Source organism: Oxyura jamaicensis, chromosome 3, assembly GCF_011077185.1.
Source record: "Oxyura jamaicensis isolate SHBP4307 breed ruddy duck chromosome 3, BPBGC_Ojam_1.0, whole genome shotgun sequence".
Classification (NCBI taxonomy): domain Eukaryota; kingdom Metazoa; phylum Chordata; class Aves; order Anseriformes; family Anatidae; genus Oxyura; species Oxyura jamaicensis.
Genome location: NC_048895.1, coordinates 20,481,570 through 20,586,096, shown reverse-complemented (window position 1 = coordinate 20,586,096; position 104,527 = coordinate 20,481,570). Strand labels below are relative to the sequence as shown.

At 43.0% G+C, this 104,527-nt stretch overlaps 4 protein-coding genes and 1 long non-coding RNA gene across 7 annotated transcripts; 2 read left to right on the top strand and 3 right to left on the bottom strand.

Annotated features, from left to right (window-relative positions):
• The first annotated feature begins 6,286 nt into the window (after window positions 1-6,286).
• On the top strand, window positions 6,287-12,718 carry LOC118163945 (histone H3.3A). The gene is made up of 4 exons (XM_035321109.1): window positions 6,287-6,421; window positions 7,655-7,809; window positions 9,221-9,374; window positions 12,077-12,718. Exons 2-4 carry the CDS (start codon window positions 7,682-7,684, stop codon window positions 12,203-12,205), a joined length of 411 nt encoding a protein of 136 aa, XP_035177000.1. The 5' UTR covers window positions 6,287-6,421; window positions 7,655-7,681; the 3' UTR covers window positions 12,206-12,718.
• Window positions 12,719-29,774: 17,056 nt separating this feature from the next.
• ACBD3 (acyl-CoA binding domain containing 3) lies at window positions 29,775-46,001 on the bottom strand. Its single transcript, XM_035321107.1, has 8 exons — window positions 45,664-46,001; window positions 39,410-39,551; window positions 38,240-38,380; window positions 37,289-37,447; window positions 35,981-36,155; window positions 33,902-34,094; window positions 32,890-33,174; window positions 29,775-31,876 (listed from the first exon to the last, which is right to left on the bottom strand). Exons 1-8 carry the CDS (start codon window positions 45,932-45,934, stop codon window positions 31,665-31,667), a joined length of 1,578 nt encoding a protein of 525 aa, XP_035176998.1. The 5' UTR covers window positions 45,935-46,001; the 3' UTR covers window positions 29,775-31,664.
• A 6,351-nt stretch (window positions 46,002-52,352) lies between these two features.
• Window positions 52,353-56,384, bottom strand: LOC118164655. Its single transcript, XR_004749590.1, has 4 exons — window positions 56,238-56,384; window positions 53,298-53,359; window positions 52,634-53,068; window positions 52,353-52,477 (listed from the first exon to the last, which is right to left on the bottom strand). It is a non-coding gene; the product is annotated as an uncharacterized LOC118164655 (long non-coding RNA).
• Window positions 56,385-63,372: 6,988 nt separating this feature from the next.
• On the top strand, window positions 63,373-64,736 carry MIXL1 (Mix paired-like homeobox). The gene is made up of 2 exons (XM_035320592.1): window positions 63,373-63,706; window positions 63,785-64,736. Exons 1-2 carry the CDS (start codon window positions 63,410-63,412, stop codon window positions 64,217-64,219), a joined length of 732 nt encoding a protein of 243 aa, XP_035176483.1. The 5' UTR covers window positions 63,373-63,409; the 3' UTR covers window positions 64,220-64,736.
• A 704-nt stretch (window positions 64,737-65,440) lies between these two features.
• LIN9 (lin-9 DREAM MuvB core complex component) lies at window positions 65,441-94,357 on the bottom strand. Of its 3 annotated transcripts, XM_035322459.1 has the most exons (14): window positions 94,232-94,357; window positions 93,067-93,161; window positions 89,196-89,300; window positions 87,201-87,334; window positions 84,404-84,529; window positions 79,689-79,846; window positions 78,378-78,511; window positions 77,272-77,391; window positions 77,001-77,102; window positions 72,175-72,255; window positions 68,727-68,852; window positions 68,195-68,377; window positions 68,007-68,104; window positions 65,441-66,839 (listed from the first exon to the last, which is right to left on the bottom strand). In XM_035322459.1, the coding sequence occupies exons 1-14, from the start codon at window positions 94,299-94,301 to the stop codon at window positions 66,734-66,736; spliced, it is 1,638 nt and encodes a 545-aa protein (XP_035178350.1). In that variant the 5' UTR covers window positions 94,302-94,357; the 3' UTR covers window positions 65,441-66,733. The 3 variants fall into 3 exon arrangements, with proteins under 3 accessions (XP_035178350.1, XP_035178351.1, XP_035178352.1); XM_035322460.1 differs by lacking the exon at window positions 89,196-89,300; XM_035322461.1 differs by lacking the exons at window positions 93,067-93,161; window positions 94,232-94,357 and having other exon boundaries at window positions 89,186-89,301.
• Window positions 94,358-104,527: the final 10,170 nt, after the last annotated feature.

Sequence of the window (104,527 nt, the reverse complement as noted above, 5' to 3'; positions counted from 1 at the left end):
GCAGAAAAATATATATATATCTCCTATACAAGAACAGTGCTGCAAAATGACGCAAGTGAGCCTATTAGGGGGTAGAAAAAATGGTCCTCCTTTTTTTTTTTTTTTTTTTTCCCCGCTCCCTAATGCAAGCCTGCAGGGGTTTATTTGCCAGTGTGTATGAGTCTTGGAGCAAATCAGCTTGCTGAAACTGTACGACAACAGGAGCTCAGAATAAATCATTAGAGTACTAGGCATCTTATTTGGGAACCAACTGGAGTTTGTGCTTGTTGTTTCTCCTTAACAGCTTTAATGAATCTATCAACACAAACTAGGAAATAAAATATCTTACAGTAGTCTCCATCAGAATGAAGCCCACCAGAAATCCAGTTCCTTCCACAGTACATTACAATGCTTCTAAAAGACAGAAAAGGTTGTTATGATAATTTAGTCGTGTGAAGAACCACGAGAGCTAAAATGAGTTTAATAATTTTGTGGTACTGTAACTTTAGAAAGAAATGTTCCCTGGAACAATTGCTCTTCCGTATACTGCAGAAAATCTTGCAAAAGCCCACTTGAAATGTGTCTATCAACGTGCACTAACTCAGCCAGGTACAGTAAATTTCAAAATCTTCTATTTCCATTACAGAGGGTAAGCTCTCTTTTCTTTTTATGTGTCCACCAGCCCTTTCATTCAAGGCCTTAGGCATAGTTTTGTAATAATCGTTCACAACATATTTCTGAAATGCATTATGAAATTTGATCAGGTGTTACCTGAAAATCACAGATACTCTGCCCTATCACATAATTTCCAGCCTTTGAGTACAACAACCTCCCAATTATCTGTTGAACGCTATTCCCTATCTGGTGCAGGGACTCTGTTTCTGTTTCAGTTAACCCTTCAGTGCACTCTGAACGGATAGTATCTGGTTAAGCGTAAGAAAAATAGCATAATGGCATGCTGAGAAAAGCAAGAAGAAAGGTATAAGCTCAGCAAAACCATTAAGAAGGGGAAGCTCTCTTGACAAGTGGAGGTCCCTGACTGTGTAAACGTGTGCTACCTTTATTGTCGTCCTTTTTCATACCATATATTGTAACAAAAGAGAGTATTATTATCCGATATTAAGCTTGCGAGTTAAACATTGTGAAAACATTACATAAAATAGAATATAGCTGTTTAAAAAGCTACCTCGGTCTCTGCATTGGGTTTTTATATTGTTAATGTAATAGGAATACTGTTTTTTTTTTTTTGTGTGTGTGTGTGTAACATTCAAAGTCCTGTTTCCACCTTAAGATAATGAACTGTCATGTACAAGCCCTTGCAAAGCTGATAAGTGAAAATGGAGGCAGTGGTTACAGCTACAACGAACCTTTGGGTTCCTGGAGCTCTGCCTGATGCGTAGAGAAGAACAATTAAATATATTTTTAACTTCCAGTCTTTAAAAGGTAATGGACTTGAATTTTTACAGATATTAAAGTATTAAGCATGTTTTAAAAGCTGTAAGAAATAAATAAGAAACCAAGATAGGAACTGGAATGTAACTTTGGGACATCATTATAGGTGCTTTTACAGGTTTTCTGCTACCACACTTTCCTCCAGAAGAAACTCAGTAGACCACAGAAAAGAAAGAATTAGTACTTTTAATGTAATGTTATTTACTCTTTCATATTCCGTAGTACCTCATTACTGACGAGAGATGAGTTCCAGCAGTGCATGCATGTTATAATAGGCAATATAAATGAGATTATAGTGAGACAGTCCTCGATGATACCCAGGCAATTAACAGGCAGGAGTCCATATAGAAAAGCAGGCATGTACTTAGAGAAATTAAGCGCTGGATAAGTCTTTGCTGGAGAGGAACCACAAAGGTGGAGGTTGAATCAAACTCATCAAGCCTCCTAAAAATTTGTGATAATCCAAAAAGAGAAGCAAAATCAATGAGTCCTGAACTTTGTCTGTGCTATCATAGGCTTATTTTCACTCCTTAGAACTGTGTCCTTGAAATTCCTTTCGGAAGAAACTTTTCATGCTCAGTCTCAGTGAAGTGATGTAAATTAGAGGGGAAAAAAAGGCTGGAATAATAATAAATAATAATAAAAACAGATTTACAGTTCTTGGGTTATGAGGCACTAGAAAAATACATTTTTTTCTCCAAAATAGATTGTTCTGAAACTCCTGTGCATATGTGATGCTTTAAGTGTGAAAAGAAGTGCCTTTGACAGGACTGATTTTTTTCCATTTTAAAGTATTTTAAGAATAAAATAGCACATTATATAGATTATTTAAAAGTATTTTAAAGGGCCTTTTTTTAAAAAAAAAAATTCTTTTAAGCTAAAGTTTCTTTTAAATTGTAAAGTTTCTTTTAAAATAAAGAACCTAGGAATTCCAAGATTCCTGTACCTGTGGCATAGTGGGATTTTCCTCAGGGATCAACCTTCGGGAAGGTACATTAGCGTGTGTCTAAACTTAAGAGTACCTATCTACCACTGAAGTCAATGGAGCTTAAGCAGGAGTTTAGAAGTATACATGTTTAAGACCATTCTTAATAGCAGGGCCATAATGTCAATATATGTGAAGTATTTTAGAGAACAGGAAAAGGCAAAATACGTGATTGAAAGACCCAATGAAAAGAGATGAAAAAAGTGATGTGTCCTACTGTTATACAACTTTTTGTCTGTACTTCTGGTAGGTGCACACTTCTACAGATCCAGCTACTCGTTTGGGCCTGTGTATTTTTCTCCTCTTTATTGACAGAGTATGAATAATACAAATGGTTGTGTGTCGTATGATATAATAGCCAATCCAGCATGCCAAAGAGCTGCGTATTACAATGGACACTATTATAATGTTATGTATACTTTCTGTGGTTTACAGTCGCGTGACATAGATAATTTCAAAACAATTAATAAATGAAAATTATTTACACTGAGTTATTGCAAATCATTCTGAGGTTTTACATGACTTGTACTTTCCATTGTAAGGGCTTGCTGCCCTTAGTAAATTCCGAGAAGAAACACTAGAAATTGTGTAGATGGTTATTTAGGACAACATTTAAATACACACCAAAATGTACCGTTAACACAAAGCTAGGGTTACAAATGTTTTCATCCTGCGAAAATACATCTTAAGAGGAAGATAGTTTAAAAACTTCCTACCATATTGTACTTAGATTCTACTTTAATTTCCAGGAGAAGTTTTAATTGTGTAGCTGCTGCTGCAGCCAGTGCTAGAAAGCGGGCTAGCCAGGAATACTGGACGAAGGAATACTGGACAAGAGATTGGAATTGCCTAGGAAAGCCTATCAAGGCTGGAAGCTGCAGAAGGAAAGATATCAGGTAAGGGACTGGGACTGGCTGAAAAACTAGGGGGAGGTGGGAATGGTCTGGTGTGAAAAGCGAGGGCATGAAAGATAGAGATAGGGACAAGGAGAAAGAAGAGAAAAATCAAACTGCCTGAACAAATACATGGAATCAAGGAGGTTGTTTAAGGAATGTGAAATCATGAAATGTCCAGCAGTCTGGGAGCTGAGACAGGGAGAGAGTATGCAGAATGTGAGTGCAGATGTGGTTAGAGGTTTGAAGGAGATGGATCTTGAAGGAGAATGGGAAGGGAGAACTGGATCCTGGAGGAGAGGTGTGGACGTCTGAAGCAGGCAAGTGTTGTATGTAAATAGAGCTAGTATTTTATACTCCTTCCCTCACTGGAGTGTCTGAGTAACTTTTCACATAAAAAGTAATAGCAACCCTAACTTCCCCTAGGTAACAGGAGGAGACCTTTCTTTATTCGTTGAGTGGGGACTAGACTAAGTGGTTTGGATTTTTACTTTGTGCTTTTTGTAGGGATGGGAAAGAAAAATCTTTGATTAAAGACTGTTTGGAATGAGTTTGGTGACATAAAAAACTGTGAATGTCTCTTATAGTGGAAAATCTTTTTCAGATATTTCTGAAAGATGCCTGCAGTGTTGCTTAAGAACAATTATACTTGGGACTTGCATGTTCTCCTTTGTCCAAGTGCCTTAAATAAAGCACACTTCATCTTCTCTGCTTTGTTTTGTTCTGGGTTTGTAGTCTGTGCTGTTGCAAAGGACAGCAGCTGCTGCCGTCTGTGATGGTACTGGGGACGATGATTTGTCAACTCTTATGATAACCAGGCCCAATGCCTTATTCTGGTATTTGGAGCTGACTAGGAGCTGCCTGAAGGACTCAAGCTTGAGGCTTTTCCTCCAAAGCATTTATTTATTTATTTATTTATTTATTGTCAGTAACAGTTCTGAAGCAGTATTTTCAGCTTGATACAATGAGTTGCAGCTAATCCCACCTGGTATGAAAGATGCATTCCTTTCTCTGTCCAGACTGTCCTCGGCAAGATAAATCTCCCAACAAGGTGAAAGTGGAAGATAGTATTTTGGAAAACGTATGCTACTTGGATATAAAGCCAAAACGTGTACGGGCTGTGAAAACCTGCCCCTCTGTGCCAGATAAGGGCTGCATGCTTCCTGTGAAAGGTGTTAAAAACATCAGACAGCTTCTCATTTCAATGTTCCTCTTTTCTGCCCAGCGTCACTTCAGTTTTCTTTGGCTCCAGCTGCTCTCCACCCTTATCTCACTTCCTCTACCAATCGGGACACGCTAGCAGCGGTTACTCGGGCTGTGGATGAAGTCCCGTCGCTGTCCTTGGCACGTTACCGTCAGCTAACCCAGCGGGATCTTGCTAGGTTCGATTTCTTTGGGGGGCCTTAAAGAGGCTGAAGGGTGGAGGATCCCTGCGGCCTGCGAGATCAAGGCCTCGAGAAAGGAGGACCGACCGCTGCGTGTAATTCACACAGGACACCTCAGCGCGCTGCGCTGTTCCTAAGCACTTCGGTTCCGCAGCCGGCCGCGGCGCTCCGCCAGCCCCCGGCCCCTGCTGCCGTGAGGCGGAGCTGCCGTCAGCCGCCGCCGCGCCCCGCCCCGCCCCGCGCGTCACGGGATTCCTGCGCGCTCCCGCCAATCGCGGCGCCGGGCGCTGCGCCAGCGGCAGGGCGCGGGGGGGCTGCGCGCTGCGCCCGGCCGGGGGGGCTCCCGGCCGCGGGAAGAGCGCCTGCAGGGCAACGCGGGGTCGCACGGCTGCTTCCTTCTCCCGTGGAGGCGTGCTCGGGGCTGTAGTTCTGATAGTTCTAATCTCCGGGTTATTGATCTCCGGGCGGTTTCTTGCAGCTGCTCGTTATCCTGCCTGTGTGTCGGGTGGGGTTGATGCCCGCCTTGGCGCCTGGCTCTTAAAGTTTGCGGCACGTTCCCCTGTGCAGCTCCGAGCGGTCTCTCTGGCTGCCCATTAAGATTCTGTTCTCTCACAAGGTAGTGCCGACAGGTAAATTAATCCACTAATTCTGCTTCTTGACTAAAACCCCTGGTAGCTTCCCCCACCTGTGGTGAACTCAGCAGGGTTAGGGGGTATGGTATGCGTGCAGCAGCCTGTGTCGTGCGGCTCGCCGTGTTTGAGGGCCGAAGCAGCGTGTGCTGTAGCAGGGTGCTCTGCTGGTGACAAGGCTCGGCTCCTCAGCAGGGCCGGTGAGCCCCAAGCAAATCACTCTGCTTGTGTGGCTTGACTGTTTCTGCTGCTGGAGGTCGGTTGGGTGTCTGCACGGACCTGCATTGTGCCACCGTTTGTAAAAAAGACTTTGCAAGCCAAATGCGACTTCCTCTGCCCGTGACAGACAAGACGGGGGTGCAGGTTTGCACGAGTACAGACTGTGAGGCCGTGGTTGGAATGCAGTTAAAATCGCAAGTGGCTGTTCCGTCAAAACGAAGTAGAGGTTACTTTCCCGTGGGGCGTTTTGTTACGGATGCCAGCAGAAAACGAAGTGAGCTTTTCTCGTTACACAGCACGGCAGCTGCCGTAACCCAGCGGGGTCTGTCAGAAGCGCCCGATAAATCCAGTCGCGTTTCCTGCTGAGGCTGAAACAGTCGGAGAGACCCGACGCAGGAACAAGCTGCCGCTGCCTTCCCCAGCCCAGGTTCGCCTCGGTCCCCCTGGGCTCCGGGCGGCTGGGGGGCGGTTGGGCGGCCGTTACCCCGGGCCGGCCGTTACCCGCCGCGGCCTCGCGCGCCCCCGCCCCGCGCGCGGTGTGCGGGTCCCGGCGCGCGGCTCGGCTCGCGGCGTGCCTTTTGTGTTTGTACACACGGCGCCCGCGGAGGGAGGGAGGGAGGGAGGCAGCGAGGGGGCGGCGCCGGGGGCGGGGCGGCGCCTTCCCTCCATTGTGCGCCATTGGCGGGCGGGCGGGCCGGGGGCGTGGCCCCGCGGGCCCCGCCCCTCGCGAGGCGGCCATCTTCCAATTGTGCTCCCGGCCACCGCCGCCGCCAGCAGCAGCCGCCGCAGCTCCGGCTCCTCCCGGCGCCCGCCCCCTTCCCGCCCTCCTCCCTCCCTCCCTCCCTCCCGCACGGCAGCCGCGCTCGCCCAGCGGACGGGGTAAGTCTCGCGCCGCGCCCGCCGCCCCCCCGCGCCCCTCGTCCCCGTCCCCCCCACGCCGCCCCCCGTCCCCCCTCACAAACTTTTGGGGGCTCGGCGGGCGGCGGCAGCCCCCGTCCCCCGCCGCCTTCCCCGCTCGGCCGGAGCTGCTCGCTCCGCCGGCAACCCCCGGCCCCGCTTCTCGGGCCCTTTGCCCCCCGCTGGCCCCCTCGGCCCCGCTCCGGACCCCCCCCCGGCGGCCTCCCCGGCCCCTCGGCTGCCCCCCGGGGCCGGCATCCCCCCGGTCGGGGCCGCACGGAGGAGGCTCTGGGCAGCCCCGGGTAACTCCGCCGCCTGCCTGCCTTCCCCTGCTCCCCACAGTTGTTGCTCAGCTTCACCATCTTGTCTCTTTTCTCTGGTCACCGACCATATTTTTTTTTTCCTATTGCATAAAAAAAAACAATAAAAAGGGAAAGAAACGGGCCGTAGGAACGGCCCAAACCCAACGCAATTTTTCGGTTTTCGAGCGTAAACTTTTCCGCTGCCCCCCCCTCACGGGCACCCGCACGCTTTGCAGCTCCTCGCAATTTTTTCGCCTTATTTTTTTCGCGTTTTATTTTTTTGCCTTCTCCTCGGGAGAGGACTGGGGCTGCGCTTCGCGATTGTTTCCATCTTGTTCTGGGGCCGGGAGCCGAGTTTGCCTCTGAGAGGCGCTTGGGAGCGAGGCGGCTTCGGGGGAAGCGCTTCCTCGGAGCGGAGGCGAGGCGGCTCCGAAGGCAGCCCCCCGAAAAGTTTGCCGCTCTCCTGCGCTTCCACCCGGCCCCTTCCTTCCCTTCCCGTACGGCAACCGCCGGTCCGCGGCTGTTCGCCCGGTGCCCGCCGAGCGCTGCCGGCCGGCGGGGGGTGGGAGGGGGGGCACCCTTTGGGTCGATCCGCCCGGGGCTTCCCCTGAGCTCTGCCCCCTCCTCCGCCGCCCCGGGGGGGGGGATTTGGCCGGGCAGAGGCCGCCCACCGCCTGCCAGCCCCCCCGGCTTTCCCCGGGCGGCGTTTGCGATACTTCCCCGGCGGCTGCCGGCCGGCGGGGGAACCGCGACCGCCTCTCGGCGCCCGACTCCCCGGGGCTGGTGGGGCCGCAGCCCCGGCGCCCGGCCGGTGGGGCGCAGCGGGCGGTGGGGGGCCGGGGGGGCGGTTTAACGCCCTCCCCCCTCCACGGGGACAGCGGGCGTTACGCGGGGCGGGGGCTTGTCGCCGCAGGTGTAAGGCAGCGACGTCGGCAGGAGCATGGCCCGCACCAAGCAGACCGCCCGCAAGTCCACCGGCGGCAAGGCGCCCCGCAAGCAGCTGGCCACCAAGGCGGCGCGCAAGAGCGCGCCCTCTACCGGCGGGGTGAAGAAGCCGCACCGCTACCGGTACGCAGCGCCCCGCACCGGCGGCACCGCGTCCGCACCGCTCCCGCATCCGCCCCCCCACTCCCCCCCCTCCCGCAACGGGCCGTGCTGCGGGGGGGCGGCGGGCGGCGCGGGGGGGCCGCCGCCGTGCTGCCTCCTTCCCTGCCCTGCCTGCCGACCCGCCGCGGCTCGCCGGCCTCCCAACGGCACCGCACCCCCACAAACCCCCCTTTAATTACAATTTAATAATAACCGTGCGTTTTCGGCGCCTTCCGCCTTTAACCGTGTAACCAGTCACGCACCGCACACGCGCGCACGCCGCTGCCGCCGTGGCTGTGGTGGGTGCGTGGCGTTTATTTCTGAGGCGTGCGGACCGCAGTCCCGCGGCAGGATGGTGCCGCCGCCAAGTTTATCGTCGCGGAGCGGTTCTTCTTCTGTGCCCCCCCGTTGCCGCTCCGCCCGCCGTGGCGGTGCAGCAGGCACGGCCGGCCACGGGGGGGCGCGAAACGCCCGCGGGTGCGCGGCGGCTCGTCCCCGAAATAGCCTCTCACGGCAAGAAAGGGAATAGTTTGTTGAGGAGGAGAGGCGGATCTTTTCAGCGGCGCTCCGATAGTGAAGCCCTTCGTCAGTTCGGAGCAGTGAGAGTTGTGCTGCGGCTTGGGGATGGTCCCGGGATAGGTGTGCGTGTCAGCTGGGGAAAGCACCGAGCTAGTTGGAGGAGGAGTCGGTTGAGAATAGCGAGCGTAACCGAAAGTTTATTGTGGGGCGTGCAAGGCTGAATTGACAGGCTAGGAGGCAGGTTATAAGGCTAGAGTTACAAAGGACAAAACTTATGCAGAAGTAATTGCATTGCTAACTTTTTGCTTAAACTCCATGCATAAGTATATTATTTTCCATCAGAATTCATAGTTCTAACACCAGGAAATAGATGGGATACTTTTACTGATAATGCTATACAGCGTATAAATTCTGTTACTTCTGAGAAAGTTGTCAGTGGTTTATGTCAGCAGGGAGGAAGAACCAGATGACCCTTAGAATTGTATTGCTTGTCAGGCTAATTGCTAGGAGGGTGCCTCCAGTATTGCTGAACAAGGTAACTCATGGCAGTCTGCACTGAGACCACTAACACATCCCAGTGTAAGGTAGCTGACATATGTTACACAGCCTTTTCATTGCAGTCAGGACCCTTGACAGCCTCGTCTTGTTCTGCAGAGATCCCTACTGGGGCTACTGGAAGTTCATACAGATCAGTGGTGAGAAATAGGGGCCCTTTGAAAGGGAAACTGGTTTCCTGTTGTAGATGCTGGAGTGCTTCTACACAGTACGTGGATGTACTTAGTTTAGGTTAGATTGTGAACCCGTATGGAAAGGTGATGTAGAACTGTGTTTTGAATACTAACTCTTTTTTATTATTATTATTTAATTTTGAAAGGCCAGGTACTGTGGCTCTCCGTGAAATCAGACGCTATCAGAAGTCTACTGAACTTTTGATCCGCAAGCTTCCCTTCCAGCGTCTGGTGCGTGAAATTGCTCAGGACTTCAAAACAGATCTGCGCTTCCAGAGCGCTGCTATCGGTGCTTTGCAGGTAAGTGCTGCCAGGAGAAGCACCTCGCCTGGGTGGCAATTTGTATTGGTTCTCGAGGAAACTGCTGAAGTATGCATGTATCTGCTCTCCAAAAGAAGCCGTTATTGTAAGGACACAACTATTGCTATTGTAAATGCTGTAAGAAAGTGGCTCTCTCACCCTAAAAGCCAGAGATTTAAGGTAGAGGAGGGCTCTGCCCCCTGCCCCATTGGCCAGAATGTTTCTATGGTTAGCCCTAGCTGCTCTGGATTGGTGGGCAGAGCTGCTCTCGGAGGGGCTTTGACATGGGGGATGCACCCCCACAAGCATCCATTGCTCACAGTTGATGTGGCGATGCCCTGCAGTTACCATAGCTAAAATAATGCAGTGGCAGGTCAGCAACTCCTTATTGCAGCTATAAATGTATTTTTTTAACCAGCTACCCCACCTCTTCTCCAGGTGACAGAAGAGTTAATAAGACACTTAAGATAAATCTGTTTCTTCTATCCTCAAGCCTTGTTAGAGTTTTTACCTTTGGAAGAGAGGAAAGTGTCGTTGTGTAGAATTTTCTAGTCTCTCCAAATGGAGGTCTTCATTTGAAAAATAAAGAAAAACAGTTTGATGAGCCACACCTAAACGTGGTTGAGGAAATAAGTGGTTTTGGGTAAAGTAGTTGGTAATAAACACGTTTTCTTATATGTTAGTTAAATGACTTAAAATACATTGACAGTGAAGTATTGATTGCTCCTTCTGACCAAAAATCTTGGCAGTATAACTTAAAATCTAGCGTAACCTACTTAGAACTTGATATCCTTGCTGAAGTAGTTGTATGCTTTTGCTTCCTCTGTTCTGAAAACTGATGGGCTCCAGCTGTGTAGTTGTACTTCCTAAATACGGTGCCCAAAAGGTTAGTCTTGTGGCAGAGATTTTGCATCTAAGTCCCCTCCAAGGCTAGGGAGGGAATTCATGGAACATCATGGAATTAAATGCTGCATTTCTTTCTCATGAGAGAAACTTATTCCTGATCTGAAAGATTGTTCAGAAACCTATCTAATTATAGAATATCTGATATCCAAACAAAACTGTCTTTTTCTGATTAATGGCTTCCACTTTGGCCAAAATGTGTGCCATGATGTCCTGTAAACTTGAACACATGCAGTGCTTCAAAAGGTGACTGCATTTGTGTGCTTGCTGCTTTTGCTTTTAGTTGGTGTTCTGACTTCATTGCTGTGAGTGAAGATGTTAGTTCTTAAATTGTGAGGTTTATCTGTGTTTTGGTTTTTGATTTTAAATCAGGAATTGCGTGTTAAAATTTAGTCAGTATTAAATTCAAATTCAGAACGCTAGCTTGAATATTCCAGATTTTGTGTTAAGCAGTTGTTAGAGAAGTTGTTTGTATAATTGTGCTTGCCTATTTTCAGAAAAAAAAAGGCAAACTTTTAACTCTTCTAGTACCATGTTGTTCATGCTAGTATTGCTTTCTTAGTAAAGTGTCTTAACTTTTCATGTAGTGAGTTAGCAAAGCTGTGTTAGGATAACTTATGACATATGAAATGAATTAATACTACAGTCAGCATATGCTGTAGTAAGTATTTTTTTCTTCAAATTAAAAGTTCCACGTTACCTAATAATAAGTTGATTTGGTGGCTCTTTTGTACATATTCTAGAAGGGTGAACCTCAGCCTTCCTTCTGGATGTGAGCCCCATTGTTTCTGTCTTTTTATCCGAAGTGCATGCTGTGTCCTGTTCTGCATCTGATAGCAGCATGCTTCTTAGGAGACTGCTAGGTGTTAGAATTCTGAATCAACCCCAGAATGGTTAAACTGTTATGTGCTAGGCTTAATACCAGCCAAATTAATGTGAGCTAGAAGAATAATTAGGTCCAACTGGGCATCTGTCTAAACCCAGATCCAGTCTGCAGTGGTTTCGTAATGGGGACAGCACAGTGATCAGGGTTGTAGTTTTCCTAGGACAGGGCTTGTCCTTTGCCCTTCCAATGTGCTGGCCGTGTGATTCTCACAGATGTGAGAGCCTTCAGTGTAGCTGGGGGCTGTGACATCTGTGCCCCAGATAGACTGGTGATGCTTAGGGAGGAACAGGGCATAGGATCATGAAGAGTGTCTGGTAATTCTCAGACTGCTGTTCTGCTTTTGGTGACTCGAGAAGTTTGTGAGGTGTTGTACCCTTGGATCTAATAATTCCCAGTACATTTCTTTTGTTAGTTTGTGATTTTTGAATTAAGCCTCTTCAGTAGCTATATCATCCTACAATAAGGAGCTGTGTGCCTTAACTGCGTGGTGTGAAGGAATAGCTGCTCTTTTCCTTAGCAACAGCCAATTTTACTTGATGTTCAGTAGCTTTTACTTTGGAAGAACACAAAAGTAACTTAAATGGTGTAACACTGCCTCTAAAAAGAGAAGTTCTTAAACAAACTCACCGTTTGATAAGATGATCCCTTATCTGTGAGAGTGCTGTCACAATATTTATTCAGTTGTGTTCCAGAGGATGTCCTCACTAAATGGTGGTAGCTTTGACATAGAATATTATTTGGTGGTTTGTAAGAAAATGGAGTCTTTTATGTTTTAACAATCTAAAACTTTTGGTGTGTACTAATAAAGATAGAAGCCTAAACTTAATGCCATCTTAATGTTGTACTTGGAATTCTTTTTTTTTCCTTTTACTCAGAGAGTGAAAGTGTTCTTAACTCTTTTGTTCTATACTAGGAGGCAAGTGAAGCCTACTTGGTTGGCCTGTTTGAAGATACCAACCTGTGTGCTATCCATGCCAAACGTGTCACAATCATGCCAAAAGATATCCAGCTAGCACGCCGCATACGTGGAGAGCGTGCGTAAACTTCACCATGATGGGTTTGTCGTTCTTGAAGCAAAATATTCTTCCTGTTATTGGTAGTAATGAACGTTAGATATTTTTTTCCATGGGGTTAAAAGGTACCTAAGTATATGGTTGCAAATGGAAAAATAGGGGACAGAATTGGTATTGGCAAGTTTTTTTCCATTTTCATTTGTGTGTGGATTTTTAATATAAATGAGGGGACATAAAACATCAATGCAGGCAAAAAAAAAAAAAGTCTCAGTGAACAAGTTTCAACAATTCAGCTTTATAAAAATTATAAATAAACCTGTCAAATTTTTCTGGACAATGCCAGCATTTGGATTTTTTTTAAACAAGTAAATTTCTTATCAATGGCAACTAAATGGTGTTTGTAGCATTTTTATCATACAGTAGATTCCATCCATTCACTATACTTTTCTAACTGAGTTGTCCTACATGCAAGTACATGTTTTTAATGTTGTCTGTCTTCTGTGCTGTTCCTGTAAGTTTGCTATTAAAATACATTAAATGATGCCTGGTTTTAGTCTTGATTTTTAAATATTACATTTGGGTTATATTTGATTAAAAAGTAATCAGCCTATATCTGGATAAGTCTTCTTACCCCTTCCCTTCTTCTCTTCCATATGTGGCCTAAATACTTACGGTAGATTTAGGAAACACACACAGTTGATATTACCTTGGCTGAAGTACTGTATATGTAAGGGTTTTTTTTAAGAGGTTAAAATCTGTCTACTCCACATGAAAGCAAGTTTGGTATGTGTATATTGCTGCGTAGAGTCTGGAGCTCAACTGAGCTTTCTAACTCAACTACTTTTTCTTGGCACTGTAGCTTTGTTGCTGTTTAGATTCTTCTCTTATTTGAATTAATACTGAATTTTGAACCTTTTCTCTTGTGCCTCACTAGACAGTGCAGTCAGTATAAGTGGTGTTTTTTTCTTTGCTTTTTTTTAAAAAAAAATTAAACCTTTCTGCACTCCATTATCTGGTTTCTTGATTTGTAGGTATTCACTTTCTTGGTTGACTACCTCCTTTCTTTTTCAGTAACACCCTATAGGATGTTGGAGAGCTTAGTCCACATGACTAGTTGTGGTTTGTACACTCCAATCAAAAAGACACTTTTGTATTTTTTTTTGTTAAAGTGCTTTATAGAAGCAGTACTTAGGCATGAACGTACACTTAAAACCTACTGTTTTTTATATACCTACCTTCCATCACTGATGAAAGTTCCTGCGAATAAATTGACTGCTGAGGTTATGTCTATCAAAACGTGGTTTAATTTTTTCACCTGAAATTGGGTTAAAGATTCTGATGGGGCAATCTGAAAATGAGTTATGCGGTGTATTTCTTGATAGCTCGTGCAGATGATTAAATGAGTTACAGAGAAGAAAATACATAGGCAGTGAATGGATGTGAAGATTCCTACAACTCTTATTTGCTGCTAACTTCTTTGAAGAAGCTCTGGGTGAGCTCTAAACACACAAGTGAAGTTGTCTGAAGATTTCTAAAGAGGATTCATAGAGATGTATTATCTGCTTTGGCATCTAGAACAGAGTCAAAGATTACAGAATAAGTCACATTATTCATAATTTGCTGTCTACCAGGGTTGTGCCATGTAAAGTTTGTTTTAATGGAGTAGTTTGTCACAGAGAAAACTAGTGCTAGACAAAATCTGATGGCACATACTTGAAGCCAAGCAGTTCATAGCTATGAAGTAAAAATTAAGGAGAAATTGTTTAGGAGCATCCTGAACGGCAAATATAAAAGGTGTACAATGAGATTTAACTGATTTGAGACATCGCTTCTGTTAGGTTGATAACAGCCCTGTTAAACTTGATATAAAAGTATTTAAATATACCAAGTCTGCAGATATTAAATACTATTTTGTCCTATACCTCAGAATTGTTTCATGCATCAGTCAACAATGCTGCAACCACTCACACAAAAAGGTAATAAAGCTGTTTTTTTTTTAATAATGTGGAATTGTGAAGTATTGACGAAAGAACTTAAGTTTTTTTTTTCTTGTATATATATATTAGAAAACCAAATCTAGAAATTTTGGTATGCAAATGTAATACTGAGTTTCTCCCTTTAAAAGAGAGAGTCGGGATGAGGAATACAATGACAGTGCAGGTAAACTTCAAGGCAGAAGAATTCATAAGGGAAGACCAAGAGGATCAAGAATCAGGCAGCTGACTGCATTTAAGTGCAGTGCTACACCTACAGCTTAGGGGTAAGCTTTGCTTCTTTGAGAGTGTTCTGACAGTTATGGTCCTAGAGGTACCATGTGTATTGATACCAAGTGTGTTGTCATCAAGTGATGCTGGTGCTCCCTTCCTGTAGTCTCTTCAGGATAACAGGATCCTGCTCCCTGGAGTGAAAAGGAGGTGCTGACAAAACAGCTCTGATGCAGTTACGTGCAATAGTGTGTTTTAAAAGTAACTGGAGAAGTGTGTTTTGATTGCATCAATCTTCTTCTTTCACACGTTGCCACACATCCACTATGCCGTTTGATGGGAGTGAGCAGTAGCTGTTGGTGGCCCTGTTAGTTGTCTGCATATGGAGGTTTGGGTATCAGCTGAAAGGAAGTTCAGCCTGTACTGCAAATTATGCAGGCATTCATCAAATAGGTACTGCAGCTTATCTTTTCACTCTCACTTGCCTGGGCTGCTTCCATTGAAGCTGGCAGGTAGGGAAATGAGTTGAATGGGGCGGTAGCTGACACGCAGGATGTTGTCTGCTACAACATTTTGTTGCTCTTGGGTGCCCTAATTGTTCTTTTGATAAAACAAGGGGTCGTCCCCAAGGTAATGTCTGAGTTACCTTGTGAAGCATTTATACACATATTATACGTGTATGCGATAAGCTGGTTTTTAGGTCCTTGTTTTAGATATTGTTATCCTAACAGCTGTATTTACTTGCATTTTTTCAAGAGTAAAACCAAAAAAATTTTGTGAAGTTGAACACTGTTTAACAACACAAAGCAGTCATGCCCACTAGAAACTAAAGTGAATGTACTGGGAAATAACTTTTTTTTTTTTTTTTTTTAATCCGAGGAGGCTTTAATATTTTCTGACCTGGATAATATGTCAAAAACAAACCAACAAACAAACAAAAAAAACACAACACCTAGGAAAAAAAAAATGAAAACCTCTGCATCTATCAATAGTAGAATTAAAAGCATCCATTTGGGTTGTATAGGCTGACCTGCTTAATGCATGCTATTGAATTTCATCATATGGTACCTAATGCAGTTCCTATTGCCTTTTTGAATTTGAAACATACGATGGCTCTAGCAGTCTGAAGACTTGCTATGAAAGTGTTCTCTGAAAACATCTCTAGTGATTATCTGGTTTCTGATTTGGTAGAGCCACTGTCTGCTGGTTAAATAAGGCAATGAATTGCCCTCTAAAAGAAAAATCCCCAAACTAAGATTCATCCCACCTTTTTTTTCATTCATACCACCCGTTAACCTTGCTCCTGGTCCACACGGGGATTTTAATTTATTTTTAAAAAAACAAAGATATTCAGATCCTCGTAGGAGGCTGGATACCGTCTTTTCTTCATTTGAGGATTGTCTTTGTATTTTTGGCAGTGATTAGATACTTCTGAATGAATGGGAAAGGGCAGCATGAGTTGTAGCTCTAAGTCTGAGGGGCTTTTTGGTGGCTTTCTGCCTGTCATCCCTCTGAATATTACCTGTTACTTGATCCCAACTAAATACATATGTAAAAAACTATTTAAAAAGGAGAGTATTGCATAATTGTGAGGAAATGGGTGCAAAATACTGAGGTTTAGGAATGCTCTCCTTTGCAGGATGCCTAGGGCATAACTTTCTGCCTTTTCCTTAATGGCGATGCTTATTGCCCCTCTGCAGCAGTAACACTGAATATCAAGATGCTAAAGTAAACTCTCAGGGAAGATGAGGCTGGAGCTGAAGGCAGGTACAGCGTGTGATGTCATTCTTGAGTGGGAAACAAGCCTAGATTACTGCCCATTTCTCTTGGTAACACATTTGTAGGCTTGCACTTAGCTTGGGGTTTGAGATGTGCATGTGTATTCTCTTCTGCATTGTCCCCTGCCAGCAGCATCCCCCTCATCTCCTGACGGAGGCAGGCAAGTATGTTCTGTAGCACAGCAGGGGTGCTTTATGTTACTGGAAGCTCCTGTGAAGTCAGAAAGACTTAAGGAAGAAAAAAAAAACAGGCTGAGAGAGAGAGAAGAAACAAAGCCATTCCTACAGATCTGGAAAATGCTGATGTCTTCTGCAAGCATTTGGACCATGCATTCCTTTCTTCTTACTTGGACGTGAATGTAGCTTCACCTCCTCGTTGATGGTGAGTATAATACACGTCCTGTCTGTCTTGATCTCCTGGACTGCTCTGAGTGGACAAAGATAACACTGCAGCTGTCATTCCAGGACTGCAGATGATATTTGCAGTCCTGCTCTGAACATGTAATTGCCCAGCAGCTGAGGCTTGGTCAAGCAGCTTGTGGGTGGGAAGGCTCCTAGGCCAGCACGTGGACATGGGTGCTGCTGCTTGAGGAGCCCCGGTTGGGTGCATTCCCAGGACTGCCTTCTGCTACGGAGCTGTGCTTCACTACATCTAAAGGCTCAAGTGGCTTCAGGCTTCCTGCCAGCTAATTTGGGTCTGGGAGAACTGCTAGGCACAGGTACGCACAGACCTGAGACTTCAGGTTTTGGCTTAGCCACGAAACAGGTGGAGAATTGTCAGAGGCAGTAGCGCAAGCTTTTCGTGTGGGCTTGCCAATGCGCCTTGCCCAGTGGGCCCACCTCCAAAGGTGTGCAAATGACGGCTTTCAGCTACACCCTGCTGCGGCCGTGGGCACAGCTCCAAGGAGATGCCTGGAGAGGAGGCATCTGGAGAGATGCTGCTGTGGGTGCACCCCCTGGCTTCCAGGAGGTAACTGGCAAGGTCGAGTCCCCTTTGGTCAGCGGGGCTGTGCCAGGTCCCCAGAACTGTAGGTAGCGGTGCCAGCTCTGGGAGCGGTCCCTGAACTGCTGCCCAGAAGCTTTGCCCAGCTGCTGGCTGGGGCTGTGCTAGATGGGGGGGCTCAGCTGCTTCCTGAGATGTGTAGCAGAAACCAGGATAAAGTTATAAGTGGTGTGTGGAGAAAAACAAAACAAAAAAAAACTGCAACATTGGTTGTCTGCTTCCTGCAGCCCCCATTTTCACACCCACATGTGCAACAATACAGAAGCAAAAAAAAATGAACAGTAGGATTTTTTTTTTTTCCTTGATTGAGGAAGGTGGATTGATTTTTCCTTTAGAGATATGGGGGTAGTTTTTTTTTGGTTTTGCCCCCCTGTCTCCGTCCCCTTGCTCCATCCCCGTGACAAAGGACTCTCCTTCCTGCTGCCGTTCTCTGCCAGCTGAAACGCTTTACATTGATAGGTACTTGCACTTGTTTTGAAGTTACAGACCTGACTCTGATATAACAGCCAGCTAGAGGAGTTAAGAGATGTTTGCTCTGTGGTGTCAGCTTGAAGCCTACCAGACATCAAATCCCTCTAGAGGAGGACGCATCTGTTCAGGAATCTGATCTCATTGCTGCTGTATAGATTCCCCAACTAAATGGACCATTTGCTTTCATGAAAGTAATTGCTTTGAATGCTGTGGGAGAAGAAGCCAAAGCCACAGACAGTATCGAACCTGCTAGTGTTTATTCAATAAATTAATAAAATAAACACTGATAGGGAAGCGCTGAAGTTCACAGCAGTGAAGTAATTTATTTTTAAGCCTTTGTGGCTACTGCTAGCATTGAACACCACACAGTCACCGCTACCCATAATACAAAAAACCTGGCTGCCATGCCGATAGCAGTTATACTGCACCCACGAGCATAGTGGAACCCAGGCACAACAGCTCTGTAGAGCCGTATCTGTTCCCATCCACGCTGCTGGGGAGCTGCTCTGCTTCCACCGCAGCTACGTGAGCAGCAGGAGATGCTGGGAAATGCGATGCTGATGCCGAAGGAGGGCTGGTAAGGTAGATGGCCTTAGGTTTTCTTGGTAATGTTGCCTTGTTTGTATTTTTTTTTAAAGGAGCAAAAAGTAAGTGGGTTCTGACAAAACTTCAAGTTTTTTGCCTTTGCCTAGGCCACAGCCACCAGTGCCTGTGCAGGCCCTCTTTAGAATGTGTGGTTCCTCCTAGTGCCAGCAAAGATTTTGTGGAGTGGTTATGTGCTTTACTGCGTAGCGAATGAAGATGGATCCAACTCGGGACCAGAACTACCTGCACTTCCCTTTGTTTGAGGAAAATACATGCCCATCCCTTTCCCCAAGATGGAGCTTGCTCAACTTCCTCCCTCTGAGTCCACGTTCCTCCCCATGCAAGTGAGAAGAAGGCAGTGATGTTAGCTGAAACTGTTAGCCCTACGCCAAGGGTATTTTCCAGTCTCAAAAATAAATAAATAAGGTAAAATTTGGTAGGATAAGTGTTCTAGTTCTGGACTTCCAGAAAGGTACAACACAGAGATAAAATCAAAGCTCCGCTGGTGTGCAAGGAAGGAGTTGAGGCAGGCCTGCAGAAGAGGTCCCTTTTGGGCAGCTAGCTGAGAGCAGAGTATTCCTGCCGATGGAAAATCTGCTTTCAGCAACGATGCTGAGCTCCCTGCTGCTCTAAATGTTAGTGTGGATGTTAATGACAATATTACTACATTTCTGAACAGCTTCAAGCAGCAGGAAGCACATCCACCTTATTTAAAAGCAGCTGAATAAATGTAAGTTATTTACTGGAATGTCACAATGCTCTTTTGGCTATCAGACCCATCGCTGGCATCCCCAGTGTTGGTTCCTGCAGCTCTGCTGGGTGACGAACTACACGGTGCTGATGTCAGCAGCCAAAATGGGTTTTTAAGTGAGAAACTCACATCTTTGGCTGCGGATTTTGCAGACTTCACGACAGCCATCAGCCGGCGATAGTTGAAGGCTATTACATTAAACATGTATGCCTTAACTACAGTTAATTGATTCTCATGGGAAATTAGCATGCAGTGAACCATTTTCAATCTATTTGTCATTACTTTTTGCTACGTGAGATCAGCTGTCTGGTGCCATGATAGGTGGATCCTACCTCGAGGTCTGCTGATCTCAGCTGCTCTGTAGGTGCTGTGTGGGACCTGCCTCCCCCAGTTTCCTGTAGCTGCTTTCATTTTGCTGCCTGACTGCTGAGGGCAGAGCCATGTGCGTGCCCCCAGGCCGTGTATCAAAGCCAGACTTCCCTTGGCCATGGCTCAGGACTTGCTCTGCCATAAACCATGAGAGGAACATGCCCCTGCTTGGCTGGTGTGTTGAGCAGATGTTTAGGATCCAGTCTGAAAAAGCTGAAAAGCGAAAGAAGCAAGATGCAGTGATTTCCTCTCCTTCCTAACAGATGGTAATGCCCTTGCAAACCTTCTGCGTTTGCAACGCCAGCCTGCAAATTCAGCATTTGCAGCTGTTCTGGAGACAGTGGATGCATTGCACAAACGGTGCCTCCCAGGTTACGTGAGCGTGTGTGAGGCTGACTCCAGCTGCAGGGGTGGAGCGGGCTGAAAGCATTCTTTGGAGCCACCCCAAAAATACTGCAAGGGTCTGCTGGAAATCTGGGGGTTACTTGGCTCTGTCACACCCAAGCCAGCCACTTTAACCTCTCTGTTCTTTGCATTTATTTCTCACAGAAGCAGCTCGGTTTTCATAATAAGCTCATTACCTGCTGTTGCTGCTGTTCTCCAAGGTTAGACAACATGGCTGTGGCAGAAATACAGCCCAAAGAGCAATCGTGCCTCTGGGTCCAGTTCCATGTCCTTCCTTTGCCCCCCTGCACATGGGCATCAGCAGTGGGAAAACATGCTGACACTGGGGTGACGGGGGTGGTAGGGGGTGGTTGGACTGGGTTATATTGGAGTCTTTTCCAACCTTGGTGATTCTGTGTGATATAACTAATGGGGGAGACTTTAAATTCAACTGGACCTGGCTGTGCACTGCCAAGATGAGGTGACCTGCTCTTTTCCATCTGAGAGAGGAGCAGAGCTGGAAGCTGAGCCAATATTCCCCGTTTTCAACCCTGTTGCTCAGAGGTCATCCTTCCTCTGCGCCAGGTTAACCACCACCCCCCCAAGCCCACTTGTGAAAGCATTTGTTCAGTTAATCCCTCCTGTTCCTATTTAAGCTGCTTTGAGTGCATGGATGATGTCTACAGAAGTACAAGAAGGGAAGACATCGGTCAAAGCCACACCTGGTGGCAAGCAGGAGAGCTGAGCTGCAGCAGGTTGTGGTGCTGGCTTCACCCTGGCGCTGCTCAGCTGTGAGTGTCCCGGGACAGAAAATGGGAGGCTGATAGTGCACTTTTCAGGCGGCTACAGAATAAATCCATCACTTACCGGACCCAATTAACCTGTGTGCTTCATAAGGAGAAACTGCCTTTCATCCAAAGCACAACAGTCACTGCACTGGGATGCTCGTGGCAAGCATCGTCTCGGGGCTGTGTCAGGCAAGAAGTTCACATTTTGCACAGGAACAAACTGTACTGGGCCGATTTTCTTCTCTCGGCAGCTGAGAAATTCAAAGAACACTGCTTGGGGCAGCAGCCGAACCGTGCTGTGCGATGCCTTTTTGATGCCTCAGTCAGTGGGGCTGTGCAGTTGTGCAGCACCGCTGGGTGCACGGGGCCGGACCCAGAGCCCAGCCGTGGGGGCAGCACTGCTCTCAGCTTCAGTTCATTCCTGGATCTCCGCGTTGCAGGGAAAGGACAAATGTTTCACAAGGAGAAAAACAGGGAAAATGCCTCTTTGATCGATTACTTTGCTAAAGTAGTTGAAAATTGCTCCTGCCCCTTACGCATTTATTCTGGTTGCAGAGGTACGGAGCGATTCAGCAAGGTCAGGTAGGCTGTGCTGTGTGCACAGGGGCGTTTTTTGCCATTTTTTTGTTTCTTTAGCAAAAAGACAAAAAGCACTGGGGGTAAAGGGCTCATCTAGGAGGAGATTTGCCCAGGGCACAGTGTCAGTGAAGAGAGGAAATGGGCTGCTTACACATGGGGGGGGGGGGGGGGAAAATTTTAGCCTGTGCAGCTAAATTTTCTGAAGTGCTGCATACCTGGAGCTGTGTGAGGTTTTCCTGGAGCTTGTCAGTCTGGCAGCATGGCCAGGGGAAGTGGCCATCTCAGCACCCACCAGCCGGGCAGCCGGGGCTGGAAGAGAGGAGAAGATTTTGGGTAGGGAAGGAGGAAGCAAGGGGTTTTGCCAAGCAGGCAAAACTCACTAAGGCACCACAAGACCTGGAGCCCTTCCTGCCCCTGAGTCTTGGCAAAGGAAAATGAGGCTGGAGGCTGTGGTTTCTGGTTGGTACGCCTGAAACAAATCAACAGAAATAATATCTGGCTGGCCTGAGCACTGCCGGGAGCGTGCCAAGTCTTTCATGTGGGAGAGCGGCTGTGGCGCTCGGTGTGCTCTGGGTCAGGGATGGCAGCTCCTGACGGGATGGGATGGGCAGCGACAGGCAGGGCTGGGTCAGAAACTGCCGACATTGGCCTGGGCTAAAACAAAACAAAACAAAAATAAAACAAAAATAAATACTCCGCTACATTGCTTGGTGAGACAGACCTGGGGAAAGCTCCTCAGTTCAGTTAGGTGCTGTTGCAGGAGGGCTGGAGCAGCTGCTGGATGTCTCAGCTGTGTCTCCTGGGGGCAGCCCTGCCTCCCCTCTGCCCACCCCACATCGTTCCATGGTAGCTGCCTGTCGTCCACACAGGGACAGATTTTGGCGAGGAGATGGCTTTCCTTTTCACCCATCTGTGTTTGCTCGCTCGGCTGTCTGCCTGACATCCCGTTGGGCGTTGCATTAGCACCCATCATCTCTCCCGCCAGTAATTTTGGGTTGCAGTCTGGGTGTTCCTGATGTGTTTTCCTGTCCGTTGGGCTGTGAAATGCCCTGCCATGTTGTGTTTTGTGTAACCTGAATGTAAGCATACAGAAGCTGACAAGGGAAGATGAGAAATGTGGCAGAGATGCGGGGGGCGGGGACAGAATTTGTATCAGAAAGATGCACAGTAGTGCCTATTTTAGGGGTTTTGTTTCTGCTCCTCATCATCCCATACAAATACATCTCTTTAAATGGACATCAGCTAAGAGGAAGCACATACGTTCTCCCATGAAAGGCTTCCCATGCTGTAAGCCAATTTCCCAGCACTATAAATTGTTCCTATAAAAGACTCTAACTCTCCCTGCCTCTCTTTAATAACCAGGTGTCACAGCTATAACAACACTGTCATAGTTCACGCCAGGTCTCCAGTCCCCCTTCTGCTTGCCTCCTGGGGACAGAGCATCCCCACACAGAGGTGGGTGCCCTGCTGGGGACAGGAGGGTGGGCTGGGGACAGGCAGGGGAAGGTGCTGGTGAGGGTGCTGGGAGAGAAGCTGGGCAGAGGGGCAAAGGCAGTGGCAATGGGGGTTGAAATAAGCTACTAGTTGTCCTGAAATATAGAGGTATTATTTGGTCACTGAAACCCCCAGGGCAAGGCAGAGGGTGGCTTTTGGTTGTGGTTCACCTTTTCTCTCTTGGATGTATGGCTAGGTGCCTCAGGAGTGGTGTGGTGGCTATACGTCAGGGAGGATCCGTAGGTCTGAGGTCAGTTGCATTTTTACACTCAGAAATGGGACTTAAACATGCTCAGCCTCTTTGCTGCTCGTTGCATGAAAGAAATGGGGAAAATTTTTAAATCACCATGCATCTCATACATACTGTACCACACATTTAGCAAGCAAACAGCCTGCGTCCTGCCTGGGGCCAACGGCCCTCATATTGCTCAGTTGAGTCTGATTTTTTTTACTGGAGAGCAGATTTCCCTTTCCCTAAGTCCTGTCTCAGCATCTGTGAATTTGAGACCCTTCAGCTGCAACACGGTGATGATTCCCCACTGAGACCAGCCTTGTTACGTTATGCTGCTACAGTAACGCGTGCCCAAGCATTTGCACGGTGACAGCTCTAATGAGATAGTTTTCTAACTGCGCATATAACCTTGTCACTATCCTGACAAATTAATGCTGCCAAAAAAAAACTCATTTTTTTTTAACTAGCTAAAGCATTAACCATTATTGCCTTACGGCTTGTTAATATTTTGGTGTACTGCAATGGGACTGAATTAACTCCAGGAAGGTGGACATGTTGTTGCTCCTTGCCCTGGCAGTATATTTGGCTCTTATGGGAGCGATATAAATAATTCCAATAAATTCCAATAAATTCATCAGCTCCTCTTGTTACATCTAGGGTGATGGGGGGGAACGGCAGAGAAATCCCATGTACAAGCATGCTTAACAAAACAATGTAGGGTTGTCTAAGTGAGTGCTTGCCCCTACATGTGCTCGTGGCCTACTGTCAAATGTATGAAGAAAAACATAATGAAAGGGTTAATCCCATGTCAGGGGCTGACAAAAGTCGGTGTGTTGGCAAGTGGCTGCACTGACAAAGTCTGATGGAAGTGCAGAACAGGGCTAATAGTGTGTCTTCTCACACCCTTTTATTGGCATACCACCTTTCATGTGTGGGAAGGCCACATCCCTAAAGGCAGCATGCTGGCCCACAGCTGACTGCTGCTCATCCCAGAAGCTCGGATCCAGAAACAGGTTGAAAATATGGTTGAAAATATTCAGCCACCCTAATGGGGCCTTCAGCTGGACAGCCTTGAGCAGGAGTCGCCATCACCTGGAGCTCATGAAGGCCACCAGCTCCTCCCAGACCATCTCCAGGTGTCACCCGTGGAAAACCTTCTCGCAGGTGCTCCTGCCACCTCCTGCTTCTCCACGTGTCAAGCTGTAACGGAGGCTCAGGCTGCTGTGGGTTTTCACTGTGGCTTTAGGTGAGTTACCACATCTCTTTCCCCTGGCTTTGATGTGACGCTGGGGATAGGCCTCATTTCACAGCAGAGAGGTGGGCCTCAGTGGGGGACCAGACGGGGGGTGCAGCCCTACTGTGAGGCTCCTGAGGGTGACACCTCACTGTCTGCCTCCCAGCTACCGCCTGGGCCATGGTACCCGCAGGTGGGTCGCCCTCCCTCACGAGCTGCCTTCTGTGGTGCTAAGCTCTGAGGATGAGGAAGGCTGTGGCGAGGATGCTGGCTGTCCTCTGGGAAGTGCCCGGAGCCCCAGCTCTGTCCAGCCCCAGCCCGGCAGTGCCTGGAAAATGTCCCCTGGCTTCCCCTGCGGAAAGCAGCTTGGAGACACGTGAAAAGCCTTTGTCTCAGCTTCCTATTGTTTTTCCTGCTTGCCTGTGGCCGGGCTCACCGGTGGCTCTGGGATTCCTGCTGGGCCAGCACATCCCTTGCTCTGGAGCGTGTCCTCCGCTGCCCTCTCCCCTCTCCAGCAGCGGGGAGCACGGTGGGTTTAGGGCGGGACAAGGGCCTTGCGCCTCCCTCCCCATGGCTTATCTGCAGGGATTTATCTGCAGAAATAATGGGAGGTGGCAGCTGGGGAGTGCTGACAAAATGCTGCCTGTTTCTGACAACATTGTGGCTTTTCCTGCTGTTTCCTTTGTTTGGAATTAAACAGTCAGCGAGGAAAAAAAAATACTTACAATAACTTTCTGGACTTGCTGGTGCTTCAGCAATCCCCCCATGCCCAAGCACGTTGCGGGGAGTCTGGAGCCACAAACAAAATGCCACAGCTGATGTTGCTGCTTTTTGAGACTGTCCCACTCATCCTGAATTACCTAACAAGCACTACTCATCAGTAAGAAAAAAATAAACAAAGAGGAAGGGTTATTTATATATTGTGCCACAAAAAGAAGCAGCTGTGGGAGCAGGAAGGCAGCAGTGACTCCTGTGCACTCGAGCCTTTAGGGGAGGGAAGTGCTGGGACAAAACCACTTGTTTTGTGTTTGTGGTAAGGAGGGAACATCTCGAGAGGTGAGTTTGGCAGCCTCATGGCATGGAGAAGGTTGGTTTATGGCTTATAACCCAGGACTTAGTCACAGAAAAAATACTGGGCTGAGGTGCAACCAGGATCCTCAGTCTCTGGCTCCTCTTTTTAGTTTTTTGTTGTTGTTATTTGCTTGTTTTAGGGTCAGTGGCAATGTGATAACACCCCCACTGCAGCTTTCTGAGGGCTGTGCCGGCACCATCCCTCCTGCCATGCAGGTGGGAGCCCAAGGCAGGGGCGGCCAGCCAGGCAGGCGGCTGGCTCTGAAACTAATTAATTCCCACCCCTGATTGTTCAGCCACAGCCCCACCTAATGGCACAACTACCGTTGCTCCTCGTGAGGCACTGGGACATCAAGCTGTTGGGATGGCTGGCTGGCCAGAAGGCCTCGCTGCCATCCGGAGGGACCGCCACGGGCTGGAGGGGAGGGCTGACACGAATCTCACCAAGTTCTACAAGAAGTGCAGAGCCCTGCACCTGGGGAGGAACGGCACCAGGCACCAGGGCGTGCTGGGGGCTGCTCAGCTCTTCAGCAGCTCTGCAGAGAAGGACCTGAGAGTCCTGGTGGACGCCGAGCCGAACATGAGGCAGCATTGGGCCCTTGCCATAAAGCAGGCCAATGTTATTATTGGCTGCATTAGGTAAAGTCTTGCCAGTAGGTCAAGAGATCCTTCTGCTTTACTCAGCACTGGTGAGGTCACACCTGGAGTACTGTGGCCAATTCTGGGTCCCCCAGCACACAAAGGACCTGGACGTGCTGGAAAGAGTCGGACTAAGAGGGCCACCAAGGTGATGAAGGTACCGGAGCACCTGTCCTGTGGGGAGAGGCTAGGAAGGCTGGGACTCTTCAGCCTGGAGAAGAGGAGGCTTGGGAGGGAATCTTATCAATGGGTGTAAATACCTGATACATGGGTGCAAAGGAGATGGAGCCAGGCTCCTTGTAGTGCTGCCCAGTGCTCAGGACAAGAGGCAGTGGGCCGAGCACACAAGAGGGTCCGTCCACGTATCAGGAAGCACTTCTTTATTGTGCTGGTGACAGAGCCATGGCAAGGATTGCCCAGAGTTCATGGAGTCTCTCTCCTTGGAGATCTTCAAAAAACACCTGGATGCTATCCTGGGCAACCTGCTCTAGTTGTCTTTGCTTGAGTGGGGTGGGAAGGGGAGAGGTAGTTGGTCCAGATGACCTCCAGAGGTACCTTCCCAACCTCAGCCATTCTGTGGTTCTGTGAAATATGCTGATTTTATTATTATTATTATTATTTTCTTTCTGGTTGTAGCCAGGGAAGTCACAATAGTGGTCTGAATCAGGGACAACCCCACCCTGTGCGTGCCTTGCCTTGTCACCTCCCTTTCTTTGCCAGCAGCAGCGACATGCACGGGTCCATCATGGTGGGAACAAGGCTTGTCCCGTGGTGCCTCAGGAGTCTCAGGGATTCACAGGGCTGGGGCCCAATGTTATGCATGGACTAAGTGCCCACCCCAAGCTGGGCAGTAAGACAGGAGAATAACACGGCCACAGTTTGCTCGTGCTGCTGCAGAAGGCACCTCTCTCTTTCTCCAGCCCTGAGCAGATGCAGAGGAGCAGTTGCTCTTGGCAGCATGGTTTCAGACCCTCCTAACACCAAAATCTGGCTCTGGATCACAAGATCAGCCACGTGTGGTGATGAGGCTTGGGTTTCAGCCACCACTGATGCTTGAAGATTAGGGAGCTTCAGCCAACAAGATGCAAAGCAGCAGCAGGACCTCCTCTTCCAAAACAACTCAACTTCTCATGGCCTTTTGTACCTCTTGTCACTGCCTCATCTTTAACCTTAGGCAGAGATTAAGTTCAACTAAAATCATCATTAGATGCATTTACTGTTAGGAAATCGGTGCATGGCAACAGCATGCATCTAAACACTTGAAGTCCAACACCAAGGACTCTGATTCAACACTGAATCAGGCTGAAACAAGGTATTGGTCTGATTGTCAGGTCAGCACACAGGAGCAGGTTAACAAGAGCAAGGCTCTCACGCTCCTTCCCCTGACTTGGTACAATGAAGATGATGCAAAATGGGAAGGTGAAAAGACGTAGCATTTTTTTTATATTTTTTATTTTTCCTTATTCCTTGTGATTCCCTTGTAGAAGGGAATAGCTTTACATGCACAGCATCACTAACCCATGTGTTTTAATATATTTAAGTCAAGCTGACAGTGTTTCAGTGAACCAGACACCTTTGAAAGGCTTAGAGTTTGCAATCAGCAGGTCTGAGATGACTGGTAGTTGGAAAAAAGCTTGGGATAAAATTTCATGCTTTGCTCAGTCTTCCAGTGTGTGGTACCAGATGATGCAGCTGCAGCGGGAGGTTACACTTCCCCCCCATTTTTTATTTAAAACAACGGACCCAGAAGCACATAGCTCACGTTTGTAACCTGCCCTACTAACCCAGCTTTTGGTACTAACACTGCTGGCACACCTTAGCCCAGCGCAAGCAGTACAGAACTACAATTCACATGACTGCATCTGTGTACATGCATTTAAGCTGGGCTCTTGATGCAAGTGGTGCCTTTGAGCAGTGCCATGTGTACGGCAGGTGCTGGCCCCTTCCCAGTAGCGTGAGTGCAGCAAACGTGGCCGATGAGCTTAAGAAAGGGCAGAAACTACAGGACATGAACCCAGAAGCCAGGAACATGAGTGAAACAGGCTGGGAAGGGTTTGACAGCTCATGGGGGCTTTTTTCAGCTTTCCCTTAGTCTTTTCCTTGCAAACGCAGTAATGGATGTAAAGAGGAGATCTGGTGCTAGAAAGAAGACAGTATTGAGCTGTCAGAAAGCAGTCTTCATGATGCTGTTTTAGATTCATAGGACTAACAAATCCACTGAGCTGTTACTCAGTTTGGAGAAGTACACACAGCACACACATGAAGGATGGCTGCTTTACATCTTTACACTCAACGGGTCCCTGCAACCTACTCTTTTAATTTCTAGAGCAACTGCCCACGTAGGAGGTGGTTAAATAGCTGAACTATCCTTTAAGACCTCCTTTGACAACAGATGAGTGACTTCATAACCCCTGCCCTTAACCCTGCGGTTACCTCAAAGGCTGCATGCAGCTGCTGTAAATCTGGCATCGAACTTGCAACTTACAAAGCAAAGTAGAAGGCAGTGTTAAAAGCCAAGGCAAGGAATAGGTGGGGGTGACAAAGAGAATAGCCAAGGAAAGCAAGGATATCACACAGCAGCCAAGCAGCTTAATTAGCAGGTTACTTCACTTGTACTACTTAACCTTCTGAGAGAGCAGAAGCAAGGAAGATGTTGCCATGTCTCCCATCAACTGCTTCAAGAGGCAGCACAAAGAACATCCACCTAAACAGTGGCTTTGAGAACAGCATCATTTCTAATGACTGTTTGTACAGGCCCCATTTGTCCCTCAGATTATGAAATATTTCTCAAAAGAGCAGTGCATGTGGATTCTAGCTTTGTCAGTCTACATTGCATCACCTAACTATATTGCAAATGACTCGGGTGACTTCAAAAGAAAAAAAGTTTGTGATAATGCTCTCGTGGAAGAAAGCTACCTTACATGAGCTGGGAGGAGTACAGTGCTTCACTTTTAATTAGAGAAAGGAGGATTTATACATGGATGTGACAAGTAGAAGAAGTCAGTTTGGGGTAGAGTTGCTGTTGTAATTCTTTGGTTTTCAATGCACTTTCAAGATTCATATGAAACTAATTCATAACAGAACCAGACTAATATATGCCAATTTTACCTTGTTTTTCAGCATCCCCTATCTAACAGGACAACATTTATTTGTTCTCACTGAAGAGACCTCTGCTCCCCAGGTGAAATCCTGAACCACAAGCTAGAGAGGTTGTTGTCTATAGGCATTTATGAGGCCATTGGACCTGAAACACCGAACTTGTGAGAAACCGTCTTCAGGCCTCAGCTCCAAGGTAAAACACTTCTTACTAGCAGATAGCAGCGCAGCACAGGGTGATTTGGGCCAACCTTAGCATAACTAGGCTTTATGGACTGAGAAGGAGGAGAAGCAAGATGATGCACAGTGATACCGTCTCCTGCTCTTTGGGCCAAGAGCCCATAGCTCAACCTCAGGCACCCATTACTGCAACACCCAGATCTTGTACAAACCAGCACTAACTAGCAGGTCCCATTGAAAATACACAAACAAAATTATGTGAATGATGCATCTGCTGCCAGCAGTACTTGGCTGAGTAACTTAGAGCCAATTCGCTGCTGCTGTATCCTCAGGCTCTTCAGGACCACATAGCCAGCTCACGTTGCTCCTTGAAGCTGGGCTTGGCTCATTAAACCTCAGAGGCAAAGGCAGGCACTTTTCTCCCAGGCAGAAAACAACTCACAGCTTTTGGCTGCCTTCATCCAACCTTTTCTGACACAGAAGATTGCTTTCAAAACCAAGTGATTATGCTGTTCAAGTTGGGCTCTTCTTGTATGGATGATGCCATCTACCAAACAAGCTCGAAACGTTTCTTGTACAGAGCTTCTGGCCCAACTGATTAGGCTGCTAAGACCAGTGTTAGCATGGAACTGACTTTAAAAAAAAAAAAAAAAATGAAAGGGAAGATGACAAGCTTATGGCTGTTCAGCTAAAATACATAGCAATGCCAAGGTTCCCAAATTAATAAGAAGCCAACAGTATTATCAGATAAATGTATTTTAATTAGGATTAAATACTATCTCAGGGTATCTTGAAATTGCACTTGTACTGCACTAATCAACAGCCAGAGGCAATAAAAAAGTCTGAAAAAACGTAAAAGTTTAACATCGAGACATGACAGTAAGTGCTGCCATTTAAAGCAACAAACACCACTTCCAAGAACAGATATTCTTAGAGGAAAATGTCATAACAGTTTTGTATGGACAAAAATCTAAACTGAAGACTAGAAGAAATATATTAGTGCCTGCCTTTTTAAAAGTTTTTTTTTTTTTTTTTTTTTTTTTTTTACATTAAATACAGTTTTTCTTTAAAAGCAAGGTACTAAATTCATGGTTTATATACTGTATGTACACAAGAGCAGAACATTGTACAGTGTTTTTGGATAAAGCAGCACTAACTAGCTATAAGCTGGTATGGTGTTGCAGAACCAAATGCAAGATGACAATTAAGCACTCTAGGAGAAGTATCTCCATGGTTGGTGTGAGTAAAGTAAAGTATCATGTATGTACAAACTGATCGTTCAAACAAATCCCCCAAACTCAACATCATTTGCTGTGAAACTGTACACGCTACAGCTAATCAATGGAAATCTTACTGCAAAAACTGATCTGACAGACCCCAAGTAACCAATTCCTTTCAGTAACAAAGTGCATTACCCATGCAGAGAGCACTTCCACAAGTCATCATTGTAACATATGACCCCCTGGGTGCAAGGCTCCAAGGCGAGTGGATGTTTACTGCATCCTAAAGTCAAGTAGCCACCCGCATCGTTCAGCTACACAACATCTGAAATGCCCCAACCGAACCATACAAACCCTATGAAACTGAGATTAAAGATACGTTATTAAATATTTATGTGCATTCTCACTTTCTGCAGTTACAGATTAAAGCAGAAAGTTTGCACCCAAGTACCACCAGTTCAGATTAAAAGGGACTGGCAGTGATTTCCATAATTAGTGCATGTTAATTCTTACACTTCAGTAAAGCAATTTTACTGTTCTTCAGATGCACAACATGCTTCTTTCTGGCTTTAGAAAAAAAAACAAAACACACAGACAAACCAGGAAGTTGTGCAGATTTTTTTTTTAAACCTACCCTGTTAAAAACCCAAACTTAGAAATTGTTTGTGCCCTGGATCAAGGTCAATTGCCTCCAGAAATGACTTTTGTTCTAGGATTAGCAGCAGGGCAGAGATTAAGGTTCTACTTGTTACATATATTCTCAATTGCGTTTCAGTTTATGTCTTCAGAAGAGGTTACTTGCTGTACTTTCATGATGCTGTTCATCCTTGCCTGAACTACTACTCTAGTTTAAGAACTGAATGTTTCTTCTTTGATGAGGACAGAATTGAGACAACTTGTTTCTAAACTGCATCAACTTAAATTTTCAAGTTTTAATGGTGTAAAAATCTGACATTCGATTACAGTTAAGAGAAACTTGCTACACAGCAAACTGCATCCAAATCTACCAGCTATTGGTGGGACCTTTAAATTAACTGTTAACAAGGTATTCAAAGCATACAGACCTGGAAACATCAGATCACTCGGCCAGTGAACCAGCAACTTCCTCCCCCCTTTTTACATGAGGCTTGAACAAATGCAGCTGATGTGACCTTAAGCACTGGATCCAATGATTTCCATTGGTTAACTCCAATACCCAAAATGGCTGGGGAGATCCTGTGTTAAGCCCAATGCAATATGCATTAGTGTCACGGAGCAGGAAGATCCCAGTGTCTGCTTGGGCAAGTTCACACAAACCATACAGATACAGAGAGGATAAAACACAGACTCAAAAGGATCCATTATGCTTGAAGAAAATTCCAAATAAAATGACATCTTCTGCACAGCCCAGCCTCAAATATAGCCACACCTTTATCTAGTATAATAAACTCTGTAGTAAACTGTTTTTGACCGCCATAGAGAGTAGGAGTTGTCAAATTTAAGGAGATAAACTCCTCTTCCTGGGTACTGGTGGCTGCCAGCATACACTTCTTCATGACAGTCTCGTCTGTACACAGGCACTATTTCATCTAGCTGAGGCTTGTTGGCATTCTTTTTGGCTTTTTCTTCACTGCCCGTATTTTCTGTAAGAAGAAAAAAAAAAAGCAATGGTTAGCAAGGGTAACTACTTTAGAAATGGGAGTCAGATCTTAGTTTTGCAGCAGACAAGTCACTACTTTGTTAGTTTAGAAACCTGATGGGCTGAAGTTCATACCAGGGCTGTGGCTAAAGCATTCAAAGGGAAGAGGGACAGTAAACACAGGTTTGTGTATTATGCTCCTTCATTGAAAAAGCATCAATTAGTACCTCCTTAAGAAAACAATCAGTTTACCATTGCAATACTGCACTGGATGAAAGGCATTTGCCTCTGGTTCAATACAGACATCGCTTGCTTTAATTGCAAATTTTACAGATATAAAAACCCTCTACATCTATCTCCAACATAGCTGTGTCAGCTTGTAAAAATGTCAAGCTCTAGTTTTCATTAAGATATTACCCCCACATCGACTGACTGCTACTGACAGATTATTTAGTAGCAATATCCAAAAAGCCTCTGCAGTTCCTTCTAAGCAGTTGCATGATGGTATTTGCATGATGGTTTCAAAACATTGTCTTTTTTTCTAATGGTATGCCAGGCTCCCCTGTGGGTAAATGCTGAGACCTGGGTCTTGGACAATATAAGGAACTGCTCTTCTAAGCTATTTTGAAGCCTCAAGGAAGTTTCCTCCCTTGAAAGAGTTCATGAACCAAAGGGCAGGACTTTTCTTAAGGTTTCAATATGCAGATCTGCCATACCGTATTATAGCATGGGTTTCAATCTAGCTTACTCAATAGCGTGCCCTCTTGTCCAATTCAACTATGTTACAGGAAAAGGGTTTCCTCACCCTCAAGTATTTTAACCTATCAGTGACCAAATTCAGCATCTGATGTTAATGTCAGAATTTTACTTTCTACTTTGAATTGCAGACAAGATGCCAGTTAGATGGAAGCCACGCGCTACAGAGGCTGGGGATCTAGGAAATGGCACAAGACAGTGGGGTTTTCCTGCATCACAAGTTCTGCAAGACTGGAATTTTATAAAGATAAGCGTGCTTACCTTCCTCTTCATCCTCATCATCACTGGATTCACTGACATGCACACTGACCGCAGTATTAGGGGAGTCTGTCCATTCAAAATACACCCCAAAACCAATATCATAATTGTCTGTAGCAAACTCCCAAAAGAGGTAAGACCCCTCTTCATGAGTTGGTACTCTAACTGTAACCACTTCTCCTCGGCCCACTGTGATCACAGAGTCTGCATCCTGACGGATTTTTTCTTTGAAGTCTCTTATCTGGGGTCGGGTCCACATTGATGGAGCAGCTATCACTGGAACAGAATCTAGACAGGGGAAAGATATCCCAGTTAAGCTTTTGTTTCAGTAACATATGTAGCACGCTGAAGTCTGCTCTAGGTACACTCGAGGACCATCAGAGTTGCTTCTATTCAGACAGGGACTGCACTCGTATAGGTTTCTTACTCAGATCCAAGCAGGTCTTGAAGACTACTGACTGCGGATGAATGTAAAGAGGGCAACACCCAGAAATACCAGTGATGGAAGATCTGCTGGGAGGGTACACTACTGCTCTACTTCCACAGCTTCCTAGAAGCAGCTGGAGGAAGGTGGGAGATGCAAAGGGACAGTAGCCTGAACTGCACACAGGAGGAGGCTAAACCACAGAAAGGGGAGCAGTGACAGAGAATAAGATGACTTTCTTTGAATCCCCAAGACTAAGTAAACACTCAGTTTTGATGTTCGAACACACTTCTGCACAACAGCTTTCTGCTAGAACTCATGCAACAAAACAGACTAAGTCAAGAGTGAAAGAAGATTCTGTATCCTGTCCACTTTGCTGGAAATGCTTTTGATGCTTCCTCTGTCCTCCCCAGAAACATCCTCTGCCTGTGCAGTGTTCTCCCTTCAGTAAAACTAGACTCAGAAATCACACCTAGCTCTTGCATGGCTCAGTGAAGCCAAACAAAGAGCCACAGCAATCATACCTAAGACATCTAAACTCTAATGAAGGCCTTGGGATTTATCTTTATGAAGTGATGTAGCTAGTCCTACCTTTTGGTCCATTCTCCAATGCTTCTTCCAAAGCCTCTGGATCCAGCTCTTTTTCAGGGCTGTCTGCATGCGTACTGGCTTGCCCATTAATAGATGGGACATCCCCTTGGGCAGGTGTATTCACCTTTGATGCAGTAGTCAGAGGTGTCCCTGCTGCTGCCACGACTGCCTCCTGCTGTTTTTGTAAGGCTGCCTAAAATGAAAGGAATTCAGTGAAGTAAAACAAACAAACAAAACCAAACAAAATGTCTCCCTTTTTCAGTAGGGTGTATAAATACAGTCACAAAGTTTCCTTGCTTCCCCAAGAGGAAGCTCGACATGAAACACCAGAAGCAGCACACATTAGCCAGTGAGAATTACACATACTTAGTATCAGGGGAAGTCCATGTCACTTAGTGATAGTCAAATATTAGTTAGATTCCAGATCTGAGTAATCATACAGGTTCTGTCCAGATTCATTACCAAAGTTCCATTTTAACGAAGTGCTGAGGAACTTTTTACTCAAAGTACTGCATACAGCCTTTGTGAAATTAATCGTTTCAGAAGATCAACTAGAAGCAATCATGACAGTCCTTTTACACTATGTTAAGTTCCAAGGTGACTGAGATAACAGGCATCCAAAAGGAAAGTACTTGTCAGAAGTGTTACATAGGCTACCTGAGTCTTCAGGAACATTTAAGCAGGATTAGATAATCTTAGCTCTGTTATTACTTCTTTTTCATTTTTTCCTCTAGCAGAGTTGAACAAATATTGATTTGAAAGATGAACTTCATTGCCTGCAGATACATTATTTTGTAAGCCGCTACAAAGGAAAGACTGTTTTGCCCTGGATCTCAGTGGGCATTAGTCCTCTCTGTAGAAAACAGCCAGCCATAACTGCAAGAAAGAATGCTGACAAGGAAAGTTTTCTTCAAGGAAAGTTGGCAGCATCTCCTCAGACACCTCAGTCTCAAGGGAGCGGTATCAATTACAGAAGGCATCAAGGACGAGACTGGTGGGACTGTAGCCTTCACTTTCCACTATGACACCAAAGCATTGGTACCAAGGTGGCATTAAGCCTGAAGAGCAACTATGAAAGCGCAGAAAGCCTCTGACTTTCCTGTACCATTTCAGTTCTGTTCCTTCCTTGAACAGCTCTTAGCTGAGAGCATTGGACTCTTCAAAATACAAATGTCTTCGCAGGAAATTAGTCGCTGAATTTTACCTTCAGCTCAAGAATAACAGACCTCAAGCTGACAGATATAGGTTATTTAAGATTCAGGTCCTGCCCATCGAAGTCAGACATGCTGGAGTCTAAATTCTGCTTTACATCTGTTTAAGACACTTACCCTGAACTTTTAAAATAAGCTTCAGAGAACACAGCACATTTTCCAGAGATGCAACATTCCTCTAAACAGAAGAGTAGCCTTTGAAGCCCACGCACAAAATCTTTGTGTGGAATCAAGGTCCTGCTCCCACCCACTGCTACCAGAAACATGAAGGTCTCCTTCCACCCAGACCACAAGCAGCCTATTGCAGGCAACCAAACAACTTATTAGACACTTACGTCAGACAAGATAAAAGAGGGGAGAGAAGTCAGTGCTGCTGTAAGCTGATATTGCTGTAAGCTGAGAGAAAGGAACAGTCTCAAACCCAGTAGAGATGTGACTATGCTACATGCACGTTCGACTAGAAACATTGCCAACCAAAGCCTGCTGTTCTGCAGATCCTCAGATGTGATACATATATCGAAAGGCACTTGAACAGGGTTGTTCATACTCACTGCACTGGTACATACCCCCATGTAATTGGGCATAAAATAGATGCTGCAGCAAAGCACTTAACATTTTGTTTCCAGGAATTGTAGCGAAGTGGTTAATAAACGCTGCTTAGAATTTTCGTAACTAATGGCTGCTTCAGAAAACTACTTGAAAAGACAAAGAGGCTTTAGTGTTTGGAACTGAAGCAGCATTAGTCACTAGAACACTCTCCTCCTTCTAGCAATTAGCTTTTCAAGGAGAGAAAAGTAGGCAAGTTAACATCTCCCAAAGAGATCATAACACAAAATCCAAGTTTCTCATCTCAGCTGGTCTGTCATACCTGTTGCTGTGCAAGCTGGACTTGATACAACTGTTGCATGTATTGTTGATAATGCTGTTCCTGAAGCTGTCGAATTAGGATCTGCTGCTGTTCATAGTTGCCCGGATACTGCTGGGCTGCGTACTGCTGGAACTGCATGGCAGTCTGGGAGTTCAGTGCTGCCATGATCTGTTGCCTACATTAGTGGGAAGAGAACGTGAAGATTACAAACAGCTGAGGTAATTGGGAAATTCCTGTACAGAAGTAATTCAAGTGACAGTTAATTTCTGAAAAAAAAAAAAAAAAAAAAAAAAAACAAATCTACATAATACAGCAGAGCCCAGAGGTATATGCAAACGTGAGTTGTCTAAAAATATGCTGAGACTGCAAGACCAAGCAACAATTTCTACCTAATATTTTGACAACATCACGCGTTAAAAAAAAAATCAAGAGCTCTTAGAGAATTCTCTATCTATAGTCCAATAAAGAGGTAGTGCTAGAAGAACACATTGCTAGATTTCTCAAACAACCAAGGGGGAGGGGGGGGGAAATCCCGTAATTCATTCCTCCAGCACCATGCAGAAACCATCCTAGCAGCCCTTCTACAAACAGTAATAAGAACAGGCCCACTGTGGTACTGCATGTCAATATTTTTTGTTAAATCTAAAAACACTTCATATTACCACCTTAATTTCCCAAGACACTGTGCAACCATGTGAAGAGCATGACTGACCGTGGCCTAATTCACAAAGAAAAAAGCTGCCAAAACAGGGCATCTGCATCTCCAACAGACTGAACTGCTCAAACTTCAGGAGATACACATGGGTCCATCAAGCACAGGCTCAGATTTCCTCCCCTCTCCAAAAGAGGACAGAAACTGTATAGCAAGAACTACCACCTAAATCCAGGGTTCATTTTTTCCTCATGTGTTACATTAATCAATAACCAGCTATTGATACTTCAGAGGAAGATAAAAATATCATGCAAATGTAATAGTTCTTGCCTTCCTGTCCTTCTTTCTTCTGCTCCTCTAACACATTTCTTGAGGTGCATGCAGTCCTTGAACAAACAAATCTCCAGAGATTCTCTTCAAACAAGATCTCTCTGGCAATTTTAGCTGAGAAGACCGCATACAATAACGTGGTAGGATAGTTATTCTCTGCAAACTGTATCCCTCTTAACTAAGAACTCCAAGTGTCACTGCTACACTACAGTGCTCTGTAACTTCAGGTATTTCATGTTAGCGTAACTATTTAAGTGGTTAGATAGAATTGTCTCAAGTGCACGACAGTTATTTTCTTTCAAGTGTCATTTATTGCAGCTACTCACTTTTGTTGTTCCATCCGAAGCCGTTCCTCCTCTATTCTCCTCCTCTCCTCTTCTTCTCTTCTCAGTCTTTCTTCCTCCTCTCGCCTACGTTTTTCTTCTTCTTTCTGCAAACGCTCACGCTCCTCTTCCTCACGGCGCCTTCGTTCTTCTTCTTCTCTTCTGCAACATCCACTCAATAAGATATTTCAATATTTCTCCAACCCTACGATGAGCTATTTTCAGCATGCTGTAACCCACCTTTTGCCAACCCCTAAAAAGCTTTTCATTTGGCATCATATCCCACTTCAACTTGACTGGAGAAGTGTCTTATTGCACACCAGATGAAAACCTTACTGTTTGGTCTTACTCCACTACGCAGTATGACAAGCACAAGTTGTGTATTTTAATTCGATATCCACTCAAACCTATTACTATACTACCTGTAGCAAAGAACTGTAGAAAAAGCATCTGGAAGCCTTGAACACTTCTTCCAAGTTGTAATATATGTTCAATAATCACACAGATACTACTATTTAATAATGACACGGTTTATAAAGAATACTACAGGACATCCTTTATCAAGTTGCTAACCCATACTAAAAGAGTTTCGAGCATCTAAAAATTCCATTTTCTGTATGTTTAATATACTGATGTATCAGGGCAGATATTTTGTGAGGTGCATATTTCTTTAAAAAAATATGGTGATACTTTTTAAAAACCTTATGTTCTAGTTATATTCACCTGAGAAAAAAATCATTCATTGCTGGCAATGTACAAAGACTTCGAGAGCAATTGGTTACCAACAGCCACCAAAACTTCAAGCATTTCTCTTCCCAAAGTGATTTCATCAACCTAAGCTAGATGCAGCAGTGTCCGTAAGCCAAGAATTATATATATGTATGTGATATATATACACACACACACACACACACACTTAACCCACTTCCCAACACCACAGGATTAAAACATTACCTTTTCTTTTCTTGTTCTTCTTTTTCTATCTTGTGTGAAGTCACATACGTTGAGAACAAGTGGCAGCACCTATTTAGGAGCTTAACAAATTCTGTCATAGCTTCTTGTTTTGACATGTTTCCAAGGGCAGCCCATTCCTTCCTGGGGGGGTAAGAGAAGGGGAGAGAGAAGCTGAACAGAAGACTCAACCCTTTGCAAGTCAGCAGTGAACTCAGAAAACCCAGAAAAGGAAAAGCAGTTAGGAGACCAGGAACCAAACTTAACCACGTGGCATTTAAAGGAATCAACAACTTTTTCCTCAAGACAGATCTTAAACCTGTAGATTTCAGTGCTCTCTTTCACCTGAACAACCATTTCAAACAGACAGAGCTGAGTGCTTATATGAAATCTAATAGATACCATCAGCCAACCCTACTTAGAATTCTAAACAGTGTCCAAAAACTTCCAAGACATAATTAAACTGGCAAATGAATCTTTTATTTTTACCCTTCTTCCACTCTAGTTTGTGGAAAAAATGCGTACACTTTCCCAGATGAGCAAACACAGTAACAACCATTGATTAAAGTGCTCAACCTAATTGAATGCAACAGCTTGCTTCTTTCTAAAGAATGGCTACATCTATCTGAGCAAAAACAGTGCACTGGGTCCAGCTCTGAGAGGCAAAGTACAACACAGGACTGCCCTTCTCCACCAGAAATAGCATCAAACAACAAGCAAATCATAGGCAGAGACTGCCCTGACCTCATCAAAATTTACTCAAACTGAATGCAACAGGTATCTAATTCCAGAAGTCATCCTTAGAATTAACAGGAAAGTTATGCCAAATGCTGTTACCACTGGCAAATGACTTGGCCTGGTGTGAAATTAGGAGGAGGAAACTTGGGCCTGTGTGTTAATGCAGAGCTGGCAGTCTTTAGTTGAGAAACTGGACCATCAGCACAAGAGCTTCTCCCACTGTGGTTTTAAAAAAAACTCAGTGATTGCCTGATAACTCCTTTACTAAACAGTGACTCATTTCTAAGACTTATTTGAAAAGGCTGCTCTCACATTCCACTACCATCCACCCATATTGAGGCAACCCCCATACTTTCCTTATTGTTGAAATTAGGTGGCATTTACTTCAGACAGGAAAAGCAGAGTCATGATCAAGGAAGGGAACAGGCCTTTTACCTTCTATCGTTCCCCAGCACATCAAAGAATCCAACTTCAGGGCAAGTGTCAGGGTTGTAAGGTCCCAGCAGAACCTGCTTGTGCAGCGCCACCAGTTTGAGTTTTTCTTCGTATGTTGGATGAAAGGCTTTGCCATCTTTTTCTGTAGAGGAAGAGAAAGTTTCACTGTTGTGATTAATTTGTTAAGCATAGGACAGCAAAGAGTGTTTCGTATAAACAATCACAACCTCTTCTCTAAGAAAAGGAAATGAAGACAAGTCATTAAAGCTTTGACAACTGAAGTCAATTCTATTAAAGTAAAACAATTTGTCCAGAAGAAACACATCTAACTTCAGCTGCTGAAACTTAACTCTCAAGTGTTTTGATCATACTATCTAGAGTGAATCGTAGCTTTTAAGTTATCACAAATATTTATGTTAATTAATGAACATCTTACCATATGGACCTATATTACCAAAATACTTAAAAAGCTTAACTTGATTTCAAATGTGTCTGCCAAGTGTATTGTAATGTGGATAGGAAGGATTTTCTACAGAAAGATGTGAGGTTAACTTTATAAATAGCTCTTCTTCCACATTCTTCACATTGGTGAATGCAGAACAAGCAAGGTTAAAGGCAAGAAAGGCTGCAGAGAGAAAAATTGTAACTAAGGGAAAGTTTTCCTCGAGGCAATTTGATTGCTGCACTTTGCCCAGGCAGCTGGAATAACCCACCATGAGAAACCTTAGAGGTGACTTGATCAGCATTGGTGCACATAGAGAGCTCTGGCAATAAGATACAGGCAGCACAGAACAAAACAGTATCACAGTTTCAGGGGTTGCACACTGACACCTTCTAAAGCACACCCAGTTAGATTCCATCTAACCACTTACTGGTGTGAAAAAGTTGCACTGATTTAAAACAGTACTTGAATTAGTCAGCTAGGACTTGCTTAGCCCATTGAACAAACTGTCAAACCAGTCTAAGAGACAGACACCACTACATGCAATTACTTGGTAAAAAAAAGACCCCTTTCCTGAGCAGGAAAATCACCTCTTTTGGGGAGGACTGAAGTGAGGAAGCTGTTATCGGAGGTAAACAACAGCAGTAGTCACGTGGAACATGTAATTGCTCTGCGCTCAATCAGGAATCGCAGCACGGCTGCCACTGATTGCCAGCTCTCCTTTACCATAAAGGTCACTTTGGGTCAAGTTGCCCAGAACCGAACGGTTCAATTCATACTCAGACATCCAAGTTGACACACTAAGAAACTGCTCAGCTGCTGATCGTAAATAGAATCACTAACAGGAAAAGAAAAATCTCAGAAGAGAAGAGGAGGGAAAACCCCTCCCCGGGGCTCGCTGAAGATACTGCTCTCAGTATTTCCGAAAACTGAGAATTAGAGACAACCCTGGAGGAAAAGCGTTTGCATATCACAGCACGATTTTTTTTGACAAATTTTAGTACGTTACTGGATTTATTCAGTTAAAACATCACACAGAACAACTGTGCGCATACCATTAGCTTTTAAGCCTGAATCAAATTAGGAAGGCAGACATTTAGTCGCTTCTTATCCATTCCTAGAGGCTCACTTCGCTCTTCCAGAATCTCAAGTACTCGCTTTTTTTCCCAGCATCACAGAATCTTTCAGCAAGTATCTATTCCAGTTGCAAAACCCAGAAAGCTCTGTGCCCAAAGAAAACACCCCCCCCCCAACCCCATCTGGTAAAGAGTCACCCAGACTCTACCCGGTGGTGTCCAGTGAAAGAACAAGACAGCAAACAAACTGAAATACGTGAAAGTCAAATGAAGTACAGGAGGTGCCTTTTTTCCCCTCTTTGCTGTTAGAGTGGTCAGCCACAGGCACAAGTTGCTCGTAGAGGATGCAGAGCCTCTGTTCTTGGAGATGTTCAAAATCCAGATGGACACAGTCCTGAGAAGGCTGCTCTTGACAAGTCCTGGAGGTCCCTTCCCGCCCAACAAGCCTGTGATCCTTAAAAAATGCCTACTACCACGTCCTACAACTCCACCTCTGAGGATACAGCACTTTTTGCAACGAAGCCAGCAGAGGTATGCTCTCTACCTGGTCTCAGGTCTTACCGCCCAGACACCCAAGGAGCCCGTTGGCTTTTCCTCAGTTCCAAGCGCTTTGCACTTCCATTAACCTCCATAAATAGCAGACACTTTGAAATTACTCTTAATATCCCAGGGCTACATGCTTACAACCAAGTCAGTTCACAAAGGGTACCGAAGTGAAGCTTTTGCTAGGCTTCTGCGAGAGGCATGCTTCTCAAGGGGTCGCTGCAGCAGCACTCACCGTGCACAACCTGCACCTATACAGGTCTGCCAAGAAACGCTGCTGTTCACTCTACCGGACTGATACCTAAGCCAGCTGACGTATTTGTATTCACTTCTGAACAGGGTTAAAGCAGAAAAAGAGATGATTTCCTTGAGCAGCTGAGTGCGGCACACCTGCGTCTTCACAGAACCGAGAAGTCAGACCTGAAGGCCTAACAAGGGAAGGCAAAAATCTGTGCTTACAAAGAACGGGGACCCAAGGGAAGAACAAACAAGCTAAATAAGAGATGAAAACGCACCAAAAAAATAGAGGCAGGCATTCAGCAACTTGTGGATAATACAGATCAGAAGCAAACTCTCAAAGTATTCGGAGCCAGCCAAGAGAGCAAAGTCATACACCAGCCATTTTTCAGTTGAACTCTTCAGCAGAAACCATGCTGTGCAGTTACCCCAAAGATTTAGAAGTGCTGCAAGTTGACCTGAACCAGAGGAGCTGAAGCCATCTGCAGAGTCAAACGTGCCAAAAAAGAGTCTTAGTGAGTGCAGCAGAAGTGCCAAATTCATTCAAGTACCCGTGACTGTATCATTCAAGTAGGTATTACCCATGGATCTGGTACAGCTGACAGGAAACTTCGGAATATCAAACAGCTCTAAGGCACACAATAAGAAATCCAGACCATGTGCACAGGAATAGCTGGGGAGACCGGAGGGGACAGACACACTCAGCTGAATATTCCTGAAGAACAGTAGGTGGGAAGCCAAGGACATTCCTTACAGTACAGGTAGTTGAACACCACTGTCTGTATCTGCATACACCAAAGGTGAAGCCATCCCACTAACTACTAATGAAGAGCAAATAATGCAGTTTTACGTTGCTATAAGGCACCGTACTACTGGCCTGAACTGGTATAAAACCACAAATTCAGGCTCCAGGGAGGTTAACAAATGTGCCTCAGAAAACACTGCATCATGCAGTGTACTTTCTAACTTCAGATTTTTTCTTCCTGTAAGGAACACTGCGCAATCTGCTGCAACTTCCACTCCAGCTCGCATACTGCACTCACCCTAAATGCTTAATTCCCGCAGAATGGCACCCAGTCCCAGGCACACAAGAAAACAGCCTGAAGTGTGATTCGTCACCTCGTAGCTTTTAAAAGCCAGTGTCACGTATGTTAATGCTGTTCATTTGCAGCATTTTAATGAGCAAGACTAAAGCCAAGAAACATGAGAACTGCTTACTGTGGTCTGCAGGCAGTGATTCCACCTCTTACACTCAGTTCTTTTTTTCCTGAAGATGTTCTGCATCAACAGGAGAGTTATCCATCAATCCTTCCTATTAAATCTGATCAAAGCTTAACTTTATAAGAAACGTAGATATATTACAGGGTTTTTCCTCTTTTTTTTAGGCAAGAACCTACTTAACTAATGAACTACAACCATGCCATCAAATTAGCACACCAGAAATGAGGTCAAAATTCATTTTCAATGCTATGCTGCTGTGCTGAAGATGCACTCCGGTTAGGATAAGGGGAAATAACTTGGAGTAGTCAAACAAAGTCAGAGTACTTATGGCACCAGGAGAGCTTTTACATTGCAAAGTGATTTGGTTTGTACAGCCTGTGCAGATATACAGCACTGCAAGTCACTTCAGACAATGTACAACACACTTCAGGGACTGTCATATACTGAAGGCTGAGTAAAATGGTATTTCAATCACATGATACAGAAAATTGTAAAGCCAGGTTGATACTGGGAGAGATTTGCCGGCAGAGCTATGCCAGCCTACAGCAGGACACAGCTAACACCTTGAACAAGTTACCTGCACTGACAGTTCCCAGTTCCACAAGCAAAAGCAGCTGCCAGAGACACTCCTCTGTCTTTCTTTATCAGAGACAGACTAAAGTAGCTTTTGAGGCTCTTTAATATTTGCAGTTGGGTTTTTCACCCTGTTTACACGCACTCCCACCCTGTCTTGGCTCTGAGCAATTCTGCAATATGCCACCACAGACAAGCGTTAGTAGCCATTGCAATACCTAACTGATCAAAATCGACTTTCTAGGAAGAGAGTGCATCACGAGTTACAACCAGAGAACTCACTCTACATGCTGAAGCAGAAAAGAAGCTACCGAACTGGTGATCACCGCTTACCTTTGACATCCAGCAACTTCTTTGGTTGCTCAAGCTCCCCCCATCCCAACAGCCACAGTTAACCCAGACACCAACCTCCCCACAGGCTGCCTTTAGTCACTAGCTTGCCTCACAGGAGCTGTATGTATAAGATAGCTTCCATATCACAAATTGAAGCACTGGTACCAACCAGCTTTAAGATGGATCAAGTTTGTCAAAGATTTCCCCACCACCACCTCCGTATCGATACGGCGTAGAAGAATGATCAGAAAACTGGCATTCAGAATTCATCCCTGTCGACACACGTCAGCCTTCAGATCCCGAGTGTGTTCCTTCCTGAAGTAAAGGAGAAATCTGTATTTGTTCCTCAGCATCTACAAGGCTGCCCACTCCCACCGTTGTTTTGACAGCAGATAAAATAATTTGGAAACAAGGCCAATTACTTTCAGAGTCATACAGATATAGAACGAGCTAGCAGAATCACTAATCTGAGTATTATAAGCTCCTGTAGCTCATCATCACATCTATAAATAAAAACCCTTGTGTTACACCAGTTTCAGCAAAAAAAATAAATCACATGAAGATAGAGGCAATAATTTTGCATGACTTATTCTAGCCATAAGGCCAGAGGAGCATGGTCTTCATTTGGAAAGTCTGACAGCTTCACCCAAGGTGGAAAGTTCTCTTATGAACGAAATTGTGCATTGCAAGAAATTGTGGAAGGCTAAAGGGTAGCAATAAATAGCAGCTGAGCTTTTAACAAATGGCAGGCAACAAAGAAACTGAGACAAAATGAATGCAACGCAATGATCTATAGCCTGGAAACACGAGTTCTAGCCATTCAAAAGGAGTTAAATGCAAAGAACGAGTATTAGAAGATGAGATGTACTAGACACACACTAGGTAAGCCCAAGCGCAGCACGGAATTTCTATACTGTCAATACCGCTTTCAGCAGAATATTAAGCCAAAGACAAAATGAAATCCCAGTTTACTGAGATGTGGCATTTGTTACTACAGAAACATTTTTTTTGCATTGTTTTTTAAAAAACAAACACTCATTAAGAAACTAAAACCCTCCCAGGCAGCTTGCTGTACAGAGCGGCAAGAGACAGGAGTTACAGCGCTCCCAGCCCGGTACGTGGTGGCAGCAGCTTCTGACACAAGAAACCAAGACCTTCATGATTCACGGATTCTTACAAAATAAAAAAATCTATGCTAGAATTTAACTTAAGAAATGCTTTGTGAAAGTAAATAAGAACAGGGCCAGGACTCAGAACGCTGCCTACAGCTTTACATGCTAACAACTGCTGGGGTGTAAGTCAACCCAAGTGACTAAGAAGATGCCTGTCCTCCCAGCTTTCCACCTGCTGGCACACTCACCCTCTGAAAAGGCGGCTCTGCCGCGGGTCACCTCATAGCAGACGCCCACCAGACCAACCTTTACACATACAGACCAAAATCATCCTTAACACAAGCACTCCGCTACCCCGTGCCCTTAATGAAGCGGCTGCAGCCCCGAGGCCAGCAGTGACACAGAGCTGAGGTGCTCCAAGGCTGCAGCACACCCTAACAGCACAGCGAGCGCCTCTCTTCCTCAGCCACCACACGACTGCCTTCCTCTCGAACAAACGCAGCACGGCGAGCTGCCTCCAGCTCCCTGCAGGGACAAACCCGAGCGCTGGGCTCCTTTTTGGGCCGTGTTTAACCCGGCCGGCACAAACCCCCCTCCCCCAGTACCTCACCCCCGGCGCCGCCCGCCCCGCGCCCCCCGGGAGCCCGCGGCTCCGCCCGGCTCCGAACCGCCCGGGGCCGGCCCCCGCCTGGCCTCGCCTCCCTTCCCGGTGCCTACCCTTGAAGAAGCGCAGCGCCAGCCCGTACAGCTCCTCCAGCGCGAAGCCCCAGCGCCGCTCCGGGCTCAGCGCCGTCTCCTCCGCCGCCGCCTCCCCGCCGGCCTCCGCCTGGCCCGTGCAGCCGGGCCCCGCTCGGCTCCTCCCCGCGGCCGGCTCGCCCTGCCCCGGCCTCGCTTCGCAGGGCGGCGGCGGCGGCGCCTCGGCGTTGGGGCTGAGCGTCAGCCCGTCCACGGACACCTCCAGGCGGCCCGAGCCCAGCGCCGCCGCCATCCTCCGGCTCCGCTGCGGCGGCCACGTCCCGACTTCCCGTCCCCTCCGACCCGGATCTTCCGGGCCCGCCCTTCGCCAACGGCCGCCCCCCCGCGGCACCTGAGGGGAAGGAGGGCGGCGGGCGGGGATGGTGCCCGTCAGCCGCCTGAGCCCTGGGCGTGAGGCGCTGTTAGGTAGCTAACTAACTAACCCCGTGCTGCACCGGGGGACAGCCCCGTGCACCTCTGTGCGAGCAGTCCGTCACAGGGCTTCACGAAAGCCTTGGTCGCGTTTCTCACCAAAATGTGGGACGCGCTCGCTATCCATGAAGCCACCACAGGGAGAACCAAACACGAGAGAAAAGCAAACGGCCCCACATTCAGGAGCCCTCCGTCCACAGGTCTTTGCTGGGCTGCCACCATTTTCCTGGGTTGCGCGGCACGAAGCTGCTCGTGCTGCCTGGGGGTTTTCTCTTCTGTTCAGGGCAGCTTTATATCCACCTGCTGACCGCTCAGGAACGCTGAAGAGATTTTATAAAGTCATCCTAATAAAGTGTTCATCCTAATAGAGTGCCCTTGGATGAAAGTGAGAAGAAATGGAAAGCTGTATTCACTTAATTTCCAGTTGGTGTTTCTCGACAGAGCGAATGCCGAACAGGACGCTTGATTAGAAACGTGTGTAGAGAGAGGCAGAATTTAACTCAGATGATGATTGATCTAAGCTTCAATAGATATTTTACAACCAATCAGAAATCCTTTGTAGCATGTTCAATAGCTTTTGTTTTCCTTTTGGTTGAGGATCACAAACATAACACCGTACTGTTTGCTTTATCCTAAGACTACGGAACAAGGTTGTATCATCCTCTTCTGATGATTTTTGCTTTCCAGGGCATGCAGTTCCCTGTGCTGACTCTGCTGCTATCTCGTGTAGCGGGCTATCAGCAGCACAGATAATTTTATCTCCTCATGCCTGCACCCTGCTTTACAAAGTCTGGCATTTCAGTATCAGTTTTGCTTTAAGATTCGTTAGTTCATCTATAAAATTACTTGTATTAAAATATCTGTTTTCAAAGTTCTGGTCTGACATATTTCCTGCTTGGTTTGCAGAGTTTGTACTTCATAAATATTTTATTTTGCATTCATTTTACAGTTTAATCCATAGTGAGATTAAACTTAACATTTCTGCTTTAAGAAGCTTTGAGTTCTTTATCCTAAATGCATCCTTCAAGTGAAAGAAAGAGATGTCCTTAATGACATCTCTACAGGGTTTGCTGTTTCACCCAAATGGAAGGAAATCTTTATTTCATTTTATATACTAGCAAAACCAGAGGTGTTTCTGCTTCATGGTAGGAGCTGCTTGAAACTGGACAGCCCCTTAGTTTGCCTTCACGTTTGGAGGCCAAGCGAAATCCAAGCTAAATCCACAAGCATCTTGCTTGACAAGCTGATTTGGAGAATAATCACAGAAAACTGATTTGTCTCCTTACAGGATCTCTCCTGTAGCAAATATTTGGTACATTTAGCAAACGTGTGACTACTCCTCTCTTCTGCCAGCAGCAGAGATTTGCCATCAGCGGCTCCCTGCCTGCCCTACCCTTGCACAGCTATCCGGTGAGCATGGAATAGACCTGCTACATTGCTCTCCTCTGTTTCACACAGTTTCCGAGTTGCTACAAAGACAAATACGCAGTGTCAGCATAAATGCTGTGATGTGCAGTTAGCAGGCAGGCTGAGTGCCTGATCAGGTATAGGAAGGGGAAGAGCTGTGATATACTGGAAAAAAAATGCAGGTTGAGATTTTCCATCAGGAAATCCTGTCTGGAATAATGTAATAACAAATGAAGAGATATTTTCCCAGAGTTCCCAGTAATTTATATATTTGAGAAAACCGTTAGCTTAATTCATGGTTAAGATGAAGATGCTCTGCTCAGCCAGTAAATAATTCATTTATTGTAAGAGCTGGTTATGCATGGGAAATGAAATACAGGAGAAATTCAAGTCCCAGAGAGGTAGTCTAGTCCAACAATAGCAGCCTCTGCTAGGAAACATAGTCCTAGAAACTTTTTGTAGAATAAATCAATTATTTAATTGAAGCTGGTAAATGTTTAACAGTGAAAAATATCATTTCCAACTGTACAGTAAACCATTAAAATATTCATGGGGCACAAGTCTGACTTAAACTAACTCTTCCTGGTACTCACAAGTACCAAGACCATCACCAGTCCTTCTTCCCAAGGTGCCCATGGGTGAAACGTGTGTGTTCCTGGCCGCTGGGGCTGTGCTTTAAAGGAGTGCCACTGGCACAGTGGCTTCTAGCTGGGCAAGACACCTTGCTTTGTAAAATGGTGCCTTCTGTGTTTAACAGCAAGGGCTGCTAAATATTTGGTTATCTTAAATGAACATCTCTGAGCAGTTAGATCTGGCACTGTGTTATAGGCTCAGAAATGTAAATCATTCACTATGAATGATTTACTGTTATCAGCTTTGTAGGAATGGCTGCGTTAAATAAAACAGGTATCAACGTCGTTCCCGGCCCTACTGTTATCATACCAGCGCAGAGCTCCTCTAGTTCAGGAATGTGCTCCCAGTCTTTTCGCTGGGAGACAGGAAAGTGGGCTGCCTGGAAGGGAGGGTTATGTGTTATGTGAGGGTTATCTTTGGGAAGATGATCAGATCAATAGATTAAATTCCCCAAGGTCTGGCAGCTGGGAATTGGAACTAGGTGATCTTTAGAGGTCATTTCTAACCCAAACCATTCTATGATTCTATGATATCATGAATTAATTTGTAATTGTGAGTAGCAGTAGGATTTACATTTTTTCCAGAAAATGCCAGTTCTGTTTCTTTTTTTACTGTCTTCATTTTGCATTCATGAGAGTTTTGCTGGATGCAACAGACTAGGACCAGAAGGAAGAAAACATTCAAGTTCTTTTACTGTAAATAACAGGCCTTCTCTTTGTCTGCCTTTCCTTAAAGAAGTCAGCTGTTTGATTAATAGCTGATCTTACATGGAAAAAACACCTATGGAGGCACTGCTACAGCATAAAGGTCTCCTAACACTGCTAGTAACATGAAGGGAAGCAAAAATGATTTGTGCCTATGTCTCTCAATTGCTCTGGCTGATAAAAATCTAGACTAAAGAGTGGATGTAAATATGTTTCTTTTCTCCTTACAGTTCTGTTGATCCCAGTCTTTTTATAAAAAATCATTTTTCTTTTCTTTTTCTTTTCTTTTTCTTTTTTTCTTTTCTTTTTTTTTTTTTTTTTTTAAGCCTGTTTGAAAACATCTTTGTCAGAGGACCTACAGTTTATCTGCCAGTACTGCCCATTCTGGTGACCGCTCAACCTCATCCACCACTGAGCTGTTTTTCATAGTGGCTTATTGGTTTTCCTGAAGTAAAGGAGCCCAGCGTGATCCTATTGCATGTGCAAAAAGCAGTGCATCGTCTCAGGAGTTCTGTATGTGTTCTAAACACGTGTAACTCTTCTTATGCTAACTAACTTATGCTTCTGCTTTTAAGTTAAGCAAGAGAACACTTTGAATCCATTTCTGCAAGACCTCCTCCACTGCCACCTCCAGAACTAATAGTTTCAGTTTTACTAAGAAATAATGAAATCTCCAGAAACAGAGAAAAAAAAAAAAAAAACACGATTTTTTTTTTGAGTAGAAACCCATATGTAATTTGGGTCGATGCCTGAAAATAAGTACAATACTCTTTTATTTTTCCTTTAAGAGGTCTCCTCTAAAGCATGGTCTAATCTTGCCTTGCACACAAGAACAAACAGTGCTGTGTGTTTCACATCCTGTTAGACAACTCTGAAATTCTGCAGCACAGTTGCAGTCTTGAAAGCATGTTCTGGTCCCTTCTGGGACCTCTTTGCAGCAGGGTGGATAATACTTGTCTCTGCTATGAAGGTGCCAGTTCACTGTGCTGCTGCCTTGCATTTACGTAGTAATTTATGGTGGCATGCACGCCGACTTCTTTAAATTATTACATGAGCTGCAAAATAGCAGTTAATCGGATGTAGGGCCTGGCAATACCTTTTTAGCAAACTGCTGAAAACTGGTTTATTGACAGAGTGCTGGAGAGACTCACGAGGAAAAATGCACGTGCTAAAGTCCGTCTTCACGCAATATTGCCATTTTGACAGCACACGAACATCCTTTAGGAGGATGCAGTTATAACAGATATTGGTGATCATAAAAGAACAGTTCAGTCTGATAAAATAAACTGTAGCAGTTTAATATATCTTATGCTGATACAATTCTATCTGCAGCAGTAGAGTAACCGATCACGCCTTTTGCAGGCACTCGCTGAGAGAAGTACAGCGCTGTTATCAAGAAGTCTTTGCTAAATGAGATATAGCCAGGAATTTGAGCACTTCCTGAATTTAACCAACTCCTCTAATAAACTCATTTTACAGTAGAGAGGACATGGAAATTGGTGCAATTAGCAACTGCATTTTTGGCTGCCTGCCCAGAAAAAACTGTGAATCAACAGCCAGAACAATGATTTCCACCCATGTAAGTTCAGAGCACCTCTCGGTGCTCTTCTAAAACACCTCCAGGAGGCTACTGACCTCTGAGTCAGCGTCTAAACCCAGCTAGCACGTGTCCCCAGTGGGGGACCCCTGCAGAGCCAGTAAAACCCTGCCTGCCCTGAGTTCTCCTGATATTCTGGGTATATCCTCCTCTGCACTTTGCTATTGTACCAGGTTCTTCTCTCCCGTGTCCCTTCCTTTTGGATTTATTTTAAAATGAATTATATCTGCCTTTGGGCCTCCAACCCACCCAATAGCACAGGAAATAATAGGCAGCAAAGTGCTTTTGTTGCAAAACTGTGTGCTGACCCTCCTGCCGGTGTCTGGGGAGGAGTGGGGCCATGTGTGCAACATGCAGTGCTGTTCATGTCACTCTCTTCCATTCAGCAGTCAGGAGGATAACATACCTTTCAAAAGCATGCATTAAACCTGTCCTTCTTCATCTAATGGTCAGGTGCACACTTTTCAATGAAGAATCTGCTCAGCTGTGGCTCTCTTTTTAATTTCTTTTTTTTTTTTTTTTTTTTTTTCCTGCTTTGGGTTAAATTGAGAATGAGTTTTCTTGAAATGGCTGCTGTCATAAGGAGCCACCCTAGACTCCTCCAAGCCACACAGCACACCACACAGTCCTTTCAGCATCCTTGTACCAGCTTTTATGCTCATCCCACCTCTCTTCTTCAACTAATTAAGCAGGCAGAAAACTATTTGCTTTCTAGGTGCTGGGTTAGTTTCTTGCTGGCTTAGAGAGCAGGCCTAGTTTTCTGAGGGGTCAGACAAGCACTGGAGGTGGTAGGAGCATTCTACTGGGAGCAGGGAAAGGAAGACGGGAGCAGGTTGTCCTTTCATGGGCAGCTTGCAGTTAGAGCTGCGAGCTAATGCTAAATAGTGGTGGTTTCACTGCTGCTCCTACCTGTGCCCTCCGTCCCTCTTGTGTTGAATCTAGCAATGGAGCAACTCCTGTGTGAGTTGATTCAGCTGGCTGATCTAGACAAAAACTATTCATTTTTATGGCACAGTTAGTTTTCTGCTGTTGGCAGTCAGATGAACAGAATTGCCCTGTGGCCACACAGGAACTAGATGCAGTATAAGGAAAGTAATGTAACCGGGAAACAGGGACAGCAAATAGATCACAGATTAGCTCAACTATAATACTGGATTGCACCTTAACAAGTAGCTATACCAAGTCAGCTACCTTGCTGTTAGACTAGATAGTTTGCTTTCCTACCTGTGCTCTTCTGCTCTAACAAACACATTCTCAGTGCATTTTTATCTCCTGTATTCTGTGCTGGTAGAGTTGCACTACCGCAGGCAATTTCAGCCTCTTCTGATTTGTGGACTGCTAGTGGAGACGCAGACCTAAATCTATCGACTTCCACCCCGTTATGGCTTTTATGGACCTGGGAAGTTGTTCACAGAGGCAACAGCCATAGATTGAAATCTACTGCGCAGCAGAACTGCTGAGGATCACCCAAGTCCCATCAGACTGGCGAGAGTGTTTGGCATCATTTCCTCATTTATTTTATTTTTATTTCTCACCCAGGATAATAAAATCAGAGTAGATTATGGAAAGCAAAGTTACTGAACAAAGATGGAAATGAGCTAAAACCTCCTCACTCCAGTTTCTTAACTGATAGCACTGGACAGATTACTGAGATGGGACTTCCCATTTTCTTTATGTGTGAGTAGGATATCCTCAAAGGAGATAAGCAATAGCATAATTTCTTACAAGAGTAATGCAGGATCCTTTTTTTACAAGGCAGTATCACAAATCTAAGTTTATTTACAGGCTGCACTAGTACCTCTACCTTTTCTTGGCATTCAGAAGTGAGAGATGGTGGCTCCTCTTCCCATCACTGCAGAAGGCAGTGATGGATCTTAGTGAGATACAACCTCCCTTCTTTCCTCCCTCCTCACCTCCCTGTTTTGTTGTTGTTTGTTGCTGTTGTTGTTTTTAAACAGCTTTATTCCAAGATCTGGTTCACAGCCCAGTCCCCTAAAAAACTGAGTCAATACAATTGTCAAGGCTGCAAAGAGAGGAGTGTGAATAAGTTAAATGGTAAGCTGGAATTCCTTAAACTACCAAACCCTCATTTTTCGTCAAGCCTAAAGTCAAGACTGGCATATCGAGTACATCTGTCACCTGAAACAGCACTTTTGGCTTAAAATATTTATTTACATACCTTCTGGCCTGTATCTTGCTGATGCTTGAGAGGAATCACTGCTGAACAGGTCATATATTTCTCCTCTTAAATATAGAGATACGTTGAATCCTCTTCCTTTTGTATGCTTTTCTGCAAGATAATGGAATCTTTGTATGTGGAGGGGATGGACAGTAACAAATAATTCAGTGTAGTCATGGAGTCATCAGCTGGGGACCTCATGTATCTCGTAACAGGGTCTGGGATGGCTGGCATGTGAGGGAGTTTTATGAGGGAAGAACAGGGCAAGAAGTAGAAAAGATGTTTACAAAGGAAAAGCTTAAACAAGTTTACAAGGGAAAAGCTTATTCAAGGTGATCATATCTCATCAGCTAGATTTCTGAACAGGAGAGAAGTACCTGAAGTGTTTTATTCAGCGTCTGGGCTGCAGCAATCCCAAACATAGGTCCTGAAGGCCTAGAGAAGAAAATTTCTCTAACCAGAAGTAAAAGAAACAAGATGTAAGCTTTAGCAACACACTAAGTGCAAAAGTATCCAAATACTGTTTGTTTGCTGTTGCTTTTTTTTTTTTTAATTTCTTGTTTTCTTAAATTTGTAAAGTACATTAGAAGGAGTATGTCTGCTTTTAGAGAAAATGCCTTACCCCCCCCCCCCCCACCTCCAGTGGCACACTGCAAGACCTTACATTTTAATGCCTTGCAGAAGTTAGTTTGATGATTCCTTCTGACACCCTGAAGCTCCAAGGCCCTACAAAGAGGTAGTGAAAGGATTAAATAAACTGGTCACTGTGGAAAATCATAGCCACGGAATCAGAATAGCAGGCACCTAAGGTTTCTGTGGCTATTGTATGAGAAAGACAGATTCGTCCTGTCGCCAGTGTAGGATTGCATACTATTTTCTTTTCTTCTTTGAACAAGTGGGCGCACGGCCAATGATTTACCAGTCTCAATTCTAGAAGTGTGGAAGCCACTTAGTTGTCACAAGGATTCACACAAAGGAAGGCAAAAGCTTTGCGAACAGTCTCAGGCATCCCTATTTAGAATGGAGACTGTTAACGCTTCATTATCTAATGAAATGAACTCTTAGTTATCACGGGATATATTAAAGTCTTAATCTGTGGAGCAGTAGAGGACAAAATAAAAGCTCTGGCTGGGGAGTTACTGAATGTTCAAGAATTTCCAGTACCCAGTTTTCTAAGAGCCATTCAAAAAATGCAAGCTTAAATTCCACAGCACCTCAGCTTGGGGGGGGCCCCCCCGACTATCATGATGTATACACGACACAAACATGTGCCAATTCTTACCTGACAGCATATTGCTACATGCTGTAGCATGTAAATTCAACTCTGTTGACGTCACCCTTCTTCAGCGTGATTTTATTCAAACAACCATACAGTGTGTGCTTGCATGTGTATTTGTACCATACAGTGTGTGCTTGCATGTGTATTTGTACGTACAAGAAACTAGTTCCCCCAGCTCTTACTCTGCTAATTTTGCACTTGGCAGCTGTTTCTTACAAGAATTCGTATGCCACACTGTGAACTAGGGTGTTGAGCCCTATGAGGTTCACCTGAAAAAGAAACAGAGCCCCAGTGATCCTTTTTGGTGAGTTGTTTCCAGAGAAAAGCCATCAAGGGCTGGTGGTGCCCCATTGTGCTACCTGTCCCTTGCACCGGTGCAGTGATGAAGCAGAGGCAAATCCCAAACCACTAGAGTCCTCCTGCTTCGAGCAGCCTCTGCTAGCCCCCCCGTAATCCACAGGGCCATCGTGTGGCACAACTGCTGGACAACAGCTAGGGAGGGCCTGTTTTTCTCTAGGCTGCATGAGAGTGGGACTTAAGCTACCAGATGCTGCTCACACCTGCAGAACAGAGAAAAGCTGTGAAAGTGGGGGAACCCCCCCGGGTTTTACAACAGAGCCAGGAAGGAGCATTGGTGCTGAGGCTGCTCCTCAGCTCTGTCCCAGACTCCCCGTGTTACTGCAGGCAGCTTGCTTTCACTTCTGCGTGCCTCTGAAGTATTCCTGTGTGGGAACTGGGTGCCAAGACGGCCCAGTGAGCTAAGTCAGAGCTCAGAGACACAGAAGGGCCTGTCCTACAGTATGCGTGTTTCCAGCCCGGTGGCTCTGTCTGATGCAAAATCACTCCTCACATCGCCTAACTGTCCTGTCACCTTCGGTAACAGTCGTGTTTGGGGCTGATCATTTCCTCCCAGACTGGTGAGCTCACCGCCACTTCAGACCCGTGTCAAAGGACTTTACATGTCACTTACAAACAGGCAGTTCCTCACCCCCACTACAAAGACCCTATCTGCACTACAAAACAAACAAAATCAACCCAGGTACAACAGCGTGGCTCCTCTGCAGTGGTTTGTCTCGTTGAGGATGCAGAAGGGACCTGTAAGCTGCTCTGCACTGTGGGGCAGGTTGGGGCTTTCCGTCTGCCTGAGCGGTGGCACCTCGCTGTCTGTGCCATGGCAAACCCAGCCTGACGTGGCTGACCAAACCACGGGGGCGATGCTCTGCTTCTTGTATTGCTAGAGCATACCTCTATGCCTTTATACCTAACTGTATGTGAGTATCACCCAGCAAAACTGCCCTAAGAAAAGCTTTGCTGGTGTATTGTCACTGTGTAGGAACTGCTAATGGCACGTAGCCAAGTGCTAAGTTAAAGTCAGGCTATATCGCAGATCAGGATAAAATTACCTTTTTGTTAACAAACTGTGTAAAATTACCCAGTTCAGCTAACCTTGAATCCCTCCTAGTTTCTGGGGAGTTTATGTCCCACATTCCTTGAACTATATAACAAGACGATTGCTATAATATTTTATTTTGGTTGTGTGCACATGAAATAGGGCAGACTGTTAATACAGAAGAGAGGGTGTAGAGCAGCAGCTGTTACACTTCCAAAGAGCATTACTGATCTTTTTATAGTTGGCTGCAGTTGACATCATGGCTAAATAGAGTCTCACTCTAACATATATTCCACCCAGCCTCCGCAGCCTTAAAGCCATGCATTGCTGGGAGGAGAGAGGGCCATCGGAAGCGATGAAACACCAGAAAAGCAGTAAAACCATTGGGTATGTTTTCATCCTTTTCCCTGTACCCATTACAAGAAGTGCTCTAGAAAGACCAAACGCCTCTGGAGAACCGTGACCGTGAAACCTCTAAAATCACAGTTGCTGCTTTTACACTGGGTGCCACTGTGGTGCTGCTAGAAGCTGGGTAACAGCAGCTGTGCAATGAAAAACATTGGTGAGGAGCATCTCACACCAAAGCCCCTTCAGGGGCCTGATCAGCAGTTTCCAGAGCTTTCAGGAGAGTGCTTTCCACCAGCAAGACACTTGCTACTAAGAAATAACGAAGCTGGGTTTGGGAGAAGCTCATTCAGAACTCAGGGGTGTCGGGGATGATAACAGCTGGAGGTGAAATTTGTAGCAGCACAGACCTCCCAGGCAAAACCTCTGCACTTGGGATACTCCAGTGCATGAAAAGCCACTTCCTTCCTCCACCTGCTGGAGATACGGGATGAGATACAGGATTTGTTTCTTCCATATGCCTAACATTTCTGTCAGCTACAAATACTGCCAGCTGTGGAGCTGAAGTCACGCATACTAAGTAATTTTACCTGAAGCACGCTAATTGCTGCCTAGCTGGTGTCACCTGGGTGTACTTTGTGCAGGGCAACCGAGACCGGTGCTCTACAGCGTCCCCCGCAAAGCTACCCGTGCTGCCTCCAAGCATTCCTCCACCGTGCTTCACAGGAGGCACTCTCCTTCTGTTGTGAAGAACAAGTGAATAGGTGTGTGATGCGGTCCGTGGTTTCTGTACCTGCTGAGGATGCTGGCAGGAGTTTGAAAACTGATTATGGGAAGCACGGGCAGAGAGAAGTCAGGCAGACCTGCAGTGACCCCATCTCCTACAGCTCTTTGTGCATACCTGTTTTACATGGTCCTAAATAAAATTCATGTCTGAAAACAGCTTTTCCACATTGGCTAGCCAAAAGAATCTGGTGAAGCTGCATTGTTGCGCACCTTGTGAACAGCACTAAGGTAAGACCTGGAGGGCAGGAAGGGGGCACAGGGATCCCTGTTCTGGAAGAGGGATCTCTCCTGGGAACAGCACTGTGTGCCTCTGCTAGCCTTGAGCAACAGTTCAACCAAGAGAGATTATTCCAAGGAAACTCCTTATCTTCTGCCTTTTTTTTTAACGATGGATGTGACATTGTGCCCAGTTTTGCAGTTTCCAGCCGCTGTCATAACGACTTTGTGCCCGCACTTGAGGCAATGATGGCTGAGTGTGGCGACAGAAGATGACAGTCATGGTGGCACTGCAAACAGAAACACACACCACAGTGCTGCCGCACCCTTGTAGTGGGTTTACGTGGCTAGGCTTTGGTGACAGGGGGTTTCCGGGGTGGCTTTTGTGAGAAGAATCCAGAAGCTGCCCCATGGTAGATAAGGGCCAGTTTCAGCTGACTCCAAAGGGACCTGCTGCTGCCCCCACAGAGTCTGTTTTGCCTGTGACAGTAATTGCTGAATTATCTCCCTGTCCTTATCTCAACCCTTGAGCATTTTTCATCTTATTTTCTTCCCCTTTTCCTTTGAGGAAGGGGAGTGAGAGCGGTTGTGGTGGAGCTTGGCTGCCCACCTGAGTGAAACCACCACAACCCTTCTTTTGAACAGTCTTGCAGCAAACTCACCACTCCCTTCTACCCTCTCTTACCTCTAAGACCTTAGGACAGCCTGCCAGGTAATGAAGATATGGTTGTAGAAGAGGGAAAATGTGGTTTCCTAAGGATACACGGCCTGGCTAAGATGGCAGTAGGGAGCTGCTGTGATCACCACTGCCTGGAGTCACCCTCCGTCTGGGACTGCAGTTGTCTTTTAGAAGAACACACGTTTGCTCTTTGGCTTGTGTCCCGTGGCATGGAGAAAATTCCAGGGAATGGGGAAGAAAACCTGTCAAGGAGAAAAGTCTGAAAAAAAAAAGTGATACCGATAAGACAAGCTTGGTCAAATGCGAAAGAGAGGGGAAAGAATCTACGGGACTAAAAGATAATGGAGAAAGAGATAAAACTACCAATGAAAAAGAAAAAGGAAGACCTTCTGACAACAAAGGAGAGGATTAGACTGAAGAGGTGACAAGGGTGTGCACTTGATAAATGGGGCCAAAGTCAAATAGAAAAATAGAAGTCAAATAGAAAACCCTGCCAGAAAGCAAAGCAAAGGAGCCAAGTTTGAATAATGGGGAAGAAAAAGAGCTGAGATGTAAAATGGGTGAGAGGGAATACGAAGCATTGGGAAGGTCTGGGGTCATAGCTGCACAAGGCAGGCACTGGGGGCACCAGCAAGGGTGGAGGGCAGGGACAGTGCCTGGGAGGAGGCAGCTGGGACATGCCCATGTTTGCAGAGAGGATCGGGGCAGCACGCAGGATGGTGTGGGTCTGCTTACCTGGGGCAGGGAGAGAGGACAGGCGGGGAGGAAGATGGGGTGCTTTTCTATGCAAGCATGCAAAGCTTGAGTGTAATCCAGACACCAGAAAATCATGCTGTGGGCTTACAGACATCAGGATAGCCCACAGAAATAATGCCAGCTGAGTTTGTTATGTGGCATTTTCTCTCTCTGTCTCTTCTTCAGTGCAACTTTAAATAGCAAAGGAATATGAGTCAATTCATGCATGGAAGAGCATTACTTCATCAAATGGCACAGTAACCACGGTACTCCCCAGCTCTGATCACCAGAAACTGCTGACTTAATGATCAGCTGCAAATCCTCAGCTCAGGTGGAACTTCCCTCTTCCACCTAAATGTTAAAGCTGAAAATCTTCCAGACAGTACAGGGGGCTGAGTATCTTTGAAATAAAACACCCCAGGAAAATAAAATAAAATAAAAATCCATTGCAAAGTAAAATGACTTGGTTGCAAGTGCCAAAATACTCAAGACCAACAGGCCCTTGTCTCTAAGACTAATCCGAAAAGAAGACAGGTAACATTTAGAAGCCTGAGCAACACCCTCAGCATGTACCAAGCACACGCCTGAGCCACAGAAGGGATGTGCAGGGCAGCCAGCTGAAGAAACCTGCAGTGCACTCGGACACAGAACACTTGTGGGGTTTCACAGCACCAGGGCAGCTGGGGAGGAGAAAGAAAGCGGCTCTGTGTTCACATTGCTTGCAGGCATCTGACCTTACCAGAGAAATTCTGTCTCTTTCCATTGCCTTCTGGCTTTGAACCGTCTGAGCACAATTTGCTTCACATTTGGATTCTTTTCTCAACAACTGTAAGACATTAGCTTTACAAAAAATAACATGAAAAAATGAGATTCTTATAAAATCTACTGATTTCAGCAGTTCAGGCACTAAGATACCAAATACTGCAATAAACAGAGATCTTCTGGTTGTCATTTGTTTGTTTAAGTTGGGGTAGAAGGAAGACCGTGTCACATGCAAGGGGTGACAGCTTAGGAGTCAGCTTAGCAATGGTAGAAAACAACGGCTTAACACTGCCTGCTAAGACCAAGCAGTCCAAAAAATGTAGACATGGGACTATTGGAACTTTTCTGCTTATTATTCTGTGCTATTAAAGAAGCCTTGGCCCCTCAGCTACATTATCACCTGCCTTCCCTTGCCAGCACTGCTGTGTGTACATATTCTGGCTGCTATAGCAGGCTGGCTATAGGTAAGTGGGTACTGTACGAAAAGGAAGCAAATAGGGCTCTATCTTTTTCCTTAGCTCTCCCCTTCTCACCTTCCTTTCTTCTTTTAATTTATCTGCAGAGATAAGAGTTTCTTCCCATGCCCATGCTGTGAATTAATTACACATTACTGAAGAGTTCAGATAACCCAATAATTGTATATATACAAGCACCTGCATCAACAAGTGTTATAAAATTCTTCTTTAAGGAAAAATATCTGTAAGGATAGGATATGACTCTTCTAGAGACCTCATTCAGAGCATACAAATAAGCAAAGCAACAGGATGAACACAGTTAAATGCTTTAAGCTCTTCCACAGCATCATGCTCCACAAAAACAGAGAGGGCACAGAGAAAATAAGGCAACAAGGATTTGCTTAAGCCTAAGGTTTACTGCCACAGGAATTTTTGAGACTGCCCACTCACTTCAGAAGCAAAATGACTGCCAGATACATGCAACCTGCCACTCTCAGGGTCTCTCCAAGCTCAAAGGCAAGCTCAGGTTTCACAGTGTCTTAATTCAACCCTAAATATCTGGGCCCCTTCCAACCAGCCTTACCTGTCTCCGGGTAGCATCCCCCCATTACCTTTTCCTTTCCCCCTTCCTGACACCACCCCTGCCATTTGCTCTTATCTCCTTCCCACTCCCAAATACTTGATCTTCCCCTCTGAAGGTAGGGAGCCGGCTGCCAGCCATCAGACGTACTCTACTTTTGCCCCTTTGCTATGTCTGGATCCCCTCTGAACCTGGACATCTCACCCCAAATCTGTTCCTGTTGGGACTTAGCAAATGCAGCCCCTTGATCTTTTCATATGCATCTGCGATGTTCTTGCGCCTCCCCCACTGCTGCTTTCTTCGAGGCTTTTTCTGTGTCTGAAGCTCTTATCGACTCTTCAGGACGGAATACACGAACGGCACGGTGAGGTCTTGAAGTCCCGTCTCACACCTCCCAGGAAATGGCTTACTTTATCAACTCACATCCCCCTCCTAAACACAAGGCTTGAGTCAGGAGATGCTGAAGAGTTCCTTGCTGCTAAAAACAAAGAAAGGCAGCAGTTTAATTTTCAATGACTAACATATTGTATACGTAAAGATGTTATCAAATCCTAACCAAACAAGCCAGTCACCTTTCAGAAAGGACACAAACGCTGCTCAGATCACATTTACTTTAACACCACGGAAGACCTGTGCATGCAAGACTGGACCTTTACTTTGTGATCTGGAATAACCAGTGATAACTACTGGCCTGCATGACCACTGTCCTGTACAGGGGTCTGGTGTCACCAGGATCTGACACTGCTCTGGGACACCCCTATGAGCAGAGGATGACGTGTGGGGTCCTGTGAGGAGCAAAGATGACACAGCAAGGACCTCCTCAGCACCCCACCGGGGCCCTGGCAAGGAGCTGAGCACCCATGATGGACAGGCAGCTCGCATTTCTCAAGAATAAGCTTCAACACATCTGCAAGCAGTCCCAAAGTGAGGACAACATGCAGCTCACCTCCTCAAACTCTTCCTTCTTGCAGCTGTGAGGACCAGAAGCACAAACACTGCTAAATAACAACTTTAGATTATGAACATGCGATCACAGTGAGATCTTAGAATACTACTTAAAAGTGTGGATGTGCCTAAAAACGTAAATCCCAGTGTACGTACATTGGGAAGGACTGGAAAACCTCTAAAAACATCCAGAGGTTGTAAAGAGCACTGTCAGAGGAGTTACACAGTAACTAGAAGCAACTGGGGGATGGGGGGGGAACGAAGTGTTCATTCTAAAGGTTTCCTTTTAGGCACAAAAAAAAACCCAAACACTTGAAAAGCCAAGGCTGGCATGCATTATTTTTGCTATCAGAGCTCTGATAGAGAAGCTGGAAATTATAAGGCAACTATAAAAATATCTATGCTCTACTATATATATATATATATACACATTTGTAAGAACTAACATTGGTTAAGCAGCCATTCCTTCTTCAATATAGCTTAAACTTGAGCTTGTACAGCAAAAAAAAAATGTTGTTTTGTTTTTCCTTGAACTTCCTCTAAGGAAAATAAATCAGGTTTGTGTGACCACTGCTACTTTTTCTGCTAGGCTCCATGACATGAGCTTTTGAAATTGCTGCCCATCTTCAATTAAAAAATGATATGTACGTTAGGATCTCCAAGACACCAAGTCTTTGCAAGTGTAGTGAAAACACTCAAGTAGATAAGAGACCCCTAAATTTGCACTGCTAAAAGGTTCAACGTTGTTTTTAGACACAAGAGAATTCATACTGAAGACAGACATACACACACACAGTGACATGCACAGTAGAGATCAGCTTCCAAAGTGGGCAGTAATCTGTTATCTACACAAGGTAGTGAAAACCATGTCAATTTTCCCCTTAGCTATCTCAATTTTAGCCATGTTAATTTTTAAAAAGAGCAAGACACTTCTGGACTTGTGCCATCGCTCTGCATCTCAAGGAAAGATGCAAGATTCTTCTTTGTGCCTAGCCAGGACAAAAATAAAGCAAGTGTGTAGCATTGTGTAGCATTGGAGGGGGAAAAACATCTGAATGCCTTCCTAAATACTTCTAAGCCTTACCTAGCACAACTCAGGGCAGGTACTGGCACTTACGAGGCACTGGAAATGTCAGACTAAAGGGACACAGCTGGATGCAAAACTCGTTGGGGAAAGGAAACTCTGCCAAATCTAGACAGAGTGCTTTTTCTCACGGCAGGAGGCACACCATGATACCTGACAGGCATCATTTCTAGCACATTGATGGAATGAAACTCTGTGGGAGCTGTGGTGAGCACTAGGAGGGAGAAAGCTGCCAAGAGAAAACAAAAGAGGGGTCTTCTGTGCCATCCTGCTTTCCTGTGAGGCAGCCCAAGACTTGTCCTTTATTCTCCACCCAGCAGCATGCTCCTTTAGAATTAGAGCACCGACCCCTTCCTTGCTTCTCTTCAAGCTTACAAACCTTGCAAACCAGGCCAATGCAGGAGGTCAGCTACCAGAACCCTACAGAGGAAGTTTGTGTGCAATGCTCAGAGCAATGGCTTTGGTCTTGCCTCCGAACCACTGTGCTCCCCTGTTCAGCACACGCCTGGCCTGTGTTCAGCACAGCTCATCAACAGGATGCATCAAAGCGCCAGCCAAAACAGGAAAGGAAATTCAGGCGTGGAGCATGGAAGTGATCAGCACCACAGGTGTGCAAGCAGTCAATGCAGACAGCACCTTCACACGGCTGTGTCAGCCCCTTGCCATTAAAGTGTGTGAATGTGTACTAGAAAATACAATGTGTGTGTGGTAATTCAGTGACTGAGCATGAACTACTAACCCTGGAGAGTCTGTATTTTTGTAACCCTGTATGAAGGACCCCAACCCGTTTTGCCTATTGATTCAGACACAGTGACACCGGTGTACCCGTCCTATTGTACAGAGCTACCAAGAACAGTACGTACGGGTTGTCTCTCTCCCAGTGTGACAAAGCTTCCTTTTCTCCTTTTTATGGCCTATACATTTTGTATCCATGAAAGCTTTCAGGCCTGGGAAATGTCCCTGGTCCTTTCCCACCGTGGGAAGTGTGTTGGCTGTTGTTACACGACAGTTATTGGAACACCTCTGGTAGGTAAAGTGCAGGGGAACCGCTTCTGGCCTGCAGGGCATCGCGGCAGTGACAGCAGTCAGAGATCAAAGAGCGAGCCCATTTCCAGACTTATGGGTTGGGAATAGCTCTATTAGCTCTGGGTACATGCTCTTTCCTGAGTATGTATTCAATATACATCGATAAAGTCGCAGTCTTAATGGGAAGTCTGACACTGACAACACCACGCTCTGGGGGAGTCTGTCCCGGTTTTGCCCTCATCCAGTCCAGCACCAGCTCCAGGTGCTGGCAGCCCCCAGAAGCACCCCATCACCCCGTTTCCATCCCAGCCCACTCTCCTTCTCCCCCTCACAGCCGTTCCAGGGCTGTCGGTGATCCCCTCACAGCAGCCCAGCGTGGTGCCCGGTCCCCTCACCTGCCTCCCGCCGGGCCGGGGCCGCCTTCCACCGCCCCCGCCCCTCAGCCCCCTCCCCGGCTATAAAGCCCCGCGGGGCACCGTGCCCGGCCCACCGCCATGGCCACGCTGCGCTTCGGGGAGCCCTTCCCGGCGGGGAGGTGGCCCCGTGAGGCGGCGGCGGGCGGTGTCGGCGGCGGGGGGCCCGGCTCGGGCTCGCCTCCCGTCACGGCGCTGCCCCGCGGGGCGGCGGAGCCGGCGGAGGGGGCGCCGGCGGCGCAGCGTCGGAAGCGGACGAGCTTCACGGCGGCGCAGCTGGAGACGCTGGAGTCGGTGTTCCAGGACACCATGTACCCCGACATCCACCTGCGGGAGAAGCTGGCCGACGCCACGCAGATCCCCGAGTCCCGCATCCAGGTGAGGGGCAGCCCGCTCGCCGCCGCCACGCCGCCGCCTCCCGCGCCCCCACCCCTCACCGCCGCCCTCTCTCCGCAGGTCTGGTTCCAGAACCGCCGAGCCAAGTCCCGCCGCCAGCGGGGGCCGGCCCGCTCCGGCCCCGGTCCCAGCCCCGGCCCCCAGCCTCTGGGCTTCCCGCGGCCGCCCCACGCCGCCCCGCTCCGCTTCGCCGCCCCGCAGCAGCCGCTCCGCCCGTTGTGCGGCGCCGCCCGGCACCAGGAGGACGGCTGCGAGTGGCCGCCCGCCGCCGCCGCCTTCCCGCCCGGCGCCGACTTCGAGGGCTGCCCCCCGCGGCAGCACGGCGGGGCCGAGGGCGCCTTCCCGGGGCCGCCGCCGCCCGCCGGCCCCTACCCGCCCCCGCGCGGCCTCTGCGGGCGGTACTCGCCCCTCTCGGAGGCCGACGACAGCGGCGGCTTCTCCGAGCCGGGCTCGGAGTGGGAGGAGAACGCCCTCGGCGCCTTCCGAGCCGTCTGAGCGCCGCCCCGGGAGCCTCCCTCGGCCTGCTGGGACTTAACGCGACGCCGTCGTTGTCTGAGTGGAAAACGTGCCCTGCCCTGCCACTGTTGCACTTTATTCCGGAGTGACAGACTTTACCTATTTATTTAAGGGAGAGAGGGGTCAGCTTCACCCGCCCATGGCATCTTTCTGCGTATTGAACGTTTTCTGGTAGCACGTTTTCTATTTCTATTTAACCTTCCTTAGCCAAAAAGCTAACCAAATCTGCTGTTTTGGGGGGCGGGGGCTGGTCTGTCGTTACTTTTTGAGAGGAAAAAAAATAAAAATTTACATTTTTGCTCTATGCTGCTTGTGAGCTGGGAATGGTGTTCATGCCTCTGGCAGGGTTTCTTACCTCGGAGGTGCTGGAAATCCCTGTCACAGCCCATCTTGTGCGGTCCTGGAGAGCTATGGCTGCAGTTCAGAACAAGAGACCTAATGGGACTGAAGGGCAGTTTATGAGAAGTGTCTCATCTCTGTGGTCAGTATTCACTTTACTTTAGTTATGCTTTTTGCTGAATGAAAATGTAAATTTATGACAATGAAAAAAATACACCTCAGACTGTGGCTAAGTTAAACAGCCTCAACTCCACCACTTAAGCCAAGGTTAATGTGAAACTAGAAAAAACTACAATAATATTTTGTGAACACTCCAAAAGCACATTATTCACAGTCAAAGCTGAAGTGCTTTTTCAGTGCTCACAAAATATTGTAGTTTTTTTCTAGTTTCACAGTTGAATCTGTCTGGTGCACTAGTAGGTTTTATAAGTACCACATGACAAGGCAAGGGGTGGGAGTACACAGCAAGAGGACTGTTCTTTTTCCTCAAGTTAACTGTAGATCATGTTAGTTAATGTCAGACTGAACCTTTGTGCCTCAAATTAGGCCTTGAGACTTTTTCTCTGTTTAAATGAAAAGTGTGGCGGCTGGGGACCTTTCTGTCTTCTTTACCAAACAGATGGTAACACCACAAAACACAGAAATTGCAGGGACCGCTACAATGGTCTGTTATATTACAAGAGGTAAATGTCCATGGCTAACTCAAGCAAAATTACTGTTTAGTATTTTGGAATAGCCCTCGTAAATTTTGTAGTTATCTTTTAAAATAGCTACTCACCTTGTTCTCCAGCCCATAACATTTCATTTTCAGAAATTAAATTAACTTCCGTTGAAAAATGATCTGAAACCATCTGCCAAACGTTTGCATTTTTGTGAAATATATCAACTCTCATAGGTCAATTTATTCAGTTACAAATTTCACTGAGAATAAAAGATTTATGCATTTCTCTTAATTAACAGAACAAGTTTAGCTAAATATAAACTCTGCACTAAAGTTTTGCAGTGGCACAATACCAACACAGAATACAGAAGCATCTTTAAACTATACAAAATTTTAAAATTGAAAATAATCCTGTTTACATATTCTTTATACATTAACATATAAAAGACCTCATTTAATGAGGCATCTAAAAGAATGAAAAAACATCTCTACACCTATCTTTGAAAATTCATATCTGGAAACGATTCATTACACAGAAGCTTTACAAGACTATTTAAACAAACCAATACATACTTTTTACAAGATTAACATTCCAAAATTTACTCATAGGCAGGTTGTCACTTGTTATTTTTGCAGTTTACCTCACTGGTTATATTTCACTATAAAAATCTTCATATTTATATATGATGGATATTGTTGGATAACCAGTAATCTAATTCAAAAGTTGTGCAAAACAAACAAAAAAGTTGGAAAAACTGTATGTTTAACCAGTCATGTATATAAAACACCAGCTAAAACAATTCCTTTGCCCCATGTAAAGGGAAAAAAACATAACGACTGTTTCGGAAAAGTTACATTTTTATATTCCTTCATTAGACTCCTTATATAAGTTATGATAAATTAAAAGTTCCAATAAGACGCTGACTGATCTGTAGATCTGCCCAACATCCCCTAGTTTGCAACTTCCGTTCACTGTCCATATCCCACTGCTGCTTCTTTAGATCAGGAACACTCAGCTTGTGCGGTCACCGTACCAGCTGAAGGGTGAAATGGCAACTCTCCGATCGATACCTACAGGAGCGTAGCTTTAAGGAACAAAGACCTGCCATCTGGCTAACTGATGCGAGCCATTTCCTCTTCATCATTTCTAACATACCAGGAGAGCCACCAAGAAGAGGCGGGCAGAATTAATTTGAACTTTTAAAACTAAGTTCAAATTATATGAAAATACATTTTCAGGTTTATTATAATAAATGCAATTACTAAGAGATTACCAGTTAGCAAAACTATTGTATGTGAATAACAAATGGAAAAATCTAACATAACGTTGGCCAGTAATGCTGGTTTTCTTAAGAAGCAGATATATTATATTTAAAAGGGTCCTTTCTGAGAGGTTTTCTTTTCCCTTATCTTCTGGCAGTTAGGATATTTGGTGAAGCCTATGTCAAGGAAGAGGATTTTCCAGAACTACTTGCTGTACACTTAGAAAATTTTCAGTCTCTGTTGGTGTTATTAGCTGCAAAGGCATGTAAATTTCCCATCTGGCTCAGACCACTCTGAATATGTGCAACATGGATCTCCACATTATTCTGAAAACAACTACAGGGAAAAAAAAAAGAAAAAAAGAAAAAAGGATTAAACTTCTTAAGTAAAAGTCCCATCTGAGTATTTCTGCAAGTTACAGATTCAGATGAATGAGTACTACATACTCGTGCAACTTAATAAAGACATATGAAAGTAGCACTTGTATAAACCGCTGTATGAAGTCAGATGTACTGACTTGGGTGTTCTACAGATGACTATGACATGGTCGGAGTTAATGAAACAGAAACACGGTGAAAAGATGCTAAAATACCCAAGCTAAGTACACTGAAATGAAAAGATCATCACCTTCTTAGCAGTGTTTATCAGTTGATCCATTCCAACTTTTGACTTGCAGTGTTGATTACAGAGAAGTTTCACTAATATTTGGATTATATTTTTGCTTTTACCAAAATGAAAGTGTGCTATAAAACATTTATATATGTTTTTAATTTTAAATCAAAAGGCCATCTTACTATCTTTGAAAAAAAAAATTCATGCATGTAGCCTCCAATTATTACATAGCAGTATGAATACGGAGAGCATATGGAAACACTGGGCATTTAGGTATTTTTTTAAATTATGTAACTCAGCAGCTATATAATTGAAAAAAATCCTGGTCACAAATTCTTGGAGACTGCAGAATACTCAGGAAAAGTATCACCACGTTCTTGCTATTTTTATAATGTTTCCTCTGGCACCTGCTTCTGACAACTGTTGAAAAATGGATACTAGATTAGATGGGCCTTTGATCTGGCACGATACGGCTGTTCTTCTGTTTTTTCATTTAAAATACTGCTAATGGAAGCTGGTCATAAGCTATAATTGTGTCATATGCCAGCTTTTGATATTTACAGATGAGAGATTGAATAACACTGCAAAACAAATACTGAAATCGTACTGAAAGTGATCTAGAATAACTTGTTGTTAGTTGTCATGATTTTCTTGCTCTTCACTTTAGTTGTTGTATCAATTTAGCACTTTTTTTAAAAACGTTCAGTTTACTTCACTGAAAACTGCTAGTTTCACATTTCTTTTAAGAAGCCCCCTTTAGACAGACCATTCCTATAAGTAAAAGTTACCAGATTAAAACTCTTATAATGAACATTCACCTCTAAAATACATCAACAATTGCTTGCTGGCACAAAACGTGTAATTAGGAATTAAATATTTTAAAAGTAATACCTGATATTTGAGGAATCTATTGAATTCTTAATGTCATTTAATGAATCTGTTAGTGATTTAAATTCAAAGGAATTCAGGTCACCTCCTTCTGCTAGACACTGTAGGAGAAGAAAAAAAAAGTAAGAGTTCAGCACAAAGAAACAGAGCTTTAATACTAATTGGAAACACTATTTTTACAAACATTTTACCTTAATCTGTAGCAATATTGCTGTGAGTCTAGAGATAAGATCAGTTAAATTTTCGCTTTGAACACAAAGCTGTCCTGTTGTTGAGGAATTTGCTTGCCTAACAATCTCCTGAGCCTCCTCTTCACACCTCCGCCTCAGATCTGTTGGTTGGTCTGCAGGTTGGAGGCCTTGGTCTGGAGCAAGCTGTACAGTTAAATAAAGAGAAATGAAGACTAAAGATCTTCTTTTGCATTTGGTGCGTGAGTGAAGTGACAAATCATTTCAAAGAGAGTCCACAGGTATATAGCCTGCAGTATTGTCACTTATGTACATGCATGTCTATTTCAAAATTGGCCATTGGCATCAATAAATGCACGTGCATTCTTGATAAGATAAACACAGAGAAAAGAGACAGAATGAAACTGACAGAGCTGCCACTAGTTTCGTTTCCAGGTTAGCCCCACCCATGCCCTATTCCCAGGAAATAAATATATTTTTTAAACTTAGTTTAAGCAGAAATAGCAAATTCATACAGATTCCAGCAAAATCTTACCTCGTAACAATACTGTTGAACTTTATGCAACACTTTATTTAAGTCTTTGTTTAGTTGTTCTAGATCTAGAACAATAGTTGCATATCTCCTCTGAAACTCAATACTTATTGGCATAGAATAGGATTTCTGTGGACAAGACAAAAGCATATTAAAATTAAAGCAATACTTTACATACATACCTTTTGAACTCATCAAAAGGAATTTTCACTTTACAATAATTCTGAGATATTTGAAATCCCAGTGTCCAAAAGAAAAGTGGTAACATGCAAAATCTTAAAACCTAGTAATGCTATTTGCAACTCCAAGTGACAACTGTGTAGTAACTAGCATTCTTTTATTCTCTTCAGAAAGTGCTGCGATAATCTGTGGTGCTAAATGCTATGGATGACAACTGTGACCTGACCTAGTTATTTCACCAGGAGCTCGTAATGACTTCTTTCTACTGAAAGTGCATGAACTGAAAATGATGCTGTCAGTAAGAGAACAGTATAGGACAACATGGCCACAACCACCTGTACTGCAGGTGGGAGGTACGCTTGGCTTGTAAGTTAGTGGTCATCTGAGAACAATTCCAGTGCTACATACCTTCTGTTACAACTAACAGTTCTGCCAAAAAATAGAAGTTACTATAGCTTACAGTTGGTAACGTATTTTGGATAAGCACAATTTCAAAAACCAAAATAAAATAAAAAAAATACAGTACTATTTTTCTTACATTGCTTTCACAGCGTATCTTGATGTTGTTCGGGTATTATTTATGAAATTGAAACAAAATATGCAACATATCGTAAGTTTCCCATACAAATGGCCTCTTTCATGGTAAGTTCGATACATTTCCACTGTTCCTCAGCCACAAGTCTGAGATACAGATACCTCATGCAATCAGTCCTATAGCCATTGATTTTATAAGAGATGAAGTAAATTTCAATGTCAAAAGCCTTCATCAGGAGGCTCCAAGTCAGAAACTCCAAATCAAGGTTTTAGTTATCAGTCCTAGATTAAGTTCCCCTTTAAACTTGGCCTCTGAAAGGATGCCCAGGGATTGACCAGTCTGAATACCAATTTAACAGTGCTTTAAACTAACATCATGACTTTGGAACCCACCTAGCTAACAGGAAACCTGCATAAATTTGATGCGCTTCCTCCGACTCTGGAATATAAGTAAATAATTGTAACTTTCAGACCTTCTTCAGTGACCAGCCCCCTCTAGAGCATACTGGCTTAATACAGGCTAGCCATGAAAGCCACAGGCAATTATGAACTCCATAGCGGAAAGAAATGGGTGAGGGCATTCTGTATTAGTGAAGATGAAAGAAATATTTCTCAGCACCAGCATTATTTATGATCTAAGACCAATCCAAGATCTGGAAACATTGACAAACAGCTGACCTCACAGACAAAAGATGGATGGCTTTCAGTTGATGGAAACAGATAACATCTCTGTCATGGGGCATCTACATGCTTCTCTTGGTCAACCAGCATCATCTTTACCTCATCTTCACTGCAGGTCAAGTGAAAAAATGAACCAGCCATCCTTTTTACTTGCGAATGCAAATTCGTTTCTCCAAGTGGCTATCAGAAAAGTAATTACTGTTTTGGGTATGTAACTTGTTTATAGCCTGCAACCAAGATTAGTAAGGTGATGTCAAAACGCTTAACTGTTAGTAAGCTGTCCTTTCCCTACCTCATGTAAATTTGAATTTATTGTTATTGCCAGATAATAATGGACTTCATTGAGTACCACTTCTGATTTTGGTCAGTTCTGTTTATTTCTATGTTGGATCAATCACTAAAAAAAAAAAACACTGTTATTCTAACAACACTGTTATTCTAACAATTTTATGGATTTTATGAAAGATTAGCAAAGTCTGACAATTGAACTATTCCTGAATGAACTCAATAGATTCCCTTTTATTTGTGTTCAGATGTGATACTGACGTTCATTTGGACTGGTGCCGGAAAGAGGAACATTCAAAGAAAATACTTTTTAAGGGAGAGATAGTGTATGGTAAGCAGAACAAATGTAGATGGGATTACCAAGAGGACAAAGAATATTACAGACAGGCTAAGAACATGACCCAGTAGAAAGGTATCATGTCCTCTATTTTTATCAGGACAGCTCTAAATAGTGACAAAAAAGGTGTGTTATGATTGCTCATTTACAAAGCAAACAGCATAAGAAAGGTATCTCAGAGTCCTTATCTAGGCTATAACTGAGTTAAAATTTAATGTTTATTCTTGAATCATCATCTTCCTTATTGCTTCTTAGAATGCTCTCTCCATTTTGCCATTTTCCTTGGTATTCTTATTCCACAATAAAGTTAAATTTCTAACATAGTAGCTGAATGGCATGTTAATATCTGGGTTCTTGGCAGGGGAAGGCTCTGAAAGTTCAGCCCTTTCTATAGATTTCTTTACCTCTGCAAAAGTACTGATATCTCAGTAGGAACAGAAATCTTTTTAGTTTAAGAAGGGCTGGTAATTTTTCAATATCTGAGGTACATGCTGCAATAGCATATTTTAATCTTGCTTCTTTTTGCATCTATTTTAATTATTATTTTTATTAAGCACAATTAAAAGACAAAAAGGTAATGTAATAACTGAAATACTAACAAGGTTTTGAAGATCAGCCTTGGGACAGTAGGAAACAGAATAACAGAACGTGCAAATGATCACTGAAAGGACAAAGAGGGAAATCTTACTACGATAAAGTCTTCAACATTAAAATATTTTAAATTAAAAAACAAACAAACAAACAAAAAACAGCATTTTTGGTTTAAAGAAATAAAAAAGATTCCTTTTCCTCTCCACAAACTTCAGCATTCCCTCTGTGCGTTGTAGAGATACTGGCAGAATGGAGGCTGGCAGACAGTTGAGACTGACATCTTTCCACACTTTAGTTGATTGATAGCCATGGGTGGTAGAAGAGGCATTCTTATCATTTTGGATTTACTGACTGATGATTAGATAAAACCTAGCAAGAAAAACTGTTCTGCTGATGATAATTATGCTGTAGCTGGTCTAGTAATATGAAATCTAGGTTAAGGGCACTCAGTGATGTATATAGAAAACCTCTAAACTGAGTTACTATCCAGAAAGGTAAATAAATACCTACCTCCACAAAATAATATTAAGATAAATGCCTTACTCTATAAACTGACCCCCCAAACCCTCAAAGTACATAACATACATCAATTGACACATAAAGGAAGCAAATACTATCCTGATGTCCACATTCATCTGTTTCCAAAGCATAATGCTTTCAAAGTGGAATCCTATTTGAAACAACTGACCTCTCTGACTTGTCTTAAAAAATTAAGAATCCCACCACATTACAGAAAGCAATAAAATATATGGATTTTATGTAGACTCCGTTTTAATTTTTATCTATTTGTATTAGCTGTTAAAGTATACCCTAACGTAAGAACTGAAAAGAGAAAATTCTCACCAGCTTTTCTGCTTCCGTATTCATCTCTCTTAATTGCTTGATGTGTTCCTTCTTGATCATAAGGATTTTCGATAACCTGGTCTGAAACAAAGGAGCTATTTTTAGAACAAACAGGTCCTTATGCAGTTTTGAAACAGCATACAAATTCAAGATAATAAAATGTATGTTTCTTTCATAATTTTAAAATACATTTCTCAGTTGTTCTTCACGTGAAGATGCAGAAGTAAAAATAATTAAAACTAAACAATGGATTTTTTCAGAGATTTTGAAAGTGTTTTCAAGTGCCCTAGATAGAAGAAAGCTAAAACTAATCAGCTGGAATTCCCTATAGGAAAACAATATATGCCGTCGGAGGCTGAAGAATTGAGGCTCTTCATGGTGATACCATCACATACTACAACTAGCAGCCTGTGTCCTACCAAGCTTTTGCTCAGAGTTCTAATTCTGTTCTCAGCTGTGCCCTGGACTAAGCACCAGCCCTTTATCTACATTCTTGCAGTAAAACCTTGCCAATCTCCTGGTATAGAGATTGGATCTATTTTATAGAGAACAACTCTGGTCTTTCCATTTTCCCCGTTTCTTTTATAGAGGGAATACCCTGCAAGCTGAAGAGGAAATCACTCTGACTGCTCTCAACACACACATCACTTATAAAATCATTCATATTCTCTCAGGACCACGGAGAGAAATTATAGCTCCACTACAACCAACAACAGTTTTATTATTGATATAAAACTTGACATCTTGTCTCCTTTTAAAAATTTCAAAGGGTTTAACTGCATTCTAAAAGTGGAACATGAGACTGGGAGAAACAGGAACTTCTAGTTCAACGTACATCTCCTTATATATAAACTCCCATCGTTGATTTTGAAGTTCAGTCTTAAGGCAGCCAAGTTTATTGCCCTCACAAATCCCAATGAAAAGCCCTTCCAGGACCTCTTTCAGCTAATTATCAATCTTCTTGAAATTTCAATGTTAAATGCATTCTTATTTACTTCATAGCAATTTGTTCTGACCAAGCTGTTTTGCAGCTTAAATACAGCCTGTCCTCTGAGTTTAGCCCTGTTTTCACACACGGTAAACGCATCCCTTCTCCACCACTCTCTCACTAGACTTTCACAACCGAAGCCTTTCAAGTCTACTCTTCCATATAAGTTCCTGTTCTCTTGAACTGATGAGGCTCTCTCTGTATCTTTTTCTATTCACTGTCATCCTTTCTTAAATGTGAGCACCAGGACATCTATACCACTATTCTAAATGACATTTTTACTAGCATCAATACTCTCTGCCACAAATACTTTGCCAGATGCATCTTATGAACTGATGACAAGCTACAGCCAGACACACACAACAGTACTGCATAGATAACTCTTGCAATTCTATACATTCACTTCTGTCCTTGTGCTATCCCCCAACACCCATGGTGAACCAGCACATGCAGTTCTGCATCTACATGGAGAATCCCATCAGGAAACTGAAAATGATGAACAATACATACAGAAAAGGCAGGAAAAAAATTTTTAAATTGTTGCTTTTGAGCTGCATTCTCTCTCTGATCTAGTTCACTACCACACAAATACTCATGTTGGCAAAAAAAACACCTGGGAAGAAGGAGAGGACTGTACACCATCTGACACTGCTGCCAGGAAGTTCCTCACCAAGCTATGCTGTCAGCACCACCTAACAACTAACACATGTAGACCTCTCCTTGAAGTCTGTGAGTCCCTAGCTTAGTGCAGGCTACATTACCTTGCAGGTTTTGGGGACAGGTATGCGGTGCTTCACTTCTATTTTGATGCCCAGATATATTCAAGGATGTGGGCTCTAGTTCTCCAGTTCATGACCTTGCATTTTACGTTATATTCATCCTACTCCCAGAAACGTTCTAGTGGTCAAGACAATTTAATTATTTCTACAAGAAACTGACTTTCCACCATTTTATGTCTACTAACTTTCTCCCATTGGTATATTTTTATTAAACAGAATTGCGTTTTCATTTGCCAGTATACTTTAATTCAGGTCAGTCCAAATTTTCTTCTAGCCCAGCAGCTCCACTTTCAGCATAACTCATCCTGTTTACTCTTATATAGTCCTCACTAAATTCAAAGAGCCGTTTTAGTACAGTATCTTCCACACATTAAAGTTAAAAGACATGAACGAACAACCCAAACGGTATGCTTAGATTTGTACTTCATATTTCATTTTGTAGTCAAAAGAATATACAATACAACAAGCATTTCAATGTCTGCAATAACTTAATATGGAGAGAAGCAGAAAACAGACAAAAATCCAACACCCACTCTTAGTTTTTTCTTCCTTTCTTTTAAGATGAAAAGATACTTCTTTTCTCCATAGCAATCTGAAAGACTGATCAACTTTTCTGATTGTGCTGTATTCCCTCTACTGGACACGCAGCAGCATTACAAACAATCTTTTTTATCTTTGGTTGTTTTCTTCCCAATATAAATTTAAGCTTTTCCCAAATAATACAAACAACAACAAATAACAAGCAAACAAGCAAAAACAACCACAAACACAAAAAAACTAAAACTGCAGCTGAGCACTTGGAAAAAACATCCTCTAACTTTTAGTATTGACTAGAAGTACAGACTTTGCTGAATAGTGAAATATCAAAAGATAGATAATGCATGTAAGGATATATATATATTTAAATTATTATATTTATTACTTGTTTTTTGATGACTTAATTCTCGGTCATAATACATACAAGCCAGGTAGATGACATCAGTTGCTCTTTCCTTATGCACCAATGCTGTAACCCCGTTGTAGAAGGCCACCAGATTTGTTCTGGCATTTTTTGCCCTTAGTGAAACCATGTAGTCTATCACCAATCACCTCCTTATTTTCTGTGTGCCTTGGCATAGTTTCCACAAGAGCCAGCTCCATGATCTTGCTAGGTACAGAGGTGAGACTGACTGGCTCATAGTTCCCTTGGTCTTCCTTTTTTCCCTTTTTAAAAATTGGGGTTATGTTTCCCCTGCCACAATTTCTCAAGTATGATGGACAGGGGCTGCAAGTTCCCTCAGGACCCACAGATGCATCTTATCCAATCCCACGGACCTGAGCACATTTAGGTTTCTTAGATGGTCTCAAACCTGATCCTCTCCTGCAGTGGGTGATTCTTCATTCTCCCAGTCCCTGCCTTTGACTTCTACAACTTGGGCAGTGTGGCTAGAGCACTTGCTGGTGAAGACTGAGGCAAAAAAGTCGGAAGGAGCCTGTATCCTTTCATTCCAACACTCCAGTCATAGGAGCCATCCCACCACATCTCCGTAATGCCAGTAAGATTACAGACAAGGCAAGTCCCATGGTCTAAGTAGCCGAACCCCTGGCTGTGGCACCAGTCCTGTAACCATTTGCTGATTCACCAGATTTGACTGGTCCTTTCAAGTCCCTTCCCTTTGACCAGGAGGATTGATGGAAAAACCACCTGTGCTCCAGAGTCCCTTATCGCTGTTACCAGGGCTCTGTAGTCCTGCTTGATACTCCTCATGCTGCTCCTGGTTGTATCACTGGTGCCCACATGGAACAGCAGCAGTGGATAATAGTCAGTGGGCTGTACAGCACTTGGTAGCCTCTTGGTGACATCGCTAATACAAGCCCCCATTAAGCAACACACCTGTCTAGAGAATATATAACGTCAGCAGATGGGTGCCTCTGTACCTCTCAGAAGAGAGTTGCCTACTACCATCACTCACCCACCGCCTTTTCTCAGTTGTGCTGGTTGTTATACAAGGAGCAAACTGAGCTGCGTTAGCCAGCTCCAGCTTCTCTCCTGATGTGATGGGTCTTTCCTCTTCAGAAGTGGTTCTGCAACAGCACCTCAAGTTTTCGGGAAAGTCTCTTCCTCTTGCTGGTCCTTGCCATTGCAAGTTTCCATTCTTCCATGTTACTGGCCCCTCTCCCTTCTGCACGTGCCAGTGGGGGAGTTTCGTTCTGTTTGGCTGTGGGTACACAGGAGACTGCCTGAAACCAGCTATCTAACTCCTTTCTCAGCCTCCCTGATGCTATGCAGCTTTCTCACTGCCTCCTGCAGCTCAGCCACCTGCTAGGAGGTCCTCCACCTGGGCACACCTTTTGCAGGCCACAGGAGTCGAGGCACTTCCTGCAGTCTGAGGTCTTCACTGCAGCTTCTCCCTTCAGCACCTCCACACCCTGACTGCTGCACCACACCGTGTTTGTAGCACTCCCTAAGGGCCACCTTTTGTACATGTAGGGGGTGGCTGCCATTGTTCCTGCTCTTGTCCAAGTACCACCAATCCCTCTCATGAGATCTGCTGGTTCCTGGCAAGTCTTGGTGCTCTCCTGGGAAGAAAAAAGATCTATAGCATACATTCATGGAATAAAGTGGTTCCTTTCTTCTCCAAGGCAGGTAGGGCACATTACCTAACACTGGATACAACATTATACAATATATGATAATGTAACACAGGCAAACGTTCTTTGCATAATGCAAGAATATTTTACATGAAAAAAAGTCTTTTGCATAGTACAAAGTTTGCAGGTAGAAATAATTTTTTTTTCAGGCCAACTGGCAGAACTGAGAAGACACTTTTGGACCCATAAGGCCATCCTGAGGCCTAAATTAAGAGTAGCACATTTCAAAGTTTATGAACAAGTGAGAACAATAAAAAAAGAGGAAGAAACTCAGAACAAGCACTACTAATATCTTCTGAAAAGTTCATTTTGATACTACAATATCACCACCTCATAAATCAACAGAAATTCATTTAACTGAAGAAGAATTAGAATAAATACGAAAAGGACAATACATGACAGAAGTAAGAGCTGCAGTTAACACTTACCACTTGAATGAGGAATTCTACTGGAAAGCCACCTAGTGTTTCACTATCTGTGCCAGAAATTTTGTTTTTCCATGAAGACTGTCCTAATAAAGGATCACTATCCTATAAAGAAAGAAGATTCCAGTAAATCCCTCTAAATAAAGCTATTAAATGAAATTATCTTAATGAACAACCTCAGAAAATTAAAAACTGTACAAGGTAACAGCTGTACCACGTATCAGAAAGTATTTCACTGGTTCATATTATAAATTACATGAAATAAGTAACTTACTGTAATTGGAGATTGGAGTGAAGGTGTATAATGCAATCGGGGAGGGGTCATAAAGAACCTAGAAGGCCGTTGTTTCTGTCCAAAGGCAGCAATTGGCATTGTTTCATGGGGTTCATTACTCTGTATGACAGAAAAAGGAAGGACATACTTCAGGTGCCTGGCTAATTAAAAACACCCCTTACGGTATACATATTTTACTTCTGGAATCTGGACTAACCATGCACATCTATACCTCAAACCCAAGAAACGTTGAAAGAATAACATTTTGCTTTTGGGCTAACAAGAGCTTCAAAACCATATTCCATTGCTGGAGTTTGTATCAGTTCAACAACAAACAAACCCTTGCAAGGGTATTTCCAAAAATTCTACTGGCAAGTTGCAGACAAATCATGACTGAACACAAGTTCACCCGAGGCTCCAAGCTCTCATCATAACAAAGACTAGTCCTCAGGCAAGTTAGTTATCCCTTGGTAGACTGAATGCTACATAAGATATTAAAGAATGTGATGCCATCTAAAAATTTTGCAATCTAGGACAGAACATTTAGAAATAAACATTCCTGGACCTCATAAATTGGTACAAAAGCATAAGAGCTAGGAAATAACTATAACTTGTTTGAGCAAAGCAGTGTCCTCACAGTTAGTATCATTACCACAGAAGCTTGAAAATTAGACTCAATCAACTCATAATACTTGCTTCCAACTACCACAAGCCTTTACTCATTTTGTCAAATTACAAAGGGTCAGGTATCCTTGAGCATTTTCTATAAATCATGCCTGGATCCCATAGCAGAATTTTCTTTGGGATCTTACACCACTCATTATACCTCTTCGTACTCAACTCAGGCTATAACACTAGCTCTAGTAAGTTATTCTAGTCTGAGCCATTACGTTTGTATTATAGAAGGTTATCCTGCTCTATAAAACCATGAGCAGTATGAGCTCATTCTCCTGGAAATTCCCAGGCATCTGGTACGCTTGTTTCTATTTTATGACAATGCAGCCTGGATGTAATATTTTGAATTTTATTCTTTTGGATTAAAGGATAAAATTGTAGGCTGTTTTCTTTCATTAAAACTATTTTAAAAATGTGTTGTTAATACTTACAAGAACTTCATAATCTGGGACCGTCTGTGTTCCAAGACCTGCCCTGTCGAAAGTAACTCTGTATGTAGCGTTAAGAGTGTCCACGGCGTCTATTTGTCCTGTGAATAGTCCGTCATGGACACCTCGCAATCGTGCTAAAAAATATATATAAATATATAAAAAACAAAGAAACACCACAACACACACAAATATTTTAACATTGTGATGCCAAAAACAGACTTAATGCATCTTTTGCAAGTAACCCTGGCATCATCCAATACATATATATTTATATTAAAAACAAAACTGACTTGATTAAATTAAAAAAAAAATTGTAAACCCTGAAAAAGAATTGTATGCACTAGAAATACCACCTAATTTTTGTCAAATTTATTTTTGCAAGTCAAATATTTCTCAAATCTACTCCTTAGCACTACATTTATGTCTATGTAGAACAGAATTTAATACTCAATACCTTCTGACAGTCAGATTCTGCAGGCAAAAATCAATTTCTGAGTGATTTTGTATACCATTTCTATTTGATGTCTTCCACAGATAACTGCATATTTAGTGAAAGACAACGAAGAACACAGCTCAAGGATACATCTCTAGGAGAGTAAGGAGATCCAGCATTTTTCATGCCTGCTCACCAGCAAGAATTAAGGACGGTGATGCTGAAGAAATCAGAAGGGAATGAACAGAAATGGCCTGAATGGGAGATACTGTGCTCAAGTGAAAAGAACCCTGTGCTACAAACAGATAGGATGGAAGAATTCAAGTTTTTATAAAAAATTTAACTCAGCTGAGTGTATTTTCCAAAGGAATGTTTTTAACAGTACTCCTTCCTCAGTTATGTGCAATTTTTTCTGTAAGACAATGTCATGCTCAGCATACATGTCTAACTACACTGGGAAGTTAATTGTATAACTGCTTTGAAACAGGTATTTTTTATGTTTATGGAAGACAGAGCCTAAGTTTTGTATCAGGTCAGATTTTAAACTTCTAGACAGTACTCAGCTCTTTGCATTGAAACGTCTCTCTCTCTCTATGCCTCTCTCTCCAGGATTTTCAGATATACTAGACTTAAAAAATAAATAAAATCTGGCTTATGAACACCAGAAATAGTAAACCATAATAAATTTGTATCTCGAAAACCTGTCACTGTTTTACAAATACTAGATAATCCTCACAAGCACTTTCTCTAAGAGCTAACAATAAAAACATACAATTTGTAATCTTTTAAAGTTATTTTACCTATACACACTAAGTACTCTATGATTTACTAAAATTTGCAGAATCTTGGTTTTTATTTGTTTGTTTTTAAGAATTTACCTGTAACTTTTGTTCCTATTACAAGTGGTAATGGAATTTCTTCTGGAAGATCTTTGAACTGTGAAATATCTGCAACTTTACGCTGCTGCAAAAGCCTTATTTTCTGCCGCTTCTGTTTTAACGCTGATCTCTCTTCCTCAAAGAAGGCAGAGGAACATCTGTAATACAATTAGGTAAACCTATACTTAAATTCAACACTGAAAACATACATACACAAAGACATAACAAATAAATAAGCACAGTTTACAACTCAGCGAGAGAAAATGAACAAGCTTGAAGTGCTCAAGAGAAAACGATTTCAGTGAACAGATTTAGACAGCCTGAATCCCCAAAATTATCCTAGAATAACAGTTTACTTAAAAACAAAGAAGAAAAAAACACAACAACAAACACTCAGAAATGCTGTTTGCATTAGGATTTCAGAAGAGTACAACTTTTTAGGACTTTTTTTTTTTACTTACAGTGATCCACCTGGTGTCACAACAAAGCTAAAGCAGGTCTCACATCCAGCCTAACCTGAATACTAGTTCAGTGTTTGTACTCAAAACTTGCTGTGAGGTCTCTGCCTGCCATTACTTGCCAATACAGAATAGAACCCATTGGATCAGTTAGATCAGTTAAACTGACTTAAACTGACTTTGTAAGAAAGAGTGTCAGGCTCAACAGAAAACGTCACTTCCTTTCTCTTCTACTTGCGTATATGCAGAGTACAACTCAGATACAAAAATCTCTATTATGTGGGTGAATTGCTCTGACATTGATCACAATTAACAGTATAATTTTTTTTGGACGTGGGCAATTCTGTAAAAATAAAATAATCTCTAACGGTTCATACTTCACTTTGTTTTGGTCCCAAAGCCCTTACTTATTTTTATCCATTTTCATTGTAATCTACTGATGCACGAGGAGAATACTAAAAGCATAAAGACATTAGGATTTGATCCTATCTATTGTTCCTTGTTAAGAAGGAATATAATTCTTGTGTCAACAACAGAAGGAATACAGGTGCTACTGTAGGTCTGCTTAACTGCAGAAGTAGTTATTAATGAAATAGTTTACTACACCTTTCTTAATTGCTTTACTGCAGTCAAGTGCAATTTAAACATTCTCTGTAGAACTTGTATAGCTATATACTGATTACTGATCAATAAGAAGTGCTGCTTTACAAGGCTGTTTTTGGAGACACTGATAACTCCTCCACTGGTTCCTATTACTATACTGTCAACTATTTTCCATTTAAAAAACCTTTCAAGATCTTGCTTCGTTATTTATCTATTATGTAGCACTGAGCAGTCAGCTCTTATTTGCAAGTCTGCTTATTACTCTTACTTTATGCTGAAGTAAACACTCTTATGCTTTCTGTATACCCTTCACTCAAAGAATTTCACAAAGCCATTTTGCTGTTCTCCAAAATTTATTTCTTGCAGTATGTATAAGATGATTTCTCTTAAGCTGCCAATGTGCTGAGACCATTTCCTTTCACACCAAGCAGTAGTTTCACACTTGCTGTCTATGTGTGTACACATATTTTGCCTTTTATCTTATTCATGGCTTCAAAGTTCTTATAAGGCATGAACCATCTGTTTTTATCAGTATGTACAACATGAAACACAATGAGATCTAAGCCCCTGGAAAGACACACAAAAATGCATGAAGAGAAATGAACTGAAGCTATGCTCTACTTCTGCTAGACCTGGGCAGTAATGCACTGCAACAAAGGTTTCTTTTTCAAATCCCTATTTGTTGTATAGTCAATAAATGTATAGTACATTGAGCAGCTGTTGGTGTGTGTCCACTCACTGGTTTACCGCAGAAGAGCAGAATGAATTTACCTTGGAGTTGTGTATTGTTTAGTGATCCTTATTAGGAATTCAACATGTCTGGAAAGGGATATAGTAGAGATATATGGTGTTTGGGGGATTTATGCAAAGCTTATTTGGATATTCCTGTTTAAAGACATTATTTGCCCCATATTTACTACTGGAGAAGAACAAGTGTGAGATACGGCTTGTCATGTGCTCTAAATGTTAAGTAGCAAAATGCAGGTCAGGGCATTTCAATTCCTTTCAGGAGAACAAAGTGATTAAACACAGCAAGACAAAAATAAGGGAGGAAAAAAGGCCAAGAACAGACATAATCAATGACACTGAAAGCCCTACAACATAAACATTAGGAATGTTTCACTACTAGCCCAGATGTTCTCAAAGAGACTCTTTCCCAAATGCTGTGGGTCATGGAGTTAGGAAGTATTTGCAATGTATTTCTGCCTTCTGTCATAGGAAGTCTCCAAGCCCTTCTCCCTCAAAATGTCCTTAAAAAAGGTCCTCTCATCTTTGTATCATTCCTATGAAAAAAAATGAAGGTGAAAACTATAGTAGAGATCACATTGCAACCTCTTTAGTTTTCTGCAGAGACTTATTTAAGAGGTTGAACACTCTTTTAGGCTTCTACCTTGATCACAAAAGTTTGAACACGGGCATTGTTACCATCATACAATGTCAGGACAGGCATATCTAAGCTTAATTCACATCCATTCCTATTTCACAACCCCACTGAAATTTATATAGAGTAGACAAGACTAACTATTACCTCTTCCTTTTCTTGGAGTATATCTTTCCCCAGAGTCTACTGGAATCTTACAAGCTTTGCAGGCTCCCAGGAAGAATACTGTTGTGCCAACCAACCACACTGATGCTGGTGTGATAGGACATTTAAAGTAGCAGCAGACATAAGAAAATATTACAATATATTTAACACAAAATGGGAGAAGAAAAAAGACAACCATGTGCACAGCTATCACACAGCAAAACTATTATTCTCTCTGCCACTAACACTGTGAATGTAGTATGTCATATGTTTTTTCCTCCCTCCTGGGAAGATACTAGTATGGCCATGGAATTTGGCTTACTTGCATATGACCGAGGACAGACAAGACAGTTCTAACAGAATAGTAATGTCAGAGACTTTGCTCTAGAGCTAGATGAAAACTGTCTTGAAAAAGCATTCAACTGATTTAGAATCATTCAAAATCTGTTATAACTGAGCCCAAGGATCTCTCCTGAGATCCTGCAAAATGTTGCCAATATTTTTTTTTATTTTTTAATTATTAAAGAGATGAAAAACAAACAAATGCCTATTTTAGGCTGACAAAAAGCAAGATCTCATCATCTTTTGGTTAACAAACAAAACCAGACTCTACATCCAGTCAAGTGCTTGTAGTTTAGGATTCACGTAAAAGAACTTCCTGACCATTTAGAACTGTGGCTTCTTAAGCATGAGGCTCTCTTTCCAAAAAAAAAAAAAAAAAAAAAAAGCCTATACATCCATTAAATGGTGGTACTTTCAGCAAAACTCAAATGAATAAGAGTAAATGATGATTTAAGCTCCAGCTACACCAACTCCCTCTCAGTGGGAAGCATAATGATAGAAGAACTAAAAACTCACAGTTTAGCTTAAATGATACAAACACCTTTCCAAAAGGAGCTATTTTTAAGGTGGCTCTGCTGCCTTTCATGGAGTAGCACTTTTCTTACGTAAAGCTGTTTACAGCCTCGTAAGGTTAAATAGCCTCCATGAGACAAAATACAATCTGACTCAATACAGTGACCTATGAAATTGATTCAATGCTTTAGTTTTCTTATTTAGTAGTTTATGTAAATAAACCAGTCTTTTCTTACCTGAACACTACTTGCACCTTTTTTCTCCTGATCTTACAGAATTTAGGGAATCACAGACTGGTTGATACTGGAAGGGATCTTTGGAAGTTACTTGGTCCAACTCTCTTGTTCAAACAGGGACACTGAGAGCAGGTTGCTCATGACCACATCCAAATGGCCTTTGAGTAAGTCCAAGATGGGAGACTCCACAGCTTCTCTCATCAACCTGTTGCAGTGCTCAATCACCCTCACAGTAAAAATCGGATTCCTTACATTCAGACAGCACCCTCCTGTGTTTCAGTTTGTGCTCAATGCTTCTTACCCTGTCTCTAGACATCACTGAAAAGAGCCTGTCCTCTCACCCTTCCCTGAGGGATTTATACACACAGATGAGATCCCTCCTGAGCCTTCTCTTCTCTATCCTAAATTGTATAGATTCCATGAAAAGACTGAACTGAGTCATTGCGTTTAAAATCCAAGAATTCTTGATCAGAGAAGAAAAACTATGCTTTTCATTCAACTCTGGATTCTCATCTATGATGTTCAATATTATATGGGTGACTTCCCCCACCCCTGTTTTGTCAGCCAGGAGAAGCTGAGGATCTAAAAAATGGTTTAAAAAAATAATAATAAAAAAAGGAGAATAAAACATGCATTTGTTCTCCCCACAAAGAGCTAGTTATATCCAGAAAACATGTAGTGGCAAATTGGCCTGGCTTCATGCCAGGAAGCAATGCAACATGGAAGATAAGAGTAATAGTTTCAACATAGCCCAGCTTGAACACTCAAGTTATCTAGGATGGGAAGAGAATGTTTAAAGTATAGGCTCATCACAACTGCATGGACTGAACACACACACACAAGGAATGGGAGGGGGGTGAGAAGCACTCAGAGAACACCATTCTAATAAAAAATTGTTCTACACTTAGCTATTATTTAGCTTTACTACCTGCATGCAAAATAATTTAAAAGAACAATTCAGGTAACATGAAAGCTACATGTAATCATTGACTGAAGAGAAAGAGAGAGGGAAAGGGGGAGGGAGGGGGAGAAAATTACCTCCGTGGTTTTCCCATCAATCGTCTGATTTTTCCCCACTCTACTCTTGTCAATTTTCTGGTTTTCAAGTTTGGAAAAGATTCTTTCAGGCATACACAGAAATCATTATCTCCTTCAAATAATGGTCTGTTGAAACATCAAAAGAAACTTCAGCAAAGCCAATGAAGCGTCATGAAAGTACTGCAACCCACTAAAGGAAACCATAAACATACGGTGAGGTATTAAGAGTGAAGGAAAGGACAATAGGTGCAAGGTGATACTGAGGAATAGAAAAATAGTACCCTTTTCATAAATCCATTCAATTATAAACAGCTTCTCAACAGAAGGTTCCAAAAAAACAGGAAATTGAGCCAACTTGTCATTGTCAGTAGCTATACAGAAGACTTTTATTCCTTCACACCATGGCTCCATGATAAAGCAGAGGATCACTACTACAGAATTGACAGTTGAGAGAAACTACCTACCCAAGTTATGAATTTTTCTTTGATGCTATGACCTGTCATAGCACAATGATATACCTTATGTTTTATGACTGTCTTTTACTTTGTAGTACCACATTCTTCTTGGGCTGAGGAGACAAGGGAGCAGCAATGGATATGCCTGCCTAATAGCAGGTTAATGATTAAAGGCTGTAGCAAGTGAAGTAAATCTCACCTGGTGAGAACAAAAGAATAACTGCATCCTAGGTAAAGCCACTTTCCCCTATTCTCTACAGGGTACTGGAGTTTAAGAGGGAAATATCCCATAAGAGAGAGGATCTTGGAAGCAACACCACTTTCAACTGAATGTATCAGATGTCAGGAGAGAGGGAAGGTTCATGGAGATAAGGAAACTCAGGCAAGAATGGAAGAGAATATTTTACAGTAAAAGGATCTGCAACTGTGGCATGAAATGAAAGTAAACTGCTAAGGATCATCAGTGGTGCTCAAGAAAAAGCTAAGTGTATAAAGGTTTTATTTTATCCAGTTTCAGTGTCTTTAAATTAGACAGCTAAGAAAGTTGCAAAGAACAACTGTCTTTTTCTTTATATATATATATATATATATATATATCTGTATTTGATTTTTTTTTTTAAAACTATCCCTCCACTTTAAACAGGCAAACTATAAACCTATTGATAAGACTGGAAGGTCTGCGATGTGGTGTAAGCAAGCTACAGCTGTATCTGGTTCTGGGAGGGTCTATGATCACCGTGGTAGTAAGTTGTTCCTTAGAAGTCTCCAGGTGTGTCAGAAGTCAATGGAACTTTACAGAAAACCATCCTACATATAGCACTGTAGACAGAATCCAACTGAAACAGCCTCAATAATCTATTAATCAGAGAAGATATATAATCAGATGGTAGTTTGAAAGATTCAAATATTTTAAAAACTTATAGCAGGCACACGGCATTTAAATAGATGATGTCAATTGAGGATAAGATTTGATTAAAATACGTTGAGCTTTGTAGAGAGCGCCGTATTTCATCAGCTGACAGCTCTATGCTTTAAACTCTTCTCTGCTTCATATTGTCTAGATCGTATCACTCACAACATAAATCAGTTTTTCTTCTGCAGATATGTACTTTCTTAGTAAGCTATGCTATGATAATATCTTAACATAATCATACCAGTGTATGCTTGTAATGTAAGATAACTATCAAAAAGGTTTTTAGAGTCTCCCGCTAAACACAAATTTTAGTTTACTGATAGACCTAAAGCTCCACAGACAATTATTTGAGAAAAAATAAAAGTTATTGGACTGTTATAAATATCAAAATTATAAGCATCAGATATTAAAATTACTACTGGGAATAATAAGGTTTTTGTTTGTTTGTTTTCCGAATAAGACCAAGGAAAAAAAATGTATGTAAAAACTACTTATTTCAAAAGAACTTCCACAGCAGAATTATAAACAAACTAAAATGAACATGCAGTTTTTCTGCTTGAGGTAAACATATCCTAAAATGTTCTTCTGTTGCTATGACTGCCTGCTGAAGGAAAACAGCTACAGCAATCCTGATTAAAACAGGAAAAAAAGAACAGTAATTATTTTATTATGAATAAATTCTGGAAAAGACTGCTTGTTAAATCTGAAGCCATCCTTTAGAATACTGAATGTTAGTGTTTCATATAATAGTCAACCAGTAACAATTTTTACATTTTAGAATTGTTAGTTTTTACGTGATTAGGGACTAAATTAAAATGGTTCTTTCAAATAATTCATACCACCTAGCCAGTGGTGTTAAGAGAACAAGTGCCAAAAGACTGAAGTATTGACTGTGGAAACAATCTGAGAGGTATAAATTAGGAGATCCAAGAAAGATTCTGACACGTAGAGGTGACCTGAATAGTCATAACCCAGCACTCTGTTAGTGATCACAATAAAAACAGGATAATGAGAAATAAATATACAAGATAAAAACGTGTAACTTTTAGGGAAGCAGCATCTTAGAAGGAAGCAGTCTCCTTTCCATCTCCATTGTGTACCACTGACCCAAAGGTTCAAAAAGGCTTAGGTGTTCTGATAACTTCACACTTCAGAAGATAAAAGTATATGAATAAAGTCTTCTATTTGGTAGAGGCAGAGATCATAAAAAGAAAAATATTTCAATGAAGGAAGACATTCCATAGAAGACTAAAAGAGCTACCCAAGTAGGTTGCTCATTATAAAAACAAACAAACAACAATAATTTTCACGATCTAAAAATTTAAGAATAAACTTTGTTATGTGTAACCAGTATATGGAAAATTGTAGCTCAATTTCAGAAAATGACTTATTTTTATACGAATAAAATACTTATATAAAGAATACATACTTATCTATATTTGAGTAGAACCATTCATATATGCACCACTTGTGAGCTTTAGGAAGTTTGAGCAGGTTACGAAGCCGTAAACCAATCTTCTGTGATGCCTTCTTGTCTGGCGTTGGCATTGTTGTATTAAACTTCTATACGGTAAAATAAAGGAAACAGTTAAACATGGTCTAATATTCTTCAATATTCAAATTATTAAACCAGGTTTTCTTGATAAAAGTTCATATATTAATGTTACATCTTCATTGCACATATTGTTTCATGACATTTTTTTGTGTTGCAGATCTACAATTGTCCTCACTGCACTATATCAGCAACGCAATCAAAACAGATGGCAAACTTTAACAGGATCAATATAAATCATCTCTACATGAAGCTCTTCTAAGGAAAACATTTTCCGACAGTGAAACTACATTATTAGTAACAACAGTATTGGCACTGACTACACACAGACCTCAAATGTTTGAGGCACCACTGAACGTTGTCTCAAGTTGGCATGTGTGATTTGGTGACTCAAATGCCAGCAACGCCAACTCCCTCATTTGCACTAGTGATTCCACTCTTACTAATTTGATGTAATCAAGTCAAAGCCCTGAGCAGTGTCGCCTTTTTATAAAATGGAAGAGTTCCTATCATGGACATAATCAAGTTTTAACTAAGTTTGAAAGCTATTTTATAAATCCCCAGACAAGGCATTTGTCTTAGATCACATGCATACTACCCAATACTGTGTTTAAGCAAGACTGTAGAAGAATAATTCTGTAATTTCCTTGCAGGGATGGCTGTCTTAAATAATAGAAAAGCTTACTTGAAAAACAGGTTTTCGAGAATATCAGTTTAACTGGGTCCCCATGCCATAATTGCTGTTATCCTTGTCTAAATGCTCAAAAATGACATTTAGTAGCAGCAATAATAAAGCATAAAGTTTCCATCTTGTTGGCTCCTGCTGCACTGAACTACTGCCTTCTAGCTACAGTTCCACTTTCTTCTGCTGGAACTTCAGGAAACAAAGCATAGCACAATGGCAACATCTGTGAGCTACAGTAGCTGCAGTCTCTCACAAAGGTTTATCTAGCAATCCACAGGACATCCCGAAACAGACATTTAAGTACAAACTAACTGGGCTTAGGACATTATCCAGGCCTTCCTGTTGTTAAGGAATCATAATAGCAAAAGAGAAAAATGCCTTGGTCCTCATCTCTGACAAAACGGACCCAGCAAAACAGCAATTGCTAGGTCTTCCCTATTCTACACTACACACTACAGTTCAGAAAGGAAGTAAGACCAGTATTCAAATACTATCTTTTCAGTGTGGCAAATCCAGGCTCATAAGGTGATGGTACATACAGAGAAGTGATTTGGATGATAAAGGTATTACAGAGTCAATTATTTGAGACAAAGAGATGTTGCCCTGTCTAACATTGCAAATAAAGGGTGAGAAAAATTACTGCTGCTCTTTCATGCTATACCAAGGAGTAGACAAGTAGAAGAATAGAAAACCAAGCTGTTTGAAGTGAAGGACAGTATCGTTACGGGATCAAGAAGGTGCAGATGGCCATGAATGCATTTTGGCTACTAATCTAAAGCTAGTTCCTAGCTATGGGAACACAAAGTTCTACTTCTAAATGATGTAGTTAGTTCGTGGAAGAATTGTAGTCAGTTTTTAACTGAAGTGGAAAAAAATTGTGCAGATTACAGGATATGATTGTTCACAGGAGCAAGACAGGCAATTATGGACTGCTTTCTAGCTCTGTACGCTTATGTCCCGGGTCAAAAAGAGCAAGTGCTCTCACAAATAAACTTAGGAACCCAGTGGTGAGGAAAAAAATACAGATCTGTTTTCAACTGTGGCTTACTCCTAGCAACAGCTTTCCTCACAGGCATATTCATAAACTGAAAATGCAACTTGAAAAACAAATATATTCTAATCTTCTGCTAACACAGATAGGCTTGTTCCCCTTTTTGGTAAAAAAATATCCGCATACATGCAGGTACCTGTGGAACCATCGCAACCTTCTGATTTCTTTTGGGTGACCTTGTGTTTATTTGTCTGTCATCTTCTTCACAGAAGAGTCGACTCCGTTTTGAATTTCTGAAGGGCTGCACGTATCAAAATTAAGAATGAATTACAAGAAAAAAGCACTGATTTCTCTGTACATGCACAGAATTCATGGTGATAGAAATGGAATATGTTTTCTCTTGCCACCTACTGGATTTGAGGCACACGGTATACAATAAATAGTGCCTCCTAGCAGATACAAACCTAAGGGCTGAGAGAAGAGAGGAAGGAATTTAAGATACTGGGCTTTCCAATGCTAACTATAACCCATTACTGTTCTGTTGGCTCAGTTCCATGGAAGAATTTAGAACCTGACTCTCACTTATTTCCATAGAAGTTAGGTGTCTAAAAACTTGCGTATCAAAGCTTAAAAAAGTACTTGTTTATAAGCACAACTCTCAAGCAGTTTGTTCCAAATTTGGGGGTAAAAATGTTTATTCATACTGTGTTTTGGTATGTTCCCAGTAAAAACATTAGCTTTATATAAAATTTCTTTCAAGAACTTCCTATGAGTCAGATAAAGTGTTTTTTTTTTTTTTTTTTTTAAAAAAAAAACTTTAAACTCATCGAAAATGCCTACGCTGCAAAAGGCTAAGAAGCTAATGCCTGAAGAAAGCAAAGCTTGAGTAAGTTATATAAAAATATCATATAAGAGAAGAATTTAGAATTTATGCTAAAATGTACTTGTGTGGTGGTAAGATGTTATAGCTCAAAGAGAATTAGAAGGCTGATTGAAAATGAGAAATCATATTGCAAATATGTGTCATGAAACTTGCCTCCCCCTTTTCAACCACTTCTGTTTAGTTATTCTGCAACATGTAACTCTAAAACAAAAAAAGACTATTCAATGAGGACAAAACAGTAACCTGTGACTGGCTATTAGTGCTGAAAGTAGGAAGCTTTCCCTTCACTGAAGACTTTGTGGCCCAGCACAGGAGCCAGCTACAACTGAGATGTCTCTCCTTTGTAGAACTCCAAGACTGCACAAGGTAGCATTCCTTGTCATTCAAAATATTAACAAAGGTGACGAGTAAAGGCTGAACAAATGCAGATTTTGCTTCTTTCAGTAGAAATGGTGGAAATGCTCCAAATTGTATGCAAACCGCATAGGTATGAAATCTGTAGCACTCAGACGTGAAGAATACTGATGACAAAGATAAGCCCTTAATAGCAGCCAGAAACAAAGTAAACCAACGGGATGAAGTAAAACATCACTAATATGCACTTACTTTAATCAGTCACAAATTTATTAAATGTCATTCTTAAATATACCTATTTGAAAATAGATACTCCCAATTGAATTAATTAGCAGTAGCAAAAAAATGACCTGTCCCATGCCACGAGAGCAGCTGGAGCTTTCCCAGGGAAGTGTCTCTTTCTTACTGAAAGTTACACTATATGTTTTATAAATCTAATGACACTGGTGTATTTAAGTAACAGCAGTGCCATATATGTGCTAGACACCTAAGCACATTCAGCAAACAGAACTCCTATTCCTTGTATACTTTACAAACAGAAAAGAGACGCACACTGGCAAGGGAACCAAACAGTGCCCACAGCATATTAGCATAGTAATTAGTTTCTCATGTTAATTTTTCTGGATGCTGTTTTTCTCTGCACATAAATGCATTGAGTGAGTTCTTTTCTTCACACCTTCCAATTTATTAAATCTTAAAAACAATGTTAGATTTCAATTGTATCTTTTTATTTCTTTTATACCATCCCTGTTGGCCTTGACAAACCATCACCGATAAAAAAAAAAAAAAAAAAAAAAGAGAGGTCAGAACTATTCTAACTTTTGAGCAAGGAAATAAATCCACAAACCCGTTTCAACAATAAAAACTCTTACATCACTAAACTCCACATTTTTTTTTAATCACAGCATTCTGCTCTCAGGATGAAGCGTCAGGTTCTCTTAAATATTTGCAATTATGTTTTGGTCCTGATATTTGAAATGCTGATTCTAGAACAACATTTTTTTCCTCAAAAATATCTTAGTGGCACTATACCCCATAAACATCATGTACCAATACAGGAACACAAATACTCCATCTAGACAAAACATGAAAGTTCCTTCAACCTTATGCTAAGGCTATGTTACAGATTAAGTGAACTGTTTTATAACCCTCAACAGAAGCTCCTAAATTCTATTCCAAGAAACTATCCAAAACAACAAACTTTTATCAGTCTGGATAACAGATGCTTAACAGCAGAATAAAAGAACAGGTGTTAAAAGGAATAATTATCTATCTTAGCTGAACAGGTCAGGCACTTTGGGGAAGAGTTTTCAATTGGTAGTACAACATATCTGCAAAACTTCCAGCGTTCATGGAACTCAACCTAGTATAGAAGACTACATCACATCTCAACAACATGGGCCACTGCTAAAACATCAGTTTATCCTCTGATCATGTCCTGGCTTTCTACAGAATACAGAGTCAAATTCAAAGTTTGAATCCCTTTTTTTTTTTTCCCCAATACCTACAGGTAGCTTACCTAAAGACTAACAAAGTTTTGATACAAATATTATGGCTTAATGTGAACTCCAGCGGGAAGTAAGGGCCATCATAAAGTTCCAGTCACTGGAACTGCATTTTGTAGACTTTTGTAGTTCTCCAGCATGAGCACATAGCAACATGTAAACATGTAACTGCATGAATCCTACCAAAATAAATACCTTCTCTGTCTAAGTTTCCCTCTGCAGGGATAAAAATCACAGAACAAACTACACAGGAGATGTTAGTCACGTTGCTTAATGCTCTACTGGATGCTTCTCAGATATTTTGATTACGTGGAGAGCAGGCAAGTACCTTAGTTTCTAAACAAAATTCTTCCCTTCAAATAAGCAAGCAGTTCATAATAAACAAACAACTTGTGATCTGAATAAAAATCAGGTGAGAATTGGCAAGTTGGTTGCTGTTATTGTGGAAGAAGGCAGCGCCAAAAGAGTATGGGAGAAAGATCTGCATAGCTGTTGAGGGAGCATTTCATAAACTCTCCAGGGTGTAGTAAAAAGAGCACACAGTAATACATATGTAGACAAACAAGGCATCAGGTGTGCTACACCTGGTGGCAAAACCAAACCAAAAATCAAGTAACTAGGTAAGGTAGGAGAAGTCCAGAATATTCTACAAAAGAACTTTTTTTCTAAAAAAGAACTTGATACAATGGGGAAAGAAATGACAATGGGATATTTCAGAGAGGTGGAAATAGTCAACCTAAACAATGGGGGAATACCCTTGGAGGCTTCAGGGCCTTTATCTTTACCTTTCACTCCCCCACTCCAAGGCCGTTCTTTAACGTAAGGTCCTCTTATGAGTCCTCTCAGAACTCTGCAGGACATCTCCCTAACATGTCTTTATTTTTATTAAAATCTCTCCCGCAGAAGGCACAATGATAGATGTGCACTCTGGTGTTTTCGCTTCCTTTTCCTTATGCATCAGTTCTCAGCCAAAATTAGAAATATTTCATGAGATAAAGCAAATGGCTAATAAGAAACGGAGTTTCCTAAGTTCAAGGTCTGTAGATTCAGTACAGACATTTCAACATTTCACACATTTTCTCTACAAAAGAGAGGGAAAATGATTATGAACTATCTTGAACAAGGTCAGCAATTTAGTTAGTTTGCTTATTCATATATGCAAAATGCTTTCAGCTCATATTGAAACTGTGTAGACTGCTTTTGAAGAATATAGTTTAACATTCTAAGATTATGAAAGTATGAATTCACAAATTTTTTGATCCGGGCATTTGATTAACTTTACAGTATTAAACCAATCCAAAAGTTGTCTTTTTATTGCTTCTTACCATTTCCACAGCAGAACCAGCATTCTTGCTTTTCCAAATGGGTGTTTTCTGGAGAGAATTATATTTTTCATTCCACGAATTGGATAAGCTTCCCTCTGTTGTGAAGAATTTGTGTTATTAATATACACAGCCATATGTGTGTGTGTTTTAACAGAGCTATTACCCAAAAGTTAGCATAACATCATCGTCTACTAATATATTTTGTTACTTGCAGTGTCTTTTTGGGTTCAACTATAAATGGATTTTAGATTTCAATATTTGTATTAAATTGTTCTGAACATTAACTAAAAAAATTGAAAGATATTTTCAGTACAAGGAGAAACATGAACAAAACTTTATTATTCCTGAAAAAAAATAAGATTTCAGGAACCTCCTTTGCTGGAATCAGTTACTTCCATTATTTCCACTTACAGGGGAACATGCATCTAGACAGCTTTATCATGGCTGTAACTGAATCTTGGAGAAGGTAAAGCTCTCAAAGACCAGGCTACCTTCACTTTAAAAAGTGATTAATAGAATGTACATCAACAAGTCAAACAAATTTAACTGAAACTAGCTATGTTAATTAAAACAGATTCAGCAGACCATGTCTTCCTTGTGTAATATAAGGCTCGTAATATATACATTTCTATTGTTGGGTAGATTGTAAGTGTTCAAAATTTGAATGTAATATCCATTAAAAAAAAAATCAAAGAAAAGATGTAAGAAAAAGATTTTTGAGTTAGCTTACAACTTGCTGACAGAAAACACAATGGGATTATGAATTTCCTTCCTAATGTAAATTTTGTCACGTTTACATCTCACTGAGAATCCTTCTCTTATCTCACCCTCAACACAGAAAAAAATTACATCAATTTTCTCATCAAACCTGATGCCTAAGAAGGTACTTATGAAGAAACACACTTCAGGAATGCCACCCAGAAGATTAGTGTCTAAATACACCACGACACACGTAGTTTCAATCACCAAGGATTATCAATCTATAGAATTAGCAAATAAACACAATAAAACTAATCGTATTTTACTCCCCCCCCCCCCCCCCAAAAACAAAACAACACTCTTTTTCAGTGTTATTTTCTTGAAGTTTTTGAAGCCAGAAACTAAGCACGCCTGAAGGTCAGCATGGCTGTTTCATTTGTACATGTAAATAACATTAGTTGCTTACCTTTCAAGCTCACAAGTGCTTTTGCTGAAGAACCTGCAATAGAATACATCAGAAAATCCACATAAATCATATGTTATTTCAAAGAATACAAATGCTGAGCACTTTTATTTAACACAGCAGATTCTGAACGGGCTTAGTGTCCGAACTATGTACTTCCATGCAGTTGGAACTAAATTATACAATTTTCTAGGATACAGTAATTAACTTTTTCATTGTCCTACTAATTCAAAATTCTTCAATGCCAAAACAGTCCGTGGAAGCAGCAGTTTAGGCAAGCTAAGCTTGAATCAAAATCAGAGATGGCTAGCCCGTTGCCCTCTCTTGGGAACTCCTTGCACAGAAATACAGCAGTCAGGCATTAGAAATGCAGACAGGAGCTCTGTTTTGCTTTCACTGTTCCAACTGGGTAGCACATCCATCAGAATTTCACTGCTCCTTTAGAACCTCTGCAGTTGTTTTGGGCCAGAAAGGACAAAGTCAGGCCTGACTGCTGCCCTCACGCTCTGCGATTTGCAAGTGTTTCTCTAAGAATAAACTGTTTGAAGCAATTATGCTAGGAGAAGACAAAGGGAAAGATATTTCTGCACGACAGCGCTTCAACAGATCCATGCTTTTCTTTCAAATCAGGTTTAACTTCCTGCATGTTCCACTGTTGCAACACCTTTCATTCTTGCATTGCATCCTCTTCTCCCCCTCACTTTCCCCAGGTTCCTCTTTGGAAATGCTGTTCCATGAGAATTTTTTTGGAGAATGAGAATTTTTGACTCCAAAGGTCTGAAAATCTCTTTGCTTGTGACTGCTCTGTATCTAAGTCCCAAACCCATTAACTTTATCTTGCCAAAGATCCTTCCCTCACTGGGACTCATTCAAGGGAATATCACAGAACCAAAAATGAATTATTACCCCTTTCCACGAGAATGGAGTATTTTGGCTCTGGGCGGACCCTTGAAGAAAACACAGGTGTAGTGAGGGAAAAAAAACAACTACATTTCTTATTTTTTCCAACATATTTTGTTCACTACCATCTTACTGTAGTGTGCATGGAAAAAAATATTATTTGAAAAAAAAAAAAACACTTGTGTTTGAGATATAAAATCAAACTAGTTTTCACTCATTGATGATTTAGAGGGCCCCATCCCAGTATTTTCCAAGCTGTTCAAATTTAACATGGCTATTACACATGGGATTAAGTGTCAGAAATAAGGTGACAGACCTGGGCTGTACTGTTGCCCATCCTACACATTTCTTTTCTCATTGATCACCTTTGACAGTGTGGAGGCATAAAAGTGGCTGGTACAGGAACTCACTTCTATGGTGACCTTGTTCACAGCGAATTCAGCTCTTGTAATGGAGGTGTAGCATGTGATGAAATACTTAAAAAGAAAAAAAATGCCCATGATGGCTTTAATTAATCCTGTAATATCTTCTCTTTGAGGTATAAATCAGTAGTACCATGCTACACACAAGCATCACATGGCATACACAGTGCTTGCATAAACACACAGATACCCTGCTATCCACTAGGAACACAGTCCTGAACAGAACAAGTGACATAGCAGCCACTGAGGGAACCTTTGTCCTCCCCAAAAAATCGTGGAAGGGATGGTGGGAAACTTGTGCAGGGATTAATAAATATTCACAGCTTAAAAACATGGGGGAAAGTACATGTCATTGAGGGTGGAGAGGCAGAAGCAGTATCATGGAGAAGATGCTGGCTTCTCGAAATGGAACCCTAGTCTGAAAAGTTTCAGGCATTTCACCTCAACACACAATGATTTCCTTTTTCTGACCATCTTCCTCATATGAATGACATTAAATCAATTCAGTCAAAGTTTAGTTCGCCAACAGCAAAAACGAAACGATTCAGCAAGAGGCAGCAAAGCTGCTGTAAGGGGATTCAGTCTCACAGGTGAAGTACCTGAGACTGTTTGCTAACCATCAAAGTTCGGTGCTTCATTGGTAAGACTGATGATGGTCAGCAGAACAGGGTATTAAGTGACTGGCATCAAAATCAACAGGTGGAGAAGTGATGGACATCAGGATGCCACTGTGCTATCTTCCAGCTTTGTAACATTACCACTCCAAACACCATTAGCTGCCAAGGTCTTATCCACTCGGCATAGTTAGGAATCAGTAAGTTTCCCCATAACCCAAATCCTCAACAGATGCATATGTAAGACAATTTTCATTTTTTTCCCCACTTAACCTGCAAATAAAGTAATCTAAACAGAAATGGAATCTTTATTTAGAAATACGAGCGTCCAAATAAAGTTCATTATCTTTATCAAACTTCAAGGAAAACTGTACATTCCCCTCCTTTTTCCATTTAGCTTGGCAGTATTTTACATACAACCAGGGCCACAAAAACAAAAACTAGGATGATCTTCTGAGCAATAATGAGTTACGATAGAACATATTCAATATTTAATGCAGATAAAAGCATTTCAGAAACGATAAAAATTGCGGAGTGATTCAGAATACATTAACTTTTTTAAAACTATCCTAAATTTTAGTTAGAAGTATTGTTGGATTTCTAGTGTTGCGACCCCACATTAAATACCACTGATTTTATACGCTCCTTCTGTTCTGAACAACAAATATATAATCGGTCTTTTTAAACAGCATTTTAATTATACAGATAAAGATTAAAGCAGAATCTAAACCTGTGCTTGAATGTAAATACCTATTACAACAATGACACATCGCATTTGTACAAACATCAAATGCTTAAGAAATGGGTGGAAAGGATGAAAGCCCTATCCATCATGTTGGATGTTACAACCAAGATTTAATTCTAGCTCCTCCTGCTTCAGATCATCATGGAAGTGACTCAATACTGAAAGTAAGAAAACCTCAGCCTAAGGTGGAAGTACAGGCAACTGACCCCAGCAGTGGATCAGAAGTTAGAAGGTCTGCTTTCAATAGCCTACATGGTCATGTTACTCCATCATGAACTGTATGAGTGGCTTAGACGTGTTTTAGTCCCCTGCTGAGTATAGGACAGGGGGACTGAGCGTACCCTCAGCAAGTTTGGCGATGACACCGAGCCGTGCGGTGCAGTGAATGTGCTGGAGGGAAGGGATGCCATCCTGAGGGTCCTAGGCAGGCTTGAGGGGTGGGAGCATGCAAACCTCATACAGTTCAACAAGACCAAGTGCAAAGTCCTGCACATGGGTCAGGGCAATCCAAACATGAACATATGATGGGCTATGAGCGGATAGAGAGCAGCCCTGAGGAGAAGGACTTGAGAGGGTGTTGGTTGGTGAAAAGCTCAACATGAGCCATCAACATGCACTTGTAGGCCAGAAAGCCAACCGTACCCTAGTTGGCTTTTTTTTAAATTTTGATCCTTTTTATTTCCCCTAGTCCTGCTGGCCACACCACTTTTGATAGAGACCAGCACGCCACTGGCCTTCTTGGCCACCTGGGCACACCGCTGGCTCATGTTCAGCTGCCTGTCAACCAGTGCCCCAGGTCTTTTTCTGCAGGACAACTTTCCAGCCACTCTTCCCCAAGTCTGTTATCGCTGCATGGGGTTGTTATGACCCAAGTGCAGGAGTACGACCCAAACACTTCGCCTTGCTGGATGTCACACAGCTGAACTTGGCCCATTGATCTAACCTACCAGGTACCTCCGCATAGTCTTCCTATCCTCCAGCAGCTCAACATTCCCACCTAACGTGGTATCATCTGCAAGCTTACTACGTGTGCACTTGATCCTCTCATCTGCATCACTGATAAAAATGTTAAACAAAATTGTCCCCAGCAGTGAGCCCTGGGGAATAGCACTGGTGATCAGCCACCAACCGGACTGCACTCCAGCTTCACTTATCGCTGCATTTGGCTCGCTTGTATTTCATCAGAAAACCTGCAGGAAGATATTTACAATGAAGCACAAACATCACAGCTTCCTAGTCACTTCTTTGTTTACCACTGTTCTCATAGGCTGTTTTTCCTTTGACGGTGATTACATAATATTTTTGCAATTTATTTCAGCTCCTCTTTAAGGTGCCTTCGAACCCAAACCATTCTATGGTTTTATTGCTTTGCTTACATTGCTAATAAATGTATTACTTGAACACAGTGTCCACACTTGACTAAGTTTGAAAAACTGGGAGAGGATTCTGCACAGAGCTAGGAGAAAGACTAAAAGCTCTAAAGACATGCCTTCATGCAAAAAGAAAAAAGTCAAGATACACCCAATCTTGTTCTTCCCAAATAAGGTCAAGATCTGTATTGACTGCAAATATCTACAAAGAAAGAAAATTCAGATCAGAAAAAGCTCTGCAGCCTTCTCTTACAAGGAAAGACATAACCAGATTTACTTGTTGAAAGATGACATTGGGTAAGTTTGGATTAGCAACAAATACCAAAGTTTGCCATTTTTTGTAATAACTATACTGAGGAAGGGCAGCATGGACCCCCTATCATTTGAACTCTTTAAATCAAATTTACATCTACTTTTAAAGGGAAAAGCGTAGTTGAAAAGGGAAACACAGAGCTGATGCACATATATTCCAAACACAATGGCCTTTTCTGGCCTTAAAAAAATATCTGTAGAATAAATGCACCACAGACGTGCAGTAAAAATAAGCGTTGCAGATTGCAAGGCATTTAATAGTCTAATAACAGGGAACTCATTAGTACCTACAGAGTCAGGAGTCAGTGTGTTTATGTTTTTATAACTCTAGTAAGACGTGATTTTCCGAAATCCATATAAAACCGAATCAAATAAAAAACCAATGTTAAAATAACGTTAAGCCTGACAGGTTTAGCACCATAAGGACCACGTTTTTTCACACCAGGCTGGACAGAAAAACTAAACTGCTGCTGGCAGCAGGGGCCATGCCGAGGGACAGCTCCCCCACTCCCAGAGCACCTGCTCTGCCAGCCCCGTCCACGCTCCAGCAGTTGCTCCTCTGGCCCCAGCCTTGCTCTCCAAGCACCAGAGAGCACTTTTATGGGCACTACCATGAAGATAACCTCCTCTGACTGCTTTGCAAGTGGTATGAACAGGCTTAAAGAGGAATTCTGATAGCTTGCCCTCTAAGCAGTATTTTTATGTGGAGATAGGCTGTGAGGCATGAGGAAAAGCACTCCTCTAGAGATCATTCACTTGCACAAGCATAGCAAAGGTTGCTCACAGCAGAGGAAGCATCTCTAACGACTGGCCACTAAAATTCAGGAAAACTTAGAAAGTTAAAAGCACACACATTAAAGAAAAAATGAATTGGAGAGCTTTGAAGCTCCTCCTGAAATTTGGGTTTGCTGTAGATGTAAATAAAGAACAGTAACTTTAGCTTCAAGCATGGATCAGCATTTCACTCATGTTATGAGATCACTAACAGACTGATATTTGTGTACTTCCACATCCTAATTTAACTACTGGGTGGAAGTCCATTTTTTTCAGCCTTGTGAATCCTTTTAGAGGACTTGTGCACACCACAATACCAAAGCTGTCTTTCTGAAACATTACGTTCTCATGATGGGCAATCTGCTGATACCACGGTAATACACAATTCTAGATGTATGCAGTACAAACAACGCCAAAATGATTAGTTCTGGGTACCGTTTAGTAGCCATGAAATATGGCTTGAGCCCTCTCCTGAGTGCTGTAATCTCAAGGCTCTGCTGGGTTTCTGCCTCAAATATCCAGAGTGGCTCTGCATTCACAGCCTCTCTACCCTAGGAATAGAAAAGCAAAGCAGAAAGACGTATGCCCCATCCTTCCCTCAGCTTCTCAGAAGTGTCATACGCAGGGGGAGCAGTGCCACGAACCACAGCTAGGAGATGTGCTGGGGGTAGAGGAGGATTTCTTCCTCAAGTGTTTGCCTGTGCTGCAGCCTCCACCTGTGGGATAAGAGATCCACGTCCCCCTTCCCTTCTTCTGCCTGTCCTGAAACACAAGCCCCTACAGACAGCATTAGCAATGTCTACCGGTCCATATTTGGCTATATAGTACCATTTTCAGTACCTGCATTGCTGACACTGACACCTAATGCATTCTGGCTTCTTGCTTGGATTCACCCGTCACTTGCTGGTGTTTAATTGCAGATGACACAGCAACACAGCACTCGCCATCAGCTCCGTGGCTTGCTCCTGCTGGTGGCACTGTGCTGATGATCTTTTAGTTAGCTTAGTTGCTTTCACTTCTTTCAGATCTGACTTCTAGGGAACAAACTCCGCAGGTCCTCCCCATCCAGGTTTCCTTGCACACATTCATCAGGCACTGACCCAACGATCTACAGAAACAATTCTGTCTCCAACATATAAATCCAATTATTAGTATTTAAAGTACTTTTGCAATTGGGACCTTGAATTTTCTGGAATTTCTCTGTTATAAGATTTGTGATAGAATTGCTCCATTTTCACTGAATTTTGCCTCACACCAGGTCACTTCATCCCTCTCCCCTTGCAAAACTAGTGAGAAAAGGCTTAAACTAAAGGCACAAACTGCATATGAACTTATACACTACTATCATTTTGGTTGTTTAGGTTGTTAGTGTGAGCTCCCTTCTTCTGCCTTCACCGTTCAGATGCATCACACAACTTGCCCGAGGGCATGCAGGTGCTTTCACAACACCGAGAGCAAATGCCATTTAATCAGGTTTCCAATTTGAAAGCATACCATGGTTAGAGCAACGGAGCTACAAATTTTCAGTTATCTTGTCACCGAGTACACTGCATTTAATTATAATTCTAGGTGAAAACTCAATTACAGCCCACTGCTTGACTATAAACTCTGCTAGAGAAAAGTCACGGGATTAGGCATAAACCTCAAAGTCTGATGGTTGCGTACTATTGTAGCTCTTTTAGAGACTGATTTTTACACTGCCATGGAAGATTTCAAAAACAATTTTGCAATGCTTACTGTTATTATCCCTTATAAGTTAGAGGCAGAAAGCCACATGAAGACAGAGGTACATTGATCTAAGTTTATTGGACTAAGTTTGTATCTTCATTTTAAGTATAGGACTGGAAATGAAAGACCTAGGTATAACAATAATTACAATGTAACTGGAAACCAACCAGTTTACCAAAAGTGTTGAAAATAGGGATGAAAGCACAAAACAAACACTTTTTGAAACTTCCATGTTTCTAGCGCTGCACCAACACTCCAGAAAGCTCCCTCTCTATTTGATGAGAGCAGAGAAACATCCCCTACTTGCAGCAAACGCTGGCTTCTGCTGTGCTGACCCTGCTCCTATTTACCTATTGCCTTCAAAATACATGCACTGTATGCCTGCTTCATGTGCCAATGGTCACACTGCTGTCAAGGGTCTGTACTACAGCACAATCCTAAGGGAAACTGAGTCAGGTACTGTATTGTAGGAACTGTTAGAGGTGAAGCAACAGACGTGTCAAACCTTTCGGGTGCCGCTGTAGGCAACATAAAGGTGGCAAAGAGAAGGAAAAATTTAAGTTAACGTCCCGAAACACATGGCACCTTCCCTGGCACATGGGTATGACAGAAATAGCAACAGGAACTTAAACACTGCCCATTCTAGTGAGGATGGAGAGTAAACCCAATAAGCAATAAATTGCTGCTAGTTATGAACTGTGGTTCTCCTAGTTGGCCTGTGATTTGCATTAGCCATATTCTAAATGTGGTACAGCACACATGACTGAGCTGTACCAAATCCAGAGTGTCGGCTCTATCAGTAATTTATGATGATCCTTCATAAATCTATTTGGCTAAAACAATGACACGTGCCACAAAGGAATATTAACGAGTTCTTCTCACAGTTGGAGCTGTAACATAGATCAATGTGGTGCAGTCTGAAGCAAGATTTCAACTCCAGGCCATCTCCCGCTAAGACTCCTCTGTTACAGAAGCAGTTCGCATGTTCATGAGCTTGCATGGTGATGCACAAAACAGCGCCACTAAAAATATAAATCTGCCTTGTACATACATTTATCAAAGCTATTAAATGCCCTAGTTTTAGTTTGACACACATTTGCAGCTTCATTTAAAGTTTTACAGTGCTTCATGTAAGCAGAGATGTGCTACAGCTAACATACAGGACAGCAGAAAGCAAGTGACAGATCCTGAGAGACATAAAACTTCTTAGACATCCCAAGTCATTTTTATTTTTCATTATTTTTGAAAAGCCACTGTCAGAATAACTTTTACAAAGAAATGGTTATTAGTCTATACCCTTTCCTAAATTGCTGAGTGATTTAGTGATTACTCAGAGTAATTTTCTTTAAAGACTTAAAATTATTAAACTGAAACCCATTACCAAAATTCAACTATGTCATTACTATCGTCTATATATAACCTTACAAGAGTACTGTGTCAAGCCTTTCAGGAAAAAACCCTTCACCTGTAAACCCACTTTTGTGCTCTAATTAAATGAATGACAATGGATTCCCCCCACAGATCAGTACAACAAAATCTTCACACATCAACAAGTGAATTATTTTTCCCCTCAGAAGAACAGAGCCCATAAAACCAGGCGTGAGACAGACATTTCTCTGCCTGATCTTCCCCTACTCCACATCACTTCCAACAAAACGTTCTCTCTCTCCGGAGAACTCTTGTGAATATAGAGATCCATATTCACACGTAACCAGTTCCATACCAAAACAATTCCAAACCACCACAGCGCACTCATAGAGCTGACAGTGCCCAAGATGACTACCCCTTGGCGTTAACAGGAGGGGTGTGATGTAACATTTATTTTTCCATATTAAGCAATTGCAGTATAAACTAGCTCATTTGTAACGCATACAGGGCTGTGTTCTATGTGAATAAGCAAGTGCAGATACACAACATATTGTAACTCTCTACCACAGCGTTTAATGTATGAATCTTCCTGTGTAAGTTAATATGAACATCACATGTAAACAACACACATATCTCATGAGTGAGCCTGAAAGTCAATACTATAAGACGCACACGTTCTGGAGGTGCTGCACAAAAATCTCCAACAGTAACGCCACTCATCTTGCAAAAATACTGAAGTACTAGTCTGAAGGAAACATTTGTCTCAGTAGTCATACAGAAATAACATCTGCAAGTATCAATATGCATGACTTGCACGCAGGTGTGCAGCTGCATTCTAGATAGGTAATACATTTGCATTTCCTCAGTCCTTTCCACCTCAGTTATTACTTCCATCTCGTGCGCCATCTCTGTAAGATAAGCCATCTCAGCCTTCCAAACTGCCTCTCACAAAGCCCATCCTTTCCTCTGTCATCCTTTGAATCTTGTTTACTCAGACGCTGTCTTCGGCTCTAAGTACCAAACTTAAAATCCAGCAGTGATTATAACAGCACACAACAGATTTCAGTTGTTGATTTCACACTGCTCCCTGTCCTGTGGTTTCTCAAAGTGAGGGTCACAGCTCCTACTTATCACATCACTAGAAACAAAAGGATCCCCAAATACCTGTAAACAGGGTAAAGCAAAAACTGAGGTATAGAAAGGGCAAATAAAATAAATAAATATTTTTTAATACCCTTCAAGTCAGCTTAGGGCCCTGTTCAGCCACTGGAAGGTATTAAGGAACCCTGGCAGGAGGGTGTTTCCCCCAGTCCCCAGAAAGCTGCAGCGCAGGTGCCTTATGGCACATGGTAGAAGTTAACCTAGAATCCACAGCACACAGGAACTGCCCACTGTTTACTTTGAATGCCACTGGAGAGTATAAAGATAAAGTGGGTTAAGTTACAGACAATTTCTCCTTTATGCACCCCTTCTGCCTTCAGATATTCTTTCTGGCACACCAGCACCTCCCATTACCCACTCGCAGAACTTCGCCTTCCTACATTCTACAGTCTTCTAAGACGACGCGCCAGTAGGCGCATTCTACATTGAAAATTTCCTCTACTGTAACACCTGTTGTACATTATGTAACATACAATGTACCTTGTGCGTTAATCCATGTATACAGAAACGTGTATCTTATCTATATGCGTTTTTATCTAATGCTGAAAATACACTTAAGAACACTATGTAGGCATATGGGTCTGTATGTAGGCACGCACGTATTTTTGTACTCTCTTCCTACATGACTCGCTCTCACCATTCACACGCAACACAGAGCCTCGGAGCTCTCCCCTCCGGCTTTATCAGTGCCCCTGGAGCCATGCCCTCACCCCCGGCCTCTCCGAGGCGCTCGCACCGCACACACGACGAACCCATTCCCCCTCCTGCCCGCGGCACGGCAGAGGGCACGGGGGCAGCAGGCTCCTGCGGGAGGCAGGACGCTCCTCGCCCCGCCGCCCTCACGGCAGGGGCAGGGCAGGGCCGTGCCGCCCGGCCCCACCGCCGCACCCAGCCCTGACGGGGCG

What these genes read in the sequence shown, in the direction of transcription:
- LOC118163945 (XM_035321109.1), top strand. Translation starts at nt 7,682, where the DNA reads ATGGCCCGCACCAAGCAGACCGCCCGCAAGTCCACCGGCGGCAAGGCG. An exon ending in AAGAAGCCGCACCGCTACCG is followed by an intron (nt 7,810 to 9,220) that starts GTACGCAGCGCC and finishes TAATTTTGAAAG; the next exon opens with GCCAGGTACTGTGGCTCTCC. An exon ending in CTGCTATCGGTGCTTTGCAG is followed by an intron (nt 9,375 to 12,076) that starts GTAAGTGCTGCC and finishes GTTCTATACTAG; the next exon opens with GAGGCAAGTGAAGCCTACTT.
- ACBD3 (XM_035321107.1), bottom strand. Translation starts at nt 45,934, where the DNA reads ATGGCGGCGGCGCTGGGCTCGGGCCGCCTGGAGGTGTCCGTGGACGGG. An exon ending in GTGCTGGGGAACGATAGAAG is followed by an intron (nt 38,381 to 39,409) that starts GTAAAAGGCCTG and finishes TTACCCCCCCAG; the next exon opens with GAAGGAATGGGCTGCCCTTG. An exon ending in CTTCGGATGGAACAACAAAA is followed by an intron (nt 36,156 to 37,288) that starts GTGAGTAGCTGC and finishes CCACTAATGTAG; the next exon opens with GCAACAGATCATGGCAGCAC.
- MIXL1 (XM_035320592.1), top strand. Translation starts at nt 63,410, where the DNA reads ATGGCCACGCTGCGCTTCGGGGAGCCCTTCCCGGCGGGGAGGTGGCCC. An exon ending in TCCCCGAGTCCCGCATCCAG is followed by an intron (nt 63,707 to 63,784) that starts GTGAGGGGCAGC and finishes CTCTCTCCGCAG; the next exon opens with GTCTGGTTCCAGAACCGCCG.
- LIN9 (XM_035322459.1), bottom strand. Translation starts at nt 94,301, where the DNA reads ATGATTTATGTGGATTTTCTGATGTATTCTATTGCAGGTTCTTCAGCA. An exon ending in TTCTACTCAAATATAGATAA is followed by an intron (nt 84,530 to 87,200) that starts GTATGTATTCTT and finishes ATGTTTCAACAG; the next exon opens with ACCATTATTTGAAGGAGATA. An exon ending in ATAGATTCCTCAAATATCAG is followed by an intron (nt 66,840 to 68,006) that starts GTATTACTTTTA and finishes TTTTCCCTGTAG; the next exon opens with TTGTTTTCAGAATAATGTGG.